Source organism: Phoenix dactylifera, chromosome 9 (genome assembly GCF_051530095.1).
Source record: "Phoenix dactylifera cultivar Ajwa chromosome 9, Ajwa_hap1_PhDact_Kaust_v1.1, whole genome shotgun sequence".
Classification (NCBI taxonomy): Eukaryota; Viridiplantae; Streptophyta; class Magnoliopsida; order Arecales; family Arecaceae; genus Phoenix; species Phoenix dactylifera.
Genome location: NC_143198.1, coordinates 9,771,423 through 9,900,000, shown reverse-complemented (window position 1 = coordinate 9,900,000; position 128,578 = coordinate 9,771,423). Strand labels below are relative to the sequence as shown.

Here is a 128,578-nt window from a genome sequence, read left to right as displayed (position 1 = left end):
TGGACCTTTTGTTGTTACTAATGTTTTTCCTCATGGTGTAGTTGAAATTCAAAGTTTAGCAACTTCCAAAGTGTTCAAGGTGAATGGCCATAGACTTAAGCCTTTTTATGATGGTCCCCAAATAGAGAATGTGGCAGTTGGATCTTGAGGACCCGATTTATACTATGTGAAGAAGGAAGCATTGAGTCGAGCCAATGACAATAAACAAGGGTGCTGCTTGGAAGGCAACCCAAGGGAAGTTTGTTCCTTTTTCTTCTTCCTATTTTTGCATTTATATTTTTGTTATTTTTGCCTTTCCTTTGCTTTTTGCTTTTTGTGGTTTTCAACGGTTTTTGGTTGTGTATGTCATGAGCAAGATTCAATTAAGCTTGAAAAAAAAAACTCATAACATGATTCTCTAACTTGGAATTAATTAGTCTAGTTATTTTTCTTGAGAATGGTAGTGACTAAATTTGGTATATAAAAGCTGGTGAGATTTTGAGCCTTTAGACTGACACCTCCATATCAATCTCACTCTTTGCTTTCATGAGAGATATTCTTCCATGGATTTATTTCTCTAGAACTTGCCTTGATTCTCTTCGATGTATATTGACACATGTATGCATGAAAATAATTAAGGCCATCTTTGTTATAAGCTACATAAGCCAAATAAACTACCTTGTAATTAATTTTTCTCTTTGTTGAATCTCTTTGAGCTTTATTGGCTTTTTTCGTTTATTGTGAACCAACATTACAAGCTTTAAACCCAAAAAACAATGCCTTTATACAAGCCATAGAACTAGTGGAGCATTATTCATCATTATGATGTGTATGGGTGTGCAAGAAATAAGTGTGGGGGTGTCAGAATCTGTGGTATGGCCATGACTGGTGAAAGGGAACATGTTTTCATTCTCAATTCGTGAGTTTTATTGTTCCAAAAGAAGAAAAAAGGTAATGGAGGAAATCATTTTTAATGTTACAAACTGTCCATGTTCATAATTCCTCTTAAAAATCCAAAAATGGTATCTGTTTATATGTGATATATAAAAAGGTGGAAGCAAAAGATTGTTCCCTGTGGCAAACAAAAAGTGTTCCTTTTGAATGATCCCTTTTTCAATGCAGAAGTTTCATATGGTTTAAATGCTTTGAAGCCAAATTGAAGAAGCCGCTGAATGGAGTAATTGGTTTTACATGTCATATATTCGAGCTTGAGTTGATTCATTTTTGCTCCACTAGTTTTGATGGTTTTTGAGCTACATTTCCAAATATTTCCCACCTTGATCCTAAGCCCCGTTACAACCCTTGAAAAGTCCTTATGATTCGTGTTATGCATGTGATCCCAGTGGTGGAAAATGAGAAGATATGCAAGCCTATGGTAGATTATTTCTGTTGGAATGAATTTGAGCGAAACATATACCCTTCAAACATATGAGAGTCGTGTTTATTTCTGTGAGGGTCTACGTATTTAGCATTCCATCTTTGAGTGAAAATGCTTACTAAGTAATTATAAGTTGTTCAAGGATATTTGTTATGAGTTATGAAGAGCTTGGTTGTTCTTTGTTGATGCCGTTACAACCTTAGTATTTTCGAGAAAGTGAATTTGAGTTTTGCCCGAGGATGAGCAAAAGTTAAGTGTGGGAGAATTTGATGAGAATGCAAAATGTCATATTTCTCTTCCTTAATGTTTAGTCTTTTATACTTATTTTATGCCTAAATGTACTCATTATTTTTATATTTTGATTTAGGATACAAATGGAGGCGTTAAGTGCAAAACGAAGTTAATTGGGTGATTTTGGACAGTCTCGACATCGCTTCGTAATCTGGGTATAACTTTCTCATCCGAGCTCCGATTGAGATGATTCAAGATGCTGTGGAATGCTAAGCAAAAGCTCTACTATTTTATGTTTGAGTTTTGAGAGATACTAGCTTTATCAAGGTCGAAATCAGGCTTGAAGTTGCTGCACGTGCACTGCTGACATGCTGGAAAGTCCTTAGCCTGGAATTACGGATTTGACTCGGTCTATTTTCGGAGGTCTCCAGATCAGGTGCACGAAAATCCCAGCTGAAAATACCATTTTTTTCAGTTATATTAGAACTTTATTTTATTTTTCTTAATTAGTCAGATTTGAATTCAAAATGTATATGAAAAGGGGAAAAGATAAGGACGCCTCTTTCAGGGGGTTTCTTCCACGACTCCTCTTTTCTCTTTTCTCCAAGGAAGCTTTCATCCATGGCCCTGCGTGGCTAAACTCTGATTGGTCTAAGGAAACAGAAGCCTCGGAATCAATGAAACTGTGAGATCTAATTTGATTTCATTGTTCAATTCATGCTTTAATGTCGATTGTTATTCAGTGCATATTTTCATGATTGTTTTCGTTTAATTACTAGGAGGCCTCCTAGTTTATTATTCATTGCAATCTACTGCTACGTTAGATATCAAATCCGTAATTGTTTAATCCCTCTAATCTATGAAGCAACTGAGATCTAATGATTTGCTGCGTCAGAAAATTTCAGATCTTAGGAAGAACACTCGGCTAAATTAAATGCAACCGCTTGTATTTGTGTTGTTTAGCTTCATCGATCTCTCTAATTCTTAAGGCTGCAACTAGATTAAACCTTTAGCCCTTGTCTTGGGTTGTTTAGTAGTTAGGGTTAATTAGATCGCTTGTTTTTAATTAGCGACGACCAAGAAGAGATAGAAAAATATTTTCAATGGTGGACATTCAAAGTGCGAATTGATATATCCTTGCATCAATGATCAGTTGTAAAATTCCGATGGTGGATGTTGACTTAGACCTAGGTTTGTTCTTTTGATTGATTTGGATACTTTAGTTTGAATTGTTTCTAAGTTTTTTTATTGTTTTGTTACACTCAAACCAACCTCCCCCCCCCATCCTTTTTTTTTTCACACTCAAACCCCCCCATCCTTGTTCACGTAGCATAAAACTAGGCTAGATACTCTCCGTGGGAACAATCCTTACTCGCACTACTATATATATTTTTAGGAGTATAGGTTTTATTTTTGGTTGCTTGCGACAGCACACTTATACTCTCCGGCAACAGCGCGTCAGCGCCAAAATTTGGTGTGCATAATTTTTGCGCGGCTACGGCTCCCTAGTGCGTGGAATTGCACAGGATGAGGAATCGCGCGGGCATGCGGCCCCACGCCTGTACGGGCGCTCTGCCCGTGCGTGGGGTGTTCTTCCCGAGGAGCGCGTGGCCGAAAGGGCCATGCACGCTTTCCCAGCAAAAAAATATGTACCGGTGCGAACCGGCTGGTACCAGCCGGTACACGATCGGTACGCAGGCATATTGGTTGAGATCGGCCTGGAAATAGCTCGAACAGATTTCCACACTGTCCAGATACCGGTTCCGGGCCGGACTGGTCCGTACTGATTGGTTCGGCCCGGTACGGTCCGGTTCCGCAGACCATGGTTCCTTGCATCTGAAATTGTAATCATGTTTAGTCTTGAGAATGATCCTTTTCTCATTCACTCTTGTTTGGGCCATGAAAGATGACATCATGATTACAAAGCTATTGTCGTCCAAGAAGGAGATGGCTAACCTTCATGTGATGACATCATACTGGACGTCGTCTTCCTACCCTTTGTTCCACCAGAAAGAGGCAAGAGACTAGTAGTTAAACCGGATGGTTTGGTCGTTGCTAAAGTGACTCAGTAGGTGTAAGATGACAGATTATCTTGAGCCCGATTTTATCAACGTGCTCCTTAGACGCTACGTTCTTGTTGTTGCAGCTTTTGATAATGATAGTAATGTAGCTATCCTAGCATACAACATGATAGCGGAAGATGCTATTGCACCTTCAGTCCATGTTTTTTCTCGTGGGATAGCAAAAACTCAATGAAGAATGAGGGAGCGGTAGTCATGCTGTTCATCTTCATCCACTATACACTATAACAAAAAAGCGCTAGATAAAAGCGTCGGCGATATTTTTTCTAGGATAGTAACTACCGACGCTTCTAAGAAGCGTCGGTAAAAAAGCTTCCGCCGATGCTTTTTTTAAGCGTCGGCATCCGGGTACATTACCGACGCTTATAAGCTTCGGAATATTTAATCACCGACGCTTATAAGCGTCGGCATAACGGAGGAATATGACGACGCTTATAAACATCGTCGGACTTCATTCCTCCCACAACAAAATCCGATCGACCCCCTCCCTCCACAACCCTAAATCCCTAGCTCACGCCGACCGACTCCCTCCCTTCTCAGCCTTTTTCACCGATCTCAGCCATTCTCCTCCGCCGAGCGACCCCAAATCGCATTCCTCTGCCGCATCTCCTTCCCCTCCTCCCCCTCTCCGTTGGCCTCTTCTCCGTGGACAACTTCCTCCTCCTCCGTAGCAAAGCACTCACGCGGCGTTTGAAGTTTGGAGCCGGCAAGGACAAGGACAAGGCCAGGTTTGGGATCTTCTTCTCTTGCTTCGATCTTTAAATTCTGGATGTTTTGGATTTTCTTTTATTTTTATAATCGGATTGTTTAGAAATTTTGTTCTAGTTTCTCTTGTTTCATGAATTTATAATCGGAGGTTAGATACGAATTCAGCATTGGCTCCATTGTTGAATGAGCCTGGACCAACTGATACGAATTCAGCCTTGGCTCAGAGAGGGTTGCCATTATGTTAGGATTTGGTTGTAGAACACTTTATCTAGATATGATAAGGTTTGTTGGTTGAGATTAAGGAATTCATATGCTAGTGTACTCTTCTTGGTTGGAGAAAATTTGGCATGGTCTGAGAGTTTCATTCTTGGCTATGTATGCTCTTTTCTTTCTATCGTGTTTCTTATGTCATGACTTCAATGCTCAGCTGCATACAGAGATGCCTTAACTTCCTACCAGAAACCCGCCATTTTATGCACTACATATGCTTCTTAAGTGGTTGGCTGCAGTGTTGCAAGCAAGTGTTAATACCCTTCATAGGCGTTTGTGGTTTCATTTGTTTTCATTGTACACGACAAAATAATGCTTGTGGTCTTTCAGAAAAATTTTGAAGTGTTAAGTATGCTTTAGTATTGGAGAGGGATAATTATATGGTTTCTATGGTATTGGCATCAGAACTGTGATCACTAACCATTTTTACAGTGAAACTTGGTCCTTGGATAGATGATAGCATATGGTCTGCGGAGGAAATGATTGAAACTGTGATGTTGTTCTGTGTGCATTCAAGCTTGTTTTGGTGGGCTTTTAACTATAATATTTTATCAAAAAATTGCTTTCAGTAACTTTCATGTGTATAAATCTTTTGGATACAGAAATCTTGCTTCATCTTAAGATTTCAGGAATCTTCAGAAGGCATGTAATTTTACATTTTCCAGAAAGTTGAAAAGTAGGGATGCATCATAGTAGTAGCTCTGTAAATGCTAGTCAGCATTTCAACTATTAGCACTAGCTAATTTTGATCGGCAAGACTCTGCTTACTAGGTAATCAATCATTATAAGTGCTCTAGAATCAGTTGCAATCAAAATGTTGTAGGTGAATTGATTAATTCTCATATGTCAATATTTCCTTCCTTGCTACTTCCTCCCTAATTTCCTTTCAAGCCAAGACTGATCAGAGTTGGCACATATGTTCTTTATGATCCTAACTGAAAAATTGGAGGTGCCAAACTCATCGCCACCACCTTCAATGGGGATAAGTTGCTTAAGGACCATGGGCTGGTGGATTAATGTCTCTGAAGCATTATTAGCATTTTGATGGATGATTACTCATCCTAGAATAAACCTTATTATGGTTGAGTTTGCTTAAGATTTGCGTACCAGTCTCCATTGATGATATTGCAAACTGTTGCCCTCATACTTACAAATTGCACTAGTTTTTGTGCCTCTGTTTTCTCTGATTTTGTAGATGGTTCTGAACTTTTGTGATTTTAACTCTCAAGAGCTTTTGGGATCTGTCTAAAGGAGAGAGAATTTTTATCTTCTTCCGTGCTATATCTGTTGATTATGTGCACTATCAGATTTACTTCAGACGTCTGAAGATGACCAGGCTCATTGACATCCTTATTTAATGAATACCGGATTCTGTATGTCAGGTTAGCCATCATTAGTACCTTTTATGCTCTGGATAACAAGATAATCAGATGAGAACTTTGAGAATATGGTCCCTTCCAATTCTCATTTGAAATGCTTATGAAATGTTCAGTGATTCATGTTGGTAGAATTAATTATTTGATTCTCATAATAAATTTTCTTGTAATTTCTTTCTCTGATTATTTTAACTATTCTTTTATAGATCCAAGATTCTGTACGCTTCTTCTCTGAATCAAATTCTAGCATCCATCACTCTAGTTCTTGACCCAAAGCTTCATCAACACCTAGGTATATTTTCAATTTTTGTGATTATGTATCACCGTCTTTATAATTAAAAATTTAACTTTGTTTATCAGATAATAACCATATTTTCTTGGGAAAAATATAATCCGCCTTTTGGGAAAAAGAAAAAGCGAGAGCAAAATGAACATACAGAAAATCCATCTTTTCCATATTTTGATGTGGATTTTGCTATATGATCAGTTTGGACAAATTTCAATGTGACAAAAGGCTAGATGTTACAAATACCTAACCTAAAAGCCAGAACTTAAGCTCAAATTGGAATGTAAAAACTGAACTCTCGTAACAAAGAGAACCAAGTATCCCATCCTTATAGGAGACACTACTTCATTTGCACTTCTATGCCTGACACCTGATCCATGAAATCAAGTCTGATGTGTCCATATGTAATGTTGCCATGAAGGTAGGCACAAGAAATTTTCATTGAACTTCTATCTCATGAGCAAATTTTTCAGTGCTGAATAAATCTAAAGAAACAATCAAGTTTCTTTAGTGCATTTCAGCTAGCTGCTTGATTCTAGGAAAAAATAATGAAGTCAAAGACCAAGAGCACTTTCAGTTCTATTCCAGGATCTAAGATAGATTATATAAAACATGCAGAATTAAACTGAAGAAAATTTTTTATCTGTACAAGTAAATAAGCTGTTTCACATAGACTTAAGTAGTCACTGCTGCAGCAGCATCAGCCCTTCACTACAAGTCACAGCCATCCAAGAATAACTCCTAAAAATATACCTACTAGGCAACAGAACTTGAACGTTCCCTGATGAATTTTGTTCAGGCCCCTACACAACCAAAATCACTCATATCTCAGTCTAAAAGGATTGCCTACAATAGTATTTGATTACTAATAATAACATCGAGGTCTAGTTCACTAAGCTTGTATCCTTCTGGCGCTGCAGTAAGAACACAGACAGTAACTTAACCGGTACTCAGTCCTCAGAATGGTGTTAAGATGATCATCCATCCTTGGTCCCCATACTTCGATGTCAAGCAAAACGCTGGAATGAGTAAGAAACTTGAAAGCACTGCAACAATCAAAAGTCCTTTCCGTGTTGTCAACTTGATCCATCTCTAAAGGGGCACGTATCTCCCTGTGAGGCCCTTTTGATCTACATTTTGAAAGATCGGAGAGGAACATCATTAACTCATTCATTCATTGAATAATGTATTTTTTATTACTAATTCATTTAATCTTTAATTATTATTTAACTGATATTGATTCATTTTCGTGCATACTAGGTAACAAAATGTCCCGAGGAAAACAATTCAAAGATGTGGAGTTCCAGCAGTCTCAGGTGGGATCTTTTTCTGCTCAGTCCATGCGATCCCAGCAGCCCCAGCAGCACGAGTCTGAGTCTCAGCGTGAGTTCTAGTGTCAGCACGATCCAGGCTAGGAGGTTATGGATGACTTGTATATCCAGGGTAATTTGATTTAAAGTGTATATATTAAGTTCATTTATAATCTAATTATTTTAATTAATTTGCCTCCAATGTTTTAGTGGATATTTTATTATTTTTCATAGATGAATAGGGGAGAGTGAGGATGACACGGGGTTCCTCTCGAGCACGGGATGTGGGGCAGCTTCGTGAGGATGAGAAGATAGTCGTCGAATGCAATGAACTAGGGCAGCCTATCAAGAGGGCTGGAAGCTTTTTATCAAGTTTCCTAGGATTAGTTGCGCGTAGGGGTCAGTTATGTCCACTCAACTATCATAAGTAGAATGATATGCTTCCTTCTTATAAAGTTGAGCTTCTTAAAGTTGTACAGATAAAGAATTGAATTTAATATTGTTAATTTGATACCTACTGTATGTTAATTTGTTTACTCTTACAATTTTAATTTTTTGATTTAATATTGTTCTAACATTATTTACTTTGGTGTAAAAAAAAGTCTGTGCTCCCTCCAGAGAGCCATGATTAGGGGCTAAAGTCCCTCAACCACAAATGGAAAGAATATAAGTCGAAGTTGAAGGCCGACTGGAAGCGCGAGGGTATGCCAGAGGAGGAGGTTGCTCGTGTTTGTCCTCCTGATGTATACCATCATCAGTGGAGAGAGCTTGTTCACTATTGGTTTTCCGAGAGAGGACATGTTATGTATACTCTCTCAATACCTTATATAATGTTTAATACATTTAATATATTACAATGTTTACTTTTTCCGTGGTAGACATATTCTGACATTGGTCGAGCCGCATGAGCATCTCAGACAGTTCCTCACATTTCAGACTCAAAGAGTTATGCGAGGCTCAGAGCTGAACTCGTAAGTTTCTTTGAAACTCTTGTAGCATATAGCATGTATCATGATATATAGCACTTCCAATATACTTTTTGGGCTCGTTTGGTTGGCGGGAAAAGAAGGGGGGAAAGTGTGGTCAACGGGAAAGTAATGAGATGCCTCTTGTTTGGTTGGAGTTTTCAAAGGAGAGAGAAGGGAAAGTTATATTCCCATGGGAATGTGATTCCCACATTTCATGGGAAAGTCTTTCCCATGAAAAATATGGGAAAGTTACTTTCCCATGAGGCGGGAATCACTCCATTTTTACTTTTTTCCAAAAAGTCCTTTCAGCATTAAAGAAGCATTAAAGAGGCATTAAAAACCTAATTTTTATTAAGGGCATAATAGGAATTATATATAACTTTCCTAGGAAAGCGGATGGCCAACCAAACATAAGCACCTTGAAAATTTGTCACTTTCCCATGGTCAACCAAACATGCCAAAAATACTTTCCTAGGCATCCTCTTCCTAGGAATTTGTTTCCCAGGAATCATATTCCTAGAAAGGAAAATGCTTCCCGCGAACCAAACGAGCCCTTTGTTGCAAATGGAAGACCATGGGAGGAAACCTGGTGAGGTGGAGTTCTATAAGATGACTCACATCCACCGCGATGGCAGCTTTGTCCGGAAAGAGTCGAGAGATGTAGTTGTATGTATTCATTAATAATTTATGCAATAATTTTTCATGTATTTCAATTTTTCAAAAATTAATTTGATTGTTTTTGAGAGATATAGGATAGAGCTACATCCCTTATTTCAGAGCGTATCGGAGAGTAACACTAGAGGTATCGAAGCACAGGTGTTTACCGAATTGATGGGCTCGGAGCGTTATGATCGAGTGAGGGGTTATAGCGTTGGAGTTACCCCCACTCAGTTGTCTGCAGTGGGTAGATATACTCAAGATGCTAGACAGAGTAGTAGCACTACAGAGGTTAATGATCTGAAGGCAGAGATACAAGAGTTGAAGCAGAGCCATCAGGCAGAGATACAATCCTTGAGGGCTCAGATTAATCAGATTACATCTTTGTTGCATCAGTTTGTCTCTCCTCAGGTAAATTACTACATCTACTAGAACATTTTACATAAGAATCATATTTTTTTTAAAGAGCTTAATAATTTTTGTATTCTTAACTTCTTAAGTTTTTTTTATTACAGGTTCCTGATACTTCATCTGCATGTAGAGATGGTGATGCCATCAACCCCTGAAGCTTTTATTTTGGAGTTTTATATGTATTTTTTTATGCTTTTCGAAGTATATTGTAAACGTAAATTGACAGTATGAATGCAATTTGACAATATGAATGTTTAGATAAATATGTTTGATTGTGCCATGTGTATATCTCGTTTAGTGTGTATGCCTTTGATTTTGTAAACAGAGTTTAAAAAATTTTTTAAATTTTTTTAAAAAAAATAATATGCTAACGACGCTTTAAAGCGTCGTTAAAAGCACGAACAGGTATCAACTAGCGACGCTTTAAAGCATCGGTATGTTTGACTTAACGACGCTTTAAAGCGTCACTAAATCGAACATTTACCGACGCATAAAAGCGTGCTAAATTGCGATAAGCGATGCTTTCATGCGTCCCTACGTTGTAAATTACCAACGCGAAAAAGTGTCGGTAAAGCGTCGCTAATTCCTGACGCTTTTTGAAGCGTCAGAAAATATTTTGTCCACTGTAGCATAGGCGACACTTTACCGACGCTTAGAAAAGCGTCGGGATGGTTTTTACCGACGCTTAAAAGCGTTGCTAATGGGTAAAAAAAGCATCGCTAATGCCCAATTTTTTTGTAGTGATAGGTTCATTATGTTGCATCTCCTTAAGATCTTCAGCAACAGACACAGCTAGTTTTCTCTTCAAGGAGTTCGGTTTGCCCTTCTTAATTTGGGTAGCAATAGTTCAAGGATGTGGTAGGGCATTATGCATCCATGTGACCATAGTCTTGTACTTGTAACTATGCCGAACTTGGAGGCAAGCATTGAGCTTGGAGGGTTTGCATTTGTTAAGTATCAATTTGGCTGATTTTGGTGTAGCCTAGACTAGATGTGGGTTTTCGATTCCCCATCTTCGAAAATCAACCTACAGGCTTTACTCTTCAGGCACTCGTCAACTTAGCCACCGAATAGCTTCATCCAAGGTGTCAGTTTGTGCAACGACCATCTGGTCTTGCATATCCTGGTGAAGCTCGTTAGAAACTTACCCAACTACCGGTACAAGTCTTATGGAAATGAAATCAAAAGGTGAGCTTGTCAAATTCTTCTTGGTACTCATGAATAGATCCAGTTCCTTATTTCAATTGGAGCATCTAAGTGTAAAGGTTCTGGGAGTAGTTTGAACCGATAGTCATCTTCCAGCTTCTCCCACATCCAAGACTCCATTGCAATGGGCCTCTCTTTATAGCAAACTGTCCTCTAGGGGAGACCATCAGATGCAAGTTAGGCCATTGAGATTAGCACTTACTTCCAATCTGATAGGTACTTCCAACTAAAATGGTCATCAATCAAGGGTATCTAGTCCAGAAAAACTTTCCCAAGAAGTCATCTACAATCAAGTGTAATCATAATAGTGCCATGGACGTTTTTAGCCGCTTAACCATAGCGTTGGAATTGTTGACTGGGTCCGTGGCAAATTGAGCTTGGTTGCTCCTCTGCTTGATGGTGGTGAGCTTGCAGCTGCCACCATCAAGCAGCATTGCTGACTATGGCTAGAAGCTATTGGCTAAGGATTTGATCTGATGATAGAAGAGCTACCATTAGATTAGATCATATGATAAGGGATGCTGTTAAATCATACTTAATGGTGGCAAAGTTATTGTCATTCAGAAGCTACCAATGATCGGACGGTGATCTTGCTTGCCATTGATTCAGATTTGATGGTCGGCCTACTACTCTCAGATGATTTCTGATGGTGGACTGTCATCAAAAAACCTTTGTAGCAAGTTGGAGTCTCCAATCAATTGTATCACTTTACCTCGTTAGGATTTGCCTACAATGGCAGGACTATGCTAGGGTTTAACTACAAGCAAGAGATGTTGGATGCTTGCAAGTAGAAAACACGTCACACCACCTGGTATCCCTAGCAAGACCACCGAACCCTGTTACCCTTCCGTAAAAGGGTTAGGGTTTTAATTGTCTTCACATACGGAAGGAATAATGTAATAATCAGAGGAGGAACCGTCAAACAACTCCCTTCTAACAGTCAGAAAACTTTCATCAAAATAAATATAGTAGCTACAATGAAACTTTGACTAGATGACCTTGATAATAGACCTCCCTCCATTAGAAGACTGTTTGGGACCTAGCTCAACTAGTGAACTAGATTAGCTATCTGAGATCCAAGTTCAAATCCAAGTAGGACCCCTTACTCTACTTAAAAATGGAATCAAGAATCTTGAAGAGTAGTAGAGTTTGAGAGCAATTAAAAGTCTTTGAAAGCATATGGTAGAACTTTGAAAAGGTTTTAAACTCAAAACCCTGACCTAAGAATGTTTACATCATAAAATAAACAAAGGCCAAAGAAAAAAATCAAGGACCAAGCTCTAATAGCAGAAAGAGTTGATGCAAGCTAGAAGAAAAAGTGCAAGCTTCAGAAAGAAAGAGTGGAAGTAATTAACTAGCCATGACTAAACCTAGAAATGTAAAATAAAATATGAAGTTTGAAATCTAAAGGCAAAGGAAACTAAGTGACCAAATTACCTAAGGATGATCAGCAACTCTTTACCTCGATGCTGAGAGGGCTTCATTATCATCAAAATTCCACCAACTCCTTCAAAGTGTGCCGCAACCAAGGGCTCCGCTAATTGACCAAATTTAATCCTCGAATGCACCGTGGTACCCTAGAATCCACCAAAGCTTAGTACTTTTATGCTACAAAGAAAGGCAGTTGATTGCTAGGAGATGGACAAAAGAAAAGCTAGGGCCGGATGATGCACCCTTTTCTTGGGAAGTATTTAAAGAGGTATTTTTGTGAGACACGGGCTGAAGTCGGCAGCCCCTGCCGACTTCAGCCCCGTTCTCTTTTTGGAAGGCCGGAACAGAGGATCGCGATTTGCGATCCTCTCCGGCTCTTCCGGGGATGATCGGGGCGGGGATGTCGCTAGTCCCGCGGCACCCCCCCCCCCCCTCCAGCTCATCCGCGGCCGAACCGCGGCCGCGGATCTTGCTCGGCCGCCGCGATCTTCGCGGCGGAGAGCCATCACGAGGGGGGTGATAAAAACCCCCCAAATCCTCCTCCCTAGGGCAAACCGAGCCCTCTTCCTCCTTCTCTTTCCTCCTTCCCTCCTCCTCCTCTCCGATCGGTGTGTCTTCCCGACCGAGCGCCGCCCGGATCCCCTCCGCGAGCTTCCCCTGCTCCGAGATCCAACCCCTCGGCTTCAAACATCGCCGCCGTCGCTTGACGCCGGACCAAGCCTCCCTCGGCCGGGATTTGCCACCTCCGTCGACCGCCGGTAAGCCCTCCTCCGTCGAGATCCTCCTCTCCTCTGTTTCAGCCCAAGCGGCCGAGATCATCATCTCGGTTGCTTCTCCTCCCCGTCGGTCCCTGCAACGCCGCCGGCCGCCATGGCGGCTGGCTGGCAGTCGATCGAGGGGTGGCCCCTGGCCACCCAAGCCGGCCACCCCCGCCGACCACCTCCCTCTCTCCTCCGTCTCTTCTTCTCCCCCTGTTCGTGGGGGGGAGTTTGGGGAGGCCCATCACGGGCCAAACTGGGCCGTTGGGCCCAGTCCATTGCAGGCCCAACTTGGGCCCAGTCCAGTCCGGTTGGGCCCAGTTGGGCAATACCCCCATGGGCCCAACTTGGATCCAGATCAAACCCGAGAATCCGAACCCGAACCCGAAACCCAAACCCATTTAACCAATAAACAGATTTTTTGCAGTTAAGCCCTTGGCAGTATGCTATTTCAGAAATAGGGACTCCTGTAATTTGTATTTGATCCCTATAGGAAAGATTTATCACATAAAGGCCCCCAACTATATTTATTTAGTCCCCTCACTCAAGTTTTATTATAGAATAGTACCCTGTAATTAAGTATTAGTCCCTGCAATAAATCTTATTGTATAAATGAACAAATTAGAAGCCAACCTTGGGGGCCCTATTTAGCCGAGTCTATGCGGGCCCATTGGGCCGAGTCCGATATGGGCCCTATCAGGCCGTGCCCATTATGGGCCAACTTTGGGCTCTGTTGGGCCATGTCCAATAGTATTATTTTTGAATTTTGCTTAGTCTGAAATTAACAAGAAATTAATTAAACTTTAACAGGTGAACCTGATCCGTCTACCTGAAGTAGGAATCAAGCGAGAAGAGGTAAGTAACTTAATACTTCGAGTGTGATTTCTAAATTATTTGATAAATAGATTAAATTCTGAAATATGTTTTGTATTTAGTAAAATGGGTCTGGCATGTTAAATTTCTGAAAATTATGCTTTGAAATCCGTAAACTATGACTGAAAAATTTATGAAATCTGTTTTTATATATATGTATTTTCAGCATGGCTATGATCTGTTCTGTTCTGTTCTGGCCCCGCCAATGGGGATTATACGTTGGCCCTGTCGACTTGTAATCTGTGAGGAACCGGTTTCGACACCGTACCACCGGTGATTAGAATAGTGGTATTTGGACACCGTACCACCGGTGCTTAATAATAGTGGTGTTTGGCACCTTGTGCAACCCATGCCACTGGGTTACGTGGCCGTAGCCTATTATGTTGAGATTCTGGTATAAGAGTTTTTGGAAAAATGATAATAAGTTTTGAAAACAACAAAACGATGTTATTTATGATTTATTCCAGACATTATCCTGTATTTTGATCTGATATGCTCTGACCCCACTCTGGGGTATTTTGTTGCTTACTGGGCTAGTGTAGCTCATTATTCTATTTTCTCCATTTTTCAGATTCAGAGGCTTGATCTCACGGGATTGAGGAGTGCGTTAGATTTTCCGACGAGTCCTTCAGTTATTAGTCCTTTAGTTAGATTGATTAAAGTATTTGACTTACGTAAGCATATGTTATTTGAAATTTTGTAAGACTGCTTTTGAGTAAATTTAAATAATTATGTCAGTTTTGAATATCTGTATTTGCTTTGATATGATCCGATGCCTTGCACGCCTGTGCGGCCCGCCGTGCGGGCGTGCGGCGTCTGCCGCGCCTCGGGCTCGGGGCGTGACAGATTTGGTGGTATCAGAGCTTAGGTTTCAGATTCCTAGGGATTGTGTTTGAAATAATTCTGATGGAGCTTAAGTTTTAGGATCTTTAGGATTCGTCGGAAAGTTTGAGAGATGGGTGGACATTAGGCCATTAGACGAAGATATTTATTTGCTTTTGCTATTGATAAATTTATATTATTTTATCAGAATTTTGAAATGCTAAAATTAAAATGCATCCTAATTATGGCTGTAACCAAAGTGTGAATAAGTTATTCTGAGAGTTTTCTTGGTAGAGCAATTTGTATTTCAATGATTAATTAGATTTCGACTAAATTAAGTGAAGGAATATTAATCATGAGATATTATCGTGCAATGTAATTATTTGGGAAGTTTAACTTGATATCAGGCACTGTGGATATTGCTTCTAGTTGAAGTTAATTATTTTGGTAGCAATTTAAGATTCATCTATAAAAAGATGTTTAAAGCTTGGACTAGAAAATATTCATTGAAATCTGTATGTGGATCATGCATGGAGCTCGTATATAGAAGGAAAATATACTTGGGGATGAGACTTAAGAGTTCTTATTTGGCTCTACTTGAGACTTGAAATAATTAAGATTGATATTTTGATGGAAAGTCAATTAGTAAATCTTGAGAATATTGGTGGATTAAAATGTTTTTGGGTTGGTCGAAAATAGGACTTGTTTGATTTGGAAAAGTTCTTGATGCTTTTCCTTGTTAAAAATAATATAAAAAAAAAGATTATTGGAAAGTATAATACTTTTGATTTTGATCGATATGGATATCATTGTGTTATTAGTAGATTCTCTAAGTCTAGTAGATTTACAAGATCCCGAAATGTTTGCAGTACTGCAAATAAAAATATTTTACTTATTTGAGGAGTTGATCTCAATGTAAAATCATAGAGTTTATATCTTTGTGGAATTTCTTGTAAATCTTTGAACCAGATTATTAGATTCTTGTTAGTTAAATATTTATAAATCAAGGCTATGAGTTGATTATGGATTTTGTATCACCGTATGAGAAATGCAAGGGGGATTTCATGAGAGGCCAAAATAAGTTTAGCCTAAAAGAAAAGATTCGGGATGATTAAATAAGCTCCTGAGTAAGTTAATCGATCGAGAATCTTTTAATTATCGAAGCTTCGAATAAATATCAACTTGTATAATGGAATTGTTAAGGAAAACTATAATTGGCTTAGTTCAAATTTGGATCTAGAATATGATTGCTTGATTATATGATGGTACAAATACGATAACTATCTTAAGGGTTAATCATGATCTAGTGTACTTGGGAAGCAAGGATAAAATTTTGTTTGGATATTAAAAAAAAAAAAATTTGCTGATGATGTGGGATCAATAAGAAAGTTTGGAAAATATTGATCTGAGTTGTGCAGCAGAAATTTGATTAACTGAGTAAATTTAAACTGGTCAAAAATATTGACTGTGTTTTGGTAACATGTTATGATGAAAGACTATGTTATTCAATAATGAAAGATTTTGTTAATAAGGGAAGGTGAACACTATTGATTCTCAGGTCAATCCTGATATGATTATGTTATTTCTTGGATAGACTTTGCTATTTTTGGGTATGCTAAGAAACTAATAATAATAATGATAATTTGAACGTATCATGACTCGGGTTAGTTGATTGATGACCAAATATGGTCTAATTTGTTAAATATCTGAATAAACCATGCATTATTTGCTCTCATCTTATGATTTATAAGTTTAAGTTAAAGGCTTTGTGGCATATTGAATCATGGTATCAATACTTTGCCTTCTTAGACCTACTTTTGCGATTTGATACAAATCATTTTTGAGATAAATCGTTGCTATCTAATGATTATCAGTACATGTTCATTTTGTGAATCATATTCTTAGCAACATAATAATTTGACTCTAAGGTTAGTCATTATCCTTTGAGGGATCAGCACACTACCGGTTGCTTCTGTTTATGCTTATATACTATTTGATACTGGTGCTGCACATTCATTATGTCATCGATATTTGTGCGAAAACATGATCTACCTTGCATGCTGTTAGAGTATGATTTGCATGTTAACACCCCTGCTGGAAGTGGGATGATGGGTAATCAGGTCTGCAAGACTTGTCCGGTTCAGATAGTAGGTAAAGACTTGCCTGCTGATTTGATAGTTATAGATACGCATGACTTTGGCATAATTCTCGGTATGGGCTACTTAGCATCACACTTTGCTACCATTAACTGTCATGAAAAGCGGATAAAATTTTAGATCCCTCGAGATACTGAATTCAGCTTCATCGGCAGTGGTGCATATACCTCCCCTCGAATTATTTCTGCTATGCAAATTAAGCGACTACTTAGAAAGGGGAGTATGGCATATATTGCCACAGTGGTTGACACTAGACAGTCAGATCAAAGATTTGAAGATATCCCAGTAGTAAATGAATACCCCGATGTCTTTCCGGAAGACCTCCCTAGCTTGCCACCAGATAGAGAAATTGATTTTGCAATTGATTTGATTCCTGGTACCACACCAATCTCTAAGACCCCCTATAGAATGGCTCCAGTTGAAATGAAAGAATTAAAGGAGCAGTTGCAGGATCTTCTTGATAAGGGTTTCATCAGACCTAGTGTTTCACCTTGGGGAGCCCCAGTCTTATTTGTAAAGAAGAAGGATGGTAGTATGAGATTATGTATTGATTATCGAGAGATAAATAAAGTAACAATAAAGAACAAGTATCTTCTACCAAGAATTGATGACTTATTTGATCAGTTAAAGGGGTGATGCGATTTGGAATACGTGGAAAACTCAGTCCACGCTATGTGGGCCCCTTTTGAGATTCTGGAAAGAGTAGGAGCTGTGGCATACAAATTGACACTCCCACCTTCACTGTCTGGAGTCCACAACGTTTTTCATGTTTATATGTTAAGAAAGTATATTCCAGATATGAGCCATGTGGTAGAAGTGGCTCCTTTGCAGCTTAGAGAAGATTTGACATATCCTGAGCAGCCTGTACGTGTGGTTAATAGAAAAGAGCAAGTATTGAGGAGGCACACGATTCCTTATGTTAAGATCCAGTGGAGCAATCACTCAGAACGTGAAGCCACGTGGGAGCTGGAGGACAAGATGAAGGAAAAATATCCGGACCTTTTTGCAAGCTAAGGTATGTTAAATTTCGAGGACGAAATTTTTCTAAGGGGGAGAGAATGTGAGACACGGGCTGAAGTCGGCAGCCCCTGCCGACTTCAGCCCCGTTCTCTTTTTGGAAGGCCGGAACAGAGGATCGCGATTTGCGATCCTCTCCGGCTCTTCCGGGGATGATCGGGGCGGGGATGTCGCTAGTCCCGCGGCACCCCCCCCCCCTCCAGCTCATCCGCGGCCGAACCGCGGCCGCGGATCTCGCTCGGCCGCCGCGATCTTCGCGGCGGAGAGCCATCACGAGGGGGGTGATAAAAACCCCCCAAATCCTCCTCCCTAGGGCAAACCGAGCCCTCTTCCTCCTTCTCTTTCCTCCTTCCCTCCTCCTCCTCTCCGATCGGTGTGTCTTCCCGACCGAGCGCCGCCCGGATCCCCTCCGCGAGCTTCCCCTGCTCCGAGATCCAACCCCTCGGCTTCAAACATCGCCGCCGTCGCTTGACGCCGGACCAAGCCTCCCTCGGCCGGGATTTGCCACCTCCGTCGACCGCCGGTAAGCCCTCCTCCGTCGAGATCCTCCTCTCCTCTGTTTCAGCCCAAGCGGCCGAGATCATCATCTCGGTTGCTTCTCCTCCCCGTCGGTCCCTGCAACGCCGCCGGCCGCCATGGCGGCTGGCTGGCAGTCGATCGAGGGGTGGCCCCTGGCCACCCAAGCCGGCCACCCCCGCCGACCACCTCCCTCTCTCCTCCGTCTCTTCTTCTCCCCCTGTTCGTGGGGGGGAGTTTGGGGAGGCCCATCACGGGCCAAACTGGGCCGTTGGGCCCAGTCCATTGCAGGCCCAACTTGGGCCCAGTCCAGTCCGGTTGGGCCCAGTTGGGCAATACCCCCATGGGCCCAACTTGGATCCAGATCAAACCCGAGAATCCGAACCCGAACCCGAAACCCAAACCCATTTAACCAATAAACAGATTTTTTGCAGTTAAGCCCTTGGCAGTATGCTATTTCAGAAATAGGGACTCCTGTAATTTGTATTTGATCCCTATAGGAAAGATTTATCACATAAAGGCCCCCAACTATATTTATTTAGTCCCCTCACTCAAGTTTTATTATAGAATAGTACCCTGTAATTAAGTATTAGTCCCTGCAATAAATCTTATTGTATAAATGAACAAATTAGAAGCCAACCTTGGGGGCCCTATTTAGCCGAGTCTATGCGGGCCCATTGGGCCGAGTCCGATATGGGCCCTATCAGGCCGTGCCCATTATGGGCCAACTTTGGGCTCTGTTGGGCCATGTCCAATAGTATTATTTTTGAATTTTGCTTAGTCTGAAATTAACAAGAAATTAATTAAACTTTAACAGGTGAACCTGATCCGTCTACCTGAAGTAGGAATCAAGCGAGAAGAGGTAAGTAACTTAATACTTCGAGTGTGATTTCTAAATTATTTGATAAATAGATTAAATTCTGAAATATGTTTTGTATTTAGTAAAATGGGTCTGGCATGTTAAATTTCTGAAAATTATGCTTTGAAATCCGTAAACTATGACTGAAAAATTTATGAAATCTGTTTTTATATATATGTATTTTCAGCATGGCTATGATCTGTTCTGTTCTGTTCTGGCCCCGCCAATGGGGATTATACATTGGCCCTGTCGACTTGTAATCTGTGAGGAACCGGTTTCGACACCGTACCACCGGTGATTAGAACAGTGGTATTTGGACACCGTACCACCGGTGCTTAATAATAGTGGTGTTTGGCACCTTGTGCAACCCATGCCACTGGGTTACGTGGCCGTAGCCTATTATGTTGAGATTCTGGTATAAGAGTTTTTGGAAAAATGATAATAAGTTTTGAAAACAACAAAACGATGTTATTTATGATTTATTCCAGACATTATCCTGTATTTTGATCTGATATGCTCTGACCCCACTCTGGGGTATTTTGTTGCTTACTGGGCTAGTGTAGCTCATTATTCTATTTTCTCCATTTTTCAGATTCAGAGGCTTGATCTCACGGGATTGAGGAGTGCGTTAGATTTTCCGACGAGTCCTTCAGTTATTAGTCCTTTAGTTAGATTGATTAAAGTATTTGACTTACGTAAGCATATGTTATTTGAAATTTTGTAAGACTGCTTTTGAGTAAATTTAAATAATTATGTCAGTTTTGAATATCTGTATTTGCTTTGATATGATCCGATGCCTTGCACGCCTGTGCGGCCCGCCGTGCGGGCGTGCGGCGTCTGCCGCGCCTCGGGCTCGGGGCGTGACAATTTTTTCCAAAGTATCTGATTCCAGAAATTCTGAGAGTTCAATCGATTGGAGCAGGGCAATATGACAGTTGCTCAATATGCAGCAAAGTTCAAAGAAAGATCAAGATATGCTCCAACATTGATATCAATGGAGAGCGGTTGGGCTAGAAAATTCAAAAATGGACATAGCAGTTAGATCCAGCAAATGGTTACTGCATTCAAGCTGCCTACTTATAAAGAGGTTGTTAATAAAACCCTAGTTATAGAAAAAAGACTCAATGATGCTCAAACTGCGTGGGAAAAAGTTTTGAAGAAGAGATCCATATCGGAAAATTATCGAGGTCAAGGCAATAAGAATGTTGAAGCAAAGGCTAAGAGGCCTAATAATGCTACTCCAATGATAAAACTTCATGCAAGGGTGACATCAAGTGCTATAAATGTGGTGGACCCGCACCAAAGAAGACCGACCCAACGGCCCTCTCTCTCTCTCTCTCTCTCTCTCTCTCTCTCTTGGGTGGCAACATGAAGAACCCCCCCTCCCTCTTCTTGGGTGTGGCGGCTCTCCCTGATACCACAAAGGAGAAGGAGAAGAAGCCCTAAAACAGGGGCTCCTTCTTCTTCGAGATGGATCATTCCATCCTGTTGCACGTGAGACTGAAACTTGGGACTAGGCCAGTCAAGTGGACCGGGACCAAGTCCAAAGTCTCACATTCCCCCCTCCTAAAAAAAAAAATCGTCCCCGAAATTAACTCACTTAAGGCTTCAAATTTTGAAAGTTTGGAAACATCATATCATTCCTGAGCTTCTAAACAATCTCCATCTCGAAATGCAACCTCACAAGATTTTGGCAAAATCATGGCATCTCAAAACTTAATCCTTTCCATCTATGATTCATAGCAAGTTTTTTTGATCTCTTTCAAAATAAGACTAACCTTCCAGCCTTGGATTAAAATACCATAATTCTTTTCTCCAAGAAATTAATTTCTCTTGATTAATTCCACATAGAAATTTAATCGGTTAAATATAAGTAGGAGAAAGCTTTAGTATCAAAGGCTCCTCGTTTTTTTCCCATAATAAAATAATTAATCTTTGTCTTAGGAAAGCCTCAAGCCCCTTTCAAATAGCCAGATTAACAATGTCAGAATTAGGAATAGGAGATCCATGTTAAAACATTTCAGGTCTAAGTCCAACCAAGTAACCATCAATCCGTTAACACTAAATTTAAGATGCCCAAGATTCTCCCAAAAATTGTCAACAATAGAAAAACCTACTGATGAAAATTACATAGCTACCTCCAAATTATTCATAGAACCAACAACATTCTTCTCTACTAGAAGACTAACTCAAGTCTTCCAATAATTCTACTTACCAATACAACTTCATCTTATCATAAGAATAAGGTCCAATACCTCCAAATTTAGTTCTTTTTTAGATGATGTAAGTCAAACTTCTCTCTCTCATAAATAAAATCAACGTCTTAAGTTTGAATAAGAACATCAAAATTATTTTTTTTTGGTCAAAATATCAACTTCTCTTGATTAATCGATCTATTACAAGATTAGATCATAAACAATTCTAATCCACTCCTTATAAAATATTCATCAAAATCAATGGATAACCTTGATTTCTTTCAATCAGATAGAGGGTTGATATTAATTGAAGAAGTTCAAGCTTCAAATTCAAAAGAAAAGAGGTCTACACCAAAATATTCTAGACCGAAGGTCAAAATTGATAGCCCATTAATTCTAGTCTCAAGATGCTAAGAATTTCTTTAGCATGACATAAAATTGGAGAACCTAAAATAGTGCAGCGATATCCAAGAATCAAAACATTTGCTTTTCGTTTATCAAAAAAATCTTACTACACAAGAAAATAGATCAATTCTTTTGTTTTTAAAACTTGTCGAATCAAAAAGATAATACTTCTGACCAACTTAAAAAAAATAATTCAGACCACTACGCTTTCGCTGCGCACTCTGATTCAAACCACCAAAATTCTTTGGATTCACTAATAATTTTTGATCAAAATACTGCTTTGTATTATGAACTAAAGAGATCCAAAATTTCAATTTCCACGTAAAGCCTAAAAAGAAATCTTTGATTCTCGTCCCCTAATTTACCTCGAGCACATCCGTCTAGATTCACCCTCGAGTCAATTGATGCATTCAAACCATCATATAGGCTAGTTACTATGATTCAAAATTGATTGAATCTTAATTCTCTTATTAGTTCAACTAGAGGATTCTAAGTCAAACTACAAGTAAAATCAACCCGAAGAATTCTCTCAATGCTCTTCCAAACTAGAAGACGTTAAATCAATATGAATGAATAAAACCGACTCAACCATCTCTCCTAAAGTTTTCTTCATCGAGATCTTCAGCATTTATCAAAAATCTTTCATCATAACCATGTAAGCTTCTAAAATTCAAATTCTTTATGCAAATCTAGATTTGATCAGCAACCGCAACAATATTGACAAAAGACCCTAGATCGGCTTAAATCCAAACATTGAATTGAAGTTTCATATACATCATATAGTCTCCGATAGACATGAACAAGATCTACTATTTGGAACCAAAGACGATAATATAAATTATTAATAATTCCACCGAGATGAATACTTTCTAATCTCCAATAAAATTATTTCTTCAAGATTGATAATTATTCCTTAATTCTTTCAAAAGCATAAGCTACAAATTTAAGAGAAAATAGATCTATGCTAAAACATTCTAAATCCAAGATCAGCTAATGCAGAAACTATTAATCCTAGACTTGGGATGCCAAATTTCTCTCTCTCTTTTTTTCATAGCAAATAGAAGAACCTACTAATAATACGATAATATTTGTATCAGTCAAAATAAAAAACACTATCCTTTTCATTGATAACGAAATTCTCCTCAACAAGAAAACCCATCAGAAAATATTTCTCAATCACAGAGTTAATATCGTTGACCATCTTAAAATAATTTAAACAACCAATATTCTCATAATTTACTAAATCATTTCCAATCAAAATCCCAATTTGCATTGTAATTTGAAAAGATCTAAAATTTCAAATTCGAGGTAAAGCCAAAGAATAATTCTAGAATTTCATCCCAAATATATTTTCCATCTACATACATGATCCACGTATAGTTTTCAATCCTCAAAGAATATTTCAATGAATATCATATATATATATATATATATATATAGCCCAAGCCTTAAACAACATTTCATATGTGAACCTTAACTTGTCACTGAATTAATTAACTTCAAGCTAGAAGTAACATCATAGTACCCGATATCAATCTGAACTTCCAAAATACCTACATTGTACGATAATATTCCATAACTAATACTCTTTCACTTAACTTAGTCAAAATCCAATTAATCATATCTTGGAATACAAATTACTCCACCAAGAAAACTCTCAAAATAGCCTATTCATACTTTGGCTATAAACACAGCTAGCATTCTGATTTCAGCATCACAAAATTCAGATAAGATAACACAAATTTACCACTAACAAAAGTAAACAAAGATATTTGTCTTCTTGCCCCATCTCTCAAACTTTTCGACGAATCCTAAGAATCCTAAAAGCTAAGCTCTGATATAACTAATCATTATTCCCTAGTAATCTTGAACCCAAGCTCTGATACCACTTAAGTTGTCACGCCTCCGGCCCAAAATCGCGAGGCGAGGGAACGTGCCAACCGCCGCACACCCGTAGGAAACTCTCCCCACGAGCATGCAAGGCATCTTAACCAACATCTCAATTATATAAATCCAAAATAATTCAACTAAATAAATGCAATCTTATTTCATTGACTAACTCAAGTCATAAAGTCTCACAGTTCTAAATACATAACGGAACAATAATGTACCAACATGCAAAACTTATTTCTTAAAATAACAAAACCTTGCAATGTCCAACAATCTTAATGAATGTCCAAGATAACAGTTCAACTTAAATAACCCTAATCTAAGATAGCTTGCGCCACAATCCTTCTAGTCGCTCTTCCAATTTGGAACCCCAATAGACTAGTTCTCGAAATCTGTAAAACAACAAGAAATTGTATAACGAGCTAAACAGCCCAATAAATAATGAACACTCTAGCGAGATAAATCGGCAATAATATGTAGAAAATAAATATATATGCAGTTCCAAGGTATAAGTCAAATATTTCTTAAATTTTTAAGATTCTTTTCACGATTTCGAGATTCTTTCGCATATTTAATTTATGTTGTCGATGTTGGACTATGACCACATGTTCCCTGTGGCAGAGTCATCAACACCGACTAATCTTCTTGCGGTGAATCCTTCAGGACAGTCAATTGTCAACGTATCTGCTCCCATTGGCGAGGTCCTCAACATAGCCAGGTCGAAGTTCAATTAACTCTCTATTTCATATTTCAGTTATGAAAACATGCAGTGTCAAACCAAATATCATTCATATCTTAATTTCTTTCAATTTATCATATTCAACTCAATAGCCGAAAACTATGACCACATGTTTCCAGTGCCAGGATCATATCACCGACTAATGCTCTTGTGGTACTAATGTATTAGCCCCCATTGGCAAGGTCCTCAACATAGCCCAACTGCGAGTCCGAATCTATTATGAGTTATTATTATCTTTTCTTGCATTATGTTCAAGGCTCTAAACCGAAAATATGATATCGAATCAATCAAACATAATCCAAAACGAAAGCAAATACGTTCAATCGGAATTATACAATATTCTAAAAACAGACATATAACACCATGCATCGAATTTGTAAATCAAGAATAACTCGACTCGAGAAAATATTTATAACTTGCCGATAAATCTAAAAAAAAGTTACATTACTTACTTTGCGAACGCGATCCACAACAAATCCAATTAATTTCACAAATCCCTCGCAGAACCTAATATCCAAAAATCACATTCTTCTTTTAAAATTCATCACAATATATATATACAAAAGCTTAAATTTTAATATCCTCCTATAGCTGATCCTGCAGAAGTGCCTAGCACCCCGAGTTCGGGTTCATACCCGTAAACCATCCCCTCTTTATTTATTTATTTATTTTCTTTTTCCTTCTTTTCTTTTTCTTTTCTTCTTTTCTTTTTCTTTTCCCTTCTCCTGACTCCTCTCTTCTCGTTTGGTGAAATAGGGGGCCCGTGTCCCCCCTTCTTCCCTCTCGGTCGGATTCAAGGGTGACCGTGGTGGCCGGCCCCGATGGCGACAGGAGGCGGCAGAGCAAGCCTGACCACCCCCGACGGCTGGCGGCGGCGAACACGCCGGTGGCTAGAGCCCACGGGCCGAAGCAAAGCACCCCGTTTTGGACCCAAATCCGGCGCTTGGCCGACTCCAAACCACAACACCTCATGGCCAAGCACTGAGAGAAGAGGAAAGAAAGGCTAGGGACTCTTACATCCGCTTCGATGAAGATCCGGCGCCTCTCTTCCTCTCCGGCGGCAAAGGAAGAAGAAGGCTACCCGAACCGAAGAAGACCGACCCAACGGCCCTCTCTCTCTCTCTCTCTTGGGCGGCAACACGAAGAACCCCCCCTCCCTCTTCTTGGGTGTGGCGGCTCTCCTTGATACGACAAAGGAGAAGGAGAAGAATCTCTAAAATAGGGGCTCCTTCTTCGGGATGGATCCTTCCATCCCGCTGCCTCGTGCGTTTTTGGGTGTGGCGGCTCTTCCTGATACCACAAAGGAGAAAGAGAAGAAGCCCTAAAATAGGGGCTCCTTCTTCGGGATGGATCCTTCCATCCCGCTGCTTCACGTGCAACGCACGGGAGGCCGAAACTTGGGACTGGGCCGGTCAAGTGGACCGGGCCCAGTTCCAAGGTCTCACAAATATAGTGCTCATACATGTTGTCCAACTTTCTTAGGTCACTCATTGCCAACCATGCAACATACAACAATTAATATGCAAGTAAAGAAAAAGAACACATTACTGGCAAAGATTTGTTACGTAAAGTGGTCTGACATAATTTTCCATACAAGTATCATGATAGGATAATGAGCCTCATATGCAAGCATAATTATAGAAATACACACCTACACACACAACTTACTCAAATGAATATTACCAACAAAAAAAAAATAGTGGCAACGCACACAAAAACACATGCATATTATGTGCACAAGGTAAGCTGTATGAACACTCTAGGATTAATAAGTAAATCATCATATACAGTTAATATATTTCGGTTTCTTATCTGCTATCTCATTGTCCTCAATATCATAAATTGTTGTACATAAAACATATAGACTAGGAATCTAATTTTAATGCTTAGGGCATATTTTCTAAGTGCCATCAACTGTTCTTGTGAAACCCAAAGCATCATGCATGTGGCTAAAAGAATACTATGCTGGACAGGTGTCAAGCACTGGAAGAAGGCCTACTATGCTCTTGGTAGCGTGAGCAGATAAATAGAGGGGCAGCAAGAAATATAATCCCACCATTTCATCATCAACATGCCGAAGAATTAATACCAGTTTGGCTAACATTAGGATTTAACTTCATTAACTTTGTTTCGTCCAATTAATCAAAAAATTAAAAAAGAGGAGGAAAGAAAGGAAGAAAATTTACCTAAAGACTATCGTCACGGCCATTAACTACAAAAAAACTGGGCATACCTATTAAAGGCTTTTATTTTCCATATAGGAGCCATAAATGGTAAGAGCCAGGACTATAATAACTGGACTAAGGCATTACTGAGACTTGAAGATGCTACTAGAATTTGTCATTCTCTTGCTGAAGTGCACTACAAAGTGTGCAGGCAGGAAAAAGTGACAAACTTTTTGAAGCAATAGGATAAATTAAAAGAAAAAAATAATTTGATCATTGTTCTAGACCAAGAAGTGAGTTTGTCTCAAACCAACTCATTTAGTAACTTCTTGTGCACGATCCAGAAAAGCAAGTTACTGGCTTTAGCTGATGTCTCGCTCAAGTTGCAGAAGATCTATTTGTGATCACCTATTCTCTAACCATTTGAATGTCTAAAATAATCTTCATAAGCAACAATTGCGAGACTTGACAAGCACAGGGTTTGAAGTGATTGATGCTCTTCATGCTTATGAATACACACTTGACACCAATTCCTAAAGTATTGCCTGTGCTAATAGCGTAATACACAGTATCAGTGGATTAATGGCACGAGTTAAACATGTCTTGACTCATCCTCATTAAAATTAAGTATTAGTTACGTATTTAGTTATGAGATTACAATCTGCTCTGACACATTCTACGACATTCATACATAATAATATCGTATTTAAGAAAGAATGATCTAGAGAATCTTATATAATATTGTTGAATCTAAAATCATAAATCAAATTAAGTTTCCAATTGCAGTTCTCAAGATTTAAAATAACCACCTGATAGAGTTGAAGTTAATTATACAAGTAAACATCTCAACCATACTGGGACTCTGTATGATTTAAATCATGATTAACACAACAGATGACTGGATCAAAATAAAGACATTGGAGAATTATAATCATTATTCACATATAGTATATAGTAAAATTGAGAACATAAGTATGTTTTATATTGAAGTACGCTGCAAAGGCCATTCAAGACAGATAACATTTTTCAAAATGGAATTAAGGTCGTGAATGGAATAAAAATCAAAAGGAGAATTAACCCGTCGTTGAGGACTACAACATCTTCTCATTGCCTGAGCATTTTACCATATAGGACAGAAGATCAAAATCAAAAAGAAAGGGGGAACAAATTTCTCATTAATCAACATTCGATACAATTGTGACAGTTGTGTCATTGATTTCAGCAATTAGGTAAAACCTAATCAATCAAGATGTGTTAAAAATCATATGATTGCAACATATTTAAATCCACTAATTAATCTAGTATCCTCTATAAAATTATGATGAGGAATTGAGGATAATGATCAAGTTTTTCTAGGCAAACAAAAGAAAGCTAGAGCCTTTGACAAATCCTTTATTTACATAAGTATATCATGAACAATATCAGTTGTGAAAGGCAAATAAAAGTCAACTTCTCAGTTACTTCTTCCAGTTAGAACCATTGCTATAGTCAAAAGCCAAGGAAAAAGTACCTGCACAAGCCCTTGCATTCAAGCAAAATATAAGAAATGTTATTTGTAGTGATGGGTTACTGTACCACGTGCAACATCAACTTCCATGGTTTTTCCATCGCGACACACCTAGAAAAAAAAGAAAAATCCAAATAAACTTTCAATAAGCATCACCAGTAGCACAAGTGACAAAGTAAGAGGTAAAATATGTCTAAAGCACTACCATATGGACATTTGTAGATTCATAATGTCCTTATATATGGGTATGACGAGGCATCTCTTGCCCAGGAGCCTAGTCAAAAATTTAGTTCTTATTCAAAAAAATGATTTCCTAGGATGCACTGGCCTTAACAACAAAGCTATTTCAATGACAAGAAAGCTCGTAATCAGACAACCATCAACACCAAGTGCAAAAGAAAGTAGTTCCAGGTCCTCCAGGAAAAGAATCACTTCCATGAATGCCACAATAACCAAAAAGCCAAACACCAATGTTATAATTATTTTAAGATGTCTTGACGGCATCCAACTATTATGCCTTTAGAAGATTCTAAAAGTCTATCACAGAGCCGACATACAAAACATTTCTCACGTAAAATCATATAACACAGAGTGGGTACAGCTTTTTCAAGCAAAACATTAAATTCGAACAGCAGAAATATAAGGTCAATGACTCCAACAAAGACATTGATAATACCAAATACACAAGCCTTAATTTCAACTACACAAACAAAGTAGAGTTAGGGAAGAAAAAGCAGCTCCAAACTCCAAAGTATGAACAAACAGTAGTCCATGAGGAAAAAAACGAAAATAAGTTTTTAGCAGGCCATTGTTTTCCATTTTAACAAAGAGCACAAATGGGCCAAATAAACAAACCTTAACTTTAACTCCACACTAGCATGCATAAATAGAATTGCAAATATAAAACATGAGGTAGCATCTACAATGGGAAAAGGCATTGAAGACATCTTGCAACTTAAAAACGCTATGGCCACTTAAGAGGAGCTCCTGCACTTTCTATCGCACCTTGACATCTGGATCCCAAATTAGGAAGCCCCAAGTCAAAATACTTATATCAAACTCCAAGAATGGGTAAATGAGAAGCAACAAGCAATTTCAAAAAGCAACAACCAATTAAATTGGCTGTACAGTGATTTTTATAACCAAAAAAAAAAAAAAATTGCATGGCATTCCAGCGGAAATTGATAGAAAAATAGTACAGCACACAAAATTGAAATAAAAAGGCTAAAAGTTCTTCACTTGCTTTTTTTAATTGATTTCCAAAAGATATGGGTCATTTCATCCCCTGCACCCCAAAGCTAGCAAAAAAGAATGATTTTAGGCTAAAATATTTTTACAAGAGTCTGTAAACAAGTTAAAACACCATCACGGATACAACACTGACATTTTTGTGCAATTTGTCCATAAAGATAAGCTGTGAATGAACGACAACTTCCTATCACAATGAAACAGTAATTTTAAGTAAATAACACAGCATCTTAAATCATGAATATGTACTACCTGGAACCTCCCATCCAATGCAACATTTCAGTGCAATTTGCCCATGAAGATGAACTATGAATGAACAGCAATGTCTTATCATGATGTTATAATGAACTGAAGTAAATAGCACTGCATGTGAAATAATTTGGCAATGAATGTTTCAGAAACAAAGCATATGAATCTGAAACAAAAACTAGTGGTATATGAGAGCCCAGTCATATACAAACATGAGTAAATTAAGACTGCAAAAGAAATAAAATAACAATAAAATAGAACAGTCTTGCTAGTGTAAAATGTTCGGGCACCAAAGAAAGGGAATTGCAATATTTTCCAATACCTAGATCAAGTTGCCGAAACTTTATACAGATAACTGGCTCTCAAACTTCTGTACATGTAGAAAAACATGTGTTAAGAAAAACAGGAAGAAAAGTAATTACTCAAAAAATTTGGTTATCCAGGCACCCATACACTTAAAATGCAGTCAAGGCGGAGATCCATGTTTACATAGATCAAATACGGCATAAGTCAAGGATGCTGCAGAAACGAGACTTTAGCTGGAACCAACATTTTGCATTTGATTTCTATTTCATATTTGTAATGGAAAAACAAATATTGTGTTTAATATGATGATAATAAAACTATGAGACCACAGGGAACAGTTAAGAGAATATAGGTCAACAATCAGCAAAACTATTCTAGAGAACACAAAGTGAGGATGCGAATGCAATAGTCCAACCTATTCTACTAATCCCCCCTAGAATTACCAAAGAACCTAACAAGATCAATATATAACCAACCATCCTTCCAAGATCATACAGCTGGTATCCAACAATGGCTACTCATCAATACTTAACCAAGAACCTAACAAGAATGATATTTATGCAGCATCCTACTAAGATCGGTTAATAGGTATCCATCAATTCAAAAGGAAGAGGAGTAATCAACTGGTGTAACTTGTCCACAAAGATAAACTGTGAATGAATGACAACTTCCTGTCACCATGATTCGATGATTTGCAGCGAATAACACTACATCTTGAAATCAGTTGACAAAATAAATGTTTCAAAGACAAAATAGGTGAATCTGAAAAGATCTCCTGTGGAATAAGAGAGCCAAGTCATATCCGAAAGTGAGTAAACTAAGAAGTTTGAAAGAAAAAAAAGAAAACTGTAATTAAATAGCTCAGTCCGGTAAGTGATAAAATATTGCAGAACCAAGACTTCAGCTGGAACCAACGTTTGCATTTGATTTCTATTTCATATGTGTAATGGAAAAACAAATATTGTGTTTAATATGATGATAATAAAACTATGAGACCATAGGGAACAGTCAAGAGAATATAGGTCAACAATCAGCAACACTAAGCTAGAGAAAATAAAGTGAAGATAGGAATGCAATAGCACACATACAGCAGACAAGCCAGGTTTATTCCTCTAAACCTAGTCCCTGGAGGAAATTAATTGAAAATCTCCAGTAACAGATACCATAAAGAAGTTGATTATAGTAAAAGTGTTTACAAAAAAATGAAATTGCAAAAGGATCAGACGATTTAAGACTACTAATACCATAAACGAACTGATACAAAGCAAAATCTTTAGTAAAAGATACTAACATCAGCAATAAAAACAGGTCAACTATCAAATCAATACAGCAGAAGTTCAAACCAGAATACACCTCTAGAGAGTGCTGGTATTCCATTTCTCCAGTGTTATCAGCCAACAGAGCTTTGTATTCCTCTCCCAAGGCATCCTCATCCATTTCCATCAAAGGAAACTGCATGAACCAGCACGTCATACGATAACATTCATGAAGCAGAACAGACTTCTGTGGACTGACCTTGGAAGAAATGATAGCCAATCATCTATTAATTTGGTTTGATGGACTCCCTGGAACACTCTTAATTTGGTGCTTTACTTGCTCAACAAGCTGCTTTGACTATTAAGAAAGAAAATCATTTGCATTTTCTTATTGTAGCATGCTCGACTTATAGAACATTAGAGCCCATCCATAATTGTAAATTGATTCCACCAATTGTAATCAAAGAATGCCTTGCTGCTTGATATATTAATTTCAGATTTTTTTTGCTTCTACTTCTTCAAACTTATTTTTTGCAGACTGCAACTGAGTCATCAGGTCCTTGGATCTCCCACTCATCTCATGTCCCTGCTGTTAAAGAAATTAATAACACATGGTAATTTAGAAACATAATACCAGCATCTCATGCCATATTCTCCAAACTTGCTTTTTTGCAAAGCATAATGCTTCTGTTTCCTGCATCTAAACAGTTAAAAACATAAATATCAGCAGATTGCCCAACCAAATCAAGAGAGGATTTTCCGAAGAATATTACAAACATTTTCATAAGCAGCTGTTTCTTCGGTATTAACTATCAAGCATATAAACTCTGATAGAATAATACGTAGTTTTATTCTTCCTCAAAGGAGAAATAAGAATATCCAGCTACACCATTCCACCAGATTCTGCTAACGACAAATTACACGTAAACCAACAAGAAAATAAGATGCATCAGAAGAATCATACCATCAATATAGCTACCCATTGGCCTAGAGGAATATTCCTCGATCTACATTAGCAACATCATCAAATTAGTGGATAGAACCTGTAATATTCTTATCTAATTAATAGAATAATGATTGTACTGTGAAAGAAGAAATTAAACTTTATTGTACAATCAATGCTTTTCACTGGAGAAAAATGAACTCATAGAAAAGAATAGCTGAGCTTAGTCCAACTTGGTGCAACAAGAACCGCAACTGAGGACTCCAACTATCATGATCTTCCTGAAAGTAGACCTTAACAAAGAAAGCAATTTGGTACTGCTCCTATTTTCATGTTAAGCCTGCACAGCTTAACTGGTCATTATACATGGAGAGCTCATAATTCATTATTGCATAGTAGTGTATAGAAGGTCATGGTGAATGTTGGTGAAAGCATACTGGGCAAGCATCTTGTATCATTTTCTGCTTATGTGAGTCAAACCAATCCTACACACAAGACAAAGGAGGAAAAAACATGGAAAATCTTTGTTGTACATACTTGCAAGTTAGAAGCACAAGGCATGCCAAGGGATGATATGATAGTTCAAAAGAACTTTGGAATATTTCATTCGAGCCTAGCTGCTGTTCCTTTAGTTTAACATTCAACTCCTCAGTGATCTTTGAGTAGTAAGATCTATTGAAGACAAAGTACACAAAATTCACTGATCTATATGACGAAAATGTGATTGAACTCTCACTCTGATGCATACCATTTTCTTTTATTTTTATTGAAAGGATGACCATTTCTTGTTGAAGAAGCTCCGGTGTCTGCAATCAAGCAAGAATGCAACTACAAAAATATCAGAATGATTACCGATTGCACACAAAACATGATATTTCACAACATTAGCACACATACAGAAGGTAAGCCAGGTTTATTCCTCTAAACCTAGTCCCCGGAGGAAATTAATTGAAAATCTCCAATAACAGATACCATAAAGAAGTTGATTGTTCACAAAACAATGAATTGCAAAAATATCAGGCGATTTAAGACCTACTAACACCATAGACGAACTGATACAAAGCAAAATCTTTAGTAAAAGATACTAGCATCAGCAATAAAAACAGGTAAACTATCAAATCAATACAGCAGAAGTTCAAACCAGAATACACCTCTAGAGAGTTCCGGTATTCCATTTCTCCAGTGTTATCAGCCAACAGAGCTTTGTATTCCTCTTCCAGGGCATCCTCATCCATTTCCATCAAAGGAGACTGGATGAACCAGCACATCATATGATAACATACATGAAGCAGAACAGATTTCTGTGGACTGACCTTGGAAGGAATGATAGCCAATCATCTATTAATTTGGTTTGATGGACCCCCTGGAACACTCTCAATTTGGTGCTTTACTTGCTCAACAAGCCAGCTTTGACTGCTACGAAAGAAAATCATTTGCATTTTCTTATTGTAGGATGCTCGACTTACAGAACATTAGTCCCCATCCATAATTGTAAATTGATTCCATCAATTGTAATCAAAGAAATGCCTTGCTGATTGATATATTAATTTCAGATTTTTTTCGCTTCTACTTCTTCAAACTTATTTTTTGCAGACTGCAACTGAGTCATCAGGTCCTTGGATCTCCCACTCATCTCATGTCCCTGCGCTTAAACAAATTAATAGCCACATGGTAATTTAGAAACATAATACCAGCATCTCATGCCATATTCTCCAAACTTACTTTTTTGGAAAGCATAATGCTTCTGTTTCCTGCATATAAACACTTAAAAACATAAATAGTAGCAGATTGCCCAACCAAATCAAGAGAAGACTTTCTGAAGAATGTTACAAACATTTTCATATGCAGCTGTTTCTTCGGTATTAACTATCAAGCATATAAATTCTTATAGAAGATTACATAGTTTTATTCTTCCTCAAAGGAGAAATAAGAAGATCCAGCTACACTATTCCACCATATTCTGCTAACAACAAATTACATGTACACCAACAAGAAAATAATAAGCATCAGAAGAATCATACCATCAATAATGCTACCCATTGGCTTAGAGGAACATTCCTCAATCTACATTAGTAACATCATCAAATTAGTGGGTAGAACCTGTAATATTCTTATCTAATGAATAGAATAATGATTGTACTGTGAAAGAAGAGATTAAACTTTATGGTACAATCAATGCTTTTCACTGGAGAAAAATGAACTCATAGAAAAGGATAGCTGAGCTTAGTCCAACTTGGTGCAACAAGAACAGCAACTGAGGACCCCAACTATCATGATCTTCCTGAAAGTAGACCTTAACAAAGAAAGCAATTTGGTACTGCTCCTATTTTCACGTTAAGCCTGTACAGCTTAAGCGGTCATTATAAATAGAGAACTTATAATTCATTATTGCATAGTAGTGTATAGAAGGTCATGGTGAATGTTAGTGAATCATTTTCTGCTTATGTGAGTTAAACCAATCCCACACACACAAGACAAAGGAGGAAAAAACATGGAAAATCTTTGTTGTACATACTTGCAAGTTAGAAGCACAAGGCATGCCAAGGGATGATATGATAGTTCAAAAAAACTTTGGAAGATTGCACTCGAGCCTAGCTGTTGTTCCTCTAGTTTAACGTTCAACTCCTCGGTGATCTTTGAGTAGTAAGATCTATTTAATTATTATATAATTATGTAACAATCAATATTGAATTATTAGCTATAATACTTAAAAAAACTTCATCAATTTCATTACTTATATTAAATAACCATAGTGTCAATAGAACAATCTATGATGTAATATAATAATTACAATGTCAATTTGAACACTTCGAATTAGACTAAAACATTATGCAGTGAATTATATGGAATTGATATCGAAAACCCTGGTCGTTTTCAGGCCCTAAATGTTGACTATTTGAGAAACCCAGGAAGCCAGAATATTTTGATTGGGATAAAATTTAAGGGGTTCCAACCGAACCCGATTGGGAGGGAGAAATTACCTATAGTTCTGAATAATCTTCGCTGGGACTTGGGCCAGGCTTAGGCTGAGCTCTAAACGAACTGATTGGTTTCAAGTTGCAACTGAGTGGGCTCAATCTGACCGGGCCACCGACAACCTAGTTTGTTTCCAGCAACTGACTCTACTTCCCTCTCTCGATCTTCTTCTCTCCTAAACCTATATCTTGTATCCTTGGTCTTTAATTCTAAAGTCTCGAAATGGATTATAAACTTGTAGGTTGTAGATGTTTTATTTAGCATATGGTGATGAATCATTTTTAAATTTATAATTTTTTTCCTAATTTGATGATGTTTCATTTAGAGAATCTTGGTAGCACACTGGAGCAGATATCTATAAACCAATGTATATCCAACACCACTTGATTTACTCATGTATACTATGTTCAAATAAAAGGATTTTTCTCTAGCGAAATAATACCACATTTAATCACTTAAGGACCATATTCCCCGCCTAGGCATGGCGTGACATGCAGAGTAATGATGTGGCGATGACAGGCATTCGATTAAGTATGGTGTTAAGGAGGACAAACGGACCGGGCCTGAATTTGAAATAGCACGCAAAATTGTTAAACAGACTGGCTTGATGATTTGTACCAGACAATAAAAGTTTGGCCCATGAGCTGAAGTACACTTATTCTCAGCCATACTAAAGAGAAGAAAGATATTGTATGCTTTTCTTTTCTTTTTAATTTTTTTAGCAATGTGTTTTTATTTTCTTGAACATAATCATGTTAGATAACTAATTCCACCATCAAAGGCCAATCAGTTAGTCAATCACTGGTCTAAACCATCCGATCAAGGTATTGTTCTCTGCAGCATCATCAAAATATGGATGCCTGGTATGTCTTTGTGTTCCTTTTGTTTACTTATGATGGGATTTCTGGCTGCAATTAATTGATTGTGCTTATTTCAACAGTCACTATTATTTATCTAAGACAAAGCCATCAACATACCCGTGGAGCGGTGGTGTAATCATCAACACCTTTACCCCACTTTCTATTCAAATTGGCTAGAAACATGGAGGCTCAAAGCTCTCTCTCTCTTGTTGTCTCCCATGTAGGGAGCTTAGGTTGGCTTTTGTTTTCAAGTTCGGTTTGTACTTTTAAGATGTGTTATGATAGGACTTTGACTTTTTGACCTAAAAGTGGGCTAAGTCGGGATTGGATAAAAGTTTTATTGATATCAGTCTAGACGTGACTTAACCTGATCCAATATATGCCCCTTCTCTTCATTGGTTTTTTTGCATTCATGACACCTGTATTTAATCAGCATGACTAGTTTTAGGTACCTCTCTAAATTATATATTATGAAATATCCAGCTCATCAAGCAACCACCAACAAGGTTCACTACAATGCCGAATAAAAAAATCAGAGTGCAAGCCTAACCTCCTTTGCACCAGGCATGTTATTCTGCGTGTGCGGGAACATTCATGCACCTGCTCACCTGGATCCATATCCAATCGGATCCATAGTCGACGCTTCCTTGTTTAAATCGCCTTTGTCAAAGAAACAACTATACATAGTTACGTGTATTTTATATGACTCACATCGTATAGCCTATCCGGTTCATGCTATTTGCATAAGTAATCCATACAAAGTAATGGCTTTATAACCGACTCACATAGTATCCGTCATAGCCTATAAATACCACCTCCAGCTCACGCCACTCTCTTCCCTCCCTTTTCTCTCGAAAGTCGAAATAATGTGGGTTTTTTCTTGTCCTTCCGGCCATCCCCTAAGCTCTCAGGCTCTACTTTCACAACCGATGCCCCGGTCGCATCGGTCTCCTCCATCCGTCCATCTCGGAAGAAGAAGATTTGCATCAGAAGCTCTTCTTTTTTGCTCTGGGTCAAAGGTATGAATTCTTGGGCCTTCTCCAAAACCCTTTTGATCGTTCTTAGTGCTTCTTCTTAAGGTTTGAGTTATTAGCCTTTTTTTTTTGTTCATTCTTGGTGCTTCTTCCTGAGGTATGGATTCTTGGCCTTCTCCTTTTTTTTGCTCGATCGTTCTTGGTGCTTTTGCTTGAGATCTCTTGCAAGAAATTTTTCTCTTCGGCTCCGATCATTGTTTATGTTTCTCGGGATCAAACTTAGATATCTCTCCTCAAAAAATTTCAATTTTCGAATTAAAATTTCAATGGGTGTTCCTCCATCCTTTTTATTTTTTTTATTTCTTTTTATTTCTCTGGACTAGAGTTTATAAGGAGAAAATAAGAATATAATGCTCGGTATGTTGTGAGTTGTACTTCTAATCATCCAACTAATCATCAAATTAAGATTCATCATGACATGAAACGGTATCGAAGCTGTGGCGATAGTGGATTCGTAGGTGATCCATGATCTCTTTTGACAGCTCTAGTCGTTAGACGACTAGAAATACAGCTCACAACATACCAAGCATCGAAATCTTATTTTCTCCTTATAAACTCTAGTCTAGAAAAATAAAAAGAAATAAAAAAATAAAAAAGCATGGAGGAACACCCATTAAAATCCTAAGTCGAAAATCGAAATTTTCTGAGGAGAGATATCTAAGTACGATCCCGAGAAACATAAACAATGATCAGAGCCGAAGAGAAAAATTTCTTACAAAAGATCTCAAGCAGAAGCACCAAAAACGATTGAGCAAAAAAAAGGAGAAGACCAAGAAACCATACCTCAGGAAGAAGCACCAAGAACGAACAAAAAAAAAAGCCAAGAACTCAAACCACAAAAAGAAGCACCAAAAACGATAAAAAGGGAAAGGGAGAAGGCCCAAGAATTCATACCTTTGACCCAGAGCAAAAAAGAAGAGCTTCTTATGCAAATCTTCTTCTTCCGAGATGGGCGGATGGAGGAGACCGATGCGACCGGGGCATCGGTTGTGAAAGTAGAGCCTGGGAGCTTAGGGGATGGCCGGAAGGACAAGAAAAAAACCCACGTTGTTTCGATTTTCGAGAGAAAAGGGACGGAAGAGAGTGGCGTGAGCTGGAGGTGGTATTTACAGAAATTAAATAAAAAAAATGAGATTTTTAACTGAAAAAAGAAGACTTGAATAGGGTAATGGAAACCAGGGCCTGAGAGATCTTGGTGGTAGATTGTCATCAGATGGGTTTCCCCATCAAGAGTAGCAAATATATTTTTCTCACATCACATGCTCATCAAAATTTTCAATATAGTGGAATTACAACTATATGTTACCAAAATAAGAAAAAAAAAGACAAGCAGGTAGAAATTTAAGACCAAGTCAATAACGAGGATGAGAGAAATAACCAAAAAAAATCAAAAATCCAAACTTTACTTTGACGAAATGTTATCTTCGTAATGGAAGGGAGTTGGCATAATGTGTCAGAAGTAGCTGGTTAATAATATCATCTTAAGGAAATCAATGGGAATCCGAATGTTTCAGTTCATCATCCAACATCATGCCTATAGAATACATAAACCAAATCACAACAAACAGAAAGGAAAAGAAAAAAAGAACGCAAAAGTAATCGAAGAAATTGTTGAAATATATCGATAAAACTGGAAAAAAAATTTGAAGCAATTTACCTACCTTGTCACCGAAAAACCCTAGAAAGGATTATTCGGAGCTAAAGGAAGGAGAAATATTTGGCCTAACGATAGATTCCTTGCTGCACCCAAAATCCAGCAGCAAACAATTGCAATATTAGGCCATCCTTAAACACAGCTAAAATAAACAATGGATGAAAACAACATCATTCACTAACAGAAACCATAGAAAAGCTTAGCAAATATCAGAGAAGCGATGTATGACCCTGTAATCTAAGAAATTAGCATAAGATCTTCCAACAGGAGGAAAGGAGAGAATAGAGATCAAATCAAAAAAATCAGGGAACATGGAAGAATTGTAAAAAGGGCTTCTCGCCCAAAGAAGCTGAAGGGCGAGGAGCCGCGGAGACCGAGAAAACCCTAACAAGCGTTGGCGCTGGGACTCGGTTTGTCGGAGGGCTCTTGATCCAATTTATAGGCAGTGGGGCCTGTTTCTGGTGTCCCGCGGTGGGCTTTTAAGTATACCAAGCATCACCAAGTATGAAATTGGGTTTCATAATGCATTCCATGTTACTCGGTCGGTATTCTCTTCATCTCTAAAATATGACTATTTTCATGAGTTTATGGAAAAACTAACATCCCTCATGGTTCATGTTCAAAATATTTTGACCTACCTCAGTCCAAAAAAAAAAAAATTAATAAAAGAGCACGGATCCTCTGCAGGGCGCGCACAACACCATAAAATACTGTGCAGTTTTGGATAGGGCTGCAAATGGGTCGGGTTGGGTCGGGTCCTAGGTGACCCCGATCCGACCCGGTTGCATGTTCGGGTCCTAATTTTGGACCCAGACCCGACCCGGTTGAAAAACGGATCGGGTCGGGTCGGGTCCATACCTACCCCGATGGGTCATTCGGGTCGGATCGGGTCCGGATCTGGTCGGGTCCGGATCGGGTCCGGGTCGGGTCCGGATCGGGTCCGGGTCGGATTTGCATTTTTAATTCAATATTTTGTCAACTCCAATACTCCATCACCGATTCACCAATTCACCATCAGGTGAAGCCTTTTGCAAGCTCAACAATTCCTCCTGAAAGGCTGGAAGCGTGAAAATAAAGGCTGCAAGCTCAACAATTCAATATCTGTTACATTCAAAACCGGTTCAGAATACGTTTCACCAAAAAAATTGAAGGCAAACTGATCAACCAGGTTTAGATCTAGCTTATTCAAAACACATTTATCCATCTGTTACATTCAAAATAGGTTCAGATCTAAAACAAAATCAACTTGTCCAACATTGAGACTGCAAGTACCTGCATCTAAAACATTTGAACAGGTGCAACTTTCCATCTAAAACATAAACGTTTGAACAGTTGCAACTTGGAATTGCTATTCATAAAGAATCAAAGCTGGTTACAGTATTAGCATCAAAGGATTTTTCAAAGCAAAATTCAACCCCATATGACAAAGGACAATCCAAACAACAGCATTACAACCTGGGTCACAGTTTTAGGATCACAACATTACAATTTACTACATCACAGCAAAATTCTACCCCATATGACAATCCAAAAGGATGCATCACAACATCAACATCATGTTCAGTGAAGATGACTTGTCCCATTAGTTAAGATAGATTACCACCATCCTGCATAAAGCAAAGAAGCAACATCAGTTTACGATCATTATACTATAAAATTATAAAGTTTAAGCATCAATGAGTACACTTTTATGTTTGTGCAGGAGCTTTGAAGTTATGCTGTCTTTGCTGGTTATATAAACAGGTTTGTCATGCAATGTATACATCCTTCTAACTTGAACACATGGAATCATAAATTTCTCTTTGCTTGCACCTACATCTGATAGCAATATATATAATGATGCAAGTAGGTGGTCATTTGGAACACTAAATTTTGAACATGAACTTCATGAATTCTACTAATTCAACTCAGTGCCTTCTGTTAACTTGATTCATCATAAATTCCCAACTGTATTTAGATACCTATCTCTTTTCAGCAGACTTCAGTCCACTTCGAGTTGATGTTGCGAAGATTAAAATTTAAGCACAATTTTCTTACTTCATAACGAGCAATAAAAAAAGCATTTTGCAGTCAGCATATAATAAGATAATAATCAACAACAAGATAGTCTCAATGCAAGAGATGAGATGATACCTTTCCACAGAACTCACAGAAATACTTGGCATGCTGGGAGACTTCCATTTTCTTGATTTGCTTTCGCAAACTAGCACCATATCTGGTACCTGGATCCCAAGACATGACAATAAATCGGAGAAAATAGGCAACAGCTACTGCAATGGTAGAAATAGACAAGCAAAGGAAAACAGCTATGAAGAATTTGGTTACCATATTTGCCAACAATTCCAGCCTTCTTGGTTCACTTCGTCTGCATCAAGAAAAGAAGAAACAAAAAACACACTTGTCAGGAGGAGTCAAACACCTAAAGAATTATAACAACTTCTTTCTCAAACCATTCCAATTATTGATATCCACTAGTAAACATGAGACATACAGGACAAAGGCCAATAGACACTTCAATTCCACCACCTATGCACTAAGATGTAAGTTTATAATCAAAGCTGGTTACAGTATTAGCATCACAGGATTTTTCAAAGTAAAATTCAACCCCATATGACAAAGGACAATCCAAACAACAACATTACAACCTGGGTCACAGATTTAGGATCACAACATTACAATTTACTACATCACAGCAAAATTCTACCCCATATGACAATCCAAAAGGATGCATCACAACATCAACATCATGCAATTAACATCAACATCAACATCAACATCAACATCATGTTCAGTGAAGATGACTTGTCCCATTAGTTAAGATAGATTACCACCATCCTGCATAAAGCAAAGAAGCAACATCAGTTTACAATCATTATACTATAAAATTATAAAGTTTAAGCATCAATGAGTACACTTTTATGTTTGTGCAGGAGCTTTGAAGTTATGCTGTCTTTGCTGGTTATGTAAACAGGTTTGTCATGCAATGTATACATCCTTCTAACTTGAACACATGGAATCATAAATTTCTCTTTGCTTGCACCTACATCTGATAGCAACATATATAATGATGCAAGTAGGTGGTCATGTCACATGAAATGATGCAAATCGGAGAATTCAAATGTAAGCATAATAATGAAGATGAACTCTACTACTTACCAGCATAAGTTAATCATCGATATTAATATCAACAACAGTTTCGTAATCTTCAATCTTGTATTTTGTATGAGAAGGTGGATCATCTACAAATGAAGAAAATATGAAATTAAAAATCTCAAAGTTTTAAAGCACTAGTACAACTGATGCATGATAAAATTTATGAATGTTATAGAAATTGAACCTGCAAGATGAGGCAAGCTGTCTCGAAGCCAATCCTGTGTGCACACCAATACCTCAACCGTATTCGGAGATAGACTACTACGAAAATCATCCAAAACCCTGCCAGCAGTGCTAAAGGCAGACTCAGATGCAACGGTAGAAATGGGAATTGCCAAGATATCACGTACCATCCTAGACAATATTGGATATTTTGATTCATTGAATTTCCAATACTGTAGAATGTCAAAATTTTGATCTTCTAATGGATGAATCTGCTCCAAAAAATTAAATGGCATGTCATTTTTATTAGTATTATTGACTAATATTTTAATGTAAGCATCCAAATTAGAGATCGTAAAATACCTTCTCTTCCAAATAAGTCTCTAATTCTGACTTAGATGGTTGGGTAACTTGTACTCCATGGATGAATTCTTTATAGCCATGCATAAAACGATTCTCATCTCTTCCACCATGGGATGTAGACACCCTCTCATCCACTTGATTAAGAGAGACATTTGTGCCATATAAAATTGCATAATTATCATACAAAGTTTGAAGAACATCATGCACTTTGTTGATCTCAAATGAAGCACGATCATCATTACCATGGATTGTCTGAAAGCAATATCTAATAAGATTCATCTTATGTCTTGGATCAAGGACAACCCCTGCAGCAAGAATGTGAGAGCATTCCTTCCAATACTTGTCAAATTTTTCTTGCATCTTTAAAGCCATCATCATCACAACTGCATTTGAACTCCTAGATTCTTCAATCAAGAGCATATTTATTCTCCAAATCTCATAGAAATACAAATTTGCAGTTGGATTTTTTGTTTGTGAAAAAACTTCAGTTATAAGATGAAAAACCTTTAAGAAGTCACAAATAATGATGCCTTGAGACCAATCTTCCTCAGTTGGCGCACCTTCAAAATTAGGATCCCGGGCCACAAGTCGCATAAATACATCCTTGAATTGTATAGCATCATTTAACATGAGATATGTAGAATTCCAACGAGTAGGTACATCTAAGCATATCCGTTTTTTACCATTCATCTTGAATTGTTTCACAATTCCCATAAATAATTCCAACCTTCCTTGAGATGATTTTATATATTTAACAGCCTCGCGGATCCTATGAATAGCACCCTCCGCTACCTTCAACCCATCCTTCACAATCAAATTAAGAATATGTGCACAGCAACGCACATGAAAGAATTTACCATCCAAAAGTAAATCTTTTTTAAATTGTTTTTGAAGTTCTGTTGCTACAACTGTATTTGCTGACAAATTATCAAGAGTGATTGAACCCAACCTTTTCTCAATATTCCAAGATAAAATACAGTTAGCTATAGCATCACTAATGACTAAGCCTGTATGTGGTGAAGGAACCAACTTAAAATTGATAATATGCTTTTTCAGTTTCCAATCATTAGTGATATAATGTGCAGTGAGACACATGTATCCCAATGTCTGATTTGATGTCCACATGTCCGATGTTAAGCTGATTCTTCCACAGTTCATCTTGAACAAATCTTCAAGTCTTCATTTTTCCTTTTCATAAATTTTAAAGCAATCAGAAGACAATGTTGTCCTTGAAACAATATGAAATTCTGGTCTAAGGTTCCTAACAAAGGTCTGAAATGCTGGATGTTCAACTGTTGTAAATAGCATCTCTTGTAGAATTACCATCTTTGCAAGGTCCTCACGATTTCTTTCCTGATCAAATGAATAGGGAACTAACTCGTTCAATGGAACACCATCTTTTGAAGTCACGGTGCCTATTAATATTTTCTGTTTCTTATCATTATATTTTTTTGCCTTACAAATATTTGCATGTTTGTGAAGATGGCTTGTCCCATTTTTAGGATCAGCTGAAAAAATAAAATGACAATAATTGCATCTAGCCTTGTCTTTTTGATTTTCTACCTCACAATAATGATTCCATATCTCCGACCTCCTTTTTCTGTTCGTTTTAGAGCTATCTGTATTAGAAGGCTCCATTACTTGAGAACCACTACAACGAAGTACACTTGAAACTTCAGCCATGTTTTCATTGCTATCCATCTCGGACATTAACCTATTTTGCATGCAAGCATTAAATAAAGATGTATGAGCATAAAATGCAACTTTATACAATGAAAACAAAAAAATTAACGGCTTAATAACGATGTATATCTATGACAAATAACTGAATAAGTAACAAATATTTTAAATTTATATAAGGACAAAAATTTGCCACCAAAAATATAAATAAATAAATTCCTTCTTCAGAGTAGAAACTTCAACTTGAGAGTACAGATTTCAATTGAATAGTTACACACTTACACTGTTACACAGTTACACTAGCAGGAGCTAATTAATATACAGGCATACGGACAATCTAAACTTATTGTGAGCTAATTAATATACAGGAGCTAATTAATATACAGGCATACGGACATTAACCTATTTCATAGGCTTATAGCGTATTCATTGAATTTCATTCTCCACCATCCATGTTTTTTCATAATTTACAGCATGCAAAGCCAACTATAGAAATCCCTACTATATGGATCCTCCAGTCAAGACCCAAGCAGAGAAAGTAGATCGAGGAAGACCACAGCACTGTTCAAAACCTCTTGCAGAATATCACAAGTTATGCAAAAAAAAACAAAAACCACAGCACTGTTCAAAACCAGATCAAGGAAGACTTTAGCAGAGAGAATGTCGTGCATATAAAATCTTGAAAACTATGATTAAATCTCAAAAAAATTGTGCAAACTAGGTTAGATCTCACAGATTGGTAGAAAATAAAACAAGTAGGCCGAAATGATGCTCTCCAAGTGTGGCACGCCCCTCCTCCAAATCTTCCGACTATCCTCGAGGACCCCGACGACCCCCACCTCTCCCTCTCCCTCTCCCTCAAGTCCGGCGTCGTTGCCCTGTTACAAGATAAGCCCCCTTCGCCGGAACCATCTCCCGGCCTATGCTAAAAAAAATACGGAGGACTGGAGGAGGGACATACCTTGGGACGCCGAAGAATGGGAAGAGGGAGATCCGCGGAATGGGGAGTCGGAAGTCGAAAGATCTAGGGCACCGAGCACGGAAGCGGGCTACTCTTCTCCAAATGATCCTCCGCCGCAGCTCAAGATCTAGGGCACAGCCGCACGGGAGATCTAGGGCACCGAGCACGGAAGCGGTCTACTCCTCGACGTCCTCGTCTCCTCCAGATGATCCTCCGCCGCACGGGAGATCTAGGGCTAGGGCACAGCCGCTGCGCCGCACGGGAGAGAAAAAGGGAGGAAGGGGTCCAACAGGTGAAGCGGTCCAGCGGATGATTTATATATCATCCGTTGCGGGCTGCGGGCAAAGCACAGAGCACAGTAGTCAGTAGCACTGCGGGCCTGCGGCCCAATGGGCTGCATGTCTTAAAAAAATGGTCCAAAAAATTGGGTCGGGTCGGGTCGGGGTGCGGGTCGAAATTGGGCAGACCCGACCCGACCCGAAAAATAGAACGGGTCCAAATTTAGGACCCGACCCGGCCCCGCGGGTCCTAAAATGCGGGTCGGGTCGGGTCTTAAGCGGGTTGGGTCGGGTCGGGTCACGGGTCGACCCAACCCATTTGCAGCCCTAGTTTTGGATGACTGCCATCAAGAAATAAATAGCCATCAAACAAAATAATCCAAAAGTGCACGTCATGTCATATATGGCGTGCATTGTTTGATAGTCACGTACATTGTTTGATAGTCATTCATCTTCTGATGGCAGCTATTCAAGGATGCATTGCACTTTACGGTGTACAGATGGCACCACAAAAAATTTTAGTTGTTAATGAGATTCTTGGACACAAATCGGATTTTAGGGAGATGAGGCGACCACAGCATTTGAGCTTTGTAAGTTTGGATATCTATCATCCAAAGTACTTAAAAGCGACACCTTCAAATGATTTAGAGACTTCTTAACCAACCAAAAAATCATGAAATGAAGGGCTCCTCAAACAATAGAATGGGTTTATTTTTTCCCAAGACAAAGCTAGAATGTATATGAATCACAAATTTTGGTTCCATTTATATGTTCAATATAATGAAGCGTATGGATCTTCGTCTTGACTCGCTCATTTTGTATATTGACATGGATATATGTTATGCCCTCAGAATCACAAAGCCATATCTTTCTTTCAGATGGTTATTGAAATTCTTAATATTTGGCAAGAGAGAAGAACAAAAACCAAGAATACTCAAAACCTACGACTCTTCCATAATAAAAAAAATAAAAAAAAAAACACATCTCTCTTATAAAATAACTACATGAGTTATTTAGTTGGGAAGTTCTTCGAGCTCACCACATCTTACAATATAACTTGTACAACAAAATGCAAATATGTGAATATGGTATCAGTAATACAAAAACTCAGAATCTACAATGCATTCGTCTGAATTATTTTGTAATACAGATGTGGGCACAATATTCATCAAAATAAAACTAAAGGTTCTAATCATGCGTAAAAAATATGGATCTCGTGATTCATTTCTAAGGCTAAGTACATTTCGTTTTCTCCCCACCCTTGGTTCTCCCAGTAACCAATGGAAATTTATCAAGTCCTTTTGATCACCACAATTAACCTGCAGTTTTCCCTACTCCCACTTTACATGACCGTTAGCCTTTGACAAACAGAATGAGGATTTCTTTAACTTTTGCCGCTGCTTCCAATCCGATCTGCTATAAAGATGTCCTTAAATTTCAAGCTTTTGATGATTCCAAAGACTGAACAGCATCCATTGCACTGAAATCTTTGACAAAAGTCCGGAGGCATCCATTGATAATCCTAGGAGCACAGCCATCATAGAATCGTTTTGCAAGATCAACCGCCTTCGCGAAAGACACTCAAATAATGAGTAAGATGATAAGGTAAAACCCACTAGGTAGGCTGAAGGGGGAGGATAACTGACCTCATTTATGACAATCTGGTGCCTTGTTCCTATCACTGTTACTTCTGCCATTGCAAGGTGAAGAATGCAGAGCTCCAAAATTCTTGCTGCAGGCTGATCCTGCATTAGGAATGTTATGAGCCGTAGGCTTCTGCTTCCATAATGAAACAGTTAAAAGTTTCTCTCCATCCAATTTCTGGAGAATTAAATGGGTGTGCATATATATGCAAAGGAGAAACTATACCACAGAAAACATAGGCATGATCCATAAGCTGGAAGTAAAACAAGGCATAAGTAGAGTACATTAAGCTGAGAGTTACCAAGGTATACATTAGGTTCACTGCAAAGATATAAGATTGTTTAGTTCCTAAAAAGAAGAAAATTTGAATAGCCTATGGAATCACAACTAGGTTTGTTGGAGGGCTCTTGATCCAATTTATAGGCAGTGGGGCCTGTTTCTGGTGTCCCGCGGTGGGCTTTCAAGTATACTAAGCATCACCAAGTATGAAATTGGGTTTCATAATGCATCCATAATGCATCCATATTACTCAATGGGTATTACTCAGAAGATAGGAGCATCAAAATGTCTCTCTTGGTTTGTGAGGATCTTCATGTTTGTACACTTTTGTTGTAATCGGAGGAGATTGAGCGGTGTACCGCGGTGGGCTTATCCTCCGCCAAGGCCCAAAATGCCCCTCCCCACCACCTCGATCTCCAAGACCGACTCGACGAGTCTAGCATTCTCTGCTTCCCCAACCCCAACATCTAGGGGCAAAAAATAGTTGGCCACCTCTCGATCGCAGCCCTCCATCCACCTGGATCTGAAAAAATCGAACATCACCTATCTAACCCCACTCTCCTCCTCCACACTTTGCCAGTCTCATCTCTCAACAATCGGACCAAGTTTCTCTTTCTCTTGATGATGGTAGATCGGAGGACGAACCTAATGTTCATGTCCCCTTCTCTAATCCACGGAACTCTTGACTTCTGCCGCCATAATACCTCCTCATGCCGCAAAAAAAAATGATGTGTAGCCAGTTTTCGTCGAAGATCAGTTAGCTCCTCCTCTAATAAGACACCACTATTATCCTCTATTCCCTAAAGGTCAGCAACAAATGCATCACCACATTGAAACTTCTAAAGATATCACCCGCCACCTTCCAGTTCTATCTTCGCAACCTCCACTTAGTGAGCTCCAATTTGTAGGTGACCCTCCACATAGCATCTCCCGCACCAAATCCCCCACACCCCACGGACGATGTCCCAAGACTTTGGATTCGACAACTATATCTTCTCAAAGCGAAATGGGTTGTGGTGACAAGTGCTAGAAACAATGCTAATCAAGAGCGGACGATGATATGAAGCGATCCGAAAAAGGTGATAAACCTAATAGATAGAAAAGTGTTGAATCCAACTCGTCGAGGCTATAACCCTATCAATCCTCTGTCATACTCTGGCATGACTAAAATGGTTGTTGTACCAAGTAAACCTCGATCCAAAGAAGCCAAGATCCACCAACCCATTAGCCCCCATGAAGTCATGAAACTCCCTTCTTTCTACTTTGTCACTATAGGCATTGCCTCCTCTCTTGTCCATGGGCCCCTAGATGTAGTTAAAATCAACAGCAATCAAGGTCAGAATACCTTGTGCAACAAGATTAGTCACCTCGCCCCATAGGGCCCTCCTCACTCTAAAGTCGGTACTAGAATACACATTCGACAAAATCAAAGGAGGTTCATTATGTTCCAAAATTACTATTACAACTTACTGGGGGCAGTTATAGAAAAAATCCACAGTGGCTACATCCTGCTTCCACAAAACAATGATACCCCCCAATAAACCTAGTGATTCAATGACATAAGAATCCCAGGTCGCTAGAAACCGACGCCGTGTTTGAAGGAGGCTGTCTCTAGAAAGCTGAATTTCACACAAAAAACAAATGACCGGGCCATACATCCGAATCAGTCTCCTAAATGAGGAAATAAAGGGGGGCTTGCCTGCCCTCCTACAGTTCCATGCACCAGATAGCTCGTCCCTGGCCCGGCTCCGCCAGTCTCCTCAATCGAGTCAGTCGAGTCTCTCAACAGGTCAAACCCTGACCCGATTCGGATCCCCACCTAAGTTGCCATAGCACCCGAGTCATCGCTATCAACTAACACCCGGTCCTTCGAGGACGATCGCCGATGCACTACCTTCGTCGGCTTCTGCCACCCATTCGAGTCCGGCGACGAGCTAAGAAAACTAGGACGGTTGGAGGGGAAGCTCGATCGTGAGGATGAGGAACTCGACCCTGACAACTTCGGGGTTACACGGTCATCTTCCTCATCCTCAACAACCCCTTCAAAGCTATGATGGTCGGATCTTCGCAATCATCAGGCAAGGGCCAAAAATAGGCCTCCAACCTTGCTCATCCACAGCACCCGAGTCATCGCCATCAACGATCACCCAGTCCTTCGAGGGCGATCGCTGATGCACTACCTTCGTCGGCTTCTGCCACCCATTCGAGTTCGACGACGAGCTAAGAAAACTTGGACGATTGGAGGGGAAGCTCACCCGTGAGGAAGAGGAACCCAACCTTGACAACTCCAACGTTACTCAGTCATCTTCCTCATCCTCGGCAGTCCCTTCACATTTACGGCCGGATCCTCGCAATCGTCAGCCAAGGGCCAAAAATAGGCCTCAAACCTTGCTCGTCCAAGCTGGTATCAGGTTCGCCACCAATCCCCTAGCCTCCGCCTACCTCCACCACCATTGGAGCCATGGACCTTGAACGCTCCTGCAAATCTTACAACTCCACTGCTAGCTCCGGCACTGGAAATTTCACTCTTCATCTGCATGCCCTATTCACGCACAATGGTAGCAGAAATCCGGAACATTCTCGTACATGAAAGGCTACCCCAAAACCTTATTCCTCCTCTTAACTTGAATCTCCGGCATCAACAACTCATTGGCATCAATGGCCAACTTAACCCTAGCTCCAACTTCTTCAACTAGTCGGTAAAGCCATCCATGACTAACGATTGAACTACAGCTGAGGTGATCTGCAAGATTATATCCTTGTCTCAGTACTCCACCAAGAGCTTCAACATCCACAGCCACACCTCCGCCGATTTGACAACGTCCAGGCTAGGGATGAAGTCAAGAGCCTATGGCTCCACCGCCAACAGCTCACCCGCCACCACCTAAGGGCCACCGAATAGAGTGTGTCCTGTTCCTCCTGCAATTTGAACCTAACCACCAAATGGTCGTCGGCAAGGGGAGACACCTCCACCTCATACTAAAGCTTTCCGTGCGCCGCCACCTCACGAGGCACCCACTTCAACAGAACCCATCGACCAAGGCTCCAAATAACGACTGCAACTTTCTCCCAAGGCTGCCTACCGGCTTTGATTAGTCCTCCGACAATTTGAGGACCATCGCGAAGTGCCTCCGAAGGTTCTCCACCTCCTCCTCCTCCGGAGGTTCGCCACCAGAGCGCCCTTGCAAGTCTATTGAAAACCTGCAAGCTAGATTTTATGATCAACTATTGAATGGAAGGTTGGTAACTAAGCCTTGAAAAGCAAGACAATTCATCAGCCAATAACATAAAAACTCTAGAATACAACTCTAGAGTACGCATAGCAATTATCAAAGAAAGCAAGTCATGGTTACCAAACCTAAATGCTATACTAGCTTAAACACTATGGATCTGTTTGATACTATTATCATTTTTGTGACTTTCTTTATCCACAAATTAGCAAAAAGTAGCATGGAGCTTGATGTGGCTGACAGCATTCCCATGAGACTCAAAACTATACGTTCATTATGTTTTCATTTATTTTCGAACGCAATAAGTTTATGTTTCCAAAGTCTGAGAAAGTTTTGATCAAACAAATTTGAAAATGCAAAATGGTTTCTATCATGCAGGTTGTTTGTCTATTGTGCTTTCTTCTTGGGATTTTGAAAATAGAAATAAAAAATGAAAACAATATCAAATGGGCTCTCAATTAGTCTAAGCTTCATGATAAGGGAACAAGTTTATTGGACTAATCTAGGCTTAACTGATATAACGTTTATCCAAGAAGGAGTATAGCCATGAGATGCCATGGGACTGAGCTTAATCTTAATAAATTATCAAAAAACAACAATGTATCAAAAAGAAAAAATCAATATACAACTCTCTAAAAAAGTGAATGTCTCTAAAATTTTCTTCTACAAAAAACTAACATTAATAGTTTATTGGCTTGAGCCAAATTGTCTATAGTCCAAGCCAGACTATGAAACCGTAATATTCATTACATGCCACCACTCACCCAGGTGCATTACCATTGGTTACATTCATTGTGTGCTGATTTCGAAAATTGAGCCCATAGGAATGCGCCTCAAAGATTGGCAGCATCAACAACCATTCTAGCGCATGCAATAAAGACTATAATTTTTACCTTCCAAAGTATAATATCAGCAAACAGCTAACAAATAACAAAAATTTGCCCCCAATTTTTTTTAAAATAACAAGATGGTTGTACCATCTGGGTTGGTTGGTTGAATAGATTTTGCAACATTTTGAGTTTAAATCAAAACTGACTACCTGTGGATGACAAGACAAATGGGATAGATTCCAATGGATTTATATTGCAGCATCCAAATAAAGGGTTAGCAAAAAGAAAGTTCAAATCAGCCATCGGGATCATCAAGTTAGACAGGCATCATAGGTATAAATTGGATAAAGGACTGTCATTGCAATTTAAATCATTACAATTTTTCATGTAAAACTCTAGATTATGTTTCACGACATGGTGCTAAACTTCAAACCATTCATATTAAAGATTATTTTACCATTTAGATGGTCATCACAAGCAAAAACTAGTGGGTTACTCCAATCTGACAAGATAAGATGGATGGGAGATGGGTCGAAAGAGTTTGATCATATTTCAAACAATTGTAGGATTTGCACATTTTGGAAAAGAGTTACCAAAAACAGAAGGTTTAATCCATACAAATGTCAACATTTTATGCTCTGCATCTTAAAATATGACTATGTTAAGATTGAACTAAATTATAAAAAAAATGACTTGAACAAAAACTCAAATGAGTTATGACCAATTTTGACTAGAAGAGATATATAGAAGGATAATGTTAGATTCCGCAGCATTCAACATATAATCCAATATCTAATGCATGGCATGCTGAAGTAAGTTCAGTCTCATTCCTCAATCAATTTAATTTCTCCAAACATTATAAGTTGAGTGTAGATAAGATGACAGAGTGGTTGTAACAACAAATTCAAAGAATCAACCGCTTTCCCCAAAAATTTTATTTTTGTTAGAAAATAAAGAATATATCCACCGCAAGTGCCACATTCTTAACTAGCACCATCAACCTGTGAAAAATTTAAAAATTATCAGCCTAATCAGTAAAATCAATTCAAATTCGACTAATCAATTTTCATCTTTCAAACCTTGATCAACTTATGGTTGTGAAATTATAAATATAAAATTTTTAAAAGACATGTCTAAAAATATGTTATACAGATCCAGATGTAAAATGATAGCTAACTATTTAAATCCAACAAGCATGTATTCTAAAATCCTAGTATGAAATGGTCACAAAATTTAAATTTTTACACAAACAAGATTTAAATAGAAAATGAGATTTTAAACAGAAAAAAGAAGAAACAGAACCTCAGAGATCTTGGTAGTTGATGATCATCAGATGGGTCACCCATCAAGAGCAACAAATATTTTTCTATCATCACAGGCTCATGAAAGTATCTAAACTATGCGAGTGTTTTTTGAGACCTGATGACATTTATACTATGCGACCATAGTTTAAATCTTAAACATACAGAAATTAAATAAAAAAGGAGATTTTTAACAGAAAAAAGAAGACTTGAATAGGGTAGTGGAAACTAGAGCCTCAGAGATCTTGGTGGTAGATTGTCATCAGATGGGTTTCCCCATCAAGAGTAGCAAATATATTTTTCTCACATCACAGGCTCATTAAAATTTTCAATAGAGTGGAATTCGAACCATATGCTACCAAAATAGAAAAGAAAGACAAGCATGTAGAAATTTAAAACGAAGTCGATAACGAGCATGAGAGGAATAACCAAAGAAAATCAAAAACCAAACTTTACTTTGACGAAGCGTTATCTTCGTAATGGAAGTGAGTTGGCATAATGTTTCAGAAGTAGCTGGTTAATAATATCATCTTACGGAAATCAATGGGAATCCGAATGATTTTCTTCATCATCCAACATCACGCCTATAGAATACATAAACCAAATCACAACAAACAGAAAGGAAAAGAAAAAAAGAACGCAAAAGTAATCGAAGAAATTGTTGAAATATATCGATAAAACTGGAAAAGAAATTGAAGCAATTTACCTACCTTGTCACCGAAAAACCCTAGAAAGGATGATTCGGAGCTAAAGGAAGGAGAAACATTTGGCCTAACGATAGATTCCTTGCTGCACCCAAAATCCAACAGCAAACAATTGCAATATTAGGCCATCCTTAAACACAGCTAAAATAAACAATGGATGAAAACAACATCATTCACTAACAGAAACCATAGAAAAGCTTAGCAAATATCAGAGAAGCGATGTATGACCCTGTAATCTAAGAAATTAGCATAAGATCTTCCAACAGGAGGAAAGGAGAGAATAGAGATCAAATCAAAAAAATCAGGGAACATGGAAGAATTGTAAAAAGGGCTTCTCGCCCAAACAAGCTGAAGGGCGAGGAGCCGCGGAGACCGAGAAAACCCTAACAAGCGTTGGCGCTGGGACTCGGTTTGTCGGAGGGCTCTTGATCCAATTTATAGGCAGTGGGGCCTGTTTCTGGTGTCCCGCGGTGGGCTTTTAAGTATACCAAGCATCACCAAGTATGAAATTGGGTTTCATAATGCATTCCATGTTACTCGGTCGGTATTCTCTTCATCGCTCTAAAATATGACTCTTTTCATGTGTTTAATTATGGAAAAACTAACATCCCTCATGGTTCGTGTTCAAAATATTTTTTGACCTAACTCAGTCCAAAAAAATAATAATAATAAAATTCTTCCAATTAGAAACCTGACAAGCAACCAAACTCCCAAAGACTCTAACTTTGAGCCAAAACAAGTGCACAAACTCACAGAGCAAGCTCTCGTGCAGCTCTCGGGCTGCAAAATCTCCCGTTCTTGTCGATTTTGTGCGACGCCCCTCTCGGAGAATCCGAAGTGTCTGCTACTTGCTCTAAGGCTTCAGCAACGGCGAAGGGTGGCGAAAGGGAAAGAGAACCTCGAGAAGACGGAGGAAACATCAGGGATTTTATAGTTCTTGGCTTGAAGTTTACGACGAGGAGATGTCTCGGAGAAGAAGAGGAAGAGGAGGAGGAGGGAGAAGAGCTGCAGAGGTTGAAAGGGAGAAGGGGTTTTACGGAGAAGAAGAAAACGGCGGAGCTCGCTTCCATTTTTTTGTTTTCCTCGGAATATCTAGAGATAAGGTCCTGTCGTTTGGGGAACATGATACTTGTAGCTTCCTAAGATTTTGAGGGCACACCGGGGCAACGGAGGGTGAATAATTTTGTAAAATATATCTAGCCACCTGGCAACAACCAAAATCGATGCTAAATATCCAGCTCCTCCTAATTTTTTAAGTTTTACTAATAAACCATCTAAACTTTCTTGTTTAAAGAGTAAGAGAGGATTTTTCAGATCACGCCTAATTAATTAAGACAATAAACTTTATAATGATGGAATCAGGACAGAGATCAGGTTATTGCTATCAACTTTCAATAACTTTATCAATTAAACGGGTCACGCTATACCATACTATCTACTCAAAATGGTTATTTTTAATGCAAGCTTGTTGATCATTTTCTAACCTATCCAAAATAAACATGCTTAGATGCAAGTTTTTGAAAACTGAATTGGACTTAGGTTGGTTGACACAAACTCAATTATAATATGTTAGTTTTGGGTTTAGCCTATTGAATGCTATGGATCACAGATAGTGCATAAAATTCTAAAACTTCTAGATTAGTGGTAACATAAATTCAAAATGAATAGAGAAGTCATACAATTAATGATTGGTAAAAAATAAAGAATAATAAAAAAAGTTGGGTGGTTCGACCCTAAATTGATCTTCTTCTTTCTCGAACGGATTTTTTTCGAACTTGAACTTCGCTTGCTTGGAGGCATCTGGAGGCTCACGCAGCACAACCGGCGAGCAGAGCCAACCCCAACCATTACAGTCACGAGACGCGCGGGCGTGCCATACCAGAATGCTTCTTATCTATTGCTAGAAGCGTTAAGCTTTGCCAGAAGCAAGCAAGATGAGGTCGCTCTGCTCTTCGTAGACAAGGCTCGTTACGGAACGAGCTCATGTAGTACTCGCCTCTCTCTCTAACAAAGGATTCAATCCATGGTGCAAGAGTGTTTAAGTTTTTATCATGATTTTTTTACTTTAATTTCATATATATATATATATATATATATATATATATATATATATATATATATATATATATATATATATATAATACACATGTGTATTATTTGGATGCTCAATCTATGATCCTCTATTCCTGATCCTTGTCTATTGAATAGGTGAAATCATATAAATGAGTTTGCATATTGGATATAAGTCTATATGAATTTACTTTCCTAAGTTTCTAAACGGGTCAAATATGATTTTAGGATTTTTTACTTCAAGTTTACGTATATCTCTTTTATACACGCACGTGTATTATTTGGATGCTCAATCCCCTATTCCAATCCTTGGTTGTTTTTACTTTTAGAAATATATAATTGAATAGGTGAAATCATATGAATGAGTTTGCATGTTGGATATAAGTCCCTATGGATTTACTTTCCTAAGTCTGATTCGAAATGGGTCAAATATGAGTTTAGGATTTTTAGCCTACCCCAAATTTGATCCAACCCTACACATGCATGTATTTTGAATTTGATAGATATTTTATTTATCCTTTATCTCATTTCTGTTTTAATGTTTTTTTGCACTTCAATTTGTAGTACCTTTCTATTTTTATTTTTTTAATATTTTTATTTATTTCTAGATGTTGGTTGTCTAATGGAAAGAGTTGCAGCCCTTTTTTTTCTTATCAAGGAGTTACTCTCTTTGATAACAAATAATTGGATGCTTATTTTGAAAATCCATATTGAGAGATTTGATTATCCCATGAAAACATATTATTTTTTTATGCTTTGAGTAAGAAACCCCAACTTGCGAATGATACTCTTGTATCATTTTTGTCATTCTTAACAAATTGAATGATTAAGATCGACAAGTTTGTGTGCATGATCAATCATGTAATGGAAGGATTTTAGCTATTAAAGTTATTATATCTAGGAAAAGACTTCACTACTATACTCACACAAGTGATATAACCAAGATGTAGGCATCATCTAATCACATCTTGACCAAAAACCATCCTTCTTTCGTTCTCTAATTTTGTTTATTTATTTTCATTGATTAAATTTGATCTTCATAGAAATAGATTTTTCATGTTATTTCATGAAAAATGTTAAGATTAGATTTTTCAACATTGGTTCCAAACTTTTCTCTTGATTTTATTATATTCATTTTTATCTCATATTAGATGAATATTACTATCTAACCAAAAGACTTCTACTATGACTAAGTAAATAGGATTCAATATTGGTGAAGTGGAAGGATAACCAATAGTACTCACTCCACATCTATAGCTCAACCACTAAGAGAAACAACAAAAAGAAAGCTTTGCTAAGCTATTTCTTTAAAAGATCCATAGTAGGAAATCAAATCACTTCAATTTGATCCAATTTTAAAAGATCTTTTTCAAGCAATCCAAGTCATGACAATTGAAGTCTAGATCAAGAATATTTGGATGAAATGATGATAATGGTCAAAGCTAATGCTAAAAACATAGAGTCAAAATGCATTTATCTTATTATTGGTAATTTTAAGACAATTTAGGAGTCATGATAAAGACCAATCAAAGGGGAGGTTTTCTTCATGCAATAAGAAGTTCAAGCAACTTTTGAAGCAAATGATATTGAGCATGTTTGCCTTGTCTTCTCGAGAAACAAATGGATTTTTTTTTGCAAAATTGTGCTCAAGTCTATGAAGATCTCTTCGTCAATTGGGGGAAATCAACTTGAATCAGATTTTTTGAGGAACATATCAAGAGAGAATCCAATTTGGCCATAAGAATTTTGTCATGTTAGATAATATTTGGTAGATTGAACATACAACCATAATAAGTCTACTTAATAAAATCAACTTAGAGAAGGGGTTCAGTCCAATTCTCATCCAGATTTTGGCCAAGATTTCTCCTATCCTTTTATTTTAAAAAGGGAATCTCCAATGTGAAAGGCCCTTAAATAACTAAATACCACTTGTAATCTTTTAAAGCATGATTATTGGCATTCATATAAGAAAATATAGTCTCCTCTTATATGCCAAAACATTAAGAAAGTTAGTTATCAACTTGATTGAAGGAGTTGGTGGGGGCCTTGTTCTTTCAATCAAAGCCTTCAACTAGGAGGGTGAGAGAGAGAGAGAGAGGAAAGATTGATAATAAAAAAATTGCAAATACCTATGAGCATCAATTTTCTAGCTGCCTAATATTAAGCTTTTAATACCTCTTACTATTTTATACTTTGCATTTTATATCAATATCTATTTGTATTTACTTTGAGGCATCACTCTGAGAATTTGCAATAAAAGACAATAGCTATTTTGGGGCTTTGCAAAGAAAAAAAGATCTACAACACAATAATGTAGCAATCAAAATATTCTTTTTTTTGTGGAATGCAGTAGAAAAGGTTCTTAATATATCATAACAATGAAGGTATTAAAAGAAAAAAGATTTAAAAATTTATGAAGCCATCCGAATCTAGAGCTACGACTCAAAAGTTTGGAAAATTGTTGAGCCCCAAAGTATAGGACCTTTATGAATTACTAGCTATGTGCTTGCTTTCCTCCTATCCTCAAGGCATTGCTTTGCCTCTTATCTCCCCCAAACTTGCACCGAATGGGGTGATGAAAGAGAACTAAAGAGAAGTCCTTGGTTTTTATTCCTCTATATTCTTCCTACCTTTCTCATAATATCTAAATTTTAACACATGCAAGACAGCTCCAAAACCTACACAACATTCAAGTATTGCAAATGTTACTCTATGTGATTGGCATATAGACGTAAAAATTTAGTCTACCTTATTGTATACCTAATCCGACCTGATCCTAATAGAGCGAGTTTTACTCGACCCGTAGCGGATACAGACCTAGTATGAGTAATTGTAAAATCTGCTTGGAACCTGACCTAGATATATATACCTCTTCACAAATTTTCTTTCCATCCTTTGCCCTAGTCATTCTACTTATGACAAAGATTGAGCATGGAAAAGGTTACATGCCATATGCTTAGTTGTTCATTTCTTTAGTCGATTACATTTCTTAGCTTGGGAAATTTTTGACTTCTTAAAAATCACTATTCTTTTATTATGATATTAAAATTTTGGTTTGTTACGTTCTACGTCTTCGACTCTTATTTTATTTAATATTATGGAAGGTACTAAGATTTATTTTAGTATTCTTTATTATTTGCTTGATTTGTATGAAAAAAATATTTTATTGCTTTATTTGATCTGATCCATTCAACCTATCCTATCTAACTCTACTCACACCGCCCCATTCCAAGGCAAGTGTGAGGTAGGTATGGCTAATAGTATACTCAACCCATTGTAATCCCTCGTAGCAACAACTCATATTTTATAAAACTTGGATTGTAGGGTGCATTTATAAGGTATAGCAAATTAAGCTAGGTTTATTAAGAAATATTGACTTATTAAGACCCATAAGTCTAACCAACCATTATAGAAATTTAAGCCTAAAATATAGTTAATAATACAATTAGAATCCTATACTAGGTTTAGGTCCCCCCTCTTCTCATAATTGCAAAATCCTAAAATTAGTCTAAATCAAGTTAGAAGTTTGAGGGAATAGAAGGGCTTGGCCATTGTTTTCTTGAAAGATTCAGCATCAATAAGATCAATTAGCGACTAATAGGTATGCCATAATAAAACTTATCTCATTGTCCTATGTATTATTGTGATCAATTTTGGCAACACAATTTTTCAAATTTGTGGAATCAAGAGAAGATTAGTTCATGGTAATGCATGGGCCTAAAGAGTTTATTTTCTAATTTTGGATTAAAATAATTATCCTAATTTTGTGAAGGTTCAAATCCTCTCTTCTCTTCATGATCAAATCCATGTTAATATATGATCTTACAATTCGAGTTAATTTTCACTAATCAATTGAGTAAATAATCTTTTTTGGGTTATTAAAGATCTATCATGCTTTCTCTATTATTTTAGGATTAATATAGCCTTATTTTATAATGTAGATAAAATTGTCTTCTTTGTTAAATCCACATTTGGATGGAATCATCTTTTCCAGATAATAATAGGTTTGAATTCCTAGATTCAATCCGTGTTAATCATTGTTAGATTGAATCAAACTTTGAGATGATTAATTTATTAAACAAGAAGAGAAGAGAAGATGAAAATTTTTTAGCTTTCAAACTAGCTTTGTAGTTGTTGGACGGGTTGACAACTAATTATCAAAACAATTGTGGTTGGCTGCAACAGGTATGCAGCCAGTAGGTCAACTCGTATTTAAAATTGATCTAATACAGAAAAAGAAGAAAGCTACCAAGCTTTCTCTATTATTTTAGGATTAATAAAATCATTATTTTATAATGGTAGATAAATCTATCTGCTTTGTTAAATCCATATTTGGATGGAATCATCTTTTCCAAATAATAATAGGTTTGAATTCCCAAATTCAATCCATGTTAATCATTGTTCTATTGAATAAAACTTTGAGATAGTTAATTTATTAAACAAGAATAGAAGAGAAAATGAATTTTTTTTAGCTTTCAAACTGACCTTATAATTGCTGGATGGGTTGGCAATTGTGGTTGGTGGAAGCAGGTATGCAGACTGTAGGTCAATATTGGCTTTGAAATTATTCTTATAGAGAAAAAAGAAGAAAGCTTGGTTCTTCACTAAGAGTCTCCAAACTAGCTAACAAGTAGCCATTAAGATACTTACAGACTTTTAACAGATGGTCATCGAGCAATGGCAGCAACTAGTAGTTGGATTGATTTGAAGCTTATCCATGCCACCACTTCATCCCCTTCCTTCCTAATCATTAGAATGGGAAGAAGATGATTAGTCGTTAAGTCAAGTAAGAGCTAGCTGAATCCGAGAAGGTATATATATTTCATATATTTTTTGCTCTGTGTTTGAACTGCCATCAAAGTGAACCCATACTAAATCCAATCCATTAAGTTTTACAAATTTACGGAAGTTTAAAGCATGATTACAAATATTGTGAAGCCAGCTATGTGAAACTTTGTGATAGGGATGGACTACTTAAAAATTAAACTTTTCTTTAGGGATTTTTATTTAGGAGCCATATAAAGTTTTGAATATTAGCTTATTTAAGCCTGATTTTCATCAAGCATGAACATTTTCTTTGAAAATTCTAGGTTGATCAACGCTGTAGTGGTGACGATTAATATGTCCTAAAATAGACTCTCTAAAATATGTTGATCAGGTTTCAAACAATTGTATGATTTGCGCATTTTGGAAAAGAGTTGCCAAAAACTGAAGGTTTAACCCAAAGAAACGTCAATATTATATGCTCTGCGTCTTAAAATATGACTTTATATGCTCTGCATATAAATCAGTAAAATCAGTAAGATCGAACTAAATATGACTATGCTGTACACCATCAATCTATGCAAAACTTAAAAATTATCTACCTAATCATTAAAATCAATTCAAATTCGATTCATCAATTTTTATCTTTCAAACCTTGATCAAATTATGGTTGTGAAATTATAAATATAAAATTTTTAAAAAACATGTCTGAAGATATGCTAAACGGATCCAAAAGTAAAATGATAGCTAACTATTTAACTAAATATAAAATTTTTGAAAGTCATGTCTAAAGATACGAACTGGACCCATACAGTGAGTCGTATAAAATACATATGATTATGTATGGTTGTTTCTTTTACAAAAGGCGGTTGAGCAAGGAACCATGGACTATGAATACCATTGGATATGACTGTATCCTAAAATAATTATCACTATTATGTATTGCTTATAAAATTGATCAAACAAGTGTTCATATGCAAATAGAGTCCAAATAAAGAAGAGTCATATGCAATAGAAGTTAACTTGTTGGAATTATCCCTAAATAAAAGAGTAGTCAACCTATCCAAATATTAATATTGTCATGCCCCCGGCCCGAAATCGCGAGCCAGGGGAATGCGCCAACCGCTGTACACCCATAGGAAACTCTTCCCACGAGCATGCAAAGCATCTTAACCAACATCTCAATTATATAAATCCAAAATAATTCAGCTAAATAAATGCAATCTTATTCCATTGACTAACTCAAGTCATAAAGTCTCACAGTTCTAAATACGCAGTGGAACAATAATTTACCAACATGCAAAACTTAGTTCTTAAAATAACAAAACCTTGCAATGTCCAACAATCTTAATGAATGTCCAAGATAACAGTTCAACTTAAATAACCCTAATCTAAGATAGCTTGTGCCACAATCCTTCTAGTCGCTCTCCCATTTTGGAACCTCAATAGACTAGTTCTCGAAATCTGTAAAATAACAAGAAATTGTATAATGAGCAAAACAGCCCAGTAAGTAATGAACACTCTAGCTAGATAAATCAGTCAATAATATGTAGAAAATAAATATATATGCAGTTCCAAGGTACAAGTCAAATATTTCTTAAATTTTTAAGATTTTTTTCACGGTTTCGAGATTATTTCGCATATTCGATTCATGTTGTCTATCTTGGACTATGACCATATATTTCCAGTGGTAGGGTCATCAACACCGACTAATCTTCTTGCGGTGAGTCCTTCAGGACAGTCAATTGTCAACGTATCTGTCCCCATTGGCGGGATCCTCAACATAGCCAGGTCGAAGTTCAATTAGTTCTCTATTTCATATTTCAGTTATGAAAACATGCAGTATTAAACCAAATATCATTCATATCTTAATTTCTTTCAATTTATTATATTCAACTCAACAGCCAGGAACTAAGACCACATGTTTTCTGTGGTAGGGTCATATCACCGACTAATCTTGCGATACCAATGTATTAGCCCCCATTGGCAGGGTCCTCAGCATAGCCCGACTGCGAGTCCGAATCTATTACGAGTTATTATTATCTTTTCTTGCATTACGTTCAAGGTTCTAAACCGAAAATATGATATCGAATCAATCAAACATAATCCAAAACGAAAGCAAATACATTCAATCGAAATTATACAATATTCTAAAAATAGACATATAACACCATGCATCGAATTTGTAAATCAAGAATAACTCGACTCAAGAAAATATTTATAACTTGCCAATAAATCTTGAAAAAGATTACATTACTTACTTTGAGAACGTGATCCACAACAAATCCAATTAATTCCGCAAATTCCTCGCAAAACCTAATATCCAAAAATCACATTCTTCTTTAAAAATTCATCACAATATATGTATACAAAATCTTAAATTTTAATATCCTCCCATGGTTGACCCTGCAGAAGTGCCTAGCACCCCGAGTTCGGTTCATACCCGTAAACCGTCCCCTCTCTTTATTTATTTATTATTTTTTTCTTGTTCCTTCTTTTCTTTTTCTTGTTTTTCTTTTCTTTTTCTTTTCCCTTCCTCTCCCGACTCCTCTCTTCTCCTTTGGCGAAACAGGGGGCCCATGACCCCCCTTCTTCTTCTTCTTCACCCCTCTCGGTCGGACTCAAGGGCGACCGTGGTGGCCGGCCCCGACGACGGCAGGAGGTAGCGGAGCAAGCCCGACCACCCCCGGCGGCTGGCGGCGGCGAACACGCCGGCAGCTAGAGCACACAGGCCGAAGCAGAGCACCCCGTTTTGGACCCAAATCCGGCGCTTGGCCGACTCCAAACCACAACACCTCATGGCGAAGCACTGAGAGAAGAGGAAAGGAAAGCTAGAGACTCTTACCTCCGCTCTGACAAAGATCCGACACCTCTCTTCCTCTCCGACGGCAAAGGAAGAAGAAGGCTACCCGTACTAAACAAGACCGACCCAACGGCCCTCTCTCTCTCTCTCTCGAGCGGCAACATGAAGAAGAACCCCCCCTCCCTCTTCTTGGGTGTGGCGGCTCTTCCTGATACCACAAAGGAGAAGGAGAAGAAGCCCTAAAACAGCGGCTCCTTCTTCTTCGAGATGGATCATTCCATCCCGTTGCACGTGAGGCTGAAACTTGGGACTAGGCCGGTCAAGTGGACCGGGCCCAGGTCCAAAGTCTCACATTCCCCCCTCCTAAAAAAAATTTTATCCCCGAAATTAACTCACTTAAGGCTTCAAATTTTGAAAGTTTGGAAATATCATATCATTCCCGAGCTTCTAAATAATCTCCATCTCGAAATGCAACCTCACAAGATTTTAGCAAAATCATGGCATCTCAAAACTTAATCCTTTCCATCTATGATTCATAGCAAGTTTTTTTGATCTCTTTCAAAATAAGACTAACCTTCCAGCCTTGGATTAAAATGCCATAATTCTTTTCTCCAAGAAATTAATTTCTCTTGATTAATTCCACATAGAAATTTAATCGGTTAAATATAAGTAGGAGAAAGCTTTAGTATCAAATGCTCCTCGTTTTTTTCCCATAATATAATGATTAATCTTTGTCTTAGGAAAGCCTCAAGCCCCTTTCAAATAGCCAGATTAACAATGTCAAAATTAGGAATAGGAGATCCATGTTAAAACATTTCAGGTCTAAGTCCAATCAAGTAACCATCAATCCGTTAACACTAAATTTAAGATGCCCAAGATTCTCCCAAAAATTGTCAACAATAGAAAAACCTAGTGATGAAAATTACATAGCTACCTCCAAATTATTCATAGAACCAACAACATTCTTCTCTACTAGAAGACTAACTCAAATCTTTCAATAATTCTACTTATCAATACAACTTCATCTTATCATAAGAATAAGGTCCAATACCTCCAAATTTAGTTCTTTTTGTAGATGATGTAAGTCAAACTTCTCTCTCTCATAAATAAAATCAACGTCTTAAGTTTGAATAAGAACATCAAAATTTTTTTTTGTCAAAATATCAACTGCTCTTGATTAATCGATCTATCACAAGATTAGATCATAAACAATTCTAATCCACTCCTTATAAAATATTCATCAAAATCAATGGATAACCTTGATTTCTTTCAATCAGATAGAGGGTTGATATTAATTGAAGAAGTTCAAGCTTCAAATTCAAAAGAAAAGAGGTCTACACCAAAATATTCGAGACCGAAGGTCAAAATTGATAGCCCATTAATTCTAGTCTCAAGATGCTAAGAATTTCTTTAGCATGACATAAAATTGGAGAACCTAAAATAGTGCAGCGATATCCAAGAATCAAAACATTTGCTTTTTGTTTATCAAAAAAATCTTACTACACAAGAAAATAGATCAATTCTTTTGTTTTTAAAACTTGCCGAATCAAAAAAATAATACTTCTGACCAATTTAAAAAAAAATAATTCAGACCACTACGCTTTCACTGTGCACTCTGATTCAAACCACCAAAATTCTTTGGATTCACTAATAATTTTTGATCAAAATACTGCTTTGTATTATGAACTAAAGAGATCCAAAATTTCAATTTCCATGTAAAGCCTAAAAAGAAATCTTTGATTCTCGTCCCCTAATTTACCTCGAGCACATCCGTCTAGATTCACCCTCGAGTCAATTGATGCATTCAAACCATCATATAGGCTAGTTACTATGATTCAAGATTGATTGAATCTTAATTCTCTTATTAGTTCAGCTAGTGGATTCTAAGTCAAACTACAAGTAAAATCAACCCGAAGAATTCTCTCAATGCTCTTCCAAATTAGAAGCGTTAAATCAATATGAATGAATAAAACCGACTCAACCATCTCTCCTAAAGTTTTCTTCATCGAGATCTTTAGCATTTATTAAAAATCTTTCATCATAACCATGTAAGCTTCTAAAATTCAAATTCTTTATGCAAATCTAGATTTGATCAGCAACCGCAACAATATTGACAAAAGACCCTAGATCGGCTTAAATCCAAACATTGAATTGAAGTTTCATATACATCACATAGTCTCCGATAGACATGAACAAGATCTATTATTTGGAACCAAAGATAATAATATAAATTATTAATAATTCCACCGGGATGAATACTTTCTAATCTCCAATAAAATTATTTCTTCAAGATTGATAATTATTCCTTAATTCTTTCAAAAGCATAAGCTACAAATTTAAGAGAAAAGAGATCTATGCTAAAACATTCTAAATCCAAGATCAGCTAATGCAGAAACTATTAATCCTAGACTTGGGATGCCAAATTTCTCTCTCTCTTTTTTTCATAGCAAATAGAAGAACCTACTAATAATACGATAATATCCGTATCAGTCAAAATCAAAAACACTATCCTTTTCATTGACAACGAAATTCTCCTCAACAAGAAAACCCATCAGAAAATATTTCTCAATCACAGAGTTAGTATCGTTGACCATCTTAAAATAATTTAAACAACCAATATTCTCATAATTTACTAAATCACTTCCATTCAAAATCCCAATTTGCATTGTAATTTGAAAAGATCTAAAATTTCAAATTCGAGGTAAAGCCAAAGAATAATTCTAGAATTTCATCCCAAATATATTTTCCATCTACATACATGATCCACATATAGTTTTCAATCCTCGAAAGAATATTTCAAAGAATATCATCAAATATATATATATATATATATATATAGCCCAAGCCTTAAACAACATTTCATATGTGAGCCTTAACTTGTCATTGAATTAATTAACTTCAAGCTAGAAGTAACATCATAGTACCCCATATCAATCTGAACTTCCAAAATACCTACATTGCACGATAATATTCCATAACTAATACTCTTTCACTTAACTTAGTCAAAATCCAATTAATCATACCTTGGAATACAAATTACTCCACCAAGAAAACTCTCAAAATAGCCTATTCATACTTTGGCTATAAACACAGCTAGCATTCTGATTTCAGCATCACAAAATTCAGATAAGATAACACAAATTTACCACTAACAAAAGTAAACAAAGATATTTGTCTTCTTGCCCCATCTCTCAAACTTTTCGACGAATCCAAAGAATCCTAAAAGCTAAACTCTAATATAACTAATCATTATTCCCTAGTAATCTTAAACCTAAGCTCTGATACTACCACTTAAGTTGTCATGCCCCCGGCCCAAAATCGCGAGCCGGGGGAACGCGACAACCGCCGCACACCCATAGAAAACTCTCCCCACGAGCATGCAAGGCATCTTAACCAACATCTCAATTATATAAATCCAAAATAATTCAACTAAATAAATGCAATCTTATTCTATTGACTAACTCAAGTTATAAAGTCTCACAGTTCTAAATACACAGCGAAACAATAATTTACCAATATGCAAAACTTAGTTCTTAAAATAACAAAACCTTGCAATGTCTAACAATCTTAATGAATGTCCAAGATAACAGTTCAACTTAAATAACCCTAATCTAAGATAGCTTGCGCCACAATCCTTCTAGTCGCTCTTCCATTTTGGAACCTCAATAGACTAGTTCTCGAAAATTTGTAAAACAACAAGAAATTGTATAATGAGCTAAACAGCCTAGTAAATAATGAACACTTTAGCGAGATAAATCGGCAATAATATGTAGAAAATAAATATATATGCAGTCCAAGGTATAAGTCAAATATTTCTTAAATTTTTAAGATTCTTTTCACGATTTCCAGATTCTTTTGCATATTTAATTTATGTTGTCAATTCTGAACTATGGCCACATGTTCCCTGTGGCAGAGTCATCAATACCGACTAATCTTCTTGCGGTGAATCCTTCAGGACAGTCAATTGTCAACGTATCTACTCCCATTGGCGAGGTCCTCAACATAGCCAGGTCGAAGTTCAATTAGCTCTCTATTTCATATTTCAGTTATGAAAACATGCAGTGTCAAACCAAATATCATCCATATCTTAATATCTTTCAATTTATCATATTCAACTCAATAGCCGGAAACTATGACAACATGTTTCCTGTGCCAGGGTCATATCACTGACTAATGTTCTTGTTGTACTAATGTATTAGCCCCCATTGGCAAAGGTCCTCAATATAGCCCAACTACGAGTCCGAATCTATTATGAGTTATTATTATCTTTTCTTGCATTATGTTCAAGGCTCCAAACCGAAAATATGATATCGAATCAATCAAACATAATCCAAAATGAAAGCAAATACGTTCAATCGGAATTATACAATATTCTAAAAATAGACATACAACATCATGCATCGAATTTGTAAATCAAGAATAACTTGACTTGAGAAAATATTTATAACTTGCCGATAAATCTAAAAAAAAAGTTACATTACTTACTTTGCGAACGCGATCCACAATAAATCTAATTAATTTTGCAAATTTCTCGCAGAACCTGATATCTAAAAATCACATTTCTCTTTTAAAATTCATCACAATATATGTATACAAAAGCTTAAATTTTAATATGCTTCTATGGCTGATTCTGCAAAAGTGCCTAGCACCCCGAGTTCGGGTTCATACCCGTAAATCATCCCCACTCTTTATTTATTTTTTTTCGTTTTCCTTCTTTTCTTTTTCTTTTCTTCTTCTTTTCCCTTCTTCTCCTGACTCCTCTCTTGTCGTTTGGTGAAACAGGGGCCCGTGACCCCTCCTTCTTCTTCCCTCTCGGTCGGACTCAGAGGCGACTGTGGTGGCCGGCCCCGATGGCGGCAGAGCAAGCCTTCTTCTTCTTAGGTGTGTATTTCTATAGTTATGCTTGCACCATTTGAGTAATGGCCTACTATGCTCTTGGAAGCGTGAGTAGATAAATAGAGGGGCAGCAAGAAATATAATCCCACCATTTCATCGTCAACGTGCCAAAGAATACCAGTTTGGCTAACATTAGCATTTAACTTCATTAACTTTGTTTTGTCCAATTAATCAAATAATAAAAAAAAGAAGGAAAGAAAGGAAGAAAAATTGCCTAAAGACTATCGTCACGGCCATTAACTACAAAAAAAACTGGGCATACCTATTAAAGGCTTTTATTTTCCATATAGGAGCCATAAATGGTAAGAGCCAGGACTATAATAACTGGACTAAGGCATTACTGAGACTTGAAGATGCTACTAGAATTTGTCATTCTTTTGCTGAAGTGCACTACAAAGTGTGCAGGCAGGAAAAAGTGACAAACTTTTTGAAGCAATAGGATAAATAAAAAGAAAAAAATAATTTGATCATTGTTCTAGACCAAGAAGTGAGTTTGTCTCAAACCAACTCATTTAGTAACTTCTTGTGCACGATCCAGAAAAGCAAGTTACTGGCTTTAGCTGATGTCTCGCTCAAGTTACAGAAGATCTATTTGTGATCACCTATTCTCTTACCATTTGAATGTCTAAAATAATCTTCATAAGCAACTATTGCGAGACTTGACAAGCACAGGGTTTGAAGTGATTGATGCTCTTCATGGTTATGAATACACACTTGACACCAATTCCTAAAGTATTGCCTGTGCTAATAGCGTAATACACAGTATCAGTGGATTAATGGCACGAGTTAAACATGTCTTGACTCATCCTCATTAAAATTAAGTATTAGTTACGTATTTAGTTATGAGATTACAATCTGCTCTGACACATTCTACGACATTCATACATAATAATATCGTATTTAAGAAAGAATGATCTAGAGAATCTTATATAATATTGTTGAATCTAAAATCATAAATCAAATTAAGTTTCCAATTGCAGTTCTCAAGATTTAAAATAACCACCAGATAGAGTTGAAGTTAATTATACAAGTAAACATCTCAACCATACTGGGACTCTGTATGATTTAAATCATGATTAACACAACAGATGACAGGATCAAAATAAAGACACGGAGAATTATAATCGTTATTCACATATAGTATATAGTAAAATTGAGAACATAAGTATGTTTTATATTGAAGTACGCCGCAAAGGCCATTCAAGACAAAGATAACATTTTTCAAAATGGAAGGTCGTGAATGGAATCAAAATCAAAAGGAGAATTAACCCGTCGTTGAGGACTACAACATCTTCTCATTGCCTGAGCATTTTACCATATAGGACAGAAGATCAAAATCAAAAAGAAAGGGGGAACAAATTTCTCATTAATCAACATTCGATACAATTGTGACAGTTGTGTTATTGATTTCAGCAATTAGGTAAAACCTAATCAATCAAGATGTGTTAAAAATCATATGATTGCAACATATTTAAATCCACTAATTAATCTAGTATCCTCTATAAAATTATGATGAGGAATTGAGGATAATGATCAAGTTTTTCTAGGCAAACAAAAGAAAGCTAGAGCCTTTGACAAATCCTTTATTTACATAAGTATATCATGAACAATATCAGTTGTGAAAGGCAAATAAAAGTCAACTACTCAGTTACTTCTTCCAGTTAGAACCATTGCTTTAGTCAAAAGCAAAGGAAAAAGTACCTGCACAAGCCCTTGCATTCAAGCAAAATATAAGAAATGTTATTTGTAGTGATGGGTTACTGTACCACGTGCAACATCAACTTCCATGGTTTTTCCATCGTGACACACCTAGAAAAAAAGACATTGATAATACCAAATACACAAGCCTTAATTTCAACTACACAAACAAAGTAGAGTTAGGGAAGAAAAAGCAGCTCCAAACTCCAAAGTATGAACAAACAGTAGTCCATGAGGAAAAAAACGAAAATAAGTTTTTAGCAGGCCATTGTTTTCCATTTTAACAAAGAGCACAAATGGGCCAAATAAACAAACCTTAACTTTAACTCCACACTAGCATGCATAAATAGAATTGCAAATATAAAACATGAGGTAGCATCTACAATGGGAAAAGGCATTGAAGACATCTTGCAACTTAAAAACGCTATGGCCACTTAAGAGGAGCTCCTGCACTTTCTATCGCACCTTGACATCTGGATCCCAAATTAGGAAGCCCCAAGTCAAAAATACTTATATCAAACTCCAAGAATGGGTAAATGAGAAGCAACAAGCAATTTCAAAAAGCAACAACCAATTAAATTGGCTGTACAGTGATTTTTATAACAAAGTGAGGATGCGAATGCAATAGTCCAACCTATTCTACTAATCCCCCCAAGAATTACTGAAGAACCTAACAAGATCAATATATAACCAACCATCCTTCCAAGATCATACAGCTGGTATCCAACAATGGCTGCTCATCAATACTTAACCAAGAACCTAACAAGAATGATATTTATGCAGCATCCTACTAAGATCGGTTAATAGGTATCCATCAATTCAAAAGGAAGAGAAGAGTAATTAACTGGTGTAACTTGTCCACAAAGATAAACTGTGAATGAATGACAACTTCCTATCACCATGATTCGATGATTTGCAGCGAATAACACTACATCTTGAAATCGGTTGACAAAATAAATGTTTCAGAGACAAAATAGGTGAATCTGAAAAGATCTCCTGTGGAATAAGAGAGCCAAGTCATATCCGAAAGTGAGTAAACTAAGAAGTTTGAAAGAAAAAAAAGAAAACTGTAATTAAATAGCTCAGTCCGGTAAGTGATAAAATATTGCAGAACCAAGACTTCAGCTGCAACCAACGTTTGCATTTGATTTCTATTTCATATGTGTAATGGAAAAACAAATATTGTGTTTAATATGATGATAATAAAACTATGAGACCATAGGGAACAGTCAAGAGAATATAGGTCAACAGTCAGCAACACTAAGCTAGAGAAAATAAAGTGAAGAGAGGAATGCAATAGCACACATACAGCAGACAAGCCAGGTTTATTCCTCTAAACCTAGTCCCTGGAGGAAATTAATTGAAAATCTCCAGTAACAGATACCATAAAGAAGTTGATTATAGTAAAAGTGTTTACAAAAAAATGAAATTGCAAAAGGATCAGACGATTTAAGACTACTAATACCATAAACGAACTGATACAAAGCAAAATCTTTAGTAAAAGATACTAACATCAGCAATAAAAACAGGTCAACTATCAAATCAATACAGCAGAAGTTCAAACCAGAATACACCTCTAGAGAGTGCTGGTATTCCATTTCTCCAGTGTTATCAGCCAACAGAGCTTTGTATTCCTCTCCCAAGGCATCCTCATCCATTTCCATCAAAGGAAACTGCATGAACCAGCACGTTTATGATAACATTCATGAAGCAGAACAGACTTCTGTGGACTGACCTTGGAAGAAATGATAGCCAATCATCTATTAATTTGGTTTGATGGACTCCCTGGAACACTATTAATTTGGTGCTTTACTTGCTCAACAAGCTGCTTTGACTATTAAGAAAGAAAATCATTTGCATTTTCTTATTGTAGCATGCTCGACTTATAGAACATTAGACCCCATCCATAATTGTAAATTGATTCCACCAATTGTAATCAAAGAATGCCTTGCTGCTTGATATATTAATTTCAGATTTTTTTTGCTTCTACTTCTTCAAACGTATTTTTTGCAGACTGCAACTGAGTCATCAGGTCCTTGGATCTCCCACTCATCTCATGTCCCTGCTGTTAAAGAAATTAATAACACATGGTAATTTAGAAACATAATACCAGCATCTCATGCCATATTCTCCAAACTTGCTTTTTTGCAAAGCATAATGCTTCTGTTTCCTGCATATAAACAGTTAAAAACATAAATAGCAGCAGATTGCCCAACCAAATCAAGAGAGGACTTTCCGAAGAATATTACAAACATTTTCATAAGCAGCTGTTTCTTCGGTATTAACTATCAAGCATATAAACTCTGATAGAATAATACGTAGTTTTATTCTTCCTCAAAGGAGAAATAAGAATATCCGGCTACACTATTCCACCACATTCTGCTAACGACAAATTACACGTAAACCAACAAGAAAATAATATGCATCAGAAGAATCATACCATCAATATAGCTACCCATTGGCTTAGAGGAACATTCCTCGATCTACATTAGCAACATCATCAAATTAGTGGATAGAACCTGTAATATTCTTATCTAATTAATAGAATAATGATTGTACTTTGAAAGAAGAAATTAAACTTTATTGTACAATCAATGCTTTTCACTGGAGAAAAATGAACTCATAGAAAAGAATAGCTGAGCTTAGTCCAACTTGGTGCAACAAGAACCGCAACTGAGGACTCCAACTATCATGATCTTCCTGAAAGTAGACCTTCACAAAGAAAGCAATTTGGTACTGCTCCTATTTTCATGTTAAGCCTGCACAGCTTAACTGGTCATTATACATGGAGAGCTCATAATTCTCTCTTTTTTCTCTTTTCTTTCTTCTCTCTTTCTCTCTTCTCTCTCTATTTCTCTCTCTCTCATTGGGTCAAAGGATTTGTGGAAGAGGGATTCAAGGCACTCAATGGCAGACCCCCTGGTGAACCCCAATAGAGAGTTCTACGCAGTTGATTTTCATTTTATGATATTTTAATATTGAATTTAATTCTATAGAAGAAACAATCCTTTGGATAGGAGAATGTTGAACACGTGTCTTGACACCACAGTTATTAAATCAAGGTGTGGATTGAGTTGAGTTATCATGTGGTGGTAAGAATTTTCGGATACTAATCACCTATATATAAGCTATTTTGTGCATCAGTGGTTTTGCTTGGTATGATATATGATGACTACTTAATATATAATTATTTGTTAAGTATATATATCGATCTTTATGAATGAATGTATCATATATTACTAACGTTGAACTTTGATACATGCATGCATTGAATTTTGTAAAAGAGTATGATCTTAAGTTGTATTCACATAGCAAGCATGTAATTGAATTGTATATCCGAATGATGTGTTGTGGTATTCTAGACTAGTCACGTTGTTGATTCTCCGCCATGGACTTGAAACGTAGTACTTGTTGATGCCCCACCAAAGATCAAAAATGTAGTAATGTTGACACCCCGCCATAGGCTAGAAATGTGGTACTGTTGATGCCTCACCATGGGCCAAAAATATGATTGTCGTAGTCTAAAATTGAGAACCTAAATATTATTGGATCTGATATATGCTAATTTGAGATAATTATTTGATATGATTTATTACATTAAAAGATGTATGTTTGCTATGCTTATTTTACGATTATGATATTTTCAGGCATGAAATCTATATAAATAAAAATTATTTGATAATCTCTCATTTATTATTATTATAAAGGTATGGGTGTATAGAAAATTTTACTATCCTGGAAAGTTTATAGCTATCTATTATATTATTTTTTTAGAGTCATAGGATGCAGAGAGTCGGATGGGGTGAGCGTGAAGTTCGTGCATTAGAGTTACTAATTAGCTAGTTAATTTATCTTTAGATACCAATGAATATTTAAAAATTTTGTAATTGAACAAGTTGGTTATTGGATTACAGTGGATTTATTTAGTTGGATTATTTTGAATATTAATTGTTCATTTAAATTTTTAGAGTTATTAAAAATTTTATCTTAGGTCTTGCATGATCTCTAAAGCATCGCTCTAGAATTCATGTGGCCATATCACATAATCAACCCATGTGACGGGTTCGAATGCGACAACCTTTGCCATGGAAACTTGTGAACTATAGGCACATCGAGAAGCTGTATAGGGTCATCCACTAAAGATCCCATACCTCTTGTTAGACTTCAAGGATATGATCCTTGAGAATCTACCAGATAGACTCACTCCCATGCAAACATGCAGCACGCTATTGATCTTGTATTGGGAGCTTCATCATCCATGCTATATTAATTGTAGAATGCTAATTAAATTATTATATGATAATTAAATTTTATGCTATATTAATTTGTATTCTTGAACCTATTTCAGTATATTTTATGCTAATTAAATTATTATATAATTGCAATTTCAAATGCAAGGAACCTTTCAAATGCTAAACTCAATATACAGGCTTGACATTTAATCATAGGTATGGTAAATTAAGATCGTGATATGAACCTTCTCACACTCAGATGAGGCACTTTGCCATCCCTCAACAACTCATGTCATTTACAAGCATCCAGTATGGATCAGGCACAAATAAAATCTCTTTGGGAAAAGCTCATATTAGAAAGGAATGGTATTTAGCACTTAATAAGCAAAACATGAATGGTTACAAGGCATTTCATTGACACTACTAATTACAATAAAAAAATAAGAAAAGGACTTCACTTCTAGTGCTTCGTTGGAAAGAACATTGACTAGGGGATCAACAGAGAACTAACACCAAACATATATGCCTCAGAAACTAGGAGTGACCTCCCTTCGATCCTAATAATTTCAATTTCAGACATCAACTTAAATTTTCCGAATCTTTTCTGCCTTCACGACAGGATTTTCTTTGGCTATATACTGTCGACCAGCACTCTTGTAGTCAAACGAACATTCATGGGCCTCAGAGTACCGGTGAGCTGAGCAAAATGTGCCTCCACACCGGCATTTAAACCCAGTCAACCCAATCTTTTTCCGGCATAGCAAGCAGCGATTTGCTGGTTGCTTGTTGCAAGCATCCTCTGATTGGTCTTTGCAAACATTCATGAGATTGCCTCCATCCAACTTATCAGACTTTTCAATACTAGGTTCCAATTGCACAGAGGAAGAAGCAGTAGGAGCTGCCTTCTCAACTCCTATAACAGGTGTAGCAGCAACAGACTGTTGCATCATGATGAAGTCTCTGTAGCACTTGGAGCACAAATTATTGGTCATTGCACTCCCGAAAAAGCCACAGTTATTGGCACACAGAATCGGACCTTCCGGTGTGCAGCATTCAGTCTCCTCGGTCTCTTTGTTCCAGCTATCTTGTGCCATGTTTCACAGTTTATAACAACCTAACAGTCCAAGAATGTATCTCAATTTAGATATGAATCAACCTTGAAAAAAAGAAAAAAAAGAGGTAGTCCAGGAAGTAATTTTCTCTTTGCTTCAATGAATTCTCAAAAACTATAACCAAAATTCAAATCTATCCAGCATTGAGAATTGCAAGTGCAATATCAACTGTCTGTCTCTTTCGATGTTTTAAGTACTTATATCACCATGTAAAAATTTACAATTTAGTGAAAGACTGTAACTTAGGAGCAACTTGACACCAATTAGGGAACAGAAAATAATTAAGACAACAAATCGACATCCCTAAACCCTTTACTGATACCAAAGTTTCAGAAACTGGGCATCGATCCCATACATAGCAAGAAAGACTCAATTACTTGATCACGGAATCGGAAATACTACCCGGTTCTTGTAATAAATTGGATCAATCAGATGGAAAGGAAAAGAAAAAAGAAAACAAGAAAAAACCAATCTTTAGGATGACAAAAAAAAAACTTCTTCATCTACAATCAAAAGAACCCCTTATCTAACTCATGACAGCATCGACGGGTGCAGAAGAAAGACAAAAGAAATCACAGAGTCCCAAACCAAAGAGAGACTGGATTTTGTCGAATTAGAAGCCAAAATCCATGGATTTCTGATCATCAAATGATACCAACACAGTATTTACAAATTAACTATTTAAAAAGAATCAATCTATTAAAACAGAATTCAAGAAGAATCAAGAGAAACGCAGAGATAGAAAAACGCCAACCTCGTTTTTTATCTAATCCGGAATAAAAGCATCGGAAGCAAAACGATTGATCGAACGGGAGAGAGATAGGACTGACCTTGCTCGGAATCGAATCTATTATTCGGGGCGACGGCGGAGGAGAGACGAGACGAGAGAATTCCTGTTTCAAGTCTGGGTTTTGAGGTTGGGAGGTTGTCGTTAGGGTTTTGAATAAATAGATAGAAACTTACCAAAAATAAGTACGTAGATGCGAAGTAGGATTGAAACGACAGCTCATCGGTCGCGTCTGCCCGACCTGCCCGGGACCTCCCGATCAGCCGCCCGGGGCCTAGCCGCTTTTTTTTTTCGCTGCCGAGAAGGAATTTTTTTTCTTTTTTTTAATAATTTTTGTAGGAGGAAGGGAATTTCTTTATTGGGCCTGGATTTGAGATTCTAGAGAAGGACAACAACTTTTAGTCAATAGAATTAAGTGGGGTGACGAGGAAATAAGGTCAATTTGAGGTAAAGTCCACCTTAGGTTCAAACATCATATGCCATGCCAATGTCATTATTCGATTTTTCTAAGTACTAATTATCTAAGTTTGATATCAATGTAACATAATAAATTCATAAATAAGTAATAAAACAGTAACATAAAAAAAAAATAATGGAAAGGATCATTATAGCTTAATTTATTTTAAAACTGTTTTTACATTAGCTATGTACCCTGTTTATAGTTATGGAATCCTATAAACATTACCATGATTTTTTCCATGCTAAAAAAGGTAGAAGTCAAACTTCTTTTCTTACTGAAAAATAATCATAGAAAAAAGTTTATTTTGTTAGAGATGGCAACAGGTGTATAGATTGTGTAAGCCATTACTCATTCCTATCCTGCAATTGAAAACTATATACTCATATCTACCAGGCATAGTAGGAATGGTTAGATAGGATGAGTTGGACGGATCGAAGAGGTAAAGTTATAAAACTCCTTTTTTTTTTTGCTCACAAATCAAACACCAATCATTTTTTCAACTATTGCTTTTTTCATTGCATTAACAATCAAAAGAATCAAAACATAGATTGGGATGATATTTTCATGAACTAATTTAATAAGTGTTTTTGACTATAGCATGCAACAACCTTCAATTATTCCCAAAAAAAATTGCATCTTAAAAAAATAAAAAAGAACTTCAAGCTGGGATTAAAGCTGCAAATGGGTCGGGTTGACCCGTGACCCATGACCAGACGGTAAGAGTCTTAGGGTTCCTAGTTCCTTGAAGGCGGAAGCGGCTCTCTTTCTCACACACACACAGTGAAAATCATAAGGGTTTCGCTGTTTCGAGCCTTCGAGTTCGAGCTGGAGCCATGGAGGCAAGGGAGAGGGACGGACGAAGAAGGCACAAGGGATAAGGGAGAGAGAAGAATGGTGGGAGAGAGAGAGAGAGCAAGAGGGGGGAGGGCGGTGGTCAAAGGCGGAGCTCCTCCGCCAGTGGCGCTTAGGGTTCCAGCAATGGCGCTTAGGGTACCGGCAGTGTGGCGGTCATAAGCTTCTTCAGTTCTTCTATAAAATTGTAATGCCCCCTACATTCCTCCTTATCAAATCACTCGTAGGTCTTTGCTTCGTTTCCTGCATTTAATATTTGGATTTGATTTGCTTACTTTTCTTGCTTTCACTTCTTGGAATGGTCGGGCTTTTTGTGATTTTTATTTGATCTGATGGTTTTGGTTTGTGCTATTGGCGGTGGGTGGAAAAGTTAAGATTGGATTTCGATCTTTATTCCTCCGATGTATCTATCTTTGCTTCCTTCTTCGATTTATAGCTCAATTTTTTTTGTGTTTTCATGGCTTTTCATCCTAGATGGTCAGATGAAGGTTTTTGCCTTTGAATGGGTTTCTTGTGATCGGAGTTGCATCCCTCATAATCTAAGTGGTTGCCATATATCATTTGTGAGGGGTGAGCTTTTAGATATTGTTTAGTGAGTTGGAAGATCTACTCTTTTGATGCTCAGGATTAATACCCATCTATCTATACTAATCAGGAATATCTGCTCTAGTAATATTGGTTCCGTTGAACAAGAATTTCTTCGGAGTTGAGGTCCTCCAAAATTCATCTTCCACTTCTGTTTTGTTTATGGAACATATGGAAATCATCTTGGCACAAGCAACAGATAAATGCTGCCTACAGAATTATACAGCCTTGAAGTATTTGAACTATTTGCTCTCATACAAGGGCATTTCCTCTAGTAATGTTCAAGGCTCTGGAACCCATTCCACTTAATTTGAGGTCCAAATTTCTGGGAAGTTATCACAAGGAAGTTCATGTATCAGTTTGGGCTCTTGAAGAAACCAATGCAGCTCCAGAGAAGTGAAAATTTGTCTGAAGCTTGTAATGCTTGTTTAGATAGACTTTAGGTTATGGAAAATCCAAACATCATTTTTCCTAAAATTGAACCATGCACTGCATCCATTTACAAGTTTATTCTCAGATGAACGTACGTTCTGAACAATTCTCATCCTTGATTTGTGAGTTCTTATGGATCATTAAAGGTTCTCTATTAGTTCTATCATGCTCTGAAAAATGAAAATAATATTCTAGATACTACATTTTTTTAGAAATTGAAAACTTGTCGAAATGTATTCTTAAGTGTTTTTGGATATAAGTTAATGTCTATGATGGGTAGCAATGAAAACACAGCTGAAGTTTCAAGTACACTTCGTTCTGAAGCTATGGAGCCCTCTAATACAGAAAGTTTCCAAGCGAGCAAAAAAAGGAGGTCAGAGATATAGAATCATTATAGTGAGGTAGAAAACCAAAACGAGAAGGCTAAATATAATTATCGCCATTTTATTTTTTCAGCCGATCCTAAATATGAGACAAGTCATTTTCACAAACAAATAAAGAACTGTAAGTCCAAAAAAAGTCTTGATAGGAAGCAAAAACAATTAATAGGTAATGTGACTTTAAAAGATGGTCTTACCATTGAATGAGTAGACTCTCTATTCATTTGATCAAAAGAGAATCCATGAGGATCTTGTAGGAATGATAATTCTACAAGAGTTGTCATTTACAACAGTCGAGAACCCTCTTTTCGAAAATTTGTTATGAACCTTAGACCTAAATTTCGTGTTGTTTCAAGGACAACATTGACATCTAATTGCTTTAAAGCATTTGAAAAGAAAAAAAGAAGACTTGATGGTTTGTTTAAGGCAAACTATGGAAGAATTAGCTTAACATTTGATATGTCGACATCAAATTAGATATTGGGATATATGTGTCTTACTACACATTACATCACTAATGATTGAAAACTTAAAAAGAATATTATCAATTTTAAGATGGTTTCTTCACCACATATAGGCTTAGTCATTAGTGATTGTATAGCTAGCTGCAATTTATTTTAAAATATCGAGAAAAGGTTGGGTTCAATCACCCTAGATAATTTTTCAGCAGATACAACTATGGCCATGGAACTTCAAAGATAATTTAGAAGAGATTTACTTTTGGATGGTAAGTTCTTTCATGTGCATTGTTGTGCACATATTCTTAATTTGATTGTGAAGGACAGGTTGAAGGTAGTGGAGGGTGCTATTCATGGGATCCGTGAGGCTGTTAAATATGTAAAATCATCCCAAGATTGAAAACATTTATGGCAATTGTGAAACAATTAAAGATGCATAGTAAGAAAAGGATACGCATAGATGATGCTATACAATTCAAGAATATGTTTATGCGACTTGAGGCACGGGATTCTAATTTTGAAGATGCACCAACAAAGCGTTTCAATTTTTAATTTATAATTTTTTTTCATTTGTAGATGACCCACCTCCCTAAACTAATTATATGGTTGAAGATTACAAAACAGCTATTGTTATGAGTACTGATGATTAGCTTATGCAGGTGACAATCATCTTCATTATTATATTTATATTATTAAAAATATTGTAATTTTTATGCGTAGTTAACTGTATATCTATTACCTAAGGAAAAAGTGAAAATTTTTTTGTAGCTATTTTCTATCAAGTCCATACAACGTCGGGGTGTGGCTTTGCGAACTGAAGGGTAAGAGACTCCGTTTTTTGAACACTGCCATGTGCCATGTGTTTCATGTGCTATCTACTTCACTTGACACGTTGAACTACGTTTTTTTCTCGTTTGACTGTGATGTAATTCATTTTCATAGTGTCTTGGATCGGCTCATGTCAATGTTCAAATGAACTACTGGAATATTCTCTTAGTTAAAGTGAACCGATCATTCATGGATGTCTAGGTAGTGTGTCTTTTTGTTTTGCAGTCCTATCAACTACAGAGAAAACAATTATACTGCAGATGGTCTAGGTAGTTCATTTGGTTCATTTGGTTCAGTTGCAGGTTCATAATTGACAATTGGCCCTTTATGGATGATTTGGGCTTCAGGTAGCTTGGGCTTGTGAAATGCTGCTCGCTGTGGGTGTAGATGTGGTCACTGTAAGATGTAGAATTATTAGTCAATGACAGGTTTCAACGTTGCTACATCTCTTAGATTAGTTTGCCGATGGAAATAAAGATATACACTTCGTTTGTACCCTGTCGACCCGCTCCTTTTGCCCCATAAATCATCCAGTGAATGTGCTGTGCGATGTTACAGTATTCCGTAACGAACAACCTTGCTGGTGAACGCAGACTATATCCATAGAGACGCCAAGACGTGGGAGGAGCCCGCAAAATTCAAGCCAGAAAGATTTGAGAATAGGAAAGGGGAAGGGAAGTGGATGATCCCGTTTGGAATGGGGAGGAGGTGCCCTGGGGAAGGGCTTGCAATAAGAGAGGTTGGGCTAGCACTTGGGACGTTGATCCAATGTTTTGAGTGGAAAAGAGTTGGCAAAGAAGAGGTGGACATGGGTGAAGGCTCCAGATTGACCTTGCCTGAGGTCGTTCCGTTGGAGGCCATGTACTCTCCACGCCAAGCTATGATCAACGTTCTTGCAGGACTTTGAATCACTCGGATATCATTTATCTATTTTGATTTATGAATCTCTAGAAAATAAAGCTAGATTTTTGTAAATTGTACATCAAGCGACATATACGTTGCTCATGGTGTGAAAAATTAGATATTCAATAAATAAAAGGAAGCACAGACCCAGACCCGATCCAACCCGGATCCAAACCAGATCCGAATTTTTTGGATTGAATCCAGGTTATACATGAAACCGATGATCCAAATGATCCGTTGGGTCAAAAATTATAGTGGTGGACCCGAACCGACCCGACCCAGGTAGGTACGTGTAGGTTTTTTATATTATTGGGTGTAATTGTAATTTATCACTAATCTCAGGAAGGTTTTTGTAATTTACTCTATAAAAAAAAATGTCAAAAACTGTTCTTCTATCAAAAACACCGAATTTCTTTAGGTTGAAAGAAAAATTACTATTAATAGAAGAAAATTTGTATTTTCTTAATTTAGACCCCCTCTCTAAGATGTTAAATCCTGCCTCCACCCCTAACTCATGACCTACCTTACTAGCATTAGAACTTATTACGTCCATTTTCTCTCAAATCATTTTATAGATCCCTTATCATGGTGGTCATATGCATCTAATTGCATTGGCCATCTGCAAGTGTCTAATACCTGTAAAAAGTCAATTCTCTCCTCAGTTGGTGGAAATAAACAAATAGTGGCAAAGCCTCCTACGTATCATCTCAAGAGGAAGGTACGCACTTCCACCAATTGTATTTTACAGATTTTTGGTTCAATCTAAAAATATATATACTAGCTTCAAGATGATCCCATGGTTATTAATTATGAAAAGAATGATACTAGAAAATTAGATGCTTGTTTATTGTATTAATAACTATATATTATTTCCTATATTTTTTAAATATTAGATTAGTTTTATTATACTTTAATCATTTGTGATCAAAAGAACTTGTTGGCCTTGTCTATTTTCACAAACAAAAACTAGAGTGTTTCAACCCTAACCCACATATTATATATTATCTAATCTAAAGTAACCTTAAATTGTACCTTGATAGAATTATATTATAAAAAGGCTAATATAAATAAGAGTAAATTACAAAAGCCCCCTTTGAAGTTTATGTTTGTTACATCTTGTCACGACCCCCGCCCCATTCCCGGCGGGCCGCCGCGACGGTCCTAGGGTGCGGGTAGGCATAAGGCCACCAGCCACCACGTAGAACCCTACTACTTATCAATCATCAATAAATCTTGAAAAATTTGGCATGATACATGCACAAAATGATCACTTTTTCTATAGTGACCTGTCAGGATTATCTCAATACATACAACAACACTACCTGTCAGAGCAACAATCACATAATCTGTCACATAATGAACCTGAACAATATATATCAATACATCATCTCAGGCATATAACTCATCTACACACATATATATATATATACCTGCTTCCTAATCCATCCATGGTCAAACCCATATCCACAACAGGATCTATGACTGTAACTATGCACTATATACAATAGAAGGTTTATAATACACCAACAGGTATAAACCTCTATCTATATTATATTATATTATACTATGGAGCGGCACAGCTAGCAGGCAACCACTAATCCTGCTCCTCTCTATACAATACCTGCCCTGCAATCAAAAACACCAAACTGGGGAGTGAGTATATAAATATTCAGTGAGTGGAGTAGAGAGTACCATGCACATGAGACCAGATATAATCATGGCTCGAGGTGAAATCTCAAGATCAATAACAAGATGAACATGATCTCAACATAGAGAATATGGAGTAAGTCATCAATATCACTACAATCAATATCAACTCATCTGAAGCATATATGGAATAATCAAGTCAACATATATGCTACTCATGAATATGCTCAACAGGTCATAGTACTGAATCATATAAATCAGGTGTCAATAGGCTGAATCATCAACAAGACAGCTATCGGGAGGTGGGTTTTACGCCCCAGGCGAACCAGCAACAACTCCCTACTGCCATATGCATACATCGAATATGACACCACACCAATATGTAAATCATCACTAGACAGCTGTCGGGAGGTGGGTTTTACGCCCCAGGCGAACCAGCAACAACTCCCTACTGTCACATGCATATGCAGGATAAGACACCATACCGATAACATAAATGCTAGACAGCTATCGGGAGGTGGGTTTTACGCCCCAGGCAAACCAGCAACAACTCCCTACTGTCACATGCATATGCAGGATAAGACACCATACCGATAACATAAATGCTAGACAGCTATCGGGAGGTGGGTTTTACGCCCCAGGCGAACCAGCAACAACTCCCTACTGTCACATGCATATGCAGGATAAGACACCACACTGATCATATAAATGCTGGCCAGTATCCAGAACAGAAATCCATCTCACATCTATATACTAAACGGCACCTCGCGGAAATTCTACATCCGCGGAAAGCCATACTGCACCTCGCGGGGTCTTACTATGCCCGGCGGCAAGCAGAATATAAGTCGTAGGACCGGCCGATCCTACGCCTAGGGCCGTGTCCCCCCTAGGAAGGGACTGGGCTCCGCCCACCCAGAAGGTTACTATGTGCACAAAGGTCGATGTTCAACCCCATCGACTATAGGTGTCCTGCAGATACTGCCAAGCCATGCATGAATGCCATAATGCACCCTCCCAATACTCTACTAAAAAGGAGTATGATCAAGACTACCACTCACTCGACTCCGACCCAATCATAAACTAACATCGGGTTTGGGAGTGAGGGTCAAGAAAGTGCAATACAACTCAATATACCACTAAAAAGGCTCTACAAATCTTTGAAATAGAGGAAATAAAATCAATTTACAAAAGAAATCATTTCACAATTCGGAATCAATTTGATTACTCATCAACCCCTCGTAATTTCTCTCAATGTTCCCTCAAATGCATGTACAGAATAACCAAGCATTGAGAATCAAGATTTATAGAGGAATCTGCTACAACAATTAATCAATAAGCTCAGGTAGAATCAAGTCACACTTGGCAACATTCATGAAAATGAATAAGGAATGTGCTCATGGTGCAAAGTACAAACTCCCACTCACCTGTCAATCCGGCACAGCCCTGATACGCCTCCAAAAATCTACAGCAGGCAGTGGAAAACTTCTTCCTCTTGTTCCCTAGCTTCTTGCCCAACTGTGACATGCATTTACAATACATTTAGTCTTGTATCAAGAGCCATAATCTACGTGCCAATTATAATGTAGGGAACTTTAATTGATTCAACTCCCCCGTTCCCTAAATCTTTTCTTTTCTTTCTTTTTTTTTCTATTAATTAACTCACCATTTATGTATATTAGGAACTCCCTTGCATGAGTACAAGGTCCCCTTAGCTTAATCTGGGCTTAATACCCTATTATGGCATGAAATCCCCTATTTTCCCACTCGGATGAACAGTAATCCGGACCGACAGCCGGTTACTTCATCCTGGGTTTGATCCACTTTTCAAACTCGAAATTTGATGAAATTTTTACTTAACATTCTACACTCATAGGGGGTTCCAAAGAGGTAACATGCATTACTATCGGAGGTTGTTTGACCCCCTAAATAATTTACCGAAGTTGGGACTTCGACACAGTTTTTCCGTAGTGCCGGAAAAATTTGTCAAAAATCCGATTCTTCCTCTTTTAACCGCCTCTACAACCCTTATCCGACCCCTCTAGACTATATCTACCCTTTGTATAGCCTAATGTCATCAAAAGACTAGATAGGAATGGATATTTACCTTTTTCTTTTTGGAAATCGAGGTCCTTGCATAGAGAAGAAGGAGATCTACACTTTTCTCTTCAGCTGGAAGTGCAACCGGGACTCCCTTCCACCTCGAATCCCTCTTCCTTCTTCTTTTTCTTCTTCTTCTTCTCTTTTTCTTTCTCTCTGTGTCGTCTGAGAACCCTTGCCCTCTTCTCTCTGTTTCACTCCCGTGAGCCAGCTCAAACCCTCCAATTAAATCACATCAAAATACTATTCACCCTTTATTTAATATTATTAAATTCCTATTTTGCCCCTAATACTTCAACATATCTACCGTTATGCCATTAACTTTTGATTCTTTCCAATTTTACCCTTACCACTTCAATGCATCTACAACTATGCCATTATCTTTTGATTCCTTCCAATTTTACCCCTTATATCAATTTTAAAGGACTATTCTATCTTTTTTTATAAAAAAAAAAATTTGGGGTTATTACATCCTCCCCTCCTTATATAAAATTCGTCCTCGAATTTAAAAGAGTAAATTACCTAATTACTCAAAGAAGTGAGAGTATTTGCTTTTCATACTTTGCTCAGTGTGGTATTGAGAATCAAATAAATTGAGACTGTTTTACCTTCTATCTCTACCACACAGGTAGGATATACATACTTCGCTTCTATACTATCCCCTACAGGTGTACTAATAGCTAAGGGGATATGCATTAATATCTTATCCTTAGCTAACTTTTTAGCACAATAAGGGGACACAAATAAATGGGTAGCTCCACAATCAAACAACACTCTAGCTTTAATCTTATCAATGAGGAGCATACCTGTCACAGCTGCATTCGATGCCTGTGCCTCTTGTGGATTTACCGTGAACACCCTTCCTTGCCCTCTACCTATAGGAGCTGATAGTTGAGATGGTCCAGCACTCTGCTGTGACGCTGGTGTCTGACCTCTGCCTCTGCCTACAGGCCCTCTACTACTAGGCCTGTCCATCTGCACAGAAGGGTAGGATGTTAAAGGCACAAACTGCTGGGTGGCACCCTGCGGGCATTCTCTGACAAAATGACCCGGCTGTCCACATCTGTAGCACACTCCCTGACCCATTCTGCATCTGCCAGGGTGCTGCTTCCCACATATGCCACACATTGGCCATGATTGGAACTTAGATTCAGTTCTGGCCATAGTGACCGGAGGACGAGGTACTGATGGTAGAAAAGTATCTTGTGATTGACCTCTTTTCCTCCATTTCCTCTTACGTGGGGTAGGTGGAGCTGAGCGTACAGACTGCACCGTCGGGCCCTCCGGGAGATCTACTCCCTCAGATCTACCTCTACTAAATTGCTCCTTCCCCACACTCATTTTCCTCTGTTCTCTTTCAGCCCTTTCCTCTTTGTTTCTGATCTCCCACTGTTTTGCTTTATCAATCAGCCTAGACAAGGTGGGGATCTCTACTGCCAGTACTGCATTATAAAGCGGGGAAATCAGACCCCGCCTGAATCTTTCTATCCTGGCAGCTTCAGTGGGGATGATGTAAGGAGCATACTTTCCCAATCTAGTGAACTCACGAGCGTACTCAGATACGCTCATTTCGGGCATCTGCTTTAGCCTCTCAAACTGAAGAGCCCGATTCTGCCTCTCAGCCGGAGACAAAAACTCATCCATCACTGCTTGCCTGAACTCTTCCCAGATTGGAGGATTCCTACTTGTTGACCCCCTAATGGATTTTGATGAATACAAAACACTAGAGTATAATTCCATTTATCTTAATAATTTAATTGAGAAATTCATGTGTTTTATTAAGAATATTGTTAAGAAATGTCTAGGCAAGTTCCCATAATTTTTAAGGATTTATTGAAGAATTTTTGAGATGAAGAAAACAGATCAGGGACAGCCGAGACGTCTCCGGATAGTCTCAGAGACGTCTCTGGCACAAACAGGAAGAACTGGCACACTTGGAGACGTCCCCGGCACCTGGCGAGGCGTCTCGCAGGGTCGGAGTCGACTCTCTCAGTAGCGGAGTCGACTCTCTCAGTGGCGGCAGAAAGGCAGATTTCAAGTGATACGCGCGAGCCGTCCCCACAGTACGCGGAGTCGTCCCCGCAAGTTAAAAAGCTGAGTTTCCGAGTCGTCCCCAATGTAGCGGAGTCGGCTCTCTCAGGGTTTTCCAGAGGATGTCTTTTTCGGAGTTAAGGCAGCGGAGACGTCCCCTGAAAGAGCGGAGTCGACTCTCTCAGAGAATTCCAGAAGACATATTTTTCGGAGTTATAACGACGGAGTCGTCCCCATGCAAAAAGTGCAAACAAGCCGAGACGTCCCTGTAAAGCGCCGAGGCGACCCTCTCAGAAAAACAGAAAAACAAGGATTCAAACCGTTCATCATCGGAGTCGTCCCCGTAAAGTGCCGAGTCGACCCCAAACAAAGTGAAAAGTAAATTTATACAGCCGAGACGTCTCGCGTTGAAGCGGAGACGTCTCCGGAGCGCCTGGGACGCGACTGACAACTTTTGCAGGTTTGGTTTGAATTTCAAATCTCTTTTACTTTATCTCTAACGGCTATATTTGCTTTTTGGGCTATAAAAGGGAGCTCTTAAGTGCTTCTCAATAACTTCTCACCAACCCAAAGCAAGATCATTCAAGAGAGAAGAAAGAAAAAGAGGTTCAAGGGAGTTAGTGCATTCAAGTGAAGAAATCAAGTGCTTTCAAGTTTCCCAACTGATTTCAAGCTCAACTACTCTCTTTCGCTCGGCATTCAAAGCTCACACTCAAGCCTACGCGATCCACATCGGAAGAATCATCATTTTCCATGCTTCCAACGGCAAAAGGATTCTTCCGAGTTTTAAAGTTTATCATTGTTATATTTGCTTACTTAGAGCTTTCCAATCGTTTGTAAAACTCTTTCAATATTATGCTTGTTCCAGTCAAGGGACTTAGAACAAGGGAAAGGCGTCCCAAGCCTAGGTGAAATTGGGGGTTATAGGGTTTGTTGTTAGCCCGGTGTAAAACAACGAGTTGGGTAGTGCACTCGCAAAACTACCGGACTGTAATCTTGGATTATAGTGGAAATTCCCAAAGGTGCTTTGGGGAGTGGATGTAGGAGCAGTGGAAGCTCTGAACCACTATAAAACCTTGTGTTTGCGATTGACTGTTCTCATCCCTCTATCTTTACTTTAGTTCTTACATTTGCGTGTTTTATTTTTAATTAGTCAAAAAGTTTTAAAACACCCAATTCACCCCCCTCTTGGGTGACCATCTCTGGGCAACAAGTGGTATCAGAGCGGGTGCTCTGTGTATTTCTTGAAAGACCTAACCGTCTTAGCCAAAGATCTAGATGGCAACACCCTTTAACAATGTTCCTGCTGAGGGGCAAGCAACCAATAGACCTCCACTCTTCAATGGGACAAATTATACCTATTGGAAGACTAGAATGAGGATCTTCATTCAAGCACAAGACTATGCCTTGTGGAGGGTTATAGTCAAGGGACCACAAGAACCATCACATATGGTAAATGGCATTCAAGTTCCCAAACCTGAGGAGGATTGGGATGAGAATGATAGTAGGATGGTTCAACTCAATTCTAGAGCCATGAACTCATTATTTTGTGCTCTAGATGTAAATGAGTTTAACAGAGTCTCCACATGTAGTTCCACTAAGGAAATATGGGATAGGCTTGAAGTTACCCACGAGGGTACAAATCAAGTCAAAGAGTCTAAAGTGAACATTCTAGTTCACAAATATGAGTTGTTTAAGATGGAACCCAATGAAACCATCACATGCATGTTTACACGCTTTACCGATATAATTAATGGTCTAAAAAGTTTGGGTAAATCTTATACTAATCCGGAACTTGTGAGTAAAATTCTCAGGTCTTTGCTAAAAGCATGGGAAGCAAAGGTCACGGCGATCGTAGAAGCCAAAGACCTCAACACTTTGGGATTAGAACAACTACTGGGCTCATTGATGACGCATGAGCTCACAATGAAGCAACATAAAGAAGAGTTGCCGAAGAAAAAGACAATCGCACTCAAGGCTACTTCGAGTGTGTGTGAAGAAGAAAGTAGTGAGAGCGAAGAAGAAAGCGAAGATGAGGATTTGGGTTTGATAGTAAGAAAGTTTAAGAAATTCATGAGAAGAAAGAAACCCTTCCCAAGGAAAAAGTTTAGAGGGAGAAATGATTGGGAAAAAGAAAAAGAAAAAGAAAGAGACCCAATCATATGCTATGATTGCAAGAGACCGGGACACATTCGTTCCGAATGCCCTCAACAAAAGAAGTATTTTGGAAAGAAGAAGAAGAAGGCATTGAAGGCAACATGGGATGATAGTGACACATCATCCTCCGAGGAAGAGAAGGAAGAGACCGCCAATTTGTGCTTCATGGCGTTCGAAGACGATGAGGTATGTCAAAACACAACTATAAATTTTACTTTAGAAGAATTGTATGAAGCTTTTCAAGAACTTATGAGTGATTGTAGTATGTTAGGAGCAAAGAATAAAGAATTAAAAGCCTCCAATCTAAAACTAAAGGATGATATTAAAAATCTATTGATTGAGAAAGAGAGCGTTGAAAATGTTAACACCATTGATCTAGAAAATAAAAATTCAAAACTTATCATTGAAAATGAAACGGCAAAAACACTAATTAAGGAATTAAATCTAAAAGTAAAATCCCTACTCGATAATAATACCTCACTTGCACAAAATGTTGAATTCCTTAAAAAGGATAAGGAAGAACTAATTAAAGAAAATTTGAATATTAAGAATGAGGTACATAAGTACAAACCAATTGTTGAAAAATTTACACAAAGCTCTGAAAAATTAAATCTTATTCTTTCAAATCAAAGAGCTGTTTTTAATAAAGCCGGATTAGGATATAAAACTAACAAACAACAAAAGTATCTAAAGAATTTCTTTGTAAAAGCAAAAGATGTAAAAACTGAAAAACCTACATGCTTTCATTGTGGAAAGAATGGACATAAAGCCTACTCTTGTATTCAAAGAAAGATCCAAACCAACAAGAGTACATTTGTAAAAGCTAAAAACATAACTAAAGTATGGGTGCCTAAGGGAACCAACTACACTAACCACGAAGGACCCAAGAAAACTTGGGTACCTAAGAGCTTCACATGATCATTTTGCAGGTATGCCTTGCAGCCGAGAATAAAAAGAGAATGTGGTATCTTGATAGTGGTTGCTCAAGGCATATGACCGGTGACAAGAGTCTCTTCATCACCTTGAAATCAAAAGAAGGAGGAGTAGTCACATTCGGAGACAATGCTAAAGGTCAAATCATTGGTGTTGGTAAAATCTCCATATCACCCTCCTCATTTATTGATAATGTATTGTTAGTTAATGGACTAAAACATAATTTATTAAGTATAAGTCAATTTTGTGACAAGGGCTTTAAAGTGTCATTTGAATCATCACTATGCATAATTAGTAGTCCAATTGACAATGAGATCATACTCACAGGACATAGGCATGGAAATGTTTACATGGTAGATCTTGATGATCTCACCATGAAGGATGGCCAATGTCTTGTAGCCATGGATCCCAAAGTTAATGAGACTAGTTGGTTATGGCATCGTAGGTTAGGGCATGCTAGCATGGATTTAATCTCTAAATTAATTACAAAGGATCTAGTCAAAGGACTACCAAAAATAGACTTTGAAAAGAATAAAATTTGTGCTGCATGTCAATTAGGGAAACAAACAAGAAGTTCTTTCAAGTCTAAGAACATAGTCTCAACATCAAAACCCTTAGAACTAATTCACATGGATTTGTTTGGACCCACTAGAACTGCTAGTCTAGGGGGTAAGAAATTTGGTCTTGTAATTGTTGATGATTTTTCACGTTTTACATGGGTTTCATTTCTTGCACACAAAGATGAGTCCTTCCCCGCTTTTATCAAGTTTCATAATAGGGTTTCGAATGAACTCAATCTTAAACTAAAAGCAATTAGGAGTGATCATGGTACCGAGTTTGAAAATCAGTATTTTGAAAAATTTTGTGAAGAAAATGGTATCAATCACAATTTCTCGGCACCTAGGACACCCCAACAAAATGGGGTGGTAGAAAGGAAGAATCGCACACTAGCAGATATGGCTCGTACCATGTTGTGCGAATTGGATCTACCAAAGTATTTTTGGGCTGAAGCAATAAATACTTCATGTCATATTTTAAATCGTGCTTTAGTTAGATCCATCTTAAAGAAGACACCTTATGAGTTGATAAAAAGTAAGAAACCAAATATAAGCTATTTTCATGTTTTCGGTTGTCGATGCTTTATTTTAAACAATGAAAAGGACAATCTAAGTAAATTTAGTGCTAAATCAGATGAGGGGATCTTCTTAGGTTATTTCTCATCTAGTAGAGCATACAGGGTCTTCAACAAGAGAACTCTCGTTGTTGAAGAATCCATTCATGTTGTTTTTGATGAAGCTAATGGAGATTCTTCTAGAAAAGAAGAAGATGGTGATGCAGGTATACTTGAAGACCGAATGAAGGAATTCTCCATACAAGACAAACAACATGAGGATGAGATCAAAGAAGATACAATTCAGCAAGATGAAGAAGATCAACCTCCATCAAGAAATCAAGATCTTCCTAAGGAATGGAGGTATGCACATGGTCATCCAAAGGATCTAATCCTTGGTGATCCTTCACAAGGAATAAGAACTAGATCCTCTTTAAGAAACACTAGTAATTATCTTGCATTCGTTTCACAAATCGAGCCTAAATCACTAGAAGAAGCTGAAAAAGATGATAATTGGATGAATGCTATGCAAGAGGAATTAAACCAATTTGAAAGAAATGAAGTTTGGACCCTAATGAAAAGACCCCCTAATGTTTCAATCATAGGCACCAAGTGGGTGTATAGAAATAAACTAGATGAAGATGGAATAGTCATAAGAAACAAAGCTAGATTAGTTGCCAAAGGTTATAATCAGGAGGAAGGAATAGACTTTGATGAAACTTTTGCTCCTGTTGCTAGATTAGAAGCTATTAGACTACTTTTGGCATATGCATGCTTCATGAATTTTAAACTCTATCAAATGGATGTAAAAAGTGCTTTTTTAAATGGTTATATAATGGAGGAAGTTTATGTAGGACAACCTCCAGGTTTTGAAAATCACTTACATCCAGATTATGTGTATAAATTGCATAAAGCATTGTATGGACTTAAGCAAGCCCCTAGGGCATGGTATGAAAGATTAAGTAGTTTCCTAATTGAAAATAAATTTAAGAGAGAAAATGTAGACAAAACCCTCTTCATTAAAAGAAAAGGAAATGACTTATTGCTTGTACAAATTTATGTGGATGATATAATTTTTGGTGCTACTAATGATAGTCTTTGTCAAGAGTTTGCCAAGCTTATGCAGGGAGAATTTGAAATGAGCATGATGGGTGAGCTCAACTTCTTCCTTGGGCTACAAATAAAACAATCAGAGGAAGGCATCTTCATCAGTCAATCCAAATATATCAAGGAAATGTTGGAAAAATTCAAGATGAAGGATGCAAAGGAAATCAGCACACCCATGGGCTCAAGTTGCAAGCTTGACAAAGATGAAAAAGGTAAAAGTATAGACTGTAAATTGTACAGAGGTATGATAGGCTCTTTACTTTACCTTACTGCTAGTAGACCAGATATATTATTCAGTATTTGTATGTGTGCTAGATACCAAGCATGTCCTAAAAAATCACATTTGCAAGCTGTTAAAAGAATTTTTAGATATCTAGTAGGGACATCTAATGTAGGCTTATGGTATTCTAAACAATCTGACATAAATTTAATTGCTTATTCCGATGCTGATTTTGCCGGGTGCAAACTCGACAAAAAAAGCACAAGTGGCACATGTCAATTCTTGGGTGCTAATTTGGTTTCTTGGTTTAGCAAGAAACAGAATTCAGTTGCCTTGTCCACAGCTGAGGCTGAGTACATTGCAGCTGGAAGCTGTTGTGCCCAAGTTCTTTGGATTAAGCAACAACTTGAAGACTTCGGCATCAAAATGGACAACATACCAATTAAATGTGATAATACAAGTGCAATTAATTTAACAAAAAATCCTGTCCAACACTCTAAATCAAAGCATATAGAGATTAGACATCATTTTATTAGGGATCATGTGCTGAAAAATGATGTGATGATTGAATATGTATGTACTGAAAATCAATTGGCCGATATCTTTACAAAGCCCCTTTGTAAAGATAGGTTCAACTTCTTAAGAAATGCTTTGAGCTTGTATGACCCTAGCAAATAAATTCAACTTGTATTGCAATGCCTTGCTACTCAAAAAACTAGTAATCCACCTCAAGGTCAACATAAGTGAAAGCATGAATCCATCTAAGCTAAATGACGAACTGTTTGACTTTCCGGAGGATGATTACCCTCCCTTGGACTCTTCATAGAGATATTTTCAGAGCCTATTTCATAGGTATTCGAAATTTGGTCAAACATTCCTCATTTCAACATTAATAATTCAAAAATCATTATCAAACCTCTATAGGATGTATTATTAAGGGGGAGGATCACAAACAAACTCATTCTGTATTCACCTAAAGAAATCATAATTAGTGTGATTAAATGAAACAAATTGGAAAAAGATAAAAATCAGTCTGAAATTTTTCAGTGCCGGAGACATCTCTGGCAAATCGCAGAGACGTCCCCCCCCCGGCGAGACGTCTCGCCTTAGTCGCGGAGACGTCTCGGGGACCGAACGAGGGTTTTTAAAATAGGTCGAAACAGCTCGAGCCGACCCGAGCTATCCCTTTCATCCCCGACAAAAACAAAAACCCTAGCCTCCATTTTCTCTCCAACACAAACCCTAGCCTCTTTCTCCTCATTTCCCTAGGTTTTTCATTCAATGGCACCTAAAAGAGCTAGGAGGACTGGTGGGAGGCGTCCTAGGGCAGCGACCGACGGTGAGGAACGGAGGGAAGAGCCTCCCGCGCCGTCTCCTCCGGTTGCTCCGCCAACCACGACCATTTCCTGTGCAAATCGCACAGTAACGACCGGTAGGTACATAGACTTTGCATTTCTAGATAGTGAGGGGTTCTCTATTGGAGAGAGACTCCGTGCCCAAGGGTGGGAATACCTTTGTACCCTCAATACCTCGACCTACCCCGGCCTAGTTAGAGAACTATTTAGCAATATGGCCTTAGGGGACTTAGGGTACACTGCATATGTCCGGGGGACATTGGTAGAAATTAATGAGGATATTCTATCCACTGTTCTGCAAATTCCTAAAGATGGTGAGGCTCCGACCTCACATCCCCAAAGAAAAATAGCCCTAAACTTGCTTCTAGGAAGAGAGGACTGCGGCCCTCTTGATGTAGTCAACTCCCAAGACCTAAATGCCGAAATGAGACTACTTCTAAGTATTGTCAACCGGGTCTTGTTTCCTAAAACCGGTCGCTTCGATTTTATTTCGGAGCGAGATTTAGTTATCATGCACCATATCCTACTAGGGATTCCTCTAAACCTCCCTAGACTCATGTTGAACTACATTGCTACATGTCATAGGTATTCTAGGTTTAGCATACCTTATGGGATGATCCTTACCCTACTCTTCAAACATTTCAAAGTACCCATTCCAGAAAATGAGCCTGCAAAACCCTTGAGAAACACCGACTATTATAATGAGAGCACAATGCGTAGAATGGAGTTTCACAAGGTAGATGGGTCATGGGTCAAGGTACTAAAGAGAAAAGCTCAAATCCTAGAGCCTGAGCTCCCACTTCAGGAGCCTGACCATCACTCTCCTCCACATAGCCACATGGACTATCCTGATGTACCCTCCAGCTCAGCTGGACCTTCCACATCCATGCCACCACCTCCTCCAGTCAGTGGGCCCTTCTCCCTATCCGAAGACCAGATGCGCACTTTAGCATCTGTGATATGCCAGCAAATGAGGGAGGAAATGAGATCGATGATCTCTACTGAGTTGGCCCCCATCAGAGCTTCACATGAAGGGATTCTACAAGAGCTGAAGGAAATTAGAGCTCAAATAGAAGCTACAGCGCAAGAACTAGTTGGTGTAAGTGCCACCCAAACCTTCAGATCCATCGAGCTAAAGGATGACTTGAGGAGCATATCAAAAAGCCTTCAAGAGTTGACAAGCCCAGGAGGAAATGTGGGCACTTTGGTTGCCCAACTTAGAGGAAGAATTGAAAGGGCAAGCTTAGAGTTTGAAGCACTTGTGGCAGCCTTCCATCGGTCACAGGGAGATCAATTCAGAACACTGCTAGATTCCATCAATGCTTTCATAGATGCAGCTGCTAGGGCTTATGAGCAATGTCGCCGATGAGGGACATTTTGTAGACATCTAGGGATCTTCTTTTTGTAAACCCTAGGCTATTTTGAAACACTTTTTGTATTAAAAATCAATACTTGTAATGATTTCTTCTCTTAACTTTGTACTGACTTCAAAGGTTTACAATGATACATGAATACAATTTCTTTTGAAACTTTGTGTACATTGCTAACTCTGTGTATGTGATTCTGTGATTGTGATGTGCCATAAAAATCTCATAGCATGCCTTAAGTGGTAAAATTTAACACAACTTATCAATGCATATGACACAGGGGGAGCACATCTTGTGATAACTATGATTAACAAAAAGAGGAGTCTGAAATGAATACCAAAACAAAGGGGGAGTGATATGAATGACTAAATTCATTAATAGAAATAACTTGGACAAGGGGAGCACAACTTGAATATCCTTGAGTGGTTCATGGAAATATGCTGAATTTTACTAGGAAGTATGCTTTAAGCACCTAAGGATAATTTGTCCCCTTCATTGTTGATGACAAAAAGGGGGAGTAGATATAATAGAACTTATAGAACTTATATATTGAGTAGACCCAATATGGATATTAGATACATTGGAATGCAAAATTTATGGGAAAATAAAGTAGATATATATATATATATATATGGAGTATATGGAGTAGAACTTAATTATGAAATGCAAAAAGGGGGAGTAGAACCAATATGGATATTGGATACATTGGAATGCAAAATACGAAATTCATACTCCAAAGTTGAATTAGAAAAGATAAAATTGAAGAATATTGGCTTTAAGATAATTGCCCTTCTGGAAAAGAAAGGGGGAGTCAAAAAGAATTTAGCTTTTAATTATCTTTAGCATCAATATTTCATTTTAACTTGATTCAAATTCAGTTGATATGCTAAAATTGCTCAAGAGCTATTAAGATTAATTTTATGCATAAGGATAGAACTGAAAATTGACTACTTTAAATTATGCACATTGTATCTAGCTCTAATCAAAATATTAGACTTGTACATCTGATCAAATACTGTGTATATGTTTAAAATTCAAATTTTGCATATACTCAGTGTTTTGTCATCATCAAAAAGGGGGAGATTGTTGACCCCCTAATGGATTTTGATGAATACAAAACACTAGAGTATAATTCCATTTATCTTAACAATTTAATTGAGGAATTCATGTGTTTTATTAAGAATATTGTTAAGAAATGTCTAGGCAAGTTCCCATAATTTTTAAGGATTTATTGAAGAATTTTTGAGATGAAGAAAACAGATCAGGGACAGCCGAGACGTCTCCGGATAGTCTCAGAGACGTCTCTGGCACAAACAGGAAGAATTGGCACACTTGGAGACGTCCCCGGCACCTGGCGAGGCGTCTCGCAGGGTCGGAGTCGACTCTCTCAGTAGCGGAGTCGACTCTCTCAGTGGCGGCAGAAAGGCAGATTTCAAGTGATACGCGCGAGCCGTCCCCACAGTACGCGGAGTCGTCCCCGCAAGTTAAAAAGCTGAGTTTCCGAGTCATCCCCAATGTAGCGGAGTCGGCTCTCTCAGGGTTTTCCAGAGGATGTCTTTTTCGGAGTTAAGGCAGCGGAGACGTCCCCTGAAAGAGCGGAGTCGACTCTCTCAGAGAATTCCAGAAGACATGTTTTTCGGAGTTATAACGACGGAGTCGTCCCCAAGGCAGCGGAGTCGTCCCCATGCAAAAAGTGCAAACAAGCCGAGACGTCCCTATAAAGCGCCGAGGCGACCCTCTCAGAAAAACAGAAAAACAAGGATTCAAACCGTTCATCATCGAAGTCGTCCCCGTAAAGCGCCGAGTCGACCCCAAACAAAGTGAAAAGTAAATTTATACAGCCGAGACGTCTCGCGTTGAAGCGGAGACGTCTCCGGAGCGCCTGGGACGCGACTGACAACTTTTGCAGGTTTGGTTTGAATTTCAAATCTCTTTTACTTTATCTCTAACGGCTATATTTGCTTTTTGGGCTATAAAAGGGAGCTCTTAAGTGCTTCTCAATAACTTCTCACCAACCCAAAGCAAGATCATTCAAGAGAGAAGAAAGAAAAAGAGGTTCAAGGGAGTTAGTGCATTCAAGTGAAGAAATCAAGTGCTTTCAAGTTTCCCAACTGATTTCAAGCTCAACTACTCTCTTCCGCTCGGCATTCAAAGCTCACACTCAAGCCTACGCGATCCACATCGGAAGAATCATCATTTCCCACGCTTCCAACGGCAAAAGGATTCTTCCGGGTTTTAAAGTTTATCATTGTTATATTTGCTTACTTAGAGCTTTCCAATCGTTTGTAAAACTCTTTCAATATTGTGCTTGTTCCAGTCAAGGGACTTGGAACAAGGGAAAGGCGTCCCAAGCCTAGGTGAAATTGGGGGTTATAGGGTTTGTTGTTAGCCCGGTGTAAAACAACGAGTTGGGTAGTGCACTCGCAAAACTACCGGACTGTAATCTTGGATTATAGTGGAAATTCCCAAAGGTGCTTTGGGGAGTGGATGTAGGAGCAGTGGAAGCTCCGAACCACTATAAAACCTTGTGTTTGCGATTGACTGTTCTCATCCCTCTATCTTTACTTTAGTTCTTACATTTGCGTGTTTTATTTTTAATTAGTCAAAAAGTTTTAAAACACCCAATTCACCCCCCTCTTGGGTGACCATCTCTGGGCAACACTACTGTACAATCTGTCCTCCACTTGTCTCTGGTACCAGTCCCAGGCATCTTCCTTCATTGTAAGCCCTACAAGTTATATAGCTCTTGCATCAGAACAGCGCAGTCTCCGTATCATCTTTTCAGTCTCCTCCAGGAATCTCTGAGGATCTTCACCTTCTTCCCCCTTAAACTTCGGGGTTCTGAGCCTCAGAAATTCCTGTACAGTAATCCCCTCATCATCTAGAGCCCGTCTGGCCAAACTTCTTGGCACAGGTATAGGAGGTGGGATGATTACTACTGACGGGGCAGGAGGTTTCCTCCGAGCAATCTGCTCCCTCAGAGCCTGATTTTCCGCCAGTAACCGTTCCATCAATGCATCTCTACTTCCTACCTCTCCTTGATCATCAACCCTTCGTCTATCAGTAGGACGAGATTTTTCTCTTTGGGGCTCGATGTATGCGGAACCCGCATCCAATACTATATCTGACTCCATCCTCTTTCCAGGACGAGCAGGTCCTCTCCTTGGAGTTATTCATTATATATCTACATACTGAGTCACTACACACTAAGTCATAAAATGCTTTACTAAATTGTAAATGACCCAGCAAATAGCATAAAAAAAATCATATGCTCCATAGTATAATCCTATACTTAATCCTGACTCACCCTATTACTCTGATAGGACTCTTCTTAACCTTTGCTCTGATACCACCTCTTGTCACGACCCCCGCCCCATTTTCGGCGGGCCGCCGCGACGGTCCTAGGGTGCGGGTAGGCATAAGGCCACCAGCCACCACGTAGAACCCTACTACCTATCAATCATCAATAAATCTTGAAAAATTTGGCATGATACATGCACAAAATGATCACTTTTTCTATAGTGACCTGTCAGGATTATCTCAATATATACAACAACACTACCTGTCAGAGCAACAATCACATAATCTGTCACATAATGAACCTGGACAATATATATCAATACATCATCTCAGGCATATAACTCATCTACACACATATATATATATATACCTGCTTCCTAATCCATCCATGGTCAAACCCATATCCACAACAGGATCTATGACTGTAACTATGCACTATATACAATAGAAGGTTTATAATACACCAACAGGTATAAACCTCTATCTACATTATATTATATTATACTATGGAGCGGCACAGCTAGCAGGCAACCACTAATCCTGCTCCTCTCTATACAATACCTGCCCTGCAATCAAAAACACCAAACTGGGGAGTGAGTATATAAATATTCAGTGAGTGGAGTAGAGAGTACCATGCACATGAGACCAGATATAATCATGGCTCGAGGTGAAATCTCAAGATCAATAACAAGATGAACATGATCTCAACATAGAGAATATGGAGTAAGTCATCAATATCACTACAATCAATATCAACTCATCTGAAGTATATATGGAATAATCAAGTCAACATATATGCTACTCATGAATATGCTCAACAGGTCATAGTACTGAATCATATAAATCAGGTGTCAATAGGCTGAATCATCAACAAGACAGCTATCGGGAGGTGGGTTTTACGCCCCAGGCGAACCAGCAACAACTCCCTACTGCCATATGCATACATCGAATATGACACCACACCAATATGTAAATCATCACTAGACAGCTGTCGGGAGGTGGGTTTTACGCCTCAGGCGAACCAGCAACAACTCTCTACTGTCACATGCATATGCAGGATAAGACACCATACCGATAACATAAATGCTAGACAGCTATCGGGAGGTGGGTTTTACGCCCCAGGCGAACCAGCAACAACTCCCTACTGTCACATGCATATGCAGGATAAGACACCATACCGATAACATAAATACTAGACAGCTATTGGGAGGTGGGTTTTACGCCCCAGGCGAACCAGCAACAACTCCCTACTGTCACATGCATATGCAGGATAAGACACCACACTGATCATATAAATGCTGGCCAGTATCCAGAACAGAAATCCATCTCACATCTATATACTAAACGGCACCTCGCGGAAATTCTACATCCGCGGAAAGCCATACTGCACCTCGCGGGGTCTTACTATGCCCGGCGGCAAGCAGAATATAAGTCGTAGGACCGGCCGATCCTACGCCTAGGGCTGTGTCCCCCCTAGGAAGGGACTGGGCTCCGCCCACCCAGAAGGCTACTATGTGCACAAAGGTCGATGTTCAACCCCATCGACTATAGATGTCCTGCAGATACTGCCAAGCCATGCATGAATGCCATAATGCACCCTCCCAATACTCTACTAAAAAGGAGTATGATCAAGACTACCACTCACTCGACTCCGACCCAATCATAAACTAACATCGGGGTTGGGAGTGAGGGTCAAGGAAGTGCAATACAACTCAATATACCACTAAAAAGGCTCTACAAATCTTTGAAATAGAGGAAATAAAATCAATTTACAAAAGAAATCATTTCACAATTTGGAATCAATTTGATTACTCATCAACCCCTCGTAATTCCTCTCAATGTTTCCTCAAATGCATGTACAGTATAACTAAGCATTGAGAATCAAGATTTATAGAGGAATCTGCTACAACAATTAATCAATAAGCTCAGGTAGAATCAAGTCACACTTGGCAACATTCATGAAAATGAATAAGGAATGTGCTCATGGTGCAAAGTACAAACTCCCACTCACCTGTCAATCCGGCACAGCCCTGATACGCCTCCAAAAATCTACAGCAGGCAGTGGGAAACTTCTTCCTCTTGTTCCCTAGCTTCTTGCCCAACTGTGACATGCATTTACAATACATTTAGTCTTGTATCAAGAGCCATAATCTACGTGCCAATTATAATATAGGAAACTTTAATTGATTCAAGTCCCTCGTTCCCTAAATCTTTTCTTTTCTTTCTTTTTTTTTCTATTAATTAACTCACCATTTATGTATATTAGGGACTCCCTTGCATGAGTACAAGGTCCCCTTAGCTTAATCTGGGCTTAATACCCTATTATGGCATGAAATCCCCTATTTTTCCACTCGGATAAACAATAATCCGGACCGACAGCCGGTTACTTCATCCTGGGTTTGATCCACTTTTCAAACTCGAAATTTGATGAAATTTTTACCTAACATTCTACACTCATAGGGGGTTCCAAAGAGGTAACATGCATTGCTATCGGAGGTTGTTTGACCTCCTAAATAATTCGCCGAAGTTGGGACTTCGACACAGTTTTTCCGTAGTGCCGGAAAAATTTGTCAAAAATCCGATTCTTCCTCTTTTAACCGCCTCTACAACCCTTATCCGACCCCTCTAGACTATATCTACCCTTTGTATAGCCTAATGTCATCAAAAGACTAGATAGGGATGGATATTTACCTTTTTCTTTTTGGAAATCGAGGTCCTTGCGTAGAGAAGAAGGAGATCTACACTTTTTCCTTCAGCTGGAAGTGCAACCGGGACTCCCTTCCACCTCGAATCCCTCTTCCTTCTTCTTTTTCTTCTTCTTCTTCTCTTTTTCTTTCTCTCTGTGTCGTCTGAGAACCCTTCCCCTCTTCTCTCTGTTTCACTCCCGTGAGCCAGCTCAAACCCTTCAATTAAATCACATCAAAACACTATTCACCCTTTATTTAATATTATTAAATTCCCATTTTGCCCCTAATACTTCAACATATCTACCGTTATGCCATTAACTTTTGATTCTTTCCAATTTTACCCTTATCACTTCAATGCATCTACAACTATGCCATTATCTTTTGATTCCTTCCAATTTTACCCCTTATATCAATTTTAAAGGACTATTCTATCCTTTTTTATAAAAAAAAAAAATTTGGGGTTATTACACATCTATACTCACTAGTTTGTAAAATCTATACTTACACTCAGTTAAATTAACGACGTTATCAAATCTATTTATCTCATATAAAAAGTCAAAATTATCTACGAGTGATGAATTACGAAATGCACCCTAAAATTAGGAGTAAATTATACTTACATTTAATAGTTTGAAAAATCTGCGCTTACCCTCCTGAGATTTATTTTCATTCAACACTTTAACCTATAACTTAATAGAATGTTAGCCAAACTATTAACTTCAATGGGACCTAAATGCCACATAAGAAAAATTTTTTAAAATGACCAAACTAGCCTTAAGTGATGTAACATCCACCCAATGAAGAGAATCGCTGTGCGGTTTAATGGGTCTGAGTTTGATCTTAATGAATTATCAGAAAATAACAATGTGCAAAGAAAAAAGCAATCTAGGTCTCTTAATAAAGTGGATGTCTCTAAAATTTTCTGTTGTAGGAAACGAGCATCAAGAGTGTTATCACTTGAACTAGCCTGTGTATGATCCAATCTAGGCTATGGAACCACAACTGATGCACCCTCCAAAAATAAGAGTTCTTATGCATTTACTAATTTGGATCTTTTAGATGATTGGCTGCGAGACCTTTTATAGCTCCATATATAGATATAGAAATCCTCATTTATAGCAACAATATCAGCAAATAATATACCGGCATCACCGATTTCTATGATGTGGTGGGCAAAAAGTGACAACAAAACATCATCAGAAATGATAGATGCTGGTCAGGAAGGATGTTCATTGTCGGATGTCGGTTGCAAACAAAACTAGTTGTGATCGCTCGTCGAGAAGGAATGCTTGTGGTGGGGTGGCGAAGGGGAAACGTGCTCTTGGCTACTTAATCTCGAAGAGAAGAAGACTCTTGAAGACATAATACTTCGAAGAGTTCCAAGAACCAGAAAAGTGAAAGAAGAGCCTTATTTTCTTATAAAGTTAATTTTGACTTAAATAGATAAATGGTTTCACTAACACTATTAATTTAAATGGGTGTAAGTATAAGAATTTACAAAATATTGGATGTAAGTATTATAAACATAAATCCCAACAAAATTTTTGTAAGGTTGTTTTGGTCATTTTAAAAAAATTTCTAATATGACATTTGGGTCTGATTAAAAGTTTACGGTTTGACTAATATTCTGTTAAGTTATGGGTTGAAGTATTGAATAAAAATAAACCTCAAATGGGTAAATGTAGGTTTTTCATACTATTGAGTGTAATTGAATTTACTCCTAATTTTAGAAAGATTTTGTAATTTACTCTATAAGTAAAGATATCAAAAACAGTTCTTCTATAAAAAAAATAAAATTTCTTTAGGTTGAAAAAAAATTACTATTAATAGAAGAAATTTTGCATTTTCCTAATCCTCCCTAAGATGTTAAATCCTCGCTCCGCCCCCAACTCATGACCTACCTTACTAGCATTAGAACTTATTAGGCTCATTCTCTCAAATCATTTTATAGATCACTTATCATGGTGGTCTTATGCATCCAATTGCATTGGCTATCTGCAAGTGTGTAATACCTGTAAAAAGTCAAATATCTCTTTAGTTGGTGGAAATAAACAAATATTGGCAAAGCCTCCTGCATACCAACTCAAGAGGAAAGTACGTTCTTCCACCAATTGTATCTTACAGATTTTTGGTTCAATCTAAGAATATATATGCTATCTACAAGTTGATCCCATGGTTATTAATTATGAAAATAATGATACTAGAAAATTAGATGCTTGTTTATTGAATTAATAACTATATGTTGTGGGATGGGGTTCCCAGTTTAGTCCCACATCGGCTAATCAGCGGAAAGGTCTGTGCCTTAAATGGGGGGCTCAATAACCTCTCCTCACCGAGGGCCCTTTTGTAGGACAAAACCGTGAGGGTAGGGGTAGTACCTCCGCGGACCCCCGCGCCGTTAGGGCTCGGGACTGTCATTGGGCTCCGGCCCTGGGCGACCTCCCGCAGACCCGAAGCGGCAATCCCAGAGCGGACAATACCTCGGGAGGGACGCAGATGCTTTCCCTGCTCGGCCGGTGTGCGGGCGGGTGTCGGGGTTCCGACCCCACATCAGATGGCGCTAGAGGAAGGGCCCCGGCCACGCACAGACCTTCCCGCTGGGGGGGCTGTGTCGTGGGATGGGGTTTCCAGTTTAGTCCCACATCGGCTAATCAGCGGAAAGGTCTGTGCCTTAAATGGGGGGCTCAATAACCTCTCCTCACCGAGGGCCCTTTTGTAGGACAAAACCGTGAGGGTAGGGGTAGTACCTCCGCGGACCCCCGCGCCGTTAGGGCTCGGGACTGTCATTGGGACTGTCATTGGGCTCCGGCCCTGGGCGACCTCCCTGGGCAACCTCCCGCAGACCCGAAGTGGCAATCCCAGAGCGGACAATACCTCGGGAGGGACGCAGATGCTTTCCCTGCTCGGCCGGTGTGCGGGCGGGTGTCGGGGTTCCGACCCCACATCAGATGGCGCTAGAGGAAGGGCCCCGGCCACGCACAGACCTTCCCGCTGGGGGGGCTGTGTTGTGGGATGGGGTTCCCAGTTTAGTCCCACATCGGCTAATCAGCGGAAAGGTCTGTGCCTTAAATGGGGGGCTCAATAACCTCTCCTCACCGAGGGCCCTTTTGTAGGACAAAACCGTGAGGGTAAGGGTAGTACCTCCGCGGACCCCCGCGCCGTTAGGGCTCGGGACTGTCATTGGGCTCCGGCCCTGGGCGACCTCCCTGGGCGACCTCCCGCAGACCCGAAGCGGCAATCCCAGAGCGGACAATACCTCGGGAGGGACGCAGATGCTTTCCCTGCTCGGCCGGTGTGCGGGCGGGTGTCGGGGTTCCGACCCCACATCAGATGGCGCTAGAGGAAGGGCCCCGGCCACGCACAGACCTTCCCGCTGGGGGGGCTGTGTTGTGGGATGGGGTTCCCAGTTTAGTCCCACATCGGCTAATCAGCGGAAAGGTCTGTGCCTTAAATGGGGGGATCAATAACCTCTCCTCACCGAGGGCCCTTTTGTAGGACAAAACCGTGAGGGTAGGGGTAGTACCTCCGCGGACCCCCGCGCCGTTAGGGCTCGGGACTGTCATTGGGACTGTCATTGGGCTCCGGCCCTGGGCGACCTCCCTGGGCGACCTCCCGCAGACCCGAAGCGGCAATCCCAGAGCGGACAATACCTCGGGAGGGACGCAGATGCTTTCCCTGCTCGGCCGGTGTGCGGGCGGGTGTCGGGGTTCCGACCCCACATCAGATGGCGCTAGAGGAAGGGCCCCGGCCACGCACAGACCTTCCCGCTGGGGGGGCTGTGTTGTGGGATGGGGTTCCCAGTTTAGTCCCACATCGGCTAATCAGCGGAAAGGTCTGTGCCTTAAATGGGGGGCTCAATAACCTCTCCTCACCGAGGGCCCTTTTGTAGGACAAAACCGTGAGGGTAGGGGTAGTACCTCCGCGGACCCCCGCGCCGTTAGGGCTCGGGACTGTCATTGGGCTCCGGCCCTGGGCGACCTCCCGCAGACCCGAAGCGGCAATCCCAGAGCGGACAATACCTCGGGAGGGACGCAGATGCTTTCCCTGCTCGGCCGGTGTGCGGGCGGGTGTCGGGGTTCCGACCCCACATCACTATATATTATTTCCCATATTTCTTAAATGTTAGATTAGCTTTCTTATACTTTAATCATTTGTGATCAAAAGAACTTGTTGGCCTTGTCTAAATATAGCAAACAAAAACTAGAGTGTTTCAACCCTAACCCACATATTATATATTATCTAATCTAAAGTAACCTTAAATTGTAACTTGATAGAATTATATTATAAAAAGGTTAATATAAATAAGAATAAAATGCAAACCACCCCCCCCCCCCCAAATGAAGTTTACGTTTATTACATCTATGCCTACTAGTTTATAAAACCTACACTTACACCCAATTAAATTAACGGCATTACTAAAAGCATTTATCTCAAAATTGCCCCTAAGCAAATTACAAAAAAATTCCTAAGGTTAGGAGTAAGTTATACTTAAATTTAATTGTTTGAAAAATCTACACTTATCTCCTTAACATTTATTTTAATATAACTGAACAAAATGTTTGACAAATCATTAATTTTAATAGAACCTAAATGTCACATCAGAAAAAAATGTAAAAAATAATCAAACTAGGCTTAGCTGATATAACATCAACCCAAGAAAGAAAATAACCGTGAGATGCTACGGGTCTGAGCTTAATCTTAGAAAAATTATGAGGAAACAACAATGTACCAAAAAAAACAATATACCAAAAAAAAAAATCTACAACTCTCTAAGAAAGTGGATGTCTCTAAAATTTTCTTTTACAAAGAACTAGCATCAAGAGTTTATCGGCTTGAGCCAAACTGTCTATGGTCCAAGTCAGGCTATAAAACTGTAACCGATGCACCCTCAAAAAAAAAGAGTTCTTATACACGTACTGATTTGGCCCCTTAGATAATAAACTATGTAATCTAGTATAGCTTAATATAAATATAGAAATTCTCATTTGCAACGATAAAGTTAAAAAATTATATTTACAAAATTGGACAAGTAGAATTCAAAGCCAGTAAATAATACACCGATATCTTCGATCTCTATAATGCGGTGGGCTAAAAAATGAGAACTAAAACTGATTAAGAAGAACATATGCTGGTCGGAAACGGATGTTGGTTGGAAAGAAAGCTTGTTGTTGGTCCCTCGTAGTAGGTTGGCATGGCAGAAAAGTAAAAATGGAGCCTTATTTTCTTATAAAATTAATTTTGAGGAGAGAGATGGCTAGTGAGGCCCAAAGAGCTGATATAGTTAGGTAGGGGCCCACTTACTCAATTGACTTCGGTATCCTATAGTGAGGCCCACTTACTCAATTGACTTCGGTATCTAATAAGTTTTACCTACTATTGGATTTAAACCAATGACTCCCGCCGTATGAAAACAATACTCTAACCACTGAGTTAAGTAGGTTATTTATCACCAAAAAAAGAACCCATCACTTATAGGATTATAAGTGGAATATTATTTCTAAGCAATACCAATCTGTTAACAGTAGATCAATTAGAAAGTTATCATGTGGGATTATTATGGAATATTCATAATATCCCACATGATAAGAAATTATCATGTGTTAATATATCTATGACAAGGGCTATAGCTCAGTTAGATAGAGCATCTCGTTTACACGTGTTCCAATGCTTTTCAAGGAAGCCCATTATGCAATGCAATAAACATAATTAATCTTATTGACAAATCGATGTCTTACTCCATAGATTCGAGGGAACAAGAGAACAATAGCCTGACAAATATTGAGTGCGGTCCGATTCAGGTGCGAATTCAGGTGCCAAATCAAATAGAACCCGCCATTGATCTGATAGTTGATAAGGTAAATACCCAGTATTTGAGGATGAGATTGGACCAAAATAAAGGTTGGATAAACAATCATTCCATTCGTATTTGAATATTCAATTCTATTTGTAACTTTATTTAAATTTATATAACATTTATAAATTTGGGCCCAATCTCGTCCTCAACCCTAATATCCGGATAGATTCGAACACATTTTTTTTTTAGCGATTTCAAAAAATTATTATGTCATTTTGGCAAGGGATTGCAAAAATAAAGCTATCAAGAGTTTTTTTTGGGTTATATTTCACCATGACCAACAAAGACCAGTGTAGTGTTGGTTGATACAGCAGATATTATTCCCTAAATTGCATGACGTGCCACCACTCACCCAGCTGCATTACTATTGGTTACATCCATTATGTGCTCATCTCAAAACTGACTGCCTGTGGATAGCGAGACAAATGGGACAGATTCCAATGGATTTATATCGTTGGGTCCAAACAAAGGGTTAGGAAAAAGCACGTTTAAATCAGCCATCGGGATCATCAAGTTGGACAGGCATCATAGGTATAAATTGGCTAAAGGACTGTCATTGCAATTTCTCATGTAAAACTCTGTATATTATGTTTCACGACATTATGCTAAACTACAAACCATTCATATAAAAGATTATTGAACCATTTAGGTGGTGATCACAAGCAAAAACTAGTGGGTTACTCCAATCTGACAAGATAAGATGGATGGGTGATGGATCGAAAGAGTTTGATCAAGTTTCAAACAATTGTATGATTTGCGCATTTTGGAAAAGAGTTGCCAAAAACTGAAGGTTTAACCCAAAGAAACGCCAATATTATATGCTCTGCATCTTAAAATATGACTTTATACAGTAAAATCAGTAAGATCGAACTAAATATGACTATGCTCTGCACCATCAATCTATGCAAAACTTAAAAATTATCTACCTAATCATTAAAATCAATTCAAATTCGATTAATCAATTTTTATCTTTCAAACCTTGATCAAATTATGGTTGTGAAATTATAAACATAAAATTTTTAAAAGACATGTATGAAGATATGCTAAACGGATCCAGAAGTAAAAACGATAGCTAACTATTTAACTAAATATAAAATTTTTGAAAGTCGTGTCTAAAGATACGAACCGGACCCATACAGTGAGTCGTATAAAATACACAAGATTATGTATGGTTGTTTCTTTCACAAAAGGCGGTTGAGCAAGGAACCATGGACTACGAATACCATGGATATGACTGTATCCTAAAATGATTATCACTATTATGTATTGCTTATAAAATTGATCAAACAAGTGTTCATATGCAAATAGAGTCCAAATAAAGAAGAGTCATATGCAATAGAAGTTAACTTGTTGGAATTCTCCCTAAATAAAAGAGTAGTCGACCTATCCAAATATTAATATTGTCACGCCCCCGGCCCGAAATCGCGAGCCGGGGGAACGCGCCAACTGCTGTACACCCATAGGAAACTCTTCCCACGAGCATGCAAGGCATCTTAACCAACATCTCAATTATATAAATCCAAAATAATTCAGCTAAATAAATGCAATCTTATTTCATTGACTAACTCAAGTCATAAAGTCTCACAGTTCTAAATACGCAGCGGAACAATAATTTACCAACATGCAAAACTTAGTTCTTAAAATAACAAAACCTTGCAATGTCCAACAATCTTAATGAATGTCCAAGATAACAGTCAACTTAAATAACCCAAATCTAAGATAGCTTGGGCCACAATCCTTCTAGTCGCTCTCCCATTTTGGAACCTCAATAGACTAGTTCTCGAAATCTGTAAAATAACAAAAAAATGTATAATAAGCAAAACAAACACTCTAGCTAGATAAATCAGGCAATAATATGTAGAAAATAAATGTATATGCAGTTCCAAGGTACAAGTCAAATATTTCTTAAATTTTTAAATTTTTTTTACGGATTTGAGATTATTTCGCATATTCGATTCAAGTTGTCGATCCTGGACGATGACCATATATTTCCAGTGGCAGGGTCATCAAAACCGACTAATCTTCTTGCGGTGAGTCCTTCAGGATAGTCAATTGTCAACATATCTGTCCCCATTGGCTGGATCCTCAACATAGCCAGGTCGAAGTTCAATTAGTTCTCTATTTCATACTTCAGTTATGAAAACATACAGTATCAAACCAAATATCATTCATATCTTAATTTCTTTCAATTTATCATATTCAACTCAACAACCAGGAACTAAGACCACATATTTTATATGGAAGGGTCATATCACTGACTAATCTTGCGATACCAATGTATTAGCCCCCATTGGCAAAATCCTCAGCATAGCCCGACTGCAAGTCCGAATCTATTACGAGTTATTATTATCTTTTCTTGCATTACGTTCAAGGTTCTAAACCGAAAATATGATATCGAATCAATCAAACATAATCCAAAACGAAAGCAAATACGTTCAATCGAAATTATACAATATTCTAAAAATAGACATATAACACCATGCATCGAATTTGTAAATCAAGAATAACTCGACTCAAGAAAATATTTATAACTTGCCAATAAATCTTGAAAAAGATTACATTACTTACTTTGAGAACGCGATCCACAACAAATCCAATTAATTTCGCAAATCCCTCTCAAAACCTAATATCCAAAAATCACATTCTTCTTTTAAAATTCATCACAATATATGTATACAAAAACTTAAATTTTAATATTCTCCCATAGTTGATCCTGCAGAAGTGCCTAGCACCCCGAGTTCGGGTTCAATGATGAGAGCACAAAAGTGCAATCGTCATACCATCTTAATTAGTATTATAGCTAATCATTAATAATAAAATTAACTAATTAATATAGTATTTGTGCTTCAGTGCGAGTAATCCAAGAAACAAATTAACATTGGGTTTGAGCCTAATGCCCGGCAGCCCGAGCTCAAGTCAAGCCAGCATCTCCACGTGATGGAGCTCAGCCCCACGATGCAACTGGACCTCTTCCGTCACCAACGGTTTTCAGCCTTCAATCCCAACGTGCTCCTAGAATTTTCCAGCGTCCGATCCGCATCAAAATCCTAGCTTCCTTCCCCATCGCGTGAGCCTAAGCATTCAAGTCCAGCCGGTCCACGCGATCACGGGAGACCGCAGCCCATTCCAAGCTTCACGCGATGAATCCATCAATAGCGTGCCAGCAACGCCCACGTCCGCTCATCCCGGAATCCCTGCATCGCGTCCCCCTCTTGGCCCAAAGAAGGAAGTTCACAGCCTCCTCCAAGCGTCCGCACATCTACCTCCCGTCGATCCCGCTGCGGCCAGCCGTGAAGCATTCCGGATTCCATCCGCGACCCAGCCGCTCGTGAAGCCCGTGATCAGCGTCTCCTCCGTGATCCAAGCTCCCAGAAGCTTCACAGCATCCAGCGCCTCCTTCCTTCTGCATCAGCCCGCCATCTTCGAGCATCCACCGGCTCCCTCTGTTGGCAAGCCATTGACCGAATCCGCCTCCCAAATCACCGGAAGAAGGAAATAGGAAGCAAATCCCATCGATCCCGCTTCCAATCAAAGAAGGGAAGATCAGCGACTCCCCTCACGCGTCCGTGATCTTCTCCTCCGCATCCAAGCATCCGTGCCAGCAGCACCCTCAAATCAGCCCCTCCTCCCAGCACCCGGATCCATCTCCTTCCTCTACGCCATCAAAATCCCAGCATCACGCAGCCATCTCCCTCTTCCGCAATCACCGGCGATCCCGCATCCCCAGCCGATCCCACTGATCCCGCCTCTTCCACATCTCCAAGCCTATAAGAAGAGGGGAGAGGCCATCGGCTAGAGGGTGTGCTCGGTTGGGGGTTGAGGCCGAGGGTGGGAACCAAAGGAGGTGCTCGGTGGAGGCCAAGAAACAGAAGAGGGAGGCCATCGGTTTGGGAAGGAAGAGAGAAAGAAGAAACAGGGGAGGAGTGCTCTGTTCTTGGGAAGAAGAAGAACATAAAAAAATATTTTATGTTGGAAGTCCACCGTGAGAGTGGGAGAGAAAAAAAAAAGATATTACTTATTTTTATTTTATTGTTATTTGTAGAAGAAAGAAGCATTAGGCTTCATCTTCAATCTTTTTACTTTTTGTGTTCATTTCTTTTTTATGCAATCTTTTAATTCTTCTTTGATGCAATACATTAAATCCTCCTTTATGCAATTTGTGTAGGCTTCAATCTCCCTAAGCACTATTTTCATCCATTTTAATTTATGCAAAAATTCTCCTTTGAATAGTTAAACATTTCATGAATTCATAAATACTCTTTGATTTCTAAGTACTTGTCTTTTTATAAAAAAAATATTCTCCGGTAGACTAGAGAATCCATCAACATCCTCACAATAATGTTTTTCTTTTATCATTCAAAAATCGATTTCAAATCCGAGTGAACATTCTAATTTTTATGCAACTCCAATCGCCTCCCTGTGGATCGACCTCTTACAACCACTATTCTTCGAGTAGAACAGGTAAGAGTAAATTAAATTTAAACTTTTGTTCGTCGGTTCTAACAACGATCTGTCTAGCATATTTTTAGGTAGACAGGAATCGGTCGAACAGAATTTTGGCGCCGTTGCCGGGAAGGCAAATCGAGAAGCAAGAACGATCACGAAGATCAATCGAATTTTGGATGCCCGGAGTGAACGCACTCCGGTAGTAAGTTTTTATTTTTATTAATTTTTCTTATTTTGATTATTTTCAGTTAGTAATTTCGTAGTTATTAAATTCTGAAATTTGAAATTCGAAATTAAAGTTTTCTAAAAAAAAAGTAAAAAAGTAAAAAAATTTGAATTTTTTTTTAAAAAAAATTCAAAAATTCAAAAATTTAAATTCAAAATTTGAATTCTGTGATTCGAAATTTGAAATTCAAAAAAAAAAGTTAAAAAAAATTATTAATTAAATTAAAAAATTCAAAAAAATATTATTTTTGCTAGTAATTGATAAGATGCAATCCCCCGAGGTTATCATACCTTTATTGGGGCTCCTCACGGAGTAATCTCCAGAGCTTATTCAACGGGCATTCGGAGATTGACTGACGCATAAGGATTGTGTTTAGTTTACATTCAAGTTATTGCTAAAAAAAAAAAGAAAAAGTAAAAAAAAAAAAATTGCTTGCTCATTTAATCAATACAACCTAATGACATTGCATAAACTTTAAAAAAAACATTGATTATTTGCTGCATTTAGTATTAAGCATTTGCATAAAGTAATTAAGGGCAAAACCCATTAAAAAGATAAGGTCGGGAAGTCATTACCTGTCCTTAGCCCAAAAATCACCACCTTGCATACTTATCCTAAGCCAAATTAAATTAAAATCAAATTAGACGTTGGCCTTAGGGTTTTCGAGCTCAATTAGGCTCTTGGAAAGAAGCGGCTGAAAGCCACTCCAGTGAGAATTTAGTAATTGGTGATGTCTAGGAAAGTTTTACAACAGTGAGAACTGTTACGGGTATTGTGGTATCGGTGTATCCCTTCTGGCACCACCACACACCCCGGGACTTTCCTGGTCACTGATTACTGGATTGCTTAACTGGTAAGCTCAAGCTTAATCTGAAAGGGAGATTAGGAGCTGTCTAATCTAGGAGAGAATTTCAGGAACTTTTTAACCTGATACATCTCTGTGCAACTAGATTTAAGAAGCTACTAAACCTCACTTAGTTCTAAGACTAATAGGGTCAAATTGTTGTGTGGTGTTGGTTGTGGTCATCTGTGTCTAGCCCTTCTCTTCTTTTAGGATTTCGTTCATTGTAGGAGTCGAATCTAATTAAGTTGTGGAAAATGTATGCATGGTAGAAGGTCATTAAGGGATAAGTTAACCCCATTTGATCTTGAGATTGAAAGAACTTTTCATCACAACCTGCGAACTGTAAACCAACCGTCGATCTCTACAATGGGTGAACATATTAGAACCCTAAATGAATTGTTTGCACCCGCATCCGCTAGTCCCCCTACTTGCATAGTATTACCAATTAATAATGCAGCCCAATTCGAGATTCGGGCTGCAACAATAAACATGTTACCCAAGTTTCATGGGTTCGAGAGTGAACAACCCTACATTCATCTAAACAAATTTTTGACCATCTGTCAAACGTTTAGAAATCAAAACTTAGATGAAGAGGGTATTAAATTAAGGTTGTTTCCAATGACTTTAGAGGATCGTGCTGCTGCATGGCTGTATCCCTTGCTTCAAATTCCATCACATCATGGGAACAACTATCTAAGAAGTTTATGGCTAAGTTCTATCCTATGGTAAAGACTGAAAAAATTAAGGATGCCATAAGAACTTTTAGAGAAAAATCTGAGGAGGAATTTTCCCAACTTTGGGAAAGATTCCATGACTTGTTGGTCAAATGCCCACACCATGGGCTTGATAAGGCTGATCTGGTCCACTTCTTTTATAAAGGACTACCTCCAGCACATAGAAACATGATTGAGTCCATGCACAAGGGTAGGTTCATGAACCAAACCCCGGATCAAGCCTATGAATTTCTAGTTGACTTAGCTGAAAATGCCCAAAATTGGAGTAGCTATGGTGAGGAAGTAATTAGAGATGAGTTTGGGTCTAGAAAACCAGATAATTATGAAATGAAAGCAGACCCAGAACTCAAAAATGTCATGTCCAATCTGGTGGCTGGAATGAACAACTTGAGTAAAAAGTTTGATGCTTTCACTGTTTCCACTAGTTCGAGTTCATACAAAGAGACAAATCCCGTCATGAAAGTGGATCACGAGTCATATAGTTTGTGTGTTTTGTGTAACAGTCCTGAGCATCTAGTGGAGTGCTGCCCTAGTCTGCCTAACATAAAAACCGAGCAAGCAAATGCTCTAAATTCATATGGTGCCTTTAAAAAGCCCACTCCCAACTCGTTCAGCCCAGTTTACCACCCTGATAATAGGTTCCACCCAAATTTCTCATACAAGCAAAATGAACCTATTCAGCATCAAGGTGGTTCACCAGGTTTTCAGAACAACTTCCCCAGGATAGGTCCACCACAAATGAACCAACCTTTGTTTCCATCTGTACCGCCTTATAATGCTCCTATCCCACAACAATCTTCACAATTAGAAACCATGATGGCTAATATGATGAAACAACAACAAGATTTTATCAAGCAACAACAACAGACCAATACAGCCCAAGCCCAGACTAACCAATTCCATGCGCAAGCAATTGCAAAACTTGAGGTTAGTCTGAGCCAAATAGCTAACTCTCTAGGGGATAGGAAGAAAGGTGAACTACCTAGTCAACCAGTGCCTAACCCTAGTAGACAACAAAATCAAGGTCAGATAGGTCAGTATCAAATCAATTCTAATGGAAATCCGACCTATGAAGTCCAGGCAATTACCACTTTAAGGTCTGGCAAGCAAGTGGACAATAAAGTCCAACTTCCTGAAAATAAAAAAGAAAATAAAACTGAATCCGATAAGAACCCTATTCAGAAGAGGGGTCAGGAACAGGACAAACTGGAAAAAAGGGAAGAACCCATAGAAACATACAAACCCAAGGTTCCCTTTCCCAGTAGACTTCAGAACTCCAAGAAACAATCTAACTTTGATGAAATCATGGAAGTCTTTAAAACTGTTCAAATAAATATACCTTTTCTCGATGCCATAAGACAAATTCCCTCCTATACAAAATTTTTGAAAGACCTCACCACGGTCAAAAGAAAAACAAGTATTCCTAGGCAAGCTGTTATGGCTGCACAAGCCTCATCTCTCATTCAACAACAGATTGCCCCGAAATTCAAAGACCCTGGTTGCCCAACTATTGAAATAAAAATAGGAGAGACGATCATCCAAAGAGCTCTATTAGATTTAGGAGCCAGTGTAAACCTACTTCCCTACTATGTGTACCAAAAATTAGGTTTGGGAGAATTAAAGCCTACAAATATTACCCTTTCCTTAGCAGATAGGACAGTGAAGTACCCCAAGGGGATTGTAGAGGATGTAATAGTGAAAGTAAATGAGTTTTACTATCCTGTGGACTTCGTTATCCTTGAGACTGAACCTGCAATACATCCAGACAGTCACACACCTATAATTTTAGGTAGACCTTTCTTAGCCACAGCAAATGCTGTGATCAACTGTCGAAATGGGATGCTGAAGTTATCTTTTGGCAACATGAAAGTCGAGCTTAATGTCTTTAATATAAGTAAACAACCACCAGACGACAAAGAAATCAATGAAGTTGACATGATTGAAAGTCTGGTTCAGGAGACTTTCTTACAAACTTATAATAAGGACCCTTTAGAAGCTTACCTTGCCCATTCTGAGGAAGTGGTCGAGCATGCACCCCCTAGTTCTGTTCCTCTTATAAGCATAGATCGTCACCAGCCAACTGTTCTTCCTTGGACTCTTCCAAAACCATTCTTAGATAATGGTTGAAAAAATGGGGATTTACATTTTGTCTGGCTGAAGACATAAAACTTAGCGCTCATTGGGAGGCAACCCAACATGTAAGTTTCTTTTATATAAAAAAAAAATCATCAATAAATTACTAACATGCAGGTTTGGGGGATTTTGCCCCAACTTTCAATTAACCCACCCATATCAGGTACTTCTCCTCTGTCCTCTTACTGCTTTAAATTTTCTTTAACATTGAGGACAATGTTAGATTTAGGTTTGGGGGTATTTTTACGCATTTGAATTTTTTTTTATAAAAAAAAGAGTTTTTAGGTAAAATTTTTTTTGAAAAAAAAAAAATTACAATACACAAGGTATATAAAATCTAAGAGCCCAATGACTAGTTGGAAGTAGTGCAAAGTGAGTTCTTTTTATTAAGTTCCTTTTAGTGAGTTGTAAGCTAATTAGTGCTTTGAATTTCACAACACATCTGGCCTGCACTTTCTAAGGTATAGGTTCGACATTATGTTGAGAATATGATAGCAACCTCGAATCCTGATGAACCATCTTTTTCTGATCCAAAAAAAAAAAAGAAAAAAAAAGGGATTTAGTCAGGTACATCGAAAAGGGCTACCTATTGTCAAAGGTCAGCGGGCTTGTGATGAGGAATCCGAGCATAGGTTCGTAGGGGAGTCTTGATGCCCGACACCTCATGCCAACTGGTGTGAGAATTGTCGACTAATTGCTCGCTACATGGAGGAATCATCACAGGAGTAAAAGTGCACAATATATACATTATCATTTCTCTTTAATACAAAAAAAAACAAAAAAAAAATGAAAAAAAAATGTATATTGACCTTAAGAAAGACAATAGTGTGAAAGCCGTCGTTGTAAAAATTCGAGTAAACTGGAATATTACAGATAAAGCCCATGAGGTATTAAAATAAACATCCACAGCTCTCGAAATCCTGCAGATAAGATGATTTTGAATCAGCAAATAGGTCTTGTCCGACCAATTCTTGGAAACTACTAATATTAGCGATATTTTGGAGATCCGAAACCTTAGCTGGTGCATGGTCTAGACTTCACTAAGCACTCAAGTATAAATAAGTATTACAACTCCCTAACGGAAAACTTAATGACTTCAACTTAAATTGCATACTAACCTAGAAATTGGGCTACTTAGTAATTAAAACCTTGTGTGCTTTTGAAATTCTTATCAGTTATGTACTTGAAATAAGACTTTCATTTCACAAACCAAATTTTATTTTGGGATTGAAGTTTGTGGGTAACTTCACTGCAAACCCTCACGAGACAACACTCGTCCACTAGGGTAACCTAGGGGTTTAACGGCTTGTTGCACATGCTAAGTGCAATCGTAATGCTCTACGAAAGTGAGTATTTATCTTAGGATATTTATATAATAAATAACACTTTTGCTCTCTCATTTTATCATTTTCGCACTGAATTGCTAGAGACTAGCAATAAGCTAGTTGGGGGGTGTGATGAGAGCACAAAAGTGCAATCGTCATACCATCTTAATTAGTATTATAGCTAATCATTAATAATAAAATTAACTAATTAATATAGTATTTGTGCTTCAGTGCGAGTAATCCAAGAAACCAATTAACATTGGGTTTGAGCCTAATGCCCGGCAGCCCGAGCTCAAGTCAAGCCAGCATCTCCACGTGATGGAGCTCAGCCCCACGATGCAACTGGACCTCTTTCGTCACCAACGGTTTTCAGCCTTCAATCCCAACGTGCTCCTAGAATTTTCCAGCGTCCGATCCGCATCAAAATCCTAGCTTCCTTCCCCATCGCGTGAGCCTAAGCATTCAAGTCCAGCCGGTCCATGCGATCACGGGAGACCGCAGCCCATTCCAAGCTTCACGCGATGAATCCATCAATAGCGTGCCAGCAACGCCCACGTCCGCTCATCCCGGAATCCCTGCATCGCGTCCCCCTCTTGGCCCAAAGAAGGAAGTTCACAGCCTCCTCCAAGCGTCCGCACATCTACCTCCCGTCGATCCCGCTGCGGCCAGCCGTGAAGCATTCCGGATTCCATCCGCGACCCAGCCGCTCGTGAAGCCCGTGATCAGCGTCTCCTCCGTGATCCAAGCTCCCAGAAGCTTCACAGCATCCAGCGCCTCCTTCCTTCCGCATCAGCCCGCCATCTTCGAGCATCCACCGGCTCCCTCTGTTGGCAAGCCATTGACCGGATCCGCCTCCCAAATCACCGGAAGAAGGAAATAGGAAGCAAATCCCATCGATCCCGCTTCCAATCAAAGAAGGGAAGATCAGCGACTCCCCTCACGCGTCCGTGATCTTCTCCTCCGCATCCAAGCATCCGTGCCAGCAGCACCCTCAAATCAGCCCCTCCTCCCAGCACCCGGATCCATCTCCTTCCTCTACGCCATCAAAATCCCAGCATCACGCAGCCATCTCCCTCTTCCGCAATCACCGGCGATCCCGCATCCCCAGCCGATCCCACTGATCCCGCCTCTTCCACATCTCCAAGCCTATAAGAAGAGGGGAGAGGCCATCGGCTAGAGGGTGTGCTCGGTTGGGGGTTGAGGCCGAGGGTGGGAACCAAAGGAGGTGCTCGGTGGAGGCCAAGAAACAGAAGAGGGAGGCCATCGGTTTGGGAAGGAAGAGAGAAAGAAGAAACAGGGGAGGAGTGCTCTGTTCTTGGGAAGAAGAAGAACATAAAAAAATATTTTATGTTGGAAGTCCACCGTGAGAGTGGGAGAGAAAAAAAAAGATATTACTTATTTTTATTTTATTATTATTTGTAGAAGAAAGAAGCATTAGGCTTCATCTTCAATCTTTTTACTTTTTGTGTTCATTTCTTTTTTATGCAATCTTTTAATTCTTCTTTGATGCAATACATTAAATCCTCCTTTATGCAATTTGTGTAGGCTTCAATCTCTCTAAGCACTATTTTCATCCATTTTAATTTATGCAAAAATTCTCCTTTGAATAGTTAAACATTTCATGAATTCATAAATACTCTTTGATTTCTAAGTACTTGTCTTTTTATAAAAAAAATATTCTCCGATAGACTAGAGAATCCATCAACATCCTCACAATAATGTTTTTCTTTTATCATTCAAAAATCGATTTCAAATCCGAGTGAACGTTCTAATTTTTATGCAACTCCAATCGCCTCCCTGTGGATCGACCTCTTACAACCACTATTCTTCGAGTAGAACAGGTAAGAGTAAATTAAATTTAAACTTTTGTTCGTCGGTTCTAACAACGATCTATCTAGCATATTTTTAGGTAGACAGGAATCGGTCGAACATTCATACCCGTAAACCATCCCCTCTCTTTATTTATTTATTATTCTTTTCTTTTTCCTTCTTTTCTTTTTCTTTTTTTTCTTTTCTTTTTCTTTTCCCTTCCTCTCCCGACTCCTCTCTTCTCCTTTGGCGAAACAGGGGGCCCATGACCCCCCTTCTTCTTCTTCTTCCCTCTCAGTCGGACTCAGGGGCGACCGTGGTGGCCGGCCCCGACGGCGGCAGGAGGTAGCGGAGCAAGCCCGACCACCCCTGGTGGCTGCCGGCAGCGAACACGCCGCGGATAGAGCACACATGCCGAAGCAGAGCACCCCGTTTTGGACCCAAATCCGGCGCTTGGCCGACTCCAAACCACAATACCTCATGGCCAAGCACTGAGAGAAGAGGAAAAGAAGGCTAGGGACTCTTACCTCCGCTCCGACGAAGATCCGACACCTCTCTTCCTCTCCGACGGCAAAGGAAGAAGAAGACTACCTGTACCAAAGAAGACCGACCCAACGGCCCTCTCTCTCTCTCTCTCTCTCTCTCTCTCTCTTCGGCGGCAACATGAAGAAGAACCCCCCCTTCTCTTCTTGGGTGTGGCGGCTCTCCCTGATACCACAAAGGAGAAGGAGAAGAAGCCCTAAACAGGGGCTCCTTCTTCTTCGAGAGGGATCATTCCATCCTGTTGCACGTGAGGCTGAAACTTGGGACTAGGCCGGTCAAGTTGACCGGGCCCAGGTCCAAAGTCTCACATTCCCCCCTCCTAAAAAAAAAATTCGTCCTCGAAATTAACTCATTTAAGGCTTCAAATTTTGAAAGTTTGGAAATATCATATCATTCCCGAGCTTCTAAACAATCTCCATCTCGAAATGCAACCTCACAAGATTTTGGCAAAATCATGGCATCTCAAAACTTAATCCTTTCCATCCATGATTCGTAGCAAGTTTTTTTGATCTCTTTCAAAATAAGAATAACCTTCCAGCCTTGGATTAAAATGCCATAATTCTTTTCTCCAAGAAATTAATTTCTCTTGATTAATTCCATATAGAAATTTAATCGGTTAAATATAAGTAGGAGAAAGCTTTAGTATCAAATGCTCCTCGTTTTTTTCCCATAATATAATGATTAATCTTTGTCTTAGGAAAGCCTCAAGCCCCTTTCAAATAGCCAGATTAACAATGTCAGAATTAGGAATAGAAGATCCATGTTAAAACATTTCAGGTCTAAGTCCAACCAAGTAACCATCAATCCGTTAACACTAAATTTAAGATGCCCAAGATTCTCCCAAAAATTGTCAACAATAGAAAAACCTACTGATGAAAATTACATAGCTACCTCCAGATTATTCATAGAACCAACAACATTCTTCTCTACTAGAAGACTAACTCAAGTCTTCCAATAATTCTACTTATCAATACAACTTCATCTTATCATAAGAATAAGGTCCAATACCTCCAAATTTAGTTCTTTTTGTAGATGATGTAAGTCAAACTTCTCTCTCATAAATAAAAATCGTCTTAAGTTTGAATAAGAACATCAATTTTTTTTTTGTCAAAATATCAACTGCTCTTGATTAATCGATCTATCATAAGATTAGATCATAAACAATTCTAATCCACTCCTTATAGAATATTCATCAAAATCAATGGATAACCTTGATTTCTTTCAATTAGATAGAGGGTTGATATTAATTGAAGAAGTTCAAGCTTCAAATTCAAAAGAAAAGAGGTCTACACCAAAATATTCTAAACCGAAGGTCAAAATTGATAGCCCATTAAATCTAGTCTCAAGATGCTAAGAATTTCTTTAGCATGACATAAAATTGGAGAACCTAAAATAGTGCAGCGATATCCAAGAATCAAAACATTTGCTTTTCGTTTATCAAAAAAATCTTACTAGACAAGAAAATAGATCAATTCTTTTGTTCTTAAAACTTACCGAATCAAAAAGATAATACTTCTGACCAACTTAAAAAAAATAATTCATACCACTACGCTTTTGCTGCGCACTCTGATTCAAACCACCAAAATTCTTTGGATTCACTAATAATTTTTGATCAAAATACTACTTTGGATTATGAACTAAAGAGATCCAAAATTTCAATTTCCACGTAAAGCCAAAAAAGAAATCTTTGATTCTCATCCCCTAATTTACCTCGAGCACATCCGTCTAGATTCACCCTTGAGTCAATTGATGCATTCAAACCATTATATAAGCTAGTTACTATGATTCAAAATTGATTGAATCTTAATTCTCTTATTAGTTCAACTAGAGGATTCTAAGTCAAACTACAAGTAAAATCAACCCGAAGAATTCTCTCAATGCTCTTCCAAATTAGAAGGCGTTAAATCAATGTGAATGAGTAAAACTGACTCAACCATCTCTCCTAAAGTTTTCTTCATCGAGATCTTTAGCATTTATCAAAAATCTTTCATCATAACCATGTAAGCTTCTAAAATTCAAATTCTTTATGCAAATCTAGATTTGATTAGCAACCGCAACAATATTGACAAAAGACCCTTGATCCGCTTAAATCCGAACATTGAATTGAAGTTTCATATACATCACATAATCTCCGATAGATATGAACAAGATCTATTATTTGGATCCAAAGACGAGAATTTAAATTATTAATAATTCCACTGAGATGAATACTTTATAATCTCCAATAAAATTATTTCTTCAAGATTGATAATTATTCCTTAATTCTTTCAAAAGCATAAGCTACAAATTTAAGAGAAAAGAGATCTATGCTAAAACATTCTAAATCCAAGATCAGCTAATGCAGAAACTATTAATCCTAGACTTGGGATGCCAAATTTCTCTCTCTCTCTTTTTCATAGCAAATAGAAGAACCTACTAATAATACGATAATATCCGTATCAGTCAAAATCAAAAACACTATCCTTTTCATTGACAACGAAATTCTCCTCAACAAGAAAACCCATCAGAAAATATTTCTCAATCACAGAGTTAATATCGTTGACCATCTTAAAATAATTTAAACAACCAATATTCTCATAATTTACTAAATCACTTCCAATCAAAATCCCAATTTGCATTGTAATTTGAAAAGATCTAAAATTTCAAATTCAAGGTAAAGCCAAAGAATAATTCTAGAATTTCATCCCAAATATATTTTCCATCTACATACATGATCCACATATAGTTTTCAATCCTTGAAAGAATATTTCAATGAATATCATCAAATATATATATATATATATATATATATATATATAGCCCAAGCCTTAAACAACATTTCATATGTGAGCCTTAACTTGTCATTGAATTAATTAACTTCAAGCTAGAAGTAACATCATAGTACCCGATATCAATCTGAACTTCCAAAATACCTACATTGCACGATAATATTCCATAACTAATACTCTTTCACTTAACTTAGTCAAAATCCAATTAATCATATCTTGGAATACAAATTACTCCACCAAGAAAACTCTCAAAATAGCCTATTCATACTTTGGCTATAAACACAGCTAGCATTCTGATTTCAGCATCACAAAATTCAGATAAGATAACACAAATTTACCACTAACAAAAGTAACAAAGAAATTTGTCTTCTTGCCCCATCTCTCAAACTTTTCGACGAATCCTAAGAATCCTAAAAGCTAAGATCTGATATAACTAATCATTATTCCCTAGTAATCTTAAACCTAAGCTCCGATACCATCTAAGTTGTCACGCCCCCGGCCCAAAATCGCGAGGCGGGGCAACGTGTCAACCGCTGCACACCCGCAGGAAACTCTCCCCACGAGCATGCAAGGTATCTTAACCAACATTTCAATTATATAAATCCAAAATAATTCAACTAAATAAATGCAATCTTATTACATTGACTAACTCAAGTCATAAAGTCTCACAGTTCTAAATACACAGTAGAACAATAATTTACCAACATGCAAAACTTAGTTCTTAAAATAACAAAATCTTGCAATGTTCAACAATCTTAATGAAGCCCAAGATAACAGTTCAACTTAAGTAACCTAATCTAAGATAGCTTGCGCCACAATCCTTCTAGTCGCTCTTCCATTTTGGAACCCCAATAGACTAGTTCTCGAAATCTGTAAAACAACAAGAAATTGTATAATGAGCTAAACAGCTCAGTAAATAATGAACACTCTAGCGAGATAAATCGGCAATAATATGTAGAAAATAAATATATATGCAGTTTCAAGGTATAAGTCAAATATTTCTTAAATTTTTAAGATTCTTTTCACGATTTCGAGATTCTTTCGCATATTTAATTTATGTTGTCGATTCTGGACTATGACCACATATTCCCTGTGGCAGAGTCATCAACACCGACTAATCTTCTTGCGGTAAATCCTTCAGGACAGTCAAGTGTCAACATATCTGCTTCCATTGGCGAGGTCCTCCACATAGCCAGATCGAAGTTCAATTAGCTCTCTATTTCATATTTCAGTTATGAAAACATACAGTGTCAAACCAAATATCATACATATCTTAATTTCTTTCAATTTATCATATTCAACTCAATAGCTGGAAACTATGACCACATGTTTTCTGTGCCAGGGTCATATCACCGACTAATGTTCTTGCGGTACTAATGTATTAGCCCCTATTGACAAGGTCCTCAACATAGCCCAACTGCGAGTCCGAATCTATTATGAGTTATTATTATCTTTTCTTGCATTATGTTCAAGGCTCTAAACCAAAAATATGATATCGAATCAATCAAACATAATCCAAAACGAAAGCAAATACGTTCAATCGGAATTATACAATATTCTAAAAATAGACATATAACACCATGCATCGAATTTGTAAATCAAGAATAACTCGACTCGAGAAAATATTTATAACTTGCCGATAAATCTAAAAAAAAGTTACATTACTTACTTTGCGAACGCGATCCACAACAAATCTAATTAATTTCACAAATCCCTCGCAGAACCTAATATCCAAAAATCACATTCTTCTTTTAAAATTCATCACAATATATGTATACAAAAGCTTAAATTTTAATATCCTCCTATGGCTGATCCTGCAGAAGTGCCTAGCACCCCGAGTTCGGGTTAATACCCGTAAACCATCCCCTCTCTTTATTTATTTATTTATTTATTTATTTATTTTTTCTTTTTCCTTCTTTTCTTTTTCTTTTCTTCTTCTTTTCTTTTTCTTTTCCGTTCTTCTCCTGACTCCTCTCTTCTTGTTTGGTGCAACAGGGGGCCTGTGACCCCCCCTTCTTCTTCCCTCTCGGTCGAATTCAGGGGCGACCGTGGTGGCCGGCTCCGATGGCGGCAGGAGGCGGCAGAGCAAGCCTGACCACCCCCGACGGCTAGCGGCGGCGAACACGCCGGTGGCTAGAGCACACGGGCCGAAGCAGAGCACCCCGTTTTGGACCCAAATCCGACACTTGGCCGACTCCAAACCACAACACCTCATGGCCAAGCACTGAGAGAAGAGGAAAGGAAGGCTAGGGACTCTTACATCCGCTCTGACGAAGATCCGGTGCCTCTCTTCCTCTCCTGCGGCAAAGGAAGAAGAAGGCTACCTGTACCGAAGAAGACCGACCCAACGACCCTCTCTCCCTCTCTCTCTCTTGGGCGGCAACACGAAGAAGAACGCCCCCTCCCTCTTCTTGGGTGTGGCGGCTCTCCTTGATACTACAAAGGAGAATGAGAAGAATCTCTAAAACAGGGGCTCCTTCTTCTTCGGGATGGATCCTTCCATCCTGCTGCCTCACGTGCATTTTTGGGTGTGGCGGCTCTTCCTGATACCACAAAGGAGAAGGAGAAGAAGCCCTAAAATAGGGGCTCCTTCTTCTTCGGGATGGATCCTTCCATCCCGCTGCCTCACGTGCGTGCACGTGAGGCCGAAACTTGGGACTAGGCCATGTGAGGCCAAAACTTGGGACTAGGCCAGTCAAGTGGACTGGGCCCAGTTCCAGGGTCTCACAAATATAGTGCTTATTCATGTTGTCCAACTTTCTTAGGTCACTCATTGCCAACCATGCAACATACAACAATTAATATGCAAGTAAAGAAAAAGAATACATTACTGGCAAATATTTGTTACGTAAAGTGGCCTGACATAATTTTCCATACAAGTATTATGATAGGATAATGAGCCTCATATGCAAGCATAATTATAGAAATACACACCTACACACACAACTTACTCAAATGAATATTACCAAAAAACTTAGATTTGGAAGGAATGAGAGGGCCTAAAAGGTAGTTGAACCTACATAGCAAAAAGGGGGATCCCCTTACGCACGTGAAATCCTTTTATGCCCACCCGCCTAATCGCCAGGGGCTGGCTAGCCTATAGCTCTTTGCTTTGGTAGAAAGCACTCTGTTAGATCGATAGATCGAATTCATTCAAGAAAGTGGAAAGCCGAACGAAACGAATACTTTCTTTTCTTGTTTTTCCTGTGACCAACTCGACCTTAAGGGAGAGGGGACCTCATAAAAGGATAAGGAAACCAGAAAATAGAGGAGTAGAATGAAAAGAGGCGCAAGCTTGTAATCTTCGATTTTCCGCCTTTGAAATGCACTTTTGCTTTTGTTTGATGTGACAACTTAGAAAAGTTCTTTGCCGAAGCTTTCTATAAAAAAAAGGGGCAATCCAGTAAGTCAATGCAGTCAAGGTGGCCTATTCCAAACATGCCAAGGAGCACCATCAAGCACTATATCCAGGGACTTGGTTCCCTTAAATTTGAAAAAGAAAAAAAAATGATCCATAGATGCACTTGCACTCCGTCTGTTCAGCTTCTCTTGGTTCACTCTGACTTTCGAGCGCTGTTGCTCTATTTTTGACTAAAAAAGGGGGGGAGGGATTGACCTTTCTAACGCATATTCTGTCGTACCGGCATGGCCCCACTGATTTGTTTTTACGTCTTTCCCGTTGCTGAAGCGCCTGCACTCTAGCACGGCGCTCTTTTTGAATCTTTTTCTCTATATTCGCGTGACACTTACTTTACGTGATGTCACAGTTCGATTAGAGCTAGCTCGACCAGCCCGTCGATCCTAACTCTTCGCTGCAGCAGGGGAGAGTCATAGATTCCCTTTTTCTTAGGGCCAGTCCAAATGCTTTTTTTTCTTGCATGGGCGGAGATCTAAGTGCGAAAGAAAACCTATGTCCGGCTAAGCGAGGAAATGGGGAATCAGATGGATTGAACCTTCTTGAGTTTCGTATATCGAGTTTCTCTTCTTTCCGATCTCATTTGCTCTTCGCTTGGGGGAACCCTTGAGTCCCGTATGGAATCCTCTCCGTCCCTGCCTGCCCAATCCTTCCCTTAAGCCTATCGGTCAGGGCCTAATGTCTTTCATCGTGGAAGGGGCAATGCTTTTCAATCTGGTATCCTTGTAAACCTTCGAAGCTGTCCTTTCTGCTATCGTTTGTGGATGATTTATCGTTGGAGTGATGAAATCACGTTATAGCGCGATTTCGTCTAACAAGTTATGAATCAATCAACCAGTTTTTGACCCGTGTTCTTTGATTCAGAAGATAAGACCACTGTTTGAACTCGAACTATGAATGACGGAGTACCTTTGCCAAGAGCGGAAGGTTCCTCAGTTCTTTTTCATTTCGAAATGAATTTTCATTTTGTTATTCATCTTTTATATTTATGTGGTCGAAGCACCACTACACCAGGTGGTAATAAATTGAGCGTATCATTCGCAGCCTTCATTCCTGCCTGTGCTATCCCCCCGCCTAAGGTTTTAGAGGTTGCTGAGTGGAGCACTTCCGGGGAACGGGCCGTGGGCGGGTAGAAAGAAGAGAAGGAACCTGACTTCCCTTGATAGATAAGGGAGGAACTGTTCATGTCGCTATTAGGTAAATCGATTCAGAGGTTGATTCCGGCCCGGAAAGTTTGTCCACGAAAAAAAAAGTCGTTCATGAGACCTCGAATTCCAATGTTCCAGCGTGCATTATGCCAACAGGTCCCACCCCCAATTTCGAATGATGATCGCTTTTACGCGAGAAAGGGGAACCAAAAAATAGTGGCAACGCACACAAAAACACATGCATATTATGTGCACAAGATAAGCTGTATGAACACTCTAGGATTAATAAGTAAATCATCATATACAGTTAATATATTTCGATTCCCTACAAAATGATAAGCTAGGAAAGGGTTAAGGATTCTTTCTTCAACGGGGAGAGCTTTTTCGGTTTCTTATCTGCTATCTCATTGTCCTCAATATCATAAATTGTTGTACATAAAACATATAGACTGGGAATCTAATTTTAATGCTTAGGGCATATTTTCTAAGTGCCATCAACTGTTCTTGTGAAACCCAAAGCATCATGCATGTGGCTAAAAGAATACTATGCTGGACAGGTGTCAAGCACTGGAAGAAGGCCTACTATGCTCTTGGTAGCGTGAGCAGATAAATAGAGGGGCAGCAAGAAATATAGTCCCACCATTTCATCGTCAACGTGCCGAAGAATACCAGTTTGGCTAACATTAGCATTTAACTTCATTAACTTTGTTTTGTCCAATTAATCAAATTAAAAAAAAAAAAAGAAGGAAAGGAAGAAAAATTGCCTAAAGACTATCGTCACGGCCATTAACTACAAAAAAACTAGGCATACCTATTAAAGGCTTTTATTTTCCATATAGGAGCCATAAATGGTAGGAGCCAGGACTATAATAACTGGGCTAAGGCATTACTGAGAATTGAAGTTGCTACTAGAATTTGTCATTCTCTTGCTGAAGTGCACTACAAAGTGTGCAGGCAGGAAAAAGTGACAAACTTTTTGAAGCAATAGGATAAATAAAAAGAAAAAAATAATTTGATCATTGTTCTAGACCAAGAAGTGAGTTTGTCTCAAACCAACTCATTTAGTAACTTCTTGTGCACGATCCAGAAAAGCAAGTTACTGGCTTTAGCTGATGTCTCGCTCAAGTTACAGAAGATCTATTTGTGATCACCTATTCTCTTACCATTTGAATGTCTAAATAATCTTTATAAGCAACTATTGCGAGACTTAGACAAGCACAGGGTTTGAAGTGATTCATGCTCTTCATGGTTATGAATACACACTTGACACCAATTCCTAAAGTATTGCCTGTGCTAATAGCGTAATACACAGTATCAGTGGATTAATGGCACGAGTTAAACATGTCTTGACTCATCCTCATTAAAATTAAGTATTAGTTACGTATTTAGTTATGAGATTACAATCTGCTCTGACACATTCTACGACATTCATACATAATAATATCGTATTTAAGAAAGAATGATCTAGAGAATCTTATATAATATTGTTGAATCTAAAATCATAAAACAAATTAAGTTTCCAATTGCAGTTCTCAAGATTTAAAATAACCACCTGATAGAGTTGAAGTTAATTATACAAGTAAACATCTCAACCATACTGGGACTCTGTATGATTTAAATCATGATTAACACAACAGATGACTGGATCAAAATAAAGACATCGGAGAATTATAATCGTTATTCACATATAGTATATAGTAAAATTGAGAACATAAGTATGTTTTATATTGAAGTACGCCGCAAAGGCCATTCAAGACAAAGATAACATTTTTCAAAATGGAAGGTCGTGAATGGAATCCAAATCAAAAGGAGAATTAACCCGTCATTGAGGACTACAACATCTTCTCATTGCCTGAGCATTTTACCATATAGGACAGAAGATCAAAATCAAAAAGAAAGGGGGAACAAATTTCTCATTAATCAACATTCGATACAATTGTGACAGTTGTGTTATTGATTTCAGCAATTAGGTGAAACCTAATCAATCAAGATGTGTTAAAAATCATATGATTGCAACATATTTAAGTCCACTAATTAATCTAGTATCCTCTATAAAATTATGATGAGGAATTGAGGATAATGATCAAGTTTTTCTAGGCAAACAAAAGAAAGCTAGAGCCTTTGACAAATCCTTTATTTACATAAGTATATCATGAACAATATCAGTTGTGAAAGGCAAATAAAAGTCAGCTTGTCAGTTACTTCTTCCAGTTAGAACCATTGCTATAGTCAAAAGCAAAGGAAAAAGTACCTGCACAAGCCCTTGCATTCAAGCAAAATATAAGAAATGTTATTTGTAGTGATGGGTTACTGTACCACGTGCAACATCAACTTCCATGGTTTTTCCATCGCGACACACCTAGAAAAAAAAGAAAAATCCAAATAAACTTTCAATAAGCATCACCAATAGCACAAGTACTCTAGAACACGTACAAGAACCAGACAAAGTAAGAGGTAAAATATGTCTAAAGCACTACCATATGGACATTTGTAGATTCATAATGTCCTTATATATGGGTATGACGAGGCATCTCTTGCCCAGGAGCCTAGTCAATAATTTAGTTCTTATTCAAAAAACTGATTTCCTAGGATACACTGGCCTTAACAACAAAGCTATTTCAATGACAAGAAAGCTCGTAATCAGACAACCATCAACACCAAGTGCAAAAGAAAGTAGTTCCAGGTCCTCCAGGAAAAGAATCACTTCCATGAATGCCACAATAACTAAAAAGCCAACCACCAATGTTATAATTATT

At 38.2% G+C, this 128,578-nt stretch overlaps 2 protein-coding genes and 5 non-coding genes across 9 annotated transcripts; all 7 read right to left on the bottom strand.

Annotated features, from left to right (window-relative positions):
• Positions 1-7,186: 7,186 nt before the first annotated feature.
• LOC148702441 (zinc finger A20 and AN1 domain-containing stress-associated protein 9-like) lies at positions 7,187-75,955 on the bottom strand. 3 transcript variants are annotated; one of them, XR_016396417.1, is made up of 3 exons: positions 30,014-30,602; positions 28,198-28,305; positions 7,187-7,439 (listed from the first exon to the last, which is right to left on the bottom strand). XR_016396417.1 is itself a non-coding variant. In XM_088704199.2 (2 exons), the coding sequence occupies exon 2, from the start codon at positions 74,860-74,862 to the stop codon at positions 74,353-74,355; it is 510 nt and encodes a 169-aa protein (XP_088560325.1). In that variant the 5' UTR covers positions 74,863-74,882; positions 75,844-75,955; the 3' UTR covers positions 74,094-74,352. The 3 variants fall into 3 exon arrangements, 2 of the variants coding, with proteins under 2 accessions (XP_088560325.1, XP_088560324.1); XM_088704199.2 differs by lacking the exons at positions 7,187-7,439; positions 28,198-28,305; positions 30,014-30,602 and adding exons at positions 74,094-74,882; positions 75,844-75,955; XM_088704198.2 differs by lacking the exons at positions 7,187-7,439; positions 28,198-28,305; positions 30,014-30,602 and adding exons at positions 74,094-74,882; positions 75,711-75,848.
• LOC148702447 (small nucleolar RNA SNORD24) lies at positions 38,246-38,330 on the bottom strand. The gene has a single exon (XR_015969216.1). It is a non-coding gene; the product is annotated as a small nucleolar RNA SNORD24 (small nucleolar RNA).
• On the bottom strand, positions 38,515-38,595 carry LOC148702446 (small nucleolar RNA R12). Its single transcript, XR_015969218.1, has one exon. It is a non-coding gene; the product is annotated as a small nucleolar RNA R12 (small nucleolar RNA).
• LOC148702444 (zinc finger BED domain-containing protein RICESLEEPER 2-like) lies at positions 41,388-46,240 on the bottom strand. The gene is made up of 4 exons (XM_089925318.1): positions 42,399-46,240; positions 42,058-42,307; positions 41,633-41,959; positions 41,388-41,555 (listed from the first exon to the last, which is right to left on the bottom strand). The coding sequence occupies exons 1-3, from the start codon at positions 43,554-43,556 to the stop codon at positions 41,886-41,888; spliced, it is 1,482 nt and encodes a 493-aa protein (XP_089781444.1). The 5' UTR covers positions 43,557-46,240; the 3' UTR covers positions 41,388-41,555; positions 41,633-41,885.
• On the bottom strand, positions 52,600-52,681 carry LOC120112667 (small nucleolar RNA SNORD24). Its single transcript, XR_005514242.2, has one exon. It is a non-coding gene; the product is annotated as a small nucleolar RNA SNORD24 (small nucleolar RNA).
• Positions 52,834-52,918, bottom strand: LOC120112624 (small nucleolar RNA SNORD24). The gene has a single exon (XR_005514197.1). It is a non-coding gene; the product is annotated as a small nucleolar RNA SNORD24 (small nucleolar RNA).
• On the bottom strand, positions 53,100-53,180 carry LOC120112688 (small nucleolar RNA R12). Its single transcript, XR_005514259.2, has one exon. It is a non-coding gene; the product is annotated as a small nucleolar RNA R12 (small nucleolar RNA).
• Positions 75,956-128,578: the final 52,623 nt, after the last annotated feature.

Excerpts from the sequence above, each read along its gene's own strand:
- LOC148702444 (XM_089925318.1), bottom strand. The coding sequence starts at position 43,556 with ATGAACTGTGGAAGAATCAGCTTAACATCGGACATGTGGACATCAAAT. Across the intron at positions 42,308-42,398 it reads AGACTTATTTGGAAGAGAAG|ATTCATCCATTAGAAGATCA; the intron begins GTATTTTACGAT and ends TTTTTGGAGCAG. Across the intron at positions 41,960-42,057 it reads CAGCTTGCCTCATCTTGCAG|ATGATCCACCTTCTCATACA; the intron begins GTTCAATTTCTA and ends CTTCATTTGTAG.
- LOC148702441 (XM_088704199.2), bottom strand. The coding sequence starts at position 74,862 with ATGGCACAAGATAGCTGGAACAAAGAGACCGAGGAGACTGAATGCTGC.